General features: G+C 33.4%; 6 protein-coding genes across 6 annotated transcripts; 3 read left to right on the top strand and 3 right to left on the bottom strand.

The window, feature by feature from the left end:
• Window positions 1-28046: 28046 nt before the first annotated feature.
• LOC144843339 (uncharacterized) lies at window positions 28047-65751 on the top strand. Its single transcript, XM_078700131.1, has 21 exons — window positions 28047-28124; window positions 30225-30347; window positions 30740-30842; window positions 35856-35891; window positions 36277-36442; window positions 37221-37321; window positions 38162-38274; window positions 38391-38421; window positions 38796-38893; window positions 39800-39824; window positions 40216-40391; window positions 40836-40925; window positions 41083-41262; window positions 42642-42884; window positions 43337-43531; window positions 43981-44163; window positions 45472-45783; window positions 61908-61985; window positions 62337-62538; window positions 63209-63238; window positions 64376-65751. Exons 1-21 carry the CDS (start codon window positions 28047-28049, stop codon window positions 64636-64638), a joined length of 2826 nt encoding a protein of 941 aa, XP_078556257.1. The 3' UTR covers window positions 64639-65751.
• On the top strand, window positions 51250-52509 carry LOC144842276 (uncharacterized). Its single transcript, XM_078698703.1, has one exon. The coding sequence runs from the start codon at window positions 51648-51650 to the stop codon at window positions 52497-52499; it is 852 nt and encodes a 283-aa protein (XP_078554829.1). The 5' UTR covers window positions 51250-51647; the 3' UTR covers window positions 52500-52509.
• Window positions 65752-66272: 521 nt separating the features above from the next.
• On the bottom strand, window positions 66273-78403 carry LOC144843338 (organic cation transporter protein-like). The gene is made up of 8 exons (XM_078700130.1): window positions 78202-78403; window positions 70489-70657; window positions 69949-70078; window positions 69265-69350; window positions 68429-68637; window positions 67361-67469; window positions 66806-67039; window positions 66273-66345 (listed from the first exon to the last, which is right to left on the bottom strand). Exons 1-8 carry the CDS (start codon window positions 78401-78403, stop codon window positions 66273-66275), a joined length of 1212 nt encoding a protein of 403 aa, XP_078556256.1.
• A 1048-nt stretch (window positions 78404-79451) lies between these two features.
• Window positions 79452-92231, bottom strand: LOC144843336 (integrin beta-6-like). Its single transcript, XM_078700129.1, has 13 exons — window positions 92072-92231; window positions 90341-90345; window positions 90008-90085; window positions 88251-88319; window positions 87641-87748; window positions 87152-87244; window positions 86289-86473; window positions 85012-85248; window positions 83904-83929; window positions 83091-83293; window positions 82516-82645; window positions 80087-80178; window positions 79452-79469 (listed from the first exon to the last, which is right to left on the bottom strand). Exons 1-13 carry the CDS (start codon window positions 92229-92231, stop codon window positions 79452-79454), a joined length of 1404 nt encoding a protein of 467 aa, XP_078556255.1.
• An 18040-nt stretch (window positions 92232-110271) lies between these two features.
• On the top strand, window positions 110272-132048 carry LOC144843335 (uncharacterized). Its single transcript, XM_078700128.1, has 6 exons — window positions 110272-110450; window positions 118950-119027; window positions 119388-119468; window positions 122013-122111; window positions 130663-130761; window positions 131929-132048. Exons 2-6 carry the CDS (start codon window positions 118977-118979, stop codon window positions 132046-132048), a joined length of 450 nt encoding a protein of 149 aa, XP_078556254.1. The 5' UTR covers window positions 110272-110450; window positions 118950-118976.
• Window positions 132049-140650: 8602 nt separating this feature from the next.
• On the bottom strand, window positions 140651-142048 carry LOC144843334 (uncharacterized). The gene has a single exon (XM_078700127.1). It carries the CDS (start codon window positions 142046-142048, stop codon window positions 140651-140653), a length of 1398 nt encoding a protein of 465 aa, XP_078556253.1.
• Window positions 142049-144179: the final 2131 nt, after the last annotated feature.

Here is a 144179-nt window from a genome sequence, read left to right as displayed (position 1 = left end):
ACTTACTTAATAATGATGGACAAGCGTTTTCCTTGTTTGCATCTACAACAGGCAATTGATTGTATTGAAAACAATTTTCATAAGAGATGGGAAAGATTATAGTAGACATATTTAAAAGAACTAAAGAACTAATCACAGAAACCATGCCATTTCAATTGGTATTTGTGTTGAGATAATTGAATACACTTCGCTCGCGTACCATCTAGGTCGTGTCCATGATGGTTCTCGAATACACAGTAAGTTCAGCGTAAAAAATGTACGTACGTAGTCTGAGAGATTGGAATGTTCCATTCATCGCAAATCAATACATTTGTATAAACGTATATTAAATCTATCAAAATAGTATTTTTTAAAGAAAATCGGCCTGTCTTCAACATTATGATACTGTACTCGAGCTGTTCAACCGGTTTTCAGCTATTAAAAACAATTATCGTGGGAGGAGATAGGAAAATGCGAAGTATCCTCGTATTATTGTATGCAGGCATTTTTCATGAGGACATCCATTAGACAGTGTATACCACGATCGGAAAACACCCCTATTTGGGGCAAATCGTTGAACCTAAATTCGTTTTAATTGTCAATAACTAATTATCTAACTAAATTTAATTAGTAAACAGGGTTACATCAAGTGGTTAAAATCAGTATCGAAAGTATGAATCAACTTTATATACCACCATCGAGTAAACATTCTAGAAATAACGCGCGATTTACAAAATTTTCCCCTTACGTAAATTTATAAATAATGCGCGATTTACCGAATTTTGCCCTTACGTAAATTTATATATAGATACAGTGATTAGATTATAAACTTTCTCCGATAACACAGCAGCACTACAATATATTTCAGAAACTTATAATCTCTTTAACTTTGTTTCATATGAAACTCAACCGTATTGCCGTGAAATGGCAATTGTAAACACATCCAGTGTTGTTTATAACACATGATATCAAAGATTTATAGTGAAATGATATTATTGTTGTAGGCCTATCTGTAAAAGTTTTCATGTCAAATTCTCTGTACAAGTGGGAATTAGTTTTATTAAACTGAGTACTAACAGTTGGTGGCCGTTTAAGTCAATTGATGTTAATAATTCAGCCCACTAAAAAGAACCGATTGCCATTCGTATGTGGTCAACTGTTGCTGATTTCGTAATCGTGTGATCATAGTGAAAAGTAACATATCTGAGTGAAATGTAGGCCTTACTGAATAAACGGAACAGAATAGACTATTAACCTTCACTTATTGGTTATTCGCCCTTGATATTGTATGACACAGAATAGACACAATTTAGCACACTATAAACATATTTTTCGGGTCATAGAGTATATGTGTATGTCATGTTAGTTACAGGGTGTGCGTTAACGATGATATCTCGAACTCGTCACGGTGAAGGGCAAGCCCATAGCAAGAGGGGTTCGTAAGGTTCTCCATTTTCTGAAGAGACCAAACGTGAAACATGTAATTAACGGACTTACTTATGACATCTAGGTTAGGCCTAAATATCTTTTCTTCAGTTGCTTACGCTTGCATTTGCTCCTACAGTATTTGCGACAAAAATGAACGTCTTTTGGCTTGATGAGTTCAAATTTAGTTTAATTTAGCAATGTAGAATTCTTTGGAAAACTATACATTCAGTGTTTGTTATGTAGCAGGTCACTCACTCTCCTGGAATTCATGTGGTTGGCCATATTAACTAATGTAGACTATAGATCTGGGCTGTAGCCACTAAGGTATCAACTCCTAATAATTAATTTCCTTATTTTATGGAATTGAAATGTGGCCGATTACGAGAGGTTTTGCCGATAGAGGGCCAAAATCACGTATTATGGCTATGCACGGTATTTTTTCGGCTTTCTTAACGCAACGGGCCTCTAAATTCTCCAGTTAATTGTATTTTATTTTTTATGATCAGGTGGCTTAGTATTATTTATGATTTTCAGACAAATTGGTCGTTCAAAATGTGTGTAGTTTTGTCATCTCATCTAAAAAAAACACAGGAATGTTCTTCACAGAAATATTTTTAAAACCTCTTCAAATAAAGCTAATATATAACGCACAATAAAGTATCAAAATTGTATTTTTAGTCTCATGCAAACGCAACTCTACAGCTCACTATGTCGGTCGATCGGTTGGTCACTAACTACAATTTGCGCACGCGACTGCAGCAATGTATATGGCATTGTTGCTGTCAACAGTCAATACAAATTGTTTGTGTGGCCGCTTACGGGAGGTAATTTACCATACAAACAATCTAATGTGTGAGATGGCTGCTTACAGGAGGTCCACTAATTTGATGAAGAACAAACAGGCTTTTGAAATTACGGCCGTTAAGGGAGGTGGCCGCTTTCGGGAGGTGGCCGCTCACGGAGGTTGAACTGTAATACTATAATACTGAACTCTGAATTTTAAATCATCGTATATGGCAAATGTCCATGTTTACGACTAATTAACATATAATGTTTCAATATATCATTATTGTTAAGTTACACCAACCACTTAGTATGGTCTAAAAAAAACCAACAATTCTCGAAAACATAATTGTAGCTTTTTGTAAATACATAATCATTTAGATTTATTTGCACTCACGTACAGCTAATTCAAATGTATATTTTAATTATGATCTTTTTCATTAATAAACTAAGTAGTGTTTTTGAAGAGGTCTATGTTTTATAATAAACAATATATTTTTAAGCCACGGTGTTACCCAATAATACTAAGAGAAATGTCCGCACCCAAACTATGTAATATCGACCTGTAGAGAACACATGACATTACAATAAATACAACAATACACCGTATTTAAGAACGAAATCCAAGTAACCCGAGAAAAATCTAAGTTGAACTCTGTTAGAAGGAACATATTTATTGTTTATCGTGTCATGTCAACATTCAAAATGTACTACATTATATGATTACGTACGTTTTTAAAGACTTCACATGCTTTTTCGTGTCAAATAAAACGGTCTCAATTACAAATGTCACCTACTATTATGTGCACAAATACACTATATTGGTTTGCAGTACATCATGTGTTTACCAATACACTAATATGTTTACATTTTCAACTCATTACAGTATAGTTTCTATCAAAGCAGGTGAAACACTCGAAATAATTATAACACACAAATGTAAATCACCTACAATATGAAATACCCACTCTGGAATTGACATTGTAAATAAAGCACTAGAGATCTTAAAGGCCAGGTGTGGGCAAAAAATTTCTATTGACCATACATTCCAATAATTATCGATCTATAGTTTCCCCTATGTTTCATAATTTTTGGGATTTTATTTGTGTTACACGAGCTTGTTGAAAATAAGCACTTTCTTATCAGTGGGGGGATAGTTCAAATTACACAGTAAAATCTCTATTCTTTTGTACACAAATTTTGTAAATAGAGAGGCATTTTAAAAAGCTATAAAAATAAACGGTGTGGTAACAAATGTTATCAGATGACTAATTATAGGTAATATAACTTGAATTTTACATTTCTGGTATTTTTTATTCAATTTTAGATTTTTATTTTCATGGTATAGCAATAATTATCCACCGTATATCCACTATTTTTTTTTCACCTTCTAGGGAGTCAACAGACATGTTATTACATTAGGTTAAACTACCTAACTACTGAAAAAAGGTCTGCCTGGCTTTTATGGCAGAATTTTTCCAAATTTTGTATTTGACCATATTAAGGGAAATTCATGTTTTTTGTCTTGATTTCTGTTACAAATATTTGATTTATGTACAATTAACCAGATATTATATTTAAAATTCATGCCTGTACCTGAGCTTTAAATGGCACGACAATAAGTATTATTTCTAAGGCTATCAAAAAGGCCATGCTCAACGTTTTTACTTTTTGCATATTTTGAAGTTAAACCTCCCATTAGGCCTATGTTTTTTTTTATATAAATCGGTCATTGAAAGTATTCTCACTTTTTTTCATTGAAGCATGGTTTACCGGGACCACATGTAGGATAAGTTGGAACTCAAATGTATGGTTAATTATGCTTCTCGTATACTTAGAATTGAGCAGATCTCAATTTGATTGATTATAGATCACTCTACTAAGAAAACACATTTGATTCAGACCCAACCCATCTCATATGCACTATTTTTGAAGTTCAAGGAAGCGGTCCATCACCCCTCGTGCAAATAGATTCCGTAATAGTTTTTACCATTTAGAGCACTGAATGTTAGGGAATGTCTTTTTTAATGGTGATTTTTCTGTTTTTGTATTGTATTGTGATGTAGCCTACAGAGCAACACTATTTTATAAAAATGGTACACTTAATAGATATGATCGAGGTATCCATTTGATTTGTTAAAACATTTTTTTTAAACGTATCCCCTCCCAGTAACGGCAAAATGAAACCAATAGTTAAGAATTTAGCAGTCAAAATATGTTACCTGAACACATTTTGGAGTTTGGATACATTTTTTGTCGTAACTGCCAGTTCAAACGCAAACACCACTGTATCATAATATATATGATTTGGGGCTGTTTTAACTTTAAAAGTTTCTTAGGGCTCCGGTAAAAATGAGGAAAAGTGGTAATAAGAGTCCACTCCCCTCCATCATTCTTGCAAACGTTAGATCGCTACCAAATAAGATTGATGAAATTAGCAGTAATCTGAGATATTTACAGGAGTTTCGTGATGTTAATTTAATGTGTTTTAGCGAGACCTGGCTGGGGGTAGACGTTCCTGATAGTGCATTACACATACCAAATTATGAGCTTATTAGAGGTGACAGAACCAGTGAATCGGACAGAAACAGAGGTGGTGGTGTATGTCTTTACTTCAACAATAAATGGTGCAATAATTCATCCGTTAAAGAACGTTATTGTTCACCCGACATAGAGTTGATTATAGTTGGTTTGCGGCCATTTTATTTGCCGCGTGAATTCACCCAGGTATTTGTTGTTGTTGTCTACATACACCCAAATGCAAATGAGGTGATTGCAAACAAAGAGCTAAGACGCAAGTTAACGATCGCGAAAAGTAAATCACCGGATTCCATTAAACTCGTACTGGGTGATTTTAACAAATGCCGCTTTAGCTATCCGGGTTATGTGCAATATATTACCAAACCAACTAGAGGCACTACGATCTTAGACAAATGTTACAGAAACATTAAGTGTGAATATAATGTGAAATCGCGAGTGCCACTCGGAGCATCTGATCATAATACAATGTGTATGCTGCCGAAATACAGACAACGTTTTAAGCAATTCAAGCCAATCACAATTGAATACCGCGCCTGGACGGAAGATGCAGTGGATACACAACGCGGTTGCTTCGAATGTACGGACTGGTCGGTGTTCGACGATAATAATATTGACACTAATGCTACTGCTGCAAATGAGTACATCAAATATTGTGTTGGAAATGTGATCCCGATCAAATACATGAACGTTTACGCAAATAACAAACCATGGATGTCGAGAAACATAAGACTGCTATTAATTGAGAAAAAAACGGGCTTTTGCAGATAACAAAAGCAGTCTTGTTAAACTGAAACAAAAAGAAATCAACAAGTTAATCAAATCCGGTAAAGCTGAATATGGTAGAACTCTTGAAAATAAATCTAAGAACTGTGATAGCCGCGGAGCATGGAAGGCAATGCGAACAATGTCTGGTTTTAACTATAAACAAAGTAATGATAATAGTAATACTAACAATTTTAATTTTAAACTCGCAAATGACCTAAATGATTTTAACGATAACATTAGGTCATTAGAAAACGAAACCAATAAAGAATCCACTATTTTAAGTATTGATGAAACTTTAGTCGGGCAGGTGTTCTCAGGTGTTAAGGTGAACAAAGCTACGGGTCCTGACGGTATTAGCAATAAAGTGCTGAAGTTTTGTGGTCACCAACTCTCTCCAGTATTTACAACTTTTTTCCAACGTACTATTAATACTGGAGTTATCCCAACTGTTTGGAAGACTTCATTAATAGCACCATTGCCTAAAACTAAACAAATTACTTCCTTAAACGATTACCGTCCCAAGGCTTTGACACCAAATCCTATGAAATGTTTGGAAAGAATAATGCTTAAAATGATTATGTCGAATGATGATATTGATAATGATGTTAATCAGTTTGCATATAGTCAAAACAGAGGTGTTGATGATGCAGTGATGGTGTATACTGATAGTGTATATAAACACCTTGATGTGCCTAGATCTTTCATCAGATCAACTTTTATTGACTTTTCCAGTGCTTTCAATTGTATCCATGTCTCACTTACTTATCGATAAATTGTATAAAGTAAATGTCAATACTAAAATGTTGTTATGGCTTATCAGTTACCTTAGGGAACGATCACAGTATGTTAAGATAGAAGATGCGCAGTCTAAAGCCCCACAAGGCTGTATTATCCCCCATTTTATTTACACTGTATACGAGTGACTATGTATGTGAAGACCCTAAATGCTCCATCATCAAGTATGCAGATGATACTGTAATAACGGGTTTCATGTCAGACAAACCTAACGGTTACTTCGATGAAGTAAATAGATTTGCAAAATGGTGTGGCGATAATTACTTAGAGCTTAATATTAAGAAAACTAACGAATTATTTATTGATTTCAGAATTTAAAAACCTCAAATAAACCACTTATAATCGAAGGAACAGTTGTTGAAATATTTACAAATATAAATATTTAGGAACCATTTGATGAGAAACTTACCTGGACAGACGCTGAAACAACTGTTCGCAAAGCTAATCAACGTTTGTATTTCATTAGGAAACTCAAAAACTTTAGGGTAAATAAAGAAATACTTCTACAAAGCCGTTATACAAAGCGTTTTAATGTTTAACTTAACTTGCTACTATGGTAACACGTATGAATACAATAAAAATCAATTTGAACACATAGTTAAAAGAGCTAAGAAATGCATAAATGGAGATAATAATCTGCCTAGTGTTATGGAAATGTATGTTAATCGAATGGAACAGAACAGAATTGCAATTATGAACGATGATACTCATCCACTCCGTACATCCTTCGTGTTTAATCGTACTGGGTGTAGACTAAGAGTAATATCAAGGTTACGGACAGCATGGTACCGACTGTCATTTGTCCCACAATGTATATTTAAATATAATGACTACAAACACATGTATTTTCAAACACCTGGGAACACCTGATAGCATTTATCCTTATCTGTACATATTTTACAGTTTTGTGTATTTTACTTTGTGTTTTAACAGTTTACTGATTTTATTCTATTTTTATATTATTAAGTTGCCATGAGAAAAACCAATTTCAAATTTTTCGTTGATAAACTATTTGACATTAAAGTTATCTTGTATCTTGTTTAAATGTTATGCATACCACGGGAGCAGCGTAGTGCACATGTGGAACAACGTGAACTCGACGAACTATTTGCGTACCACCTGCAAGCGGGTTAAAGGAAGAAAACGAGGCCAACGTGGTGGTACTAAGCGTAGAATACGTTTTGTTTTATTCGTGCTATGGACATATCGCTAATTTTCGTGATGCTAACTCTATGATACGTAGGTCTAATGCCAATTTAATATAGGTAAACACGATCTCTCAAGCATCTGGCGGATTTGGGTAAGAACACTTTTCATTTCGCTCCCAAAACCGTTGGTGGTCTACCTGTTTTTAGTCGCGTGCAACGCGACTTTACAGCTCACTATGTCGGTCGGTCGGTCGGTAAACACTAACTTATATATGGCCTTGTCTTGATTTCAGTTTTATCTAGCTAAGTCCATTTTTCGATGTTATTATGTTTTTCACGGTGCGCAATCAAAAATTACGCGGTCTACGCACGATTTAACGAAATCACGTTTGTAATCATATCTTCACAAGCATGAATCACAATTAAATAAAATTTGGTACTCATAAATTTTAGGTCATTTATAATCATATGGCAATACAACTACGTGCGTAGCGCATATAACGCATGCGTACGCGCGCTTAAAATTTTCAAAATTGTCTATTTTATTTTCGATGAAATTAGAGTACGTTTCAGTCAATTTTAAGCGTTTATCAAATTGTAATGAGTGCGCAGATTTTTGCACGCGCACTGCACGTTAATACGCAATCTTTTTGCCCGATTTCTGTTTTACAGCCTTTCTTTAATGTCATCATATTTGATTCAGTTTACAATTCGAAATTACGTTATACGAACACGTCAAAAGTGACAGGCTACGCACGTGTAAATTAAAAAAATATAAGCATCTGCTTCAAGAATTTTCCCCTTTTCTTTGTTAAATCAATTTTGTAATTATAAATGTTAATTTATTTACTTTATTATTATTATTATTATTACTTGTATAGCGCACATATATAAAACATTTAATTATAATCAGCGGCGCTTCACATCAATTAGTATCGTAACATTGTTTGAAATATAGTGCTTTTAAATGTTTTTTAAACTGATTATAGTCGTCTAAGTGTTTAATGTGACTTGGTTTTCTGTTCCAAATTTTGGGTCCTGCTACGGCGAACGAACGGTCAGCAAATGTCTTTCGTTTAGTTCGTGAGATTGTCAGGTTATAATTGCTGGTGCTTGAACGAGTACTGCGAGAAACATTCCGCACAGTAAGAATATCTCTCAGGTAACTTGGAGCGGAACCTTTAAGCGAACGCCATACAAGACACGCTATTTTGAGACATCGGAAGCCAGTGCAAGGATCGCATGGCGTTAGTTGCACTGTCATACCGTCCTTTCCTGACAATTATTTTCGCAGCTTGGTGCAGTAACCTCTTCATTGGAGCAAGGGTATTAGCAGGTAGACCATAATACAATGCATTGGCGTAATCAATATGTGACAGCACGAGCGATTGAACTAGTTGTTGGCAAAGGTCCTTCGAGAGAAATTTGCGGATTTGACGAATATAGTATAAATTAACAGCTATCGTTCTGCATTTATCGCGTATATGGTTCTTGAAAGATAGCTGGTCGTCGATATTAACACCAAGGTATTTTACAGATGAACCACGTGGTATTCTGTCCTGACATACGATGATATGATCTTTCTCGCAATTCAGGAGTTGAGCTCTGCTTCCCAATAGTATGAACTCTGTTTTTTCACTGTTCATTTTTAGTCTGTGAATGAAAGAAGTTGTCATTGTCATTGTCATAAATGCTTTTAAACATTTTCAAAATTGTTAAACAATTTCAGTCGGTTGGTCGGTCGGTCGGTTGGTTGGTTGGTCGGTAAACACTAACTTGAGCACGCGACTGCAGCCATGTATATGGCCTTGTTTTACTTACAAACACTCGCTCCGTACTCAACAAAATTGACGAATTAGAAGCCGTTTTTAAGAATTACTGTATATGCACTGTTGATACCTGTTGTAACAGAAACATGGCAGTCGAATTCAATCTCGACAGATTTCTTATCAATTGATGGCTTTAATGTTTTCACTAAATTAAGAGAGGAAAAAACTGGTGGCGGGGTTGCCGTCTACGTAACGGATAATATCCCTGCATGCAACGCCGATTAAAGATGTTATTATTCCCAATGTTCTTGAATGTTTGTGGCTGTTTGTTCGTCCTTACCGACTCCCACGCAAGGTGTCTGCGATAGCTGTGTGTGCTGTTTATATACCTTCAAAATCTGAACATCAGCAAGTGCTAGTTGACCACATAATTTTTACTGTTGATCAGTTAAAGACAATATACCCGGAAATTGGTTTCGTCATATTGAGCGTTTTTAACAGAGTTGATATCAACCCCATTTCGTGCTCACTCTATGAAACAAGTGTTCGTGACACCTACACGTGAACTTGCTATTTTCGACATTATTGTTACTAACATTAACAACGTTTATTGTAAACCAGTTGTTGGTGCACCAATTTGTAATAGTGACCATAATTATGTTTTTTGGCCCCGAGCGGCCTTAAATTAAATGGTAGTATAAGGAAAAGTATTTTTAGACCTATGCCTAAGCATCGTATGTTTGAATTTGGGAGGTGGATAACTGGCCAATCTTGGGTTTAAGTCCTAGAAGCTAAGTCACCCCAAGCTAAGACTGATTTATGTTATCGTACAGTCAATAGCGCTATATTAACACTCACTTTCCACTAAAAACTTTTAAAATGCATACTAATGACAAATCTTGGATGACCCCAGAAATTAAGATTGTCATTAAAAAGCGCCAAGTAGCCTTTTGCCAAAATAAAACGTACCTGTGGCGCTTCCTTCATTTTCTCTATCAAATCAGCAAAAAATCCTTTTATCAAGACAGCCTTTCAAATTTAGAAAAGAATGATCCATCCAATTGGCATAAAGGAATCCAAATTATGAGCAATAAATTACAATCCCATTCCAACATTTTAGTCCCCGGAGTCCCCCAAAGTGACCACTTTGAAATTGCTAAGGCAATCAATCAGAATTTTGCCTCAATCTCACATAATAGCCGCCTGATTGAACGCCATAATCTACCAGCCTACCTTCCAGCCTTACATCCCCTGCCCCCCCCCCCCCCGCTAGATTCAAATCTGGTAAATGTTCACAGCCTTATTAATTAACGCCAGAAAAGCCCCATGACCCAATGAACTTCCTGTAAAATTGATTAAAGAATTTGCATGCGAATTTAGTATCCCTGTTACTAGTATTCTTAATGCATCCCTTGCCCAAGGTTCCATTCCTCAAATGTGGAAAGACGCCACTATTACCCCTATCCCTAAATTTAAACCTGCTATTGTTTCAAATCTTCGCCCTATATCCCTCACGTCGATTCTAGCAAAAGTATGTGAGGAGTTTGTTTGTAAATGGTTCGGTAACGATATCTCCGACGCCAAAGAGTTCGTTACCATTCCGAACGAATGGGTAACGCTCTCTTGTGGCGTCCCTCATGGTACTAAGTTTGGACCAATTATTTTTAACGTTATAATTAACGATGCTGCCGTAAACGCCCAATCATCTAAATTTAAGTATGTTGACGATATTAGCCTTGTTGAGGTCCGTCGTGCTAGCGATCCCACTTTTGTTGATTCTGACGTTTGTGATCTAGATAACTGGGCTAGTCACAACTTTCTCAAACTCAATCCATCAAAATGTAAAGACTTGCAAGTTTGTTGATCCTCCAAACTTAGTTATAGGTGGTAAATTGCTGGATTTTGTGCATGAAATACAAATTCTCGGTATCCCTATACAAGCAAATTTAAGATGGGATACTCTTGTTAGCAATATGATTTCTAATAGTAGCCGTAGATTATATATACTCAATCGTCTCAAGCGTTTTGGAGTTTCTGCTTGCGATTTGGTGTCCTATTGTCGAGTATGCCTCAACAGCGTTACATAGTTGTATTACTATAAAACAGTCTCTCATGATTGAGCGAATTCAAAAAAGAGCGCTTCGGATTATATTGGGACCTAAGTACGACACATATCTTAACGCACTTAAAAGTATTAATCTTCAGACGCTTGGTTACGAGAAGAATTAAATTATGTAAAGAATTTGCACATCGATGCGTCTGTTCCAATTCCATCAATGAGTGGTTTCCTATTAATTCTCGTTCTCACAGTATGCTCCTTAAAAAATCCAACGAATTTCTAATCCCCCGTGCTCGAACCGAAAGATATTTTTTTTTTATCTTTCGTGGGAATCACCCACCTTTATTGTAATTTCTTCTCATTTTCATTAACATGACTTAATAGGTATTTATAAACGTATTCATTTACAAACCAATGTATAGTAGTAAAATAATTCTGTCATTCTCAAAACGATATAGATACATATTTTGCATAAAGGTACCGAACCGAAGGAACCGAAAGATATGCAAAAGTGCTATACCCTTTCTCGCCAAACTCCTTAATGACAAATGATTCTTGTTTTATTGGTCGTCATGTGCAATTTCTGCTCGCGTGCTTGTGTGCTACTTTTTGTCTATTTTCAATTTTGTATATTTTTATCGATTCTTGAATGTTGTACGTTTATATTTTTATATTTGTAATTTTTTAGATTTTTTGTCTATTTGATGTGTACATTATCATGTTGATATTGTTTTAATTCATCCTTGTGCTGCGATTACGATATATTGAATAAATAAATAATAAAATAAATTTAAAAAAAACGTGATTTTGGCCCTCTATCGGCAGAACGTCCTCTCGTCAACACTTTATCATAATTTACACTGAGACTAGCTTGCGTTACCGGATGAAGTGTTTACATTTCAGACAAAGAAACACTTGTTTTACATTTATAAAGTACTATAAAAGTTATACAAGCAAGACAAAAAATGTATACGTATACAATACATTCCTGATAAACTGTCTTGAGAAAAAAAACATCGAATATATAATAACTGTCTGTAAACTCTCTGTCGCACTTTGCAATAATCGTAACATAACACTTGGTAATAACTGTCGCGCGCACTTGGTGACAAAACTGTCCAAAACCTTCGCACTTTCGTTTTCAACAACAAGATACAAAACAAATCAAGCAAAATGTATACATATCATGAGTAGTTAAAAGGCAGACTATACTCATACATTTTTCTATTTTAGGTTATAAGTATGCATATTATAATTTTCATTTTTTCATTTTTGTTGCATTATTCCGCCAGTCACGCATGTGCCATCGGACCTCGCCAACGTGCAATGTGTTTTGAAAATAACAAATGGGTGTTTTCCAATTTTTTTTAAACATGTAATTCGCTCGGATCGTCAGCTTTTGTACCTGATTTAAAATACCATATTCTTTTATATATATTACTATAGGATACTAAAATAAGCTCTTTCACTGTGCATAAACATGCACATGTATAATACCACCAAATTATGAGTCAGAATCAATAATATCACAAGGCATTTAATGAAAATGCAGACCGTCTTAAAATTATGTGACATATTTCGATAAATCTATTCTCATGCTAATTATTGGCTCATTTAAACGCAACTGTGTAGTACGTATAGGCCTACAAGTACTCTAGGCTTTGATTTCAGTTCTGATGATGAGAATATATTTATCGAAACATGTCAAGTAATTTTAAGACGGTCTGCATTTTAATTAAATGCCTTATTGATTCTCACTCATACACAGACACGTGTCCCCCTTTCATTTCTGAAGAATAATAGTAAAATGTCTAATTCACGAACTCATTTTCATTGCGGTTCACGCGTCGATATCTGTGCTGTATAAAAGTTACAGGAACCAAAATGTGAATCAAGTTACTTACTAGTGATAGGACGCACTTATCTGGCGGTGTCCCTTTGTAAGAAACATTTATACAGTAACTATATTTAGACGTTGGCCCAGCTCACACGTCGACATCCGGGAGCCATGCTATACACATCCAGAGACCAAAATGCGTAGTTACGAGAGGCGGTATGCTCCATTTGTAAGAAACGGCAATTCGTTCGCAACTACCATTTACAAGTCTACCCAATGTCACTTACATACGGTGGCTGATTTCCGCCAAAGAAAATAATTATTTTATAAAAATACGGCGTTATAACGCCCTAATTAGGGCGTTATAACGCCGTATTAGGGCGTTAAAACGCCGTAATTAGGGCGTTATTAAGCCCTGATTAGGGCGTTATAACGCCGTATTAGGGCGTTATAACGTCGTAGTATGGAGTCTAGTCATGTGCTTAAAAAATGTATAACATTCACAAGGTTTTAAATATCAAAACAATCAATTTGTTTAAAGGTTTTTGTTAAGATAACGCAATCATAAAGTTACTGCGAAGATGATTTTAAACTACAAAATGTAAAAACAATGCATTACTATAGAGAATCGCTCTACAAAATAAACGCGTAGAGCCAGCCAGAGCCGTTAAATTAAATGGATTAAAGCTATTTTTTTTGGTTTAAAATCATCAAAATAATGTTATTATTGTTTTAACAAAAACCTTTAAACAATTTGATTCAATCCATTCAAAGTCGCAACTCTTTATGGCTCTGGGTTTGTTGATGTACTACGCATGCGCATGTACGTGTGAACGGATTGTATAATTAGGGCGTTATAACGCCCTAAAACGGCGTTATAACGCCCTAATCAGGGCGTTATAACGCCCTAATTACGACGGCGTTATAACTGGTACACTAAATAGATATGATCGAGGTATCCATTTGATTTGGTAAAACATTTTTTTTTTAAACGTATCCCCTCCTAGTAACGGCAAAATGAAACCAATAGTTAAGAATTTAGCAGTCAAAATGTGTTACCTGAACACATTTTGGAGCCTGGATACATTTTTAGTCGTAACTGCCAGTTCTAACGCAAACACCACTTTCATAATATATATGAATTGGGGCTGTTTTAACTTTAAAAGTTCCATATGACAGTGCGTATATACGGGGCGCCGTTTGAGCGTATATCAATGTCTCCAACAAACAATCTTAAAGATTGAAGTGTTCAACCGTCGTAAATTTACACTAACCGTATTGAACTACAGTATTATATTATTACCCAATCAGGGCACTGTATCTATAGGTTCTTTTATAATTGTAGCAAAATAACTGGCAGCAGAACTAGTGCCACCTTTCATATTAAGGACCACAATTTCTTACCGAATTTGCAATATATAAATACTACGTATAAAAGTACCGTATACTATATAAAAAAAAATACTATACAAGCAAAACAAATGCATGCATATATACAATACATTATCTTAAAGAAAACATCAAAGGTTAATACTCTTTATTTAAGTTAAAGCTCAGGTACAGACATGAATTTTAAATATAATATCTGGTTAATTGTACATAAATCAACTAATTGTAATAGAAATCAAGACGAAAAAACATGGACTTCCCTTAAAATGGTTATGCTGGCCGCAGTAGCCTTCCATACAATATTTGTGGGGTTTCATATTGTAACTTTTCGCGGCACTGTTTTGCCTATAGTTAGATAAATCAGTCATAAACTTCAGTCGTACCTTTGTAGGTAAGAAATATTAGTTTAAAATGGATAAATCACTATAATTGTTGAATCAGCTTGTTTTAGATATATTTAGGATACTATTGATAATAATGTTATTGCATTTTGAGAATCTATATAATAGTTTTGATTGTGTATAGTTCGAAGGGTGAACTAGCTATCCCACAGTATGCACACATGTGCGCGAGATGCTGTATAGCCTAGGTCTGCGGGATGGTTTCTTCTTAGTTGCTATGGCAACAGGGATAGTGTTGAAAAGGCGACTGGATGTACCTTTCTGATGGTTATGTTTAGGGTGATCCCTTAATGCTTACATTTGTTGTATTTTGTACTTTTTAATAGTTTTATAGATTTCGTAGATTGTCAGTTATAGTTTTTTCCTTCATAGGTATTAAAGTTTAACAGTAGAAATTCACAGATGTTTTTCATTGTGCTGCATCCATAGGCTCACAGCTTTGTAAGTTATGTCATACTATAAAAGATACTGTATGTAAACAACAAACTATGTAACAATTTAATTAACAATAATATAGCATATATAATCATATTCATATGATAGCAAGGTTTAAAGTATTTCATATGTACTACTGTATTTGAATATCAATTTGAAGGAATTATACTTTCTGTTATTTTCACACATATTCAATCTTGAATAAAACTGTTATACCTAACGGAGCATTTCTAAGCTGTTTGATTTTGTGTCCGTGAAAATGGTCAAATACAAAATTTGGTAAAATTCTGCTATAAAAACCAGGAAGACTTTTTTCAGTAGTTAAGTAGTTTAACCTAGTGTAATAACATGTCTGGTGGCTTCCTAGAAGATGAACAAAGATGGTGGATATACGGTGGATAATGTTTGCTATAGCATGAAAATAAAACTCTGAAGTTGAATAAAATACTAGAAACGTAAAATTCAAGTTATATTATCTATTTAGTCATCTGATAACATTTTTTACCACACTGTTTATTTTTCATAATCTTTTTTTCAAATTGCCTCTCTATTTACAACATTTGTGTACAAAAGAATAGAGATTTTACTGTGTAATTTGAACTATCCCCCCTGATAATAATCTGCTTATTTTCAATACGCTTGTGTTAACACAAATACAATCCCAAAAATTATGAAACATAGGGGAAACTATAGACCGATATTCATTGGAATGTAAGATCAAATGGCCTTTACGTTAATTTTACTTGATCACATCGAATTGATTTCAATACAATATTAAATAGCTTTTTGTAGAAGACTACTATAACATGATGTTTGTTATTATTTCAGGATGGATTTTCACCTTTAAATGTGGCCGCACAAAACGGCCACACAGCTGTTTGCACTACTTTGCTCAAGGCAGGTGCTAAATTGGATCTTCCAAACAATGTAAGTTTTACAAATATTATTAATAACAGGTGCTATATAATTCAGTGTGATTACAAAAAATAATAACAATTTTACAATTTAATGGGCGTGCCGTTAATAATATAGGTTAATGAACCAACCACAATGCGGGTCATATTAAAGATAACTAGCAATTACACCCGCCCCAGGGTGGGTTTTAAAATTAGTTTAAAGCCTTCTCAGTACATAACACCTGACGCCAGTACCTCCCTATACTCAACAACACCCACCCCTCTTCAATAACACCCCACACTCTTTTTAAAAAACAAATTCTTCCCAGGACAAATTCAATTCAACTTCAGCTTCAAATTGAGAGAGTATACATAGCTACGATAGGCCTATTTTTTAAGTTGTTGTAAACTGTGTAAATAAATAGGTGTCATTTTGGCTGATAATTAAAATATCTAATTTTGATACTGCGGGCCCCCAGCCTTCTTTCTCCTCTCTCCATCCAAGCCACAATCAACAAAACTTAAGAGCCATTGTCTGTAAAAATCAAAGATTTGGTGGCAGATGTAAAAAAATGGATTTCGCTCAAATTTTTACCATGAATAGACATTTCAATAAAAAGCATATCTACAACATTCATTTTAATTTTTAGCCTCCGTTGCCATGACAACGGTCAATTATCCAAATTTTGATGTTTTTTCCATTTTTCACAGATTTTCTATAGTGAAAAAGTACAAACTTGTATACTTATTTTAACTAAAAATACTTACAGTATACAGTTTTTGTTTATTGCAGTGTAAACAACATGTATTGAGTTCCATTTAATGTAGAAAAAAAAAATTTACAAAATGGAGTTTGGTTGATACCATTATTTTAAAAAGGGGTGTTTTTAAAAAATATTTTTTTTATAAAAGTATACCTCATAAACGTACCTATAACTTCCAAAGTGGTGTTTTTATATCAATGAACTTTTGTAATTTGATAGTCAATAGGTTTGTCAACAATAATCACGAAAAAAACACTGGGGTAAATTTCGTACATAGGTTTCGTGTTGCCAGGAAAATACGAAAAATACAAAAAAATACAAACAAAATATCAACAAACAAAACACATGAAACACAATTTAAATATGGCTAATACAATAATAAAATGTATATGTGGCTTGTCATAATGCTACTAGAGTCATACGAATAGTTTAGATAAAATATGAGAATGTGTTGCCAGGTTTATTTCAATTAATTGCCAGAAAAACAGTATTTTGCATTGAAATATTTAGTTGATGGAAAATAATGTTAAACTTTGAAATAATTGTGTCAATGGTTTTTATAAATTTTTACATCTATTTTGTGTAAAGAGACACAGAAAGATCTCCCAAAAAATCTGACCTTGTAAATAGGTCATTTGAGGTCAAAAGGGGTCAGAATGCAAAACAGGACAGGTCCCCACTTTACTACAACTATTAATGTTTAATTTAAAAATAAAAAATACAAGATAGTTCATAAAAAATTCTCAACAATTTTCATTTTTTACCTATAGTGTTACCTTAGCAACCATTTCTATGTGTAACTAAGGAAAGTAATTTTGAAAAAAAAACGTAAAAAATGGCGTTTTTATGAATACAAAGAATTTATTGCATTTGTAATTTTTCTCAATTTTACTTCTACTGCATTCTAATAATCTTAAAGTGATGACAAACTTGACCTTGTAAATTCATTCATTTTGAGGTCAAATGAGGTCAACATTTTACCATAGTAACTGTTTCTATGCTAAAATATTTTTAAAATAAGGGGTTTTTTATAAATACAAAACATTTTTTCTACATAGTTTTACATTTCTACTACCAAATTTACTTTAAATACTGAATCCTAATAATCTCAGAAATAAAGTCTTGACAAATCTGAATAAAGGTAAAAAATTGACCTTTAGTGTTATCTTAAACCTGTTTACGTAACTAAGGATATTTTTTTAAAATAAAATATGGAGTTTTCATGAAAAAAAAAATTATATTTTACATATTGAGGTCAAATGACATCAACATTTTACCTATAGTGTACTGTAGCAACTGTTTCTATACGTAACTAAGTACCATATTTTTAATATGGGGTTTCATGACTACAAACAATTGATTACATAGCTTTACTACCTTTTCCCAAATTTACTTACCTACTGAATCCCAGAAAATGTCTGACCTTGTGAAAGGGTCATTTGTTGGGTCAAATTATGTCAAAATGTATTATTTATGTTATCTTAGAACCTGTTTCTATGCGTAACTAAGGATAATTGTTTTTTTAAATACAATTGAACCTCCCGTAAGTGGCCATCCTCGGGACCTGGAAAAGTGGCCGCTTACGGGCGGTGACCCCTTATAGTCAGGTGGCTTAACAACAAATTTTGAGGAAATCGTGACACGGTGGACAAAAGCGCCAAATTTGGCATGGAGCTTCGTTGGGACCTACCAATTGATTTTTGCCTAGGAGCCACTCTGGTCGTCATTTATTTTTCAAGATGGCGGCCAAAATCCAAAATGGCCGCCAATAAATTGGAAAATCACATTTTCATTTGTTGCAGAAGTCACATATAGGCAAATGAACTATCAAAACATAAGTATTCATGTTCATTGAAACATATTTTAGACATGTTGCATGACATGGGTCATTCGTTGTTAAGATGGTAGCCAAAATCCAACATGGCTGCCAGTAGCCTAAACTGGAATATCATTCTGGTTGTAGAAATCGCATATAGGTATTAAACGAAGTAGGAAAACATGGAGTAATCATGGTCATTGAAACATATTTTAGACATGGTACATAGTTATAACCAGTTCAGTTTCTGAAACCACATAAAATGTGGTATTTTTGGGAAAATTAAGATTGAGGGCGCTGTTCAAAAGTAAAAAGTACACTTTTTTACCTGTAACTAATTAAGTTTTTGTCAGAATATTTTTTAAATGGTCTTATTTGATAGATAATTACATTTTCTCTATATTAAAGAAAACAAATTTTACATTAAATATCCATAGTTCAGATAAATTTACGTTAATTGCCTAAAATCAGCAAATATAACACATTTTAATACATAACAAATACTTTTGGATGTTAAAAAATTACAAATTTAGTTATCATAAATAGGATTCTTTTACATTTTCATAGAAAGTGTTTTATTATAAAACATATAAATATATATTTTTCTAACAATTTCTCATAAAAAAACTTTTATGACCACTAGTTTTCGAGATATAGAAATGTGTACTACCAGTACAGGTCAAAGGTCAATAACAAGAATCTGGGTCAGTTTCTTGGAAAAGTTTGTATTAGACTGAATAGAAACATCCATCTTCTGATTAATTTTAGACCTATTTAAAGTTTTTCCAACTGTTAGTTACCAAGTTATATGACATGTAGGTCAAAGGTCAAAAATACCAAAAATCATACTTCCGGCCATTTTGTGACAAATGTTTCCATTAGGATGAATATTAATATGCATCTTCCTAATAATTTGACACTAAAATTATTTAATTTAATGTAAGCGTTGCGGAGATATGGTTATTTTGTTTTCAATTGGATTAAAATCTTCAAATTGAGGTCAAAGGTCAAAGAAAAACTTTAGAAATTTGATAACATGGGTTTTTATAACTAGCATGGTTTATCAATTTATAAAATGCAATGCTTGCACTTTCCTTCTGATTTGCAGACTAAAATACATTAGGAATGGAGTATTTGTGACCTTGTATACGATTATATGTATTTCAATTTCAATGGCTACCAATTTTTATTTTTGGGCGCCATCTTGGAACTCACTTTATATAATATTTCCTCAATCGGTTTTACTGACCTCAGAAATTCTTGATTCAGTAAATTATTTGTCAATTTGTAACTTTTACAGCCAGATATATATGATATACCAATTTACTGGCAGCCATTTTGGATTTTGGCCGCCATCTTGGAAAATCGGAAGCTGATCGGGTGGCTCCTAGGCAAAAATCAATTAGTACGTCTAAAAGAAGCCTCATGCCAAATTTGGTGCTTTTGTCCACCGTGTAACGTTTTAGTCGCTAAGCCACCTGACTATTACGGGAGGTTCTGCCGATAAAGGGCCAAAATCACGTATTATGGCTATATACGATATTCTTAACGAAAAGAGCCTCTCAATTTTCCATCTAATTGTATTATTATTATTTATAATCAGGTGGTTTAGTATTTTTTAGCATTTTTAGACAAATTTTAAAAGCTTTTATCATATAAAAAATGGTCGGTCAAAATCTGTGTAGTTTTCTCATCTCTTCACAGTAATGTTTTTAAAACCGCTTCGAAATAAAGCTAATATATAAAGAAATACAATAAACATGGACCTCTAATTCATAGGTCCACCCTTTGCAAAAAAGCCGTATACGATTCGTATACGCTGAAAACGTATACGACGTATACGGATCGTATACGATTTCACTGTTTACATTATTTCCACTCTGTTGCTCCACAAAGAGTTGGCGTCGTATACGTTTAGCATACGTAACGTATACGTTGTTTATTCATGATAAGAATATCGTATACGGGACGTATACGAATCATATACGAACAAACTAGTCCATTTTATAAATTATAATAGTAGTAATAAGTAGAATAGAGCTAAATAAAACATTTTAATTGTCATTACAACAAATACGTACGTAGGCTGGCTCTCTGGCCTAGCTAGCACTGGCCACTAGTCTATTAGTATAGTAGGAGCTAGGACATAAGACCATATTTATTTCTATTTATTAGATAGCCTAGGCTACCGATACAATTCAAACAACGTTTTTCGCAAGTCTATAAAATACGCTAAACAGGTATACTACTACTAGGTAGGCCTAGAAAGGACAAGACAATTAAGGGGCCATTTTCACGATGTTGTTTGCAGTTTTCCTTTATAAAATATGACAGAGGTCAGTAAGTTCAGCCGCCGACGACGACCGAGCGTCGCTCGGTTGCCTACAGTTGCAACTCGTGGTCGACTCGGCTCTCTGGTGGCCAATCATGCATATCATCGGGTACGTCGTTCGATCTTCTCAATTCGTCACACCACGTGCAAGCTTTGGGTGGTCAAATTACATCGTTTATGTTAAGCGATATTATTCCGCGACATGTGTTGTAGTATAGCATGGAGATGGAGTAACAATAATTTGGCAAATAATGCCGAAGAGGAAAACCATGATCCAAAACAGAAGTGGGATGTGTTGATATGTACATTAACATTATATAATAATAATAATTATTATTATTTAACGATGAATACAATCGGATTTTGAATATGAAGTTGATCACTTCCGTAGAAAAAAATTAAAAAACAAAATTAGTGGTTATAGTAAATACAATTATATCGAATTTCAATTTTTTCCCGGTAAAGCGAACAGATTGAATTGCTTTCATTTATCTCAGCGGTATTTCTGCTTGGTGATTAAGAAATCATAAAACATGTCTTTAAAAAATAACCACCCTCAACTGTAAATAACAAATTAAATAAGTCTACTAAACATTGTTGATTTCCCATGGACCCAACAATACCCCAACTATTTCATTCATAATTGTTATTTGTAACAGTTTATTTGAAATCCTTGTCCTTTGTTAATTCAATTGTGTGACAATTAAATTAGATTGTACATGCTGATGCTGTATATTATGTAAAAAGATGAGTCATGTTTATCAGATTTTTGAAAAAGATCAAAACTTTGAATTCTCAAAATGTGTTCTATATCTTTATTTGGAGTTAGACTCGTACTACATTCATTAAAATGATAAACAAATATCCAGCAGCCGTGTGTACAGAGGGGGCACAAAAAAACTATTAGCTACTAATATTGTACACAATTTATTACATCCTTTTTTAAGTAACACATATTCAATATTATAGTAAAACGTCTATACGTCAATACGTAGTTACGAGGCGGTATCCTCGCAACTAGGCTCATATTAGTTGTTTACCACTCCAACATATGATATGAATAAAGCCTATCTTATTAAATAGTATCTCGCGCCCGCGCATATACAACAAAAAGTTACAAAGGTTCACATAATTATATTAACGATTTTTTTTAAATTTACGAATTAAATATATAAAAATATAATTAAATACCGCTTGGCCTGTCAATGATGGAGGCATAAAAATGGGGGCGTGGGGTACCTTTTTACCAGGGAGATGTAAAATATGTATTTAACATTTACCTGGTTTTACTACGTTCGCGTACAATTTATCATTTGGATTTTTTAAGTTACATGTAGGTTATGTTAAATTGTATTCATCAGTGACAACTCTAGAAAATTTACAGCAATTAGTTCTGATGCCGCAGCCTAAAACAGTAAAATGCTTTAAAACGTCGGAGCTTCTTTTTTTTTGTATTTTTGGCTTTTGAATGTTTTGTTGTCACCCCCTAACTCTGCAACGATGATATCCATAATGCATTGTATTTCCATTTCACCGTTGTTGATTTACTACTAGCTAGAGTATGTTATTAAAATAATACAATATAGCCAAATCTAATATATAGGGGAAAGCTAGCTAGCTTATTTTCACAATGAGTGTACCACAGACTCTTTTCCTTGGCGTATTTTTCCCAGACCTAGTTACTCTTAGTTTACTAGAGCTGCTGCAGTAGCTAGTTTACTGCATGTTCGATCTATACAATTACAATATGCCTATAGCCTAGCTAGCTAGAAGTCATCGAATTTACTATCTACTTTGGCCTACTGTAACTAGGCCTACATCCCATTTTTTATTTTTTTATGGCGAGTTAAAACCCGTAGCAAAAAAAATCCTGTTTTGGACAACAACAATGATGATTGAAAATGAATACAACACAGGCACGCTTTGGGCGAATTTATTTGGATCATTCCATATATATAATAGGGAGCCACATGTATTCTACATTTTTATTACATCGTAATTTATGGATTTTACTTACTCGTTTTAAATTTAATATACTGCGGGCCCAATTTAATATTTATTTATTTATTTCCAAGTACATTAATATTAATTAAAGCACTTTCAAATTAATAACAGCACATTTTGTATGATTCACTTATTAATGGAACGTACCAAAGGTAAAGAAAAGGCAGAGGGGATAAACAAGACGGAACAGCCTGGGTGGGTTTTTATGCTTGATAGAAAAATAACGTCTGTAAAATACAGCACCAATTTTTTTCATTAGCGAAAACTATGAACTAAATCATCATAGGGAATTTAATGTACATATACCGACTGAAAAAAAAACCAAATTGTACACTAATTACTGAAGTCTGGAAGATGCTCCTGCCATCGTAAACGTATGCTATCGTCGTCTTGTAAAAAGAGGGACAGTCCCTTTTCGCTTGGTAATATGATGCAGTTTGTATACACGCGTACTCGTATCGTATACGGATCGTATACGGATCGTATATTATTAGGAAATTGTTTATAAATGATCGTATACGGTTCGTATATGTTTATTATGCGGGCAGGAACTTCCGAATTGACGTATACGTTTCGTATACGAAATGGACTTCCTATACGAAACATATACGAAACGTATGTAAATCGTATACGTTCGTATACGGCTTTTTTGCAAAGGGCATGCAATAAGTATCACATTTTTCGGGTGGCCGCTTACGGGAGGTCATTTATCATACAAAAAATCTCATTTTTAGTATAAAAAGGTGCCCGCAGCTGCTTACGGGAGGTGGCCGCTTACGGTAGGTACCAAATGCACTAATTAGATAGAACAAACAGGCTTTTCAAAGTGCATTCGTTAAGGGAGGTGGCCGTTTACGGGAGGTGCCCGCTGTAAATAAAATATGGGGTTTTCATGAACAAAAATAATCACAGAATCCTTACGAATATGACCTTGTGAAATGGTAATTTGAAAATGCTAATAAGGGATGCCTGCTAATAATCTACAAATTTAAATTTGTATAAGATAAGTATGAAAAATCTAAAGAATATCTTAATTTTAGACCATAGTAACTGTTGCTATGCATAACTAAGGGAAATTAAATAATTATCAGATAATTATTAATTAATAATTACTACTGAATCCAACCATCACAGTAAAAAAAATATAGAATTTAAAACCAATATTTAATATAAAGTGTGATATTTTACATGCTGACCTTAAATGAAATGAAATTTCACATCAGGGCTTCAATATTTGTTACGGTATGTAGCATTAACATATCTGAGTATATCATTGACTTTTGATTGGTTCAATTTTGGGGAGGGGAAAGTGGTAGATCCAGGAGTTTTAAATAGTTAGGGGGTTGGAGACGAGGGTCTAAAAACTTAACTTTATGTCCTATCTTTTGTATTGCAATTTTTAACTTGGGGTGGGTGGGGGCTTGGAGAAAGGTGGAGGGGGTGGGATGGAGGAGTTTGAATCGGTCTATTGGTTGGGGCGATGGTAGCGGCAGTGTGGGTTGTGCTTGAATGCATGAATTTGAAACTCTATAGTGGATGATCGACCAAAGTGTTGCAGTTTATCTTTTTGTGGTTATTGTCGGGGTAAGGGGAGGTGGGGTGGGGGTGTAGTCGGAAGTGGTGGTGGATGGGCATGTGGGGTCTGTTTAGGTTAGCAAATAAAAGAAGTAAAAAAATGAAAGAGGAGCTTCAAAATAAGAGATGAGTAATCTGTTGCAAAGGAAAAAAAATTCACAACGATATGATAATTTATTCAAATTTACAGGGGATAAACCTATAAAATGACATTAAAACTGGGAATTACAGAATCTATAATTAAAAATATTGGTTTTTTTTCTCACAACACAACTAGAACTATATAAAACATTAAGAATTTTTCTGACAAATGAATTTCAAATCAGATAACCAAAGAAAATAAAATGTTTTTACCAATATACCATGTTTTTTTTTTATAAAAATGCCTATGTTTCTCGCAACACTGCTTGTAGATTTTTAAAATACCCCAGTATTTTATTTTAGAAATCACTTATTAAACATTAGAACTACCTATTTGTAATAAATCAGCTAAAAAAAAACACCACTTTGGGCATTATGGTGAAGTAAAGTTTAGTTGCATTTAACAATTAAAAAAAAGTGAAAAACACCCCTTTTTAAATAAATGGTATCTCCCAAAGTATGAAATCAAAAATTTAAAAAAAATATGAAACAGGTACACAATGCATTGTTATTATGCATACACTAATTATTTTTTATAATTAAATGAACAAAACAAAAATACCGTTCATCAAAGTAGTACCAATATCCATTTTAAAAAACCTTAAAAAAGGACAAAATTTGTCAAAAACACAAATTTGGCCGTTGCCATGGAAATATATGTGTGAAATAAAAAATACTTCATATTTGATTTCTCTCAACACATATATAGCCATGTGCAAAATTTGAAAGAAATCCATTTTTTTGAGTCTGCCACTATTTTTGATATTTCTTTGATTCTTACAGACAATGGCTCTTAACTCCTCCCCTGGACAGTTCAAATGTAGTAACTTTTCCTATTACAATTCCAATCATATAGTCTACTTCATTACGCCAGTATTTTCGCTCCTCCTCCTCCTCCTCCCCCTTCAAACACACCCCATATACTGGGTGATGTGTTTAAGAATGTTCCAGTTGGCCATCCTCCCAACCCATAATCTCTCAGTGGCAGTTTTCATCCCTACTATCTTCTGAACCCCAACTACCACACCTAATCTCCCTCTCCCACCAAATCCTCGGACTTTTTGAAATGTAGTTTAAAACCTTCCCGGTACAATTGCGATCATTTTGATACCCCATATATATGGTTACATGCAGAAACAGAAATTTGTATAACGAACAAACATCGGAAGTGGGCCATTTTGACCACATTGTGGCCCCTAACTTGGATCCTAGATGGCGGATAACAGTAATGAACGTGTATATGTTCACACAGGAAATGGATGTCTGTAATGAGACAATCCAAGAGACCGATACATAGCTGGATATGGTTAAAGTACTTTGCTAAATGTGTAAATGAATAGGTGTCATGTTGGTTAATGATTAAACAATATGTATATCTATATTTCCCCAAACGCCTTCTTGAGGATAATTCAAATACTGTAAAACATTTGTAGTATAATTTTACAATTCGATAGCCTACAACCCCGAGCCCAAGCAAAAATGACATCACAACCCACACCTTTTTTTGAAATGTAGTTAAACCTTCCGGGTACAATTGCGATCATTTTGATACCCCATAGTATGGTTGAGTGCAGAAACAGAAATTTGTATAACGAACAAACATCGAAAGTAGGGGAAAGTGGGCTATTTTGACCACATTTTGGTCCCTAACTTAGATCTTAGATGGCGGATGATGTTGAAATATAGTTTAGAACCTTCCCGGTACAATTCCGGTCATATGTAAGGTTACGTGCAGTAACAACAATAGTACAACGAACAAACAAACAGACAAACAAACAGACAAATAAACGTACACACTCTCTCACTTATAATATAGATAGATGTAATGTAATGTAATTTGTAGCGAGGTTGACTGTATTGTCGATAACTGCACGGCGGTCGTACATCTCACATAGGCGATGTTATAACGAGAGCTACAATAAGGAAGGATGAGTAGTAGTAGTGATAACATCCTTGTTGCTTGTGTTTGCAAACATATGCTCCATAACTCCAAAATGTATTGTAGAGGGAGAAGCATTCTATATACTTAAGTTTAGAGTTTACGATTTTTCTTCCTGTTAAGTTAAGTTTATTAATTAATAATAATTATTAATTAGCAGCTTCCTTGAGTGAAATAAGTTGACAGAAGTTGCCATGTAAGAAAGATAAATCTTTTGGTAGACACTGAACTTAAATATTTTATCATTTTTTAAGGCTACTAATTATGCATAATCAAGTTTTTTTGCAACAGAAACTGACCTTTCTTAGGGGCCATGGTACAGCATTTGGCACTGAAGAATTACGTTGTCTCAGTTGGGTATTGCCGAAGATTCTATTGATATACTCGATTATGCTAATTAAAATGTTAAATAGCGGTAATTAATGGCTTTCTTAAATGTACTAGGTACAGGATGAGTTGACACATAAGAATGACGAATCTTTTGTTGACTCTAAAAATACACATTTTAGGATTGGTTTCATATGTGTACTCATTATGTTAATTATGTCCAGTGGGACATACATTGACCTGTAACCCTTTCTTAAGGGGTCATGGTACAGTATTTGGCACTTAATAATTATGTTTTCTCAGTTGGGTAAACGTACTTATTGCATTTTCAAAGGTTTCATATCAAGCGTCAAATCGAAGCGAGTCGCTTGAATCTTGAAAAAGTTATACCGTTTTATTTATTTTTTTTTTGTTAAGTGAAATTATAATATGTTATCTGTTTTGTTGTGATGACTAAGCCAAGACTGTTTAAGCACCTTGCTTGGTCCTATACATTAATCAAGAGCTCTTCTCGTGTAGTGCCCGCCTTCACCAGAGGAAAGGTAATCTGTCTGAGGCAAATACAGCATTAGAAGCTGGCTAAATATATAATAATTGCTTTCACACATAGAAGAAACCTTTTCTCTAACCTCTTGTAATTGGTTTAATTTTAATTTGTTTTAAATATTTAATTATTTTTATATACTACCGTATTCCTGGTACACGAATAGCAAAACCAAAATAGAGTTAAAAGTATAAGACTAAAACTATACTCATTATGCCAATTACCTGCGACTCGTGTGCGAAGGTTTACTATCATTGTACAAGTAGTTTATAAATGTGCATTAGGCATACTCCAAGTATCGCATCTTCTATCAGCAACCTATTATATTTTGTATAAAGTACTATACTTTTTTTTTCAGTACGGGAATACACCTCTTATAATGGCTGCATTTAATGGTCACGTGCGTACATGTATGTATCTCATCAACTTTGGAGCAGACGTAAATCATTTGAACCACGTAAGTCATTTACACAATAACATTTAGTGTCATATGTGTCATTTAAAACCACTTCGATTTAATTTTGCTTAAATGGTGTTCACTATACTAAATTTAAAGCATGGTATTACTATACAAATATGCGTGATGATAGTTCACAGAGGGTATGTGATCATATCAATGGTCTCATTTCTGTTCCAAGACAATACTTACTGACAACAATGTATTTTTTGTTAACATTTTACTATTTTGGTGGCAATTTTGGATTATCACCCCAACCCACCCCAAAATGTGCGTTTTCCTGCAACCTTTCTGTTCATACACATGTAAGGACCCAAGAAAACATTGAGTCATTATTGTCCTTTCCGGGTGGCACCTATCTCAATCTGAAGCTGGTCTATTAAACTATACAATCTAAATATTGTATCCACGAAGTGAGAAGTGTATTGTAACGAATGTAAGAGAAGCTTTAAAAGACTCATAGATGTTTCATTGAAGTTAACACAAAATAAGTTAGTAACGAAAGTTATACATCAAGCCTAATATATGCGTGTTTCAACTATCATGCCATAAACAGCTGCATCAGTGTCGCTTTTCTAACAGCAAACTTCATCCTAAAATTATAGAATACTGTATAAAACACGGCTGAAGACATCGACTAATGCGATATCATTTCCAGTAAATATTTACTGTAAGAACGCCCGTAACGATTTTGGACTATGTTTTTAATTGTTGTGAAATCAAATAAATAGAAAGGTATAGCTGTTGATATAGGTATTTCATATTTAAACAATCACTGCATTCTCCCTGATCGCATTTGTAGAGTAGGAAAAGCCACTTGAATTCGCGTTAAAAAACGCGCGTTTCGTTGATTCTCTTTCTTTAACTCTGTCTGCCTCTTTCTTTCTAACAAACACCGAATAAATTAAAAGTTGTTTCTTCCGTCATTATTTAACGCTAATTCTACGTAATGGGTATATAGACTTTCTTTATAGTTTTCTTGATCTAAAAGATGTACCATCATTTAAAAAAGGTAAAGAAATGAACCAATTAACAATGTCGTCGGTATGAAGTCCTATTATCGGTACTTCAAAAACATCATTAGATTGAATATAAAATTTAATTTATGTACTGTGAGTAATTTGTGAGTTCAACATACCCTTATAACATAGTATTGTTACGTTTTGAGTCTGGGTCTTTGTATTCGGGAAATATCGAAAACCTTATATAGCCTAATATTGAGAATATTGTGTTAGGGTCTATGTTTCAACAAATATCGAAAACAGAGACCCTGGGTTTCGGGTCTCTTGTCGCTGATTTCGAGGTTTCTGTTTACGTAAGCATTCGTTATTATCTGTAATGGACTTCGTTTGACATTACTCTACTTTACTGTTTGCACACAACTTTTTTTTTCGATTACGATGAATCGTACTTGTTATCATTACCACTTTTATTAGTACACACAAAAGACAAATACAACTGTGTGGTTGTGTATTGTGCAAACTTTAACCATCTAGGTCCTGTATTAACCACTACGTAACAATCAACAACTAATGTAACATAAACCACTAACGTAACAAAAATCAACCCCTAACGTAACATTAACCACTAGTGGTTGATTGTTACAATAGTGGGCGATACAGGGCCTTCCGTACATCAGAAAACAGCGTGATATATCCATAACACAACTATAGCTCCATAATTAATCAGACGTGACTCACTCCAATCGCTATGTCAGTAGAAGAACATCACATGTCTTCTCAATAGGTACTCTACATCAGGCAAAAAGAGCCATGTATGGATCGTGATCTGATAGTGCATTTAAAAAACAGAAGGCCTAAAGTTGCGTGAACAGAAAGTAGTACATTTTGTAGACAGGTGATGGGGTCCTTCACCATTAATCATCTAACAATTATGAATATACATATCTAAAGAAAAATCTATCTACACTTTTCAATTCCTGCTGAAAACCCACTGAGTTCACAATCGGAGGAAATCGAAACGAAAAATATCTGACGTCATTGTGTGTTATTCTTGTGACGAAGATACAAGTTACTAATTTTAATAATTAACATAAATCAAAGTGATATTTTATACAAAATATAGTATATTATTTACTAGAATAAACGCACACTTCTGCATGTATGTGTCTCAGAAGATCTCACGTACAACGAACACAGAACCATCATTGTCTATCTAATGAAGGAATGTTCCGGTAAATCTTACGTTTCAAAAGAAGATAAGGTTGGTTTAATGTTTAATCAAACTAGGTTACGTAATTAGTATTTAAATTATAAATAATAATATGTTTTTGTTAAATTGTGTATACAGTTTTTGTTATATTTAATGTAATAATTAATAAAAGTAAATTACGAATATAAAAACAATAACAATAGGCCCTAATTTACAATATTAAAAATTGTCATAATAGTTTGTTTAATGGATTGAAAATTATATTTATATACCAAATTAGAAGATGTAACAAAACGTGCAGACATTATTAAACGAAGTGGTCTTCTGTTTTTTTAGATTACATTAGAATCAGTATCAGTATGACTCGATTCCTATTTTGATTAATAATGTAATGATAAAATGTATTCTTTTACACATAACATATTCATTTTTAATTTACACAGTATGGCAAATCTGTAATAGATTTGTACAATGCAAACGCGTGTAAGAAATATGACAACGAATTAAGGGCAGGTCAAAAAGCCGAGATAATTGACATATTGAAAGGTGAGTTTATAGCAAAGTAGGCTAACAGGTAGGCTGTAAACATGTGTAAATCAGCTGACAACTAATCTTGAAACAATGTCGGTATGTCCAGCTGTAATATCACAAAAACTTAAATGAAACACCACTTGTTATCTAAAATAGGTTTAGTACAGGAAAACTATGAAATATGGTTGAAAAAATTGCAACAGAATTTATTTCACCACAATGCATTTCTGTAAGGTCCCTATATGAACATACTAAAAGTCTAGAAAAATCCAGGTAGGGGAAATAGGTTTTTTTAAACAAAATGGCCGCCAATGGCAAAAATGCCTAAAAAAGGACAAAAAAACATAAATGATAGATCTAATTACCACTTTATAACAGTTTTTACAATGGTTTATATATTTCTTTACAGTTTCGAAGATCTGAACTACAATATACACATTATTTTAAGTGCTGTTATATAGAAAATGGCCGAAAAACAAATGTTTAAGTATCTAGATATATCCCTATTGTTATAATATATAAAACGCAGTCAATAATACATTTGTACTGTTATAACAATATATTACAACATTGGTGGTGCCAGCAGAGAGGAGTATAGGAATGGGAGATCATATGGGAAGGGTGAGGGAGTCTGTCCGCCCCCCACCCCCCATCCCCTCTCCCCAATTGGCTATTTTCGGGAGTATATGTAGACAATATGATGATATTTCCTAATATAAAACAATACCCCATTGAGTGCTGTTTCAAGAATTTTCATTTTTAAAAGTGACTAAAACTACCCTTTACCGGTATAATATTGTCGGAACTTCTGGGTGCGCTCCCATTGATGGCCCAGCCAATTGATGCTAGCTGCGCTCTCAACCCCCCACACCCCCCCCCCCCCCACTCATCGGGAATATCCTTGCGCCATCACTGGACTACAATCTATTACCGTATTTATTCGGATAAACGCTACATTTAGAAAAATTGAATAACCTACGCCACCGCAAGCCCTCCCCCGCCTCCATCGGACATCATTTTTAATTTATTTCCTCGAATGTACGCCCCGCCACATGCATATTATACACAATATTGTATTTTAACACATCTCTATTTGTAATAGAATTCACTGAATGACATGATGGTGTTGTATTTGTTCATATCTAAAGGGTGTATTTATTTGATTATACATGTTACCACATTACACCCACAAAAATAAACGCCTCTCTCCGAATAAACTCCTCACGACGATTACACGCCCCCACTACCCTCCTTAAAAATCAACCACCAAGGGCATTTATTCAAATAAATGTGGTCATTTCACTTTCATCTTGTCAGTATCTCATCCTCCATCTATTGGTGGGGAATTGAGCATGTGCTGATGCCGTGGCATTCTTAAAAAATAGTGGAGCAGCAGTCCAAACCATATTTTCTGCAGCTGCAATTCATTTTAAAACAACCCTATTTACAGGTACATCTAATCAACTTTAATAGTTTCTCTGGTGGTGCTGGTAGTAAATTTGTCATCAATACTTTCCATCCCTAGTCTGTGGGTTGAAGAGTATTTCCTATCCACTGCTATACCTGGTAATAAAGACCCACGAAAGGAAATTTTGCAGCAAGGTAATAGATTTGCTTTTTGCAACTTTCTCAAAGAAAAGTGGGCTGTCTAAAGTCTTCATTGACTTCCCTCCATATATAGCTACCAATGCCAAATTCCTGATGCAATGTTTTCTTTTTTTTGGAAACTGTTTGGTTTACAGAATTTGACATACAACTCCAACTGTGATGTGATGATTTTTAAGACCAACACCTTTTCCTAAACCAAATTTACTTACGGCCCATACTTATAGCCATTAAACACAAGAGTTTGCTTTGCCTTCACATAACGTAACAAACATACATGGTACATAATAAATGTCTTGAAATGTTGCTGTTTCGGGCCAAGAGGTTTGATGTAGCAGTGCTCCCCCATTGATAACATACAGTAGGCAGTATGTGTATGGAGTCAATGGAGTAAAAGAGGGCTGCAGGAAAAGTACAAGGTTCTTTTTCAACAAATGATGCATTGTGTATGACTGTCTCACATCATCATCAATGATGAAATAGTATATGTTAGGGAATGTGCACTGCTTCTCTATTGATGAATATGGTTGATTTTGACCCATGTGTAATAATATGTTCTTTCCTCTTAAATTAATATTCTGTCACGGTTGCTTCATTCATTGATTTAATACCGTATGTTCTCGATAAGGGAGCACTGTGAATGCATGTAAAGTCTTTCCTTGGTGTGAAGCTCTGTAAAAATTAATTTGCTTTTTATACATGGAATCCAGGGATGTGATACTACATCCCATCTATTTGGTATAGGAAAAGGTTTTAGTCTTAAAATGTCATAACACCTGGGCAGTAGTATGCTTACAAACTCTGTAAAACCAAACGTCTCCAAAAAAAAGAAACCATCGCATCAGAGGAATTGGCATTGGTAGCCATATGCTGTATGGAGGAATACGTTCTGGGAGAAAGTAGCAAAAAGCAAAACAGCACTTGAAATAAAGTCTATTCCCCCAACAACAAATGCTGCAAAATGTCATTCCCTGCGTGTATATTACCATGGTACAGCAATAGATAGAAAATACTCTTCAACCCACAGAATGGGGGATGGAAAGTTACAAATGGCGTGATGTGTCCATTGATGACAAATTTACCACCAGTGCCACTGTTTGTGACGAATACCACGGCATCAGCACATGCTTAATTCCTACCTATAGACAGAGGATGATAACTGGACAATGAAAATGAATGGATTAATAGATTGTAAAATTGTATAATTCTATTGTTGTGACAGTACAAATGTAAATGAACTGTTTTATTAGACACCGTAGTCCTGCACTATAATGCATAAGACTACGTTGTCTATTATTATAACCGTGGTGATATCTTGATACTTAAATGTGTGTTTTTGCTGCTAAATAGCACTTAAATTAGTATGTATATTGCAGTTTAAATGTTTGACACTAAAGAAATATAAAAAGCATTATAAAAACTGCTATCAAGTGGTAATTAGATATACAATATATGTTTTTTGTTCATTTTTAGACGTTTTTCGCCATTGGCGGCCATTTTGTTTAAAAAAACCTATTTCCCCTACCTGGATTTTTCTAGACTTTTAGTATGTTCATATAGGGACCTTATAGAAATGCATTGTGGTGAAAAAAATTCTGTTGCAATTTTTTCAACCTTTTACTGATTCTGAGCATATCTTTCCTGTACTAGTTTAGTTTGTAATGTTTTACATTGTTTTATTTTTACTTGTTTATTTTTTTAAGTAAAATAAATAACAATATAAGTAAACTCTCAGCCAATGATTGTTATTAATGCAAGTTTCTGACTCGATACTCTTCAAAACAGATTAAAGATTTTTACTTAAAATCACATTATATTCTTTAACATTTTATTAATAGAATCAAATTGGGATTATTTAAGAAATACATTTTGAGATATTAAAATAAAAATAATAACAATATAAGTAAATTCTCAACCAATGCTTATTATTAATACAAGTTTCTTGACTCGATACTCTTCAAAACAGATTATAGATTTTTTAATTTACTTATAATCACATTATATTCTTTAACATTATTAATAGAATCAAATTAAATTTTGAGATATTTATAATTATTGTTTGAATAATAACAATAACAAAATATGCATACATACATATAATTATTAATATAACAAATATATAATCAAAACTATGACAATAATAATACATTACAAATAACGTACACACTGTACAAATCTATTTTCTATACAGTAATAAAAACAAACAAACAAAAACCTGTGCAATATAAAAAATACAATATCAAAATCAAACAATAAAAACACATTTCAACCACGAACAGGACCGTGATCTTTAATCAATGTTTTTATTTCTTATACCTAACTAGCTACTGTGTAATTTATACTGTGGACTTTGGGTTTGAGAAAATAATTATACATACTATCTTTTAACGCATTTATAGCCCGCTTTACAAGAAACAAATCAATTTAACAAATATATAAAAACCAGCCATTTTTAGTGTGTACATTTTGTTGGTGATGGGTGATGCCTCTACAAATAACTGGTTCCAACGCTTCACCCATTTTACACCAGTAAGTTGTTTCGTGAGTGAGGTTTGAGGTTTTTACTTTATCTTAAATGCTTCATGTACTTTTATTTACACATTTACTTTTTTACACACAAGTACAGTATACATACTGTATTTAACAATACATAATATTTATTTCTACTGATACTGTACAAGCAATGCTAAATACTACTACTAAAGCTTAATAATAAACTACATGTTGGCCTCTTGGGGGCTACCACGCATATGACATCGCTGTATTAAAGGTCCAGTGTGTTGTCACAGGAGCCAGTAAATCAAATGGTTGTTATTAAGTAGCCTATATCGGTAAGGATGTAAGTGACATCCGTCATCCGTTAGGTAAATTGAGGAATTTGGGGCAAAGTAATTTATTCCCCAGAATTATACCAGCCAAATGAGCGAATAAAATGAGTACCATATGAGTAGCGCATGTGTTTAAGTTAGGTGTTGGATGATGCCGAGGGATGGCTTGGTGGGTAGATTAAAAAGTTTGTACTATTGTACTATTGAACGGCTAATTTAACAATGAAGTGTGCTAGTATGCATCTTAGTAAACAACTAAAAACATTCTGAATTCCTATTGGTTGCCAATTAGAAATTAGCCTATCCTACATGTTTGTGGTTCCACTATTAGATATACTCGTTGGTCTACAGAAGTAAAGTGTAAATTATAACTGTGGTTGGAACTTTGATAAAGTTTCGCGCGCCCTTGACTAACATTCACTTTTTAATTACCCTTTGGAAACAATATACCATTCATATCATCCTAACACTTCTATTACTCTGAAATCTACCCACATCTATATACCACATCCTTAGTTAAAAGAAAGAACCTGTGCTGTGTATAAACTATAATAATTTATTACTTTAAATTCCTTATATTCTAACTTTGTTTTAGGTGGACCATTGCCAGACATAGATATTACATCGCCAGGTATGATTTGTTTTTATTTCATACGCTTACATGCGCATAATGTATTTGGTCTTTAAATAAAGACTACTATTGCTTTTATAAATTCTAGTGATTGATCGTATTTCATCAAATTACATACTACGTTAATTGTTTTACCATGTAATGTAATATTATTAGGCTACAAACACATTATAACTTCGAATACGATTGACTTGAGTGTATTTTAATTATCTATGCTACTTATTATAAATCCGAATTAATATACAATATAACATGAGACACCTTTGAATGAGTTTAGCTTAGACTTGATAAAGTTCATAGCATTGTACACCAACGTTATTATAATGTATTTACTCAAAAACAGTAATGTTCATTTTAACATTGTATTAAATTACATAATTAACAGATCTAGATATTCCATATGCGATTACTGCTCGTGGTAAGCTTGTAGAGAAGACTTACATTGAAGCATTAACAGAAGGTAAAATTGAAGTGAATCTTGGAATGGTTAAAGTAATTGGACAGGAAGGTGTTGGCAAAACTTGTCTTGTCAACGCTTGCATTGGAAACAAGTAAGTAGCAATTAAGAATGATATCACGAACATAATGTTAATGTTCATAAGCGCGCAGTTCGTATGAGAGCCATTTTCGATGCTATTGTAGGCCTACATTCACACTTGTGCAATTGGATGAAACGGGAGGCGGCGCCCTTTTTAAAATTATTATATTAACATTTTATTCAATAATAGAAAATCGTAAAAAAACGAGGCCATCTTCCAGATGTGAATATTAACAATTAATTTATATTAATCTTGACTGTAGAATTTGTTTATTATTATTATTTTTCAGTTTTTTAAATGTTATTTACAATGTATTTTTGATGTAGGCCTAATATAATACTGTACACGTATGTATTTATGTTATAAAATTACTAAATGCTTTCCCTTTCCATAACTCTGGAGATTTATTACAGTGTTCACGATAGTGTTTCCTCTATTTTAGCTTTCCAATCTTAAAGTCAAGGGATTGAACCCCGTTTTGAGTTTGTTAATATAACGTGCACGTTTATATAGGAATATAGGGAGATATTATTTAGTTTATTTTGTAAAATGTAGGTGTTTTGAACTGTAACATTTATGTTATTTTCTCTAGACATACTGTAGTAGTAGGCCTAGCGCCCCGTATGAGATTTGGATGTCCATTCTGTTCTCATAAATACCAAACCAAACTAAAAAATGAATGCAATATGCATTACTTGTCCTAAGATATTAGTCATTTATTCAATTATGGAGCTTCTATAATTCACACTATGATGGCTAAATGTTTTGTATATATTCGAATATTTTTCAGATTTAACGAAAACCACGAGATCACAGATGGTGTTTCTGTGATCAAAACTGTAGAAACAAATGCTAAAGAACTCACCAAATGGACAGAGGATGAAGAAAGTGGTAAAACTTATCGTTTGTAGACCATCCATCACACACAAAATAAAATTAGTATTGCATTGAATGGGTTGGGAAGTCAATTTATCACATCACATAGATATTACTGCATACCTCTGAATAAAAGTTTACTATAGAATAAATCATACCAATTTCTCTTACATTAAATAAATAACCTTCTTTTATTTTAATATGTTTCTTTTTTAAATAGAACCTCAGAGATGTTTCTATAAATAAACTCTGGGATAAGACAACATGTAATTATCTTGACGAACAATATAACTATGTATTAAGCAAATTGTATTTTATTGTAACGATTAAAAGTGCTTCAATTTCGACGAATAATCGACAGAGTTTGTGAAGTTGTATTGCTCGCACAAACACAATTATTTTCAATTCCAAGTTGGTGCCAATTGAAACCCTGCTTAGATTTCAGATGTTCTACTACACTTTTCCCTTTGAAATTTATAATCGTATTTTAGCTAGGCTCGGAATTTATGAGAACGCAGGTTGGTCACGTTACAAGCCTAACATGCACAACATTTTCAAACAGTTTTATAAAAAGCATACTGTTCAAAAAGAACCGTTTAATATCCTTTTCCATTTGAATTACACGTAATGATGCGAGAGAGTTTGGGCAAACTCACGTATATACGCATACGTATCCGTACACAACGGATAAGGTTGAACTTTGTGTTTACCTACCGTTAGATGGCCATACTACTGTAGTAGGATGTACAGTACTCTTTTGTCGTTTTCTTTAAACATTTTATTTAAAACCCTGTCTGAACCGAATAATTAAACATTAAAAATTAAAAACATATTTAAACTTTAATTACTTTTTAGATGATCCAACTTCATTTTTTCGAAAACATGCCGAAGAAAATATTAAAAGGATAATAGAAGTTAAAAAAGAAGTTGTAGTAGAAGAACGTAAGGTTGGGTCCTCTTTGGAAAAAGTACGTATATACAATATAAATATTTAGGCTAGTTCTATACCTTAGAATTACAAACTATGAAACCAGCATGACTTTACCTTCTTAAATAATATATAATTAATTATTATTTCGTTTAGGTTGTGACTAACGAAACAGCCTCGAACAGTGGTACGTTTCATTATTTTTTACATCGTGTAAACCTAAAATATGTTACTTTTTTTTCAAAAAGACAATTCGCAAAGTCCAGTAGAAAATGTGTTTCTCAATTTTTCCCATTACCATAGATACATTAGGAATACAGGATCAAACTTAAATGGATATATGATTTAATCCGAATAACACATGAGGCTTAAAACGTATTTTGTTTTTATAATTGTCAATGTCTATGCTTTATGTTTATGAACAATCGTTAAATTATACATAAACAAACGTGCTGTGTATAAATTGTGTGATTAACTGTACTACGTTTGTAGTTCTCATAGAATGTTGTTCACTCCAGAATATAGATAAATGATTAATATAACACTTAAATTAATGTGCAGGTAATCCAAAAATTGCTAAAGTAAATGTGAAAAGAAAGATAGAAGTTAAAGAAGAGGTTGTAGTAGAAGAGTCTAAGGCTGCCGCTTCATTTGAACACGTACGTATACACTAACAAAAGCAAATTATTTATATTAGCTAGGGGTAGTTAGAAAACATAAAAAGGTGATGTATCGTACTAACGATCTCAGCACTGAAGTAATGCATTTCAGATACCGATATGATATAATGGCAAGTGATATCAGACTTGTTGTATGTGAGAACATTTTCTGTGTCATAGTGCTTAGGCAAGAGACTTTACTATCATTACGTTCCATCGGAAGCCGTTTCTACAGTAAGTAGTGTTATTATAGTGTCCCACAGTGTTCTGATCATCATGGTCCTGCACACTGGGCTCATGGAGGGAAAGGACTTATGTACTAAACAAGTCATCCGATGTGAACACGAAGTAAAAGCAAACATCAATGGATTAACCAACTACCCTGACATTTTCATAATACTGTAGATCATTTCATTTGTTTATTCGATTTCATTTGTTTGTTGTTACTTGTTCATTAATGAGCCAGAATTGGCTGGTCTTGTAATTTAAACAAGAGTGTGATTAAATAAATAAATAAAAATAGATAAAAATAAATTTGATAAAGAAAAGCCTCTGGCCAATTTTACATTAGGAAATCAATCATTTTCGGACATACAGAAATGTCTTTTCTTAATATTTAACTATATATAATGCAAAAAAATGAATTTGTTGTAAGTTATTTTTAACAAAAATATTTTTAAGCTTTTGTACATTCAGATTGGGTAGATATTCTTTTTCTTATATTTTTATAGAACAGGCAGTGGATCAACAATTCACCTGACATTTTCTTAAAATTGCACAAGCGTACAATTATTTTAAAGAAAACTTTGTGTTGTTTAGTTTAAAACTAATGACAACCTAAAGAAAATAATTCAAGTAATTTAGCTGGATATTTACAATATTATACAATTTTTTTTTGCTTTTCAGAAAAGCAATGAGTCAACTGAAGAAGGTGTGTTTTGTTTTTGTCTTACGTGGGTTCATCCCACTTTTATTTCAATATATACATATAAACATTATTATTTTGTATTCATTTTTTCACATTTTCTTTTTCATTAACATACATAGTTTGCTAATAACATTGTATTTTTTTATATCAATGTTCCCAAATGTATTACTAAAATGTTATATCGAATTAATCGACATAATCGACATGAAAATCTAAATGTTCCTATTGACGATGATGATGACAACGACAGTGACGATTTTGTTGACAATGATGATGTTGTCAATGCAAGTGATGTTGTTAAGTTAATTATAATAATTATTTGGAGATGACAATACTAATACAGTGCTTATTTTAACGTTATTTATTTATCTATTTATTGAATTATATTTAAAAGAGTTGAATTTGACCAAAAACGACGTTCCAGAAAATGCGTCATTTAATGTACGTGATCAACTGGATAAAGATATCATTCAGGATATTTTTGAAAAAGAAGCAGAGATGTCTCCTTTGAAAAACATGTTTAAAATAATGGATCACGGAGGACAGCCGATCTACCATGGAATTCTTCGTGTAAGTAGACCTATGAGACTGCATTGAATTATTGTTCTCTATAAATTGCCTTAAGTTTAAAAAGCGGTAGTTTTTGTTTTGTATTATTATCCACCCTTTAATTTCCATTAGAAATTGTTGAATATATGTACATAAACAGGTTGAAATTATGAGAAATCAAAGGTAATTGAAAATTGATTGATTTCAATAGCCGAAACTTTCGATTCAATATGAACGTAGTGGAATAAAATGTTTACTTTAGGACATGCCATGCATGTATAAGAAAATAAAGAATGTTTTGTATTCGTTAAATGAGAACATATTTAATGTGTTGCTCTATGGAATCATTAAACTCATTGGAATACTCTTTCCATTCAATGCATATAAATGTAGTATTTGTATAAATTAATGTTACTGTTATCATTTTAAACTGATATAATTGTTTTTATGGTTTTTAAAATTTAGCTCCTTATGACATTAAATGCAGTGTATCTGGTCGTATTCGATTTAAGTAAAGACCTTAATGATCCTGCCATTGTTTTGGATTCAAATGGGGTAAGTATTGTTAAATCTTTACGTACAGTACTTCATCATGCTGTACGCCCTTGCAAGATAATTTATTGATTTGTTTAATTGTAAAAACAAATGTTGAGCTGTATGTTGTTTGTCATAATATGTTTATAAAAAAATATATTTATTTCAAATTGTTTAGCGCAAACGTGTACACCACTGGACCAATCTCCAATTCATATTATCATCGATTCTCTCAGTTTATTCTCATAGCCGTAAAGTTATTGAGAATATAAAGGAGAAAGTTAATTTGCCTGTTATTCTTATTGTGGGTACGCACAAAGGAAAGCTTGGAGACACGGAAAAGGAACGAAATGACAAGGTATGTTATATTCGTACTCAATTCTAGATACATTACTGTTGATTTTATGCACATATAAACAAAATGTAAAATATATTCCAAAGTAGATAATGCCATTATGTTTGGATTAATTGTTTTAATAGATATGTCCATTCATTAGGCATAGGTGCCAATATTCGATTCCTACACAATTTAAGTTTTTTATTTATTTTAGTTAACATTCATCAATAAGCTAACATGTATTAGCACACTTTGCAACGATTTAAAAGTCGATGACCGTTAAACACCAATTCAATTATGTAAAAGAAATATGGTAGAAGGCGCGAGGAAGTTTCTTCGAAATTGTATATGTTGATCATATAAATGAAACATTATAAAACATCAACCCGGTACCGGTGATCTGACTTGTAATAGTAGATACATTCATACGGCAACATTTTATATTCTGGTTAACAAGTTTTCCAGTTAAATATTTGTAAAAAATTCCATTCCCTAGGTTTTTTAGATCTAATTTAAGGTCAACAAGGCCAACAGTCATAAGTCGCGTTCTAAACCGCATAGTGATACCGGACCGACAGACAGACCGACAGACAGACCGACAGACAGACAGACAGACCGACCGACCGACCGACAGACATAGTGAACTATAGAGTCGCGTCCATGCGACTAAAAACTATATTTACTCTACAAACATATACTATATGGTCCTATTGCGATAACTTTTTTGATCTTTAAACGGTTAAAAATGTAAAAAATAAGACGATTTTATAATCGATTTTAATCTAAGTGGCCCGCTATAAATCGGATTTATATTTTCATTTTTAGTCGCATGCAATGCAACTCTACAGCCCAGTATGTCATTCGGTTGGTCGGTCGGTTAGTCGGTAAACACTAACTTGAGCACGCGACTGCAGCCATGTATATATGGCCTTATTCTTCTGCGATTCACCCATTTTCGATCGATCAATGCAGCCAATTAATGCAGCAAAGACAAAAAAACCTAGCTAGGCTAGGCCTAAAAACCGTCCATGAGAGAGACATTCGACGCGATCTACTTATTAGGTTAATATGTTTCTCTCTTTTTATCATGATTTACCATAAAACGTAAATTTAAGAAAATCTATACGGTAGGTTATTATATGCATAAAATGTTAATCAATTGTATTTATGTAGACTGTTGTGAAATTTATTCAATGTTAGCGTTTCATTCATCAAAAGCCAAATTATACATGATGAACATTTTCTGGTCAATCACTACGAATGTGGGTGTTCCATACACAAACAAATAAATGACATGTTTAATATTGCATTTATAACCTGTACGGTATTATATATTGATAAATCTTCACAATTTTAGATATGATACAACCAGATTTGTTTGTGTTTTTGTTTAAATTTAGTCAAAGAAGTTGTTAAAGAAGATTGATGAGGCTCTGATAGGGAAACCGTACCAAAAACATGTACATCGAATGTTTGCTGTTGAGAACAGTGAAGCAACTACTGATAAGAGCTTTGATGAGCTTAAAAAAGAAATTAATAAGCTCATGAACCAATTAAGAAAGATTATTCCGTTGAAGTGGATGCGCTTTCGATGTGAAATATACAATCTACGTGTAGAGAAACTGATATGTACTTTAGAAGAGGTAAATTTGAAGAGAAATATCCATTATTGTACCACTACATTAAACATTGTGCAATAAATATTTTAAAATGGTACATTTTTTGACATACGGTTTTGATTTGTTAAAATTATTTTAAAATGTACATTTATTTATAGTAAAAAGAAAAAACAACCTTAAAACTGTTCGTATTACACATTTTTACTATTACTAGTAATGGTAATAGTAGATAACTCTATACTGTAGTTCCATATCATATTACAACAATGGTTTATCTAGTGAGTATTATACTTCGAAGACGAACGATTAGAGTTTCATCCATGGTATAACGTATCTGAGTTATCTATTAAAAGCTAGCCTTATCTCAGGTTCAAATCCTGTACATTACATTACAGTAGATCTGTAATAAATAACGGTGACAGATACGATGCAAGAAAAGACAATTAGATTTTTGTATTTTGATTTAAACTTTTCAGGTTAAAGTACTGGCAAGAAAAAGCGGAATTCTTGATGAAAATCAACAGTCGGCCCTGCTTAACTTCCTGTATGATCTTGGTGACATCATCTACATGCCTGATAATGAATCATTAAAAGACGAAGTGGTGGTAGATCCTATGGGATTGGTTAAAGTTATCACCGCGTTTGTCACTGTGATTCCACCTGACTTTCCAGTAAGTTAGCTTATAGTACGGGCTGACATTTTTCTTTAAGAAGAATAGGCCTAATGTGAACAATTTTAGTTTTACTATCTTTTGTATCAAGCTAAACGATTGCTCAATTTACTTTTCTCTTTCTGTAAACTCTTAAGATGTCTGTTTTAGTTTTTGGCTTATGTTTAATGTCGACATCTCTGTTAAACACCGTATTTGAATTAGACCCGAAACCTGCGACACTTTATTGATTTCAACTTACCCTTTACAAGATGCGGTAATTACACTGATTTGACCTCTTTCCAAAAATATATTGTTGATATTTATTTGTCAATTTATCCAATCATCCATTGGATCATCAAAAAGAAAATGTGTTAATACTTTTCAATATAAATATATTGTTTCCACCACTTGCGTGCCTTATACAGAAACATAAAAAATAACAATATTTATTTTGTATTCTATTTTAGACAGGTATGTACCGTGAAGCCTTTTCGAACCTTAACAAAGGCATACTGGATGAAACGTTGTTACACAAATTGTGGGAGGAGCAAGGTATTGATATGGAGAAGTTCCAATACCTCGTAGAGTTAATGATTCGACTTGGTTTCATTTGTAGGAAGATAACCTCTACTAGAAAAGTCACGGCAACGGTATGGGCTTTTTTTTGTACTTGACTCGAACCAACTTGGATATTTGGGTTGTCAATGACAGAAATAGATCCCTGTCTTCTATATATAAATTTACGTTAGGGCAAAATTCGGTAAATCGCGCGTAACTTCTAGAATGTTTACCCGATTGTATATAAAGTTGGTTCGTACTTTCGGTACTGATTTTAACCACCTGATGTAACCCTGTTTGCTAATTAAGTTGAGTTAGATAATTCGTTATTTACGATTAAAACGAATTTAGCTTCAACGATTTGCTCCGACCGTGGTGTACACTGTCTAATGGATGTCAATCTTGAAAAATACCCACACACAATAATCTCCACCTACAATAATTGTTTTTAATAGCTGGAAACCTGAGTATAGCATCATAATTCTTTAAAAAAATACTGTTTTGATAGATTTAATATACGTTTATACAAATGTATTGATTTGCGATGAATGGAACATTCCAACCTCTCAGTCTCCCTATAATTATTTGGTTTAACACAAGTAGGTAAATTTATGGGCCCTTAGATGATAGATTCGGCCTAGTATTGCAATACTTTGACAATACTGTAATTACGTATTAACCACTTTTGGTCGGCATTTGAATCGCAAATTTCTTACTGTGAGCAGTGTTGGTACTGTTTGATATATAAACACATACACAAATAAACTTTATTACTGTGAGAGTGGGTAGGCCCTACTGTTAGATTATAAACACATAATATACAAATAAGCTTTATACTGACAGTTGCTTCTTAATAATAATAATACTTAAAATATAAACATCGTAGTGGTGTATCGTTACATTTACTTTTTCAAGCGACTATGACAGTGACAATTTTAACAGTAGTAAAGTAATAAATCGCAAATTTGTACTGTACTTAGGCCTAGTGATAGGTATATTATTTACAGGCCTATAAAAAAAAAGTTTCTCTTTCGGAAGTAATTCCAGGTTGCTATTTTCAGTTGACTACATAAATCATTGTCTATTCATTCGTTTCTGTAAACGACAATGCATTATAGTCCTGTAAATTTGAAATCGCCAGTTTTTTACGCTGAAATTACTGTGTATTTGAGAACCATCTGCGGGCACGACCTATATGGTACACGAGCGAAGCGATCATACCAAACATTTATATATGGATATTATAATTATTATTATATTGATAATGCTTCCTGTTTCGATCAAAATAAGAAAATTAGGTTTATTGCACTACATATACTCATAATACATTTATTATTCTGTGTAAAATTTCAATTAAATGGCGTCTTATATTGTTTCAACATTTGCAATTAATATTTCAGGACTCAGTTGATGTGAAGCAATCGTTTTTTGTGCCACTGCGACTTTCTTTTGATGCTCCATCCAGTGAATCGAGATCTGTACCTGATGACAGCCAAGCTATTAGTATCTATTACGACCTTTGTGGATATCTGCCTGACGTAGTGTTTCCATATTTAGTTATTGAGTTCATTAACAAATATCAGAAGAAAAACGGAGATGATCCAGCATTAACGCATGATTTGGCCGAACTCTACTTTGACCAATTTCATCACGTGACCTTGTCTCTTGTCAAATTCTTAACTAAGAAGAATGAGCGAAAGTTCCTGTTAAAGGTATGATATATTATTTTCAGTAGTTCAAGTAATATCCATTTTTTTAAATCCGATTGTATAGCGACTTTTCAGCACCACCATTATCGGCGCGGTTCCCAATTGTGCGCACGCACAGTGATATGCCCGGATATCCATGGATATTTAAAGGCATCAGAGAAACTTCAAATGTTATTACTGTAATTATATTGTACTATCAAAGGTGAACAAAAACAATGTTTTTTTCAGGCGCTGAGCTGTGTGCTATAGCTGCCTTTACATTGTTCCTGGAAATTTTAATTAATTTCCACTTTTTTGACCATATTTTTATTGATTCAATGTAATTGTTTCAACATTGAATCCAGAAGATGACTTATTTTCCTCAATATTTCACTTCTGCTTCTCATTTTAGTGTTTTTAGTAGTGATTTTTGTAGGCTTCAAACTGGTGGAGTACAGCCTACTTGGTCTGAATGGTTCGGTAACGGGACGATTCGGCCCTGAGACGATTCGGCCCGGGACGATTCGGCCCTGGGACGATTCGGCCCGGGACTATTCGGCCCGGGACGATTCGGCCCTGAGACGATTCGGCACACTTACATTTATCGGCTTTGATATGCATTTATAAGCATAAAATAAGCTTTTTTCCCCAAACTTTATTTTCAGAGAGACTATGGGGTAGCACTACTAGGGATAAAGATGCAATAAAGCAAACATTTTGAAAACATTGTCGAAAATAATCATTTTTTAGTCACGCGAACGATGTAAATAAGTTACGCCCTCTGTTGGCCGCTTGGCGAATGCACGAAATAAACAAGGTTTTCGAAGTAATAAATTGAATATAAAATTACGTTTTTTTAGTAATTTATTATATATATTATATCAACTTTGTCAATATCAATAAAATACGGATTGTTAAACACCTTTAAAAACTTGATAAATAAAAAAAAAATGAATATGAATTTGGTCTAAAGTGAGACGTTTCGGCCCACAAAGTGGGATGTTTCGGCCCAAAAGTGGGCCGAATCGTCCCACCAAAAGTGGGCCGAATAGTCCCGGGCCGAATCGTCTCAGGGCCGAATCGTCCCTGAACCAATGGTTCACTGTTGGTAAGCCCTTTTGGCCCCCTCAACCTGATGTAAACATTAGGCCTAGCCCTGTGCTATGCTGGCCTAGGCCTAGCCCCATTAATTCCTTTGGTGTCTATCCATCTCTCTATACTGGGCCTAGCCCTGTATCTACCTTTGACTTGCGTGTGTATAGTAGGGGTACGCTACTACAACTTCGGAATTGTCGTAGACAATGGATTTCCCCCTCTACATATCAGGTGTTGAAAGAATGCGGTATTTTCAGATCATACCGTGGCTGTAGGGCTGGTAAAAGAGTTACTATTCGGAAACCTATACATGTTCTTTCTACCCAGCATTCTTTACCTAAAGCAGGTCGTGGTGTCAACTTTACCAACTTATGCTACCCCACCACCATCAGCCATCGCCTGCCCAGTCACTCGGGTGCTAAGATTAACTTAGCCACATGGAATTCCAGATCTATTAGGGCCAAAAACAAATCAACTGCGCTCTGTGATTTTATCATTGATAATCATCTTGATATACTGGCTGTTGTGGAGACATGGCTGACGGGTGATAGTAGAGATGATCGCACCATTGCTGATATAAAAACAACACTGCCTAACTACAATGTTGTTCATACCCTGGTGGCATTGCAGTCATTGTTCGTGATGGTATTCAGATACATTGTTGCGAGTCTCCTCCTTTCAAATCCATGGAATGCTCAAAGATTACTTTGGCTTCTTTTTCTTCCTCTTTTCAGCTTGTGGTTGTCTATAGGGTTCCTCCAAATGCCAAAAACAAATTAACCTCATCTATGTTCATTAATGAATTTTCTTCTTTACTAGAATCATTAAGTGTGAACTCCTCCAAGTTAGTCATTTTAGGCGATTTTAACTTTCATGTTGATAATTCTAACAACAGGGATGCTGTATTGTTCCTCGACACTCTTGAGACATTCGATTTATATCAGCACATCCATGACCCAACTCACATCGCCAACCATACATTATATTTACTTATCTCCCGCAAAGAATCTGACCTGCTTAGCAAAATATCCATCCAACATGGTATGCCTTCGGACCATCATGCCATTAAGTGTCAGGTTGACATCAATCGTCCTGGGCCCAGCATAACACAAGTAGTTTCACGAAATGTCAAAAACATAGACATCGTCAAATTCCAGTCTGATGTTCTTGATTCTCTCTCACAATGTTCCCTGGCCTCTGACATTGATTCTATGGTGAAGGGGTATAATGTGTCGTTACAGAAAATATTAGATTCTCATTCTCCACCTATGCTTCGCACTCTTGTGCTTCGCCCTCATGCACCCTGGTATACAGGTGAACATCATTTAATGAAGCAGGAGCGTCGACGTCTGGAGCGCAAGTGGCTGAAATCTGGTCTCATGGTAGACAAACAACTGTACCATAATCAGTGCACTAACTACAATGAACATCTTTTCAAGGCCAAGACGGAGTATCACAAAGATGAGGTATTAGGATGTGATCAACGCAAGTTATTCCGTGTTGTTGACAAGTTAACATCTACTGCCATCTCTAGTCCTCTTCCAGCTCATGATGATGCTAAAACTCTTGCAAATCTATTCTCTGACTTTTTTAAGAATAAGATTGAGAGATATTGCAGAACTTTTTCATCAACCTCCCCTCATTATGTTGAATCTCAATCATGTAAAAGTAATTTCAATACCTTTGACCCTGTCTCTGCTGATGATTTACTTAATGTCATTAGGTCAGCCTCCATTACCTCTTGCTCCCTGGATCCGCTTCCTCTTAAATTATTTAAGACTTGTCTTCCTACCCTTCTTCCCTTCTTTACCAAAGTTGTCAACACCTCACTGAGCTCAGGTATCTTTCCATCTTCACTCAAACATGCCTACATAACACCATTGTTAAAGAAGCCATCTTTGGATGTTGAGGAATTTGCAAGTTACAGACCCATTTCCAATCTTCCATTTATTGGAGAGGGTTGTGTCCAGTCAGCTGCAATCATATCTGAATAGAAATGGGTTATTTGCCACTAGACAATCCGCCTATCGTCCAAACCATAGTGTAGAATCTGCACTTCTTCTTGTGCATAATGATATTAGCATTGCACTTGACAACCATAATGAGGTTATTATGGTCCTTTTGGACTTCAGTGCTGCTTTTGACACCATCAACCATAATAGTCCAGTAAAAATATGGTTGAACCTAGAACAAATTGCAACAGAATTTTTTTTTGTTTTATTTGGTTGATATGGTGAACATGAACATCATATCCAAAGTTTACCAAAATCGGACATCGGGAAGTGGGTTAATTAGCATAAATTCAAAATGGCCGCCATTTGCTATTTTAAAGCCCCATATCTCCTTAACGGTTGGATTTAGACCACCTAAGTGCATTACGAGTAGATATAAATGTGATATTAAACATTCTAATTGGCATATTTAAATTTCCATATGACGTACCTATGACGTCATATGGTAGTTGTGACGTCATAAATTATGTTATAAATGCTTAAATGACATTATACTATGCGAAAAATTTAAAAACTGCAGAAAAACAAGTTTCCTAACATTCTCCTTGTTGAAATGAACATAATTTCCAAAGTTTACCAAAATCGGACGTCAGGAAGTGTGTTAATTAGCATAAATTCAAAATGGCCGCTATTTACTATATCATTTTGAAGCCCTATATCTCCTTAATGGTGGTTTTAGACCACCAAAGTGCATTGCGAGTAGATATATATGTGACATTAAACTTTCCAATTAGCACATTTAAATTACCATATGACGTAAATATGACGTCATAAGGTAGTTGTGACGTCATATATTATGTTATAACTGCTTAAATGGCATTATCCCATGCTAAAAAATGTAGAAACTGTAGGAAAACAATTTTCTAACAATTTCCTGTTGAAATGAACATGATATCCTAAGTTCACCAAAATCAGACTTCAAGAAGGGGGTCAATTAGCATAAATTCAAAATGGCTGCTATTTACTATACCATTTTGAAGCCCTGTATCTCCTTAGCGGTTGGATTTAGATAGCCCATGTGCATTACGAGTAGATATATATGTAAAAACCGTTGAAATTTATCATTAAGTTTCCATTCCATTTCCATTCTTATGGAAATAGTTATTCTACAGAACCGTATAAAAGGTGATCATCAAATGTATTTCCGAAACTGATTTGTACTCAAGCGCACATCTTGTTTTGTGTTTCCTAAAACTACATCTTTTAGAACTTTATCTCTTTAAATTGGTAAAGGAATAAAAAAAATATTGTAATGAGGCGATTGTCTGTGGGTCAGGCTATTCAAACCCATCATTCCCACAAACTCATCTCAATTCCCCAATTGGAAATTGAGATGATACATGAAATGATAGATGTCATACTGTAGTTTTCGGTATAGTCAGCATCTCCATTCTGCTCTTTCAAAGTTGCTATTTCATTGCATCTGTTTGGTGTCGATCATTTATGAGACAACAACTTTTTATGATGTTTTATATAATGTTTATCTTTTGAATGATGTTTCCAAGATTCAATGAGCATATAACAACGACACTTCATCCTAGTGTTAACTAGGATGAAGAACCATCAGTTAAAGATACACATCAACGGAATCCAAAAGGGGTTGTTAAGGTAATAAAGTAATTTTCAAACTTGCCACTACTAATTACAGTATTTAATTTTTCGACAAGACAGTATTCAACTTCCTTGACAGAAAATGTCAGAAAAATGGAATAGAAACTTTGAATGCAGATGGGGATCTACTAAATATCTTACTTTGCCATAATTAAAAAAAGCGATTGCGTTTTAAGACAGAAGAAGCAAAAAATAGTGGAATAATTGGTACTTAAAGAAAACATCTTTGTAATGCTCTGCACTTGCAAAGAAACACAGGGGTACATTCTATTCGAAGCAAGAACTGTTCGGTCCAAAATTAAAAAAGACATCAGAAAAGCCAATGAAGTAGACTTGCTGTGCCTACATGTATGGTGGAAGTATTTTGACGGCGCCAACATTACATTTTCTATGTATGTACTTTGGATGGGAGACTTACTGTGGATCCAACTTCATATTTAGGATGGAGTCGAATTATTAAATCCGAGACTCATTACAGAATTAAGAATCCTGTTTCTTTAAATATAATTGAGATATATGAGATATATATGCAGTTATAAAAAGTTGCAGTTGCAGAAAATTAACTGGAATGTTCTATTGCATGTTGTGAAGGGTGGCCGAATAACTTCTGATACCCATGATCTTATCCTGGCTGTGGTAAATGTTCTACTATTTTCATGAGAATAAAAACATTTTTTCCTTTCGGTTTCTATATTTTCCCCCTAGAATAATGCCAATTGAGCATTATTGTGACAAAATACATGACGTTGTAGAGGCAATTTGCATATGTGTTAGCAGGTGTAACGAATGGCATGCAAACCTTTTTTATTCTTTGTCTCTCTCTCACTTACCGACCGTCGAACAAGCAGGACGTATTTGTTTTACTTACTACCGTTGTTTGTTAACTCAAGAAACTTTGCGTATTCTGTACATGTACAGTAGAAACTATATTATCGGAATATATTATGTGTATATAATTACGGAGCCAAGTATAAGAAGCTACTAATGATATTTGAACCCAATGCATGCTCTCACAACACAGTATAGTGGGTAAGTTGGATCTCACTAAAGTGGTGACCCCGACGTGATCTAACGAGAGTGCTTGGAATATTTAAATATTTATATTGGATATATTACTTCGTTGTTGCAAGATTACTTTGAGTTGTCGTTGTTTGATACGTGAATTGAATTATGGCGAGACCTTCTCCGGTAAGAGCTACACCGATCAAAATGGCCGCTAGAATGGATGAGGCACCACCTGTGGCGGCTGCTGTAAGTTTAAAATTGCCGCCATTTTGGGCGAATGACCCACTTATTTGGTTTGCGCAAGTGGAGGCTCAGTTTGTTACCAGAGGAATTACGGCTGAGGAAACAAAGTATTCGTATATAATTGCTTCTTTGCCGCCTAATATCGCACAGGAGGTTCGAGATTTATTGCTAAGCCCTCCATACCAAAGACCATATACCCATTTGAAATCGGAATTGGTTAAAAGGACATCCGTGTCGGAGCAAAAGCGTCTTCATCAGTTGTTAACAACGGAAGAATTAGGTGATCGCAAGCCTAGTCAGTTACTACGCAAGATGTACCAATTGCTGGGGGAGCGTGATTTAGAGACATCCATCCTGAAACAGTTGTTTGTGCAAAGATTGCCTACTAATGTTCAATTGATATTAGCGTCCACCCGTGAGGATATGGACCTTTCAGATCTGGCAGCGTTGGCCGATAAAATTTTGGAAGTTTCTCCACCACCACCTACTATTGCCACGACAATTAAGGATACGGGTGCACGCGCAACGTCAGACGAATTACGAGAATTGAGAGCTGAAGTTAGTAAGCTGACCAGCCTCGTTTCTTCCTTGGCGAAACGAGTCAGAGGCAGAAGCCGTAGTAAACAACGTGAAAGCCGAAAACGCTCGCCCTCTGCTACAACTAATGATGGTTTATGTTGGTATCATCATCGATATGGTAACAAGGCACATAAATGTAATTCACCATGCTCTTTTTCCTCACAGAAGGCGGGAAACGACCAAGCCAGCGACTAGGGACGGCGACAGCTGCTGGCGTTGGTGAAGGTAGTCGTCTATTTTTTATTTCTGATCGTACTTCAGGACTTAGATTCTTAGTTGACACTGGAGCGGAGGTTAGCGTGTTACCTCCATCAATAACAGACAAGTTGCACCGAAAAACTGACTTTGTATTGCAAGCAGTAAACAAATCTACAATATCTACTTATGGGGAGCGTTCCTTAACAGTTGATTTTGGATTTCGACGCACGTATAGGTGGATATTTACTGTTGCTGATGTGCCTAATGCGATTATTGGGGCCGACTTTTTACGACGTTTTGGTTTAATTGTGGACTTAAAAAATCGCAAGCTTTTCGATGCTACTACTAGTATCAGTGTCAAGGGAATAGAATGTACCCTAGCATCACTTAGTCCGGTCTTTCCGACCCCAAAAGTAAATCCTCGTTTTCAGGAAATATTAAACAAATATAAAACGATTACCAAACCATGTTTTCGTAATGGAAGCGTGAAACATAACGTTACACATCAGATAAATACAAATGGGTTGCCAGTTTGTGCCAGACCTCGCCGACTGTCTTCTGAGAAATTGAAAATTGCACGGGCTGAATTTGATCATATGTTACAATTAGGAATTATACGGCCCTCAGATAGTAACTGGTCGTCGCCGCTACACATGGTGCCTAAAGGAACAACAGGTGATTGGAGGCCATGTGGGGACTACCGAGCGTTAAATAATGTGACTGTTCCAGACATGTACCCCATCCCTCACATTCATGACTTTACCGCGACTCTCTCGGGATGCAAGATTTTTTCTAAGATAGATTTGGTACGTGCATATCATCAAATACCCGTCGATCCTAAAGACATTTCAAAAACCGCTATTACTACGCCGTTTGGCATGTTCGAGTTCTTAAGAATGCCATTTGGTCTTCGAAATGCGGCACAGTCATTTCAGCGTTTTATTGACCAGGTGTTGCGGGGTATGAATTTCGTCTATGCTTACATTGATGACTTACTTATTGCCAGCATGGATACTGCTGAACATGAATTGCATCTTCAGGCACTTTTTAAACGTCTCGATGAATTTGGTATCATTGTTAATCCGTCCAAGTGTGTATGGGGTGTGTCTTCACTACAATTTTTAGGTCATCAAATTAACGAGTTTGGGATACAGCCATTGCGTTCCAAGGTTGAGGCGATTGAACAGTTTCCAGTACCAGATACTGTGCGTAAGTTACGTGAGTTTCTGGGATTAATTAATTTCTACAGACGGTTTATACCTAGATGTTCGGATTTGATTCATCCATTAACCGATTTACTTGTCGGTAAACCTAAAAAGGCCATTGAACTATCTCCGACGGAACTTGAATCGTTCACCAAGGTCAAGTATGCACTTGTCGAGGCAACTCTTCTAGAACATCCACATCCTGACGCTGCATTGTGTTTAATGGTAGATGCGTCCAATTGCGCTGTAGGTGGTGTGTTGCAACAAATGGTAGCAGATATTTGGCATCCAATTGCATTTTTTTCCCGACGTCTAAATCCGGTTGAAAGGAGATATAGTACTTTTGGACGGGAATTACTAGCTACCTATCTTGCAGTTAAGCATTTTCGCCACGTTTTAGAAGCTAGAACATTTTATATCTTAACTGACCATAAACCTTTAACACACGCATTACGTTCCAGCGCAGATCGATATTCGCCGCGAGAGATACGTCACTTAGACTACGTATCACAGTTTACAACGGACATTCGCCACGTCAAGGGTAGCGAGAATACCGTAGCGGACGCACTGTCACGTATGGACTTGAATGCAGTGTCAGCTTCATCGGAGCTTTCTATTGATTATGACGTCATGGCTAGGCACCAGCAAAAAGATGCGGAGTTGCTCGAACATCAGCATAAGTCTGTTTTCAAGTTGAGAGACGTACCGATAGCGACTAGCGGCGGTACTATTGTATGCGACGTCACTACTGGTAATCATAGACCATTCGTGCCCAAAGGTATGCGTAGGTTAGTGTTTGACTCTTTGCATTCACTTTCTCATCCAGGGATTCGAGCTTCACTAAAATTAATCGCTTCACGGTATGTTTGGCCTGGTATGAACAGTGACGTGCGGACATGGGCTAAGTGTTGTTTAAAATGCCAGAAGAATAAGGTTCATCGCCACACTGTAACACCATTAGGTACGTTTGCGACGCCCGACATAAGATTCGACCACGTCCACATAGACTTGGTAGGACCACTACCTTCATCGGATGGTTATACTTACCTACTTACATGTATCGATCGCTTTACAAGATGGCCAGAGGCTATATCAATCACCAATATTACCGCTGAAACTGTAGCCAAAGCGTTTGTCACTGTTTGGGTATCCAGATTCGGCGCGCCATCCACCATCACTACAGACCGTGGTCGTCAGTTCGAATCGGCACTATTCACCGCCCTATCTAACATGTTGGGCACAAAACGCATTCGAACAACATCTTACCATCCTATGTCAAATGGATTAGTTGAACGATTTCACCGCCAACTAAAGGTTTCGCTTAAGGCTCAAGATGATCCTCAGAAGTGGAGTGAAACTTTACCTCTAGTTCTTCTTGGTCTCCGGACAGCGGTCAAAGTTGATTTAGGCTGTTCTTCATCGGAACTTGTGTATGGAGCAACCCTGAAACTCCCAGGGCAGTTTGTCGCGCCTACTGATATCGCCTCACATGAACCTGCGGATTACGTACATAGATTACAAAGACACATGCAGAATATTCGACCAGTGCCAACACGATCTAATCAACGCACCGCACAAATCCATGACGATTTACGTGAATGTACTCACGTGTTTGTTCGTTGCGATAGCGTAAAGAAACCTCTTCAGTCTCCTTACAATGGGCCATTTAAGAGCCATTGTCTGTAAAAATCAAAGATTTGGTGGCAGATGTAAAAAAATGGATTTCTCTCAAATTTTTACCATGAATAGACATTTCAATAAAAAGCATATCTACAACATTCATTTTAATTTTTAGCCTCCGTTGCCATGACAACGGTCAATTATCCAGATTTTGATGTTTTTGCCATTTTTCACAGATTTTCTATAGTGAAAAAGTACAAAGTTGTATACTTATTTTAACCAAAAATACTTACAGTATACAGTTTTTGTTTATAGCAGTGTAAACAACATGTATTGAGTTCCATTTAATATAAAAAAAAAAAAATTTACAAAATGGAGTTTGGTTGATACCATTATTTTAAAAAGGGGTGTTTTTAAAAAATATATTTTTTATAAAAGTATACCTCATAAACGTACCTATAACTTCCAAAGTGGTGTTTTTATATCAATGAGGTTTTGTAATTTGATAGTCAATAGGTTTGTCAACAATAATCACGAAAAAAACACTGGGGTAAATTTCGTACATAGGTTTTGTGTTGCCAGGAAAATACGAAAAATACAAAAAAATACAAACAAAATATCAGCAAACAAAACACATGAAACACAATTTAAATATGGCTAATCCAATAATAAAATGTATATGTGGCTTGTCATAATGCTATTAGAGTCATACGAATAGTTTAGATAAAATAGGAGAATGTGTTGCCAGGTTTATTTAAATTAATTGCCAGAAAAACAGTATTTTGCATTGAAATATTTAGTTGATGGAAAATAATGCTAAACTTTAAAATAATTGCGTCAATGGTTTTTATAAATTTTTGCATCTATTTTGTGTAAAGAGATACAGAAAGACCTCCCAAAAAATCTGACCTTGTAAATAGGTCATTTGAGGTCAAAAGAGGTCAGAATGCAAAACAGGACAGGTCCCCACTTTACTACAACTATTAATGTTTGATCAAAATATACAAGATAGTTCATAAAAATTCTCAACAATTTTCATTTTTTACCTATGGTGTTACCTTAGCAACCATTTTTATGTGTAACTAAGGAAAGTAATTTAAAAAAAAAACGTAAAAAATGGCGTTTTTATGAATACAAAGAATTGATTGCATTTGTAATTTTTCTCGATTTTACTTCTACTGCATTCTAATAATCTTAAAGTGATGTCAAACTTGACCTTGTAAATTAATTCATTTTGAGGTCAAATGAGGTCAACATTTTACCATAGTAACTGTTTCTATGCAAAAATATTTTAAAAATAAGGGGTTTTTCATAAATACAAAACATTTTTTCTACATAGTTTTACATTTCTACTTTTTGCCAAATTTACTTTAAATACTGAATCCTAATAATCTCAGAAAGAAAGTCTTGACAAATCTGAATAAAGGTAAAAAATTGACCTTTAGTGTTATCTTAAACCTGTTTACGTAACTAAGAATAATTTTTTTTAAATAAAATATGAAGTTTTTATGAAAAAAAAAATATATTTTACATATTGAGGTCAAATGACATCAACATTTTACCTATAGTGTATTGTAGCAACTGTTTCTATACGTAACTAAGTACAATATTTGTTTCATGACTATAAACAATTGATTACATAGCTTTACTACTTTTTCCCAAATTTACTTATCTACTGAATCCCAGAAAATGTCTGACCTTGTGAAAGGGTAATTTGTTGGGTCAAATTATGTCAAAATGTATTATTTATGTTTTCTTAGAACCTGTTTCTATGCGTAACTAAGGATAATTGTTTTTTAAATACAGTTGAACCTCTCGTAAGTGGCCACCCTCGGGACCTGGAAAAGTGGCCGCTCACGGGCGGTGACCCCTTACGGGAGGTTCTGCCGATAAAGGGCCAAAATCACGTATTATGGCTATACACGATATTCTTAACGAAACGAGCCTCTCAATTTTCCAGCTAATTGTATTATTATTTATAATCAGGTGGTTTAGTATTTTTTAGCATTTTCAGATAAATTTTAAAAGCTTTTATCATATGAAAAATGGTCGGTCAAAATCTGTGTAGTTTTCTCATTTTAAAACCGCTTCGAAATAAAGCTAATATATAAAGAAACATGGACCTCTAATTCATAGGTCCATGCAATAAGTATCACATTTTTCGGGTGGCCGCTTACGGGAGGTCATTTATCATACAAAAAGGTAAAAAAAAAAGGTGCCCGCAGCTGCTTACGGGAGGTGGCCGCTTACGGTAGCTACCAAATGCACTAATTAGATAGGAAGAACAAACAGGCTTTTCAAAATACGTCCGTTAAGGGAGGTGGCCGCTTACGGGAGGTGCCTGCTGTAAATAAAATATGGGGTTTTCATGAATAAAAATAATCACAGAAGAAAGTCCTTACGAATATGACCTTGTAAAACGGTAATTTGAAAATGCAAACAAGGCATCTACAAATTTAAATTTGATAAGTATGAAAAATCTAAAGAATATCTCAATTTTAGTTACCATAGTAACTGTTGCTATGCATAATTAAGGGAAATTAAATAATTATTAGATAATTATTAATTAATAATTAATACTGAATCCAACCATCACAGTAAAAATTTAAAATTTAGAATTTAAAATATTAAATATAAAGTGTGATATTTTACATGCTGACCTTAAATGAAATGAAATTTCACATCAGGGCTTCAATAATTGTTATGTAGCATTAACATACCTGAGTATATCATTGACTTTTGATTGGTTCAATTTTGGGGAGGGGAAAGTGGTGGATCCAGGAGTTTGAAATAGTTAGGAGGTTGGAGGCGAGGTTCTAAAAACTTAACTTTATGTCCTATCTTTTGCATTGCAATTTTTAACTTGGGGTGGGTGGGGGCTTCGAGAAAGGGGAAGGGGTGGGATGGAGGATTGAATCCGTCTATTGGTTGGGGCGATGGTAGCGGCAGTATGGGTGGTGCTTGAATGCATGTATTTGACACTCTATAGTGGATGATCGACCAAAGTGTTGCAGTTTATCTTTTTGTGGTTATTGTCGGGGTAGGGGGGGCGGGGGTGGGTGGTAGTCGAAAGTGGTGGTGGATGGGCATGTGGGATCTGCTTAGGTTAGCAAATAAAAGAAGTAAAAAATGAAAGAGGAGCTTCAAAATAAGAGAGGAGTAATCTGTTGCAAAGATTAAAATTCACAACGATCTGATAATTTATTCAATTTTCCAGAGGATATAACCTATAAAATGACGTTAAAACTGGGAATCACAGAATCTATAATTAAAAATATTGGTTTTTTTTCTCACAACACAACTAGAACTATATAAAACATTAAGAATTTTTCTGACCAATGAGTTTCAAATCAGATAATCAAAGAAAATAAAATGTTTTTACTAATATACCATGTTTTTTTTTTATAAAAATGCCTATGTTTCTCGCAACACTGCTTGTAGATTTTTAAATTACCCCAGTATTTTATTTTAGAAATCAATTATTAAACATTAGAACTACCTATTTGTAATAAATCAGCTAAAAAAATACACCACTTTGGGAGTTATGGTGAGGTAAAGTTTGTTGCATTTAACAATTTTAAAAAAGTGAAAAACACCCCTTTTTAAATAAATGGTATCTCCCAAAGTATGAAATCAAAAATAATAAAAAAATATGAAACAGGTACACAATGCATTGTTATTACGCATACACTAATTATTTTTTATAATTAAATGAACAAAACAAAAATATCGTTCATCAAAGTAGTACCAATATCCATTTTAAAAAACCTTAAAAAAGGACAAAATTTGTCAAAAACACAAATTTGGCCGTTGCCATGGAAATATATGTGTGAAATAAAAAATACTTCATATTTGATTTCTCTCAACACATATATAGCCATGTGCAAAATTTGAAAGAAATCCATTTTTTTGAGTCTGCCACTATTTTTGATATTTCTTTGATTCTTACAGACAATGGCTCTTAAAGTTTTAAACAGAACTGACAAATACTTTGTTTTGAGCATCGCAGGTAAACATGAAACTGTTAGTTTGGACAGACTAAAAGTCGCCTATGTAAATAATGGTAAAGCTATTAACAACTTTCCGGAATCGTCAAGGCAACCGGAAGCAGGGCTTTCCTCAACCGCAGGTGCTATTCCAGTCGCACCTCCGCCACGGCAAACGCGTAGCGGACGACATGTACACTGGCCACGTAAGCTTGCAGATTATGATTGCGGTTGAAGAAATTCTGTTATTTTATTATGCTGGAAGTTTTATACTAGAAACATTTTTTTTTTATTCATCGCTCGCTAACATTTCATTTGCGATCTAGAGGGGAGCTGATGTAGAGGCAATTTGCATATGTGTTAGCAGGTGTAACGAATGGCATGCAAACCTTTTTTATTCTTTGTCTCTCTCTCACTTACCGACCGTCGAACAAGCAGGACGTATTTGTTTTACTTACTACCGTTGTTTGTTAACTCAAGAAACTTTGCGTATTCTGTACATGTACAGTAGAAACTATATTATCGGAATATATTATGTGTATATAATTACGGAGCCAAGTATAAGAAGCTACTAATGATATTTGAACCCAATGCATGCTCTCACAACACAGTATAGTGGGTAAGTTGGATCTCACTAAAACGTCATATGTCTTATGACATCATAGGTACGTTATATGGCAATTTAAATATGCTAATTATAAAGTTTAATATCACATTTATATCTACTCGCAATGCACTTAGGTGGTCTAAAACCAAGCGTTAAGGAGATATGGAGCTTCAAAATGGTATGATAAATAGCGGCCATTTTGAATGTATGCTAATTAACCCACTTCCTGACGTCCGATTTTGGTAAACTTTGGAAATAATGTTCATTTCAACAAGGAGAATGTCAAGAAACATGTTTTCTTGCAGTTCCTAAATTGTTCGCATAGTATAATGTCATTTAAACAGTTATAACATAATATATGACGTCACAACTACCATATGACGTCATAGGTACGTCATATGGGAATTTAAATATGCTAATTAGAATGTCTAATATCACATTTATATCTACTCGTAATGCACTTAGGTGGTCTAAATCCAACCGTTAGAGAGATATGAGGCTTCAAAATAGCAAATGGCGGCCATTTTGAATTTATGCTAATTAACCCACTTCCCGGTGTCCGATTTTGGTAAACTTTGGACATGATATTCATTTGAACCATATTTACCAGACAAAACAAAAAAAAATTCTGTTGCAATTTGTTCTAGGTTCACCCTATTTTTGACTTATCTTTACTGGACTATAAGCAGTTATTACATCGTCTATCATCACGTTACGGTATCTCTGGAATTGGTCATAATTGGTTTGCATCATATCTAAATGATAGGTCCCAGTCCATTGTCATCAAGGATGTTTTGTCGAACCCGACTCTGCTTACAGTTGGTGTTCCACAAGGGTCTGTGGTTGGTCCTCTTCTGTTTATTTTATTTACCGCCCCACTACTTGACCTCATTGAATCTCACAATGTGAAGTGTATGGCGTACGCTGATGACACTCAGCTTTATGTCACTTTCAACTCTAATCAGCGTAATTCTGCTGTCGGTAAACTTGAATCCTGTATTGCCGAAGTCAGAGCATGGTTTCAATCTAACAACCTGGTTATGAATGATGCTAAAACAGAACTTATTCATTTTTCTTCTCGTTTTAAGCCTGCGTGTTGGACTGTCTCTGTTAAGATTGGTAATTCTTTCATTCAACCTTCGTCATCCTGTAGAAACCTTGGAGTTGTCATGGATTTAACGCTTAGTATGTTCAATCAGGTACATAACATCTGCAAAGCTGGGCTTCACGCTATTCGTAAAATTGGAAGCATTCGGAAGTACCTGGATTCAAGATCAACTGAGATTCTTGTTCACGCCTTTGTTACATCAAGGCTAGACTGTTGTAACTTATTACTTTATGGCTTACCAGAAAAGGATATCCCTAAAATTCAGCGAGTCCAGAACACAGCTGCCCGATTGGTCGTTCAAAGCCCCATAAGGCAACATATCACACCTGTGCTGAGACAGCTTCATAATTCTTCATCTAAGTTCATTTCTGAACTTATTCAACCTTATGTTCCTAAGCGGTCTCTGAGATCTAGATCTGAGTCTCTTCTTGCCCATATATTTCATCCCTCCACTAAGTTTTATGGAAATCGTTCATTTTCTTCGGCATCCGTTTCTCTATGGAATGCGTTGCCTATTGAAATCCGTCAGGCTACTTCCACCAGTGTCTTCAAATCTCTCCTCAAACCCCACCTTTTTAATTTGTAATTTTTCAAAATGTTCTGTCTTTGTAAAGCGCATTGAGGCTTTTAGCATAATGCGCTATATCAAGTACCAGTTATTATTATTATTAAAACGCAGACAATATCACTTTACGTTCAACAATTGCCGGTACCGATTATTGATTCAAAACGCTATATAGTATGCCTTATATAAAAAAAAAACATAAACATCATTCCTTTAATAGTTTTTGCTACAGTCACATTTAGCTTTGGCCAGAACATTCATTCCTAACGTTTGCTATGCACATAACAATATACTGTATGCTTTTCAAATATTAGGTAACTATTACACGTAGAAAGACAATTAAGAAACCAAAAAGCACAGTATGTGAACCCTCTTCCGAAGCATGTAAAGAGGTATGTATTTGTATCTGTATTGTATCTGTTTTCTGTTTCATACCTTTAAGTGGCGACTTTCGTTGCTGTTGGTTTTAAAGAAATAAAATAAAATAAAAATAAAATAAAATATATTATTATATAATATTATAATTTACCTATTATATTGTAGGCTTTTTTATAAGTAAACACATTTTTCCAACGTTAATAATTTATTCAGGTCAATTAAGATGGCTCTATATTTATTTCCGTTTAATATTGTATTTTTGAGGTTTATTTTAAAAAGAAATAACAATTAATTTTGTACAACTTTTGCTAATGATATACATCCTAATTTAAAAAACAGTTAACTGCAATTCTTGTTTTTGAAAGGTGTTGTCAACGATTGAGATGTCATTTGGACATTCCAAAGACGGTGGTAGGAGGGGGATTACCTTCCACAGATGTATTCCCTGCGATTGTAGCGAGACATCCGAAAAGAAGCATATGCAAATCCTTGGAGATTTCCAGGACGACATGTTGCCATGCAACAGAGATGGCATGGATGTTACACGTTACAAGCGACTCTTTGGCGGTAAGTTTAAGGATAGGCTTCTACAGTAAAATATAGAGAACAAATAACGTAGAACTGGTTCATAGATTATAGTGTTATAACTAGGAAAAGATGTGTATTACTATAGGCTGACATACTGTGGATACTGCCCAAACGTTAATATTTCAATAGATTATGCTTATATATAAGTTATAATTCAACAATTAAATAACTTTAAATAATATAATTCAATCAAAGACTAATTACGGTTGTTCCTTTTTATCTCGGCCTATATGTTTTACTAGTGTACAATCTTTTTTAAAATCAAAATGAAACAATGCAATCTAATTTTAATTTTTTTTTATGTTTTGAATATTGTGTTTATTTTGTTGTTTATACAATAATAGTCAAAAGTTCAGTAAACTTGTGAAATAGGATTTTAAACGTACAATTTATAGTTAGGTATGGTATCAATATCAGAGAGTCTCACTTATGTTATTTGGTCACTATCGTGATTAGCTGCTTGATTCTATGTAGAAACAAGCACAATTCGACCTATAGTAGGTAGTTTATTGTCACTGTGCTTTAAAACTGATCTAGCAACAATGTTATGTAAACGTTTTATAAAGTAATTTATTACTAATTCAATTGTAAGGCTTACCATTTTTTATATAGAAGTTTACTAATACGTAGTCCTACGTTTTGTACATAGATACACCGAATGATGTTCCTCAGGCTACAGGTTAGTTGGTTCCACTTTTTTGCATCAAGTGCGAATTGTTCTTACAGAACAATTTCGTAAAAATCCCCGTACAATGTACGTGCTCTCCTATAACTGTTGATCAGTATTTGAGGCTGATTAATGGAAATATAATGAGGATTAAGCATTATAATTCTGTCGCTCTGTTTAGACGCCACATAAGATACAAAATGAAAAGCTAATTACTGGCCCCGCGTCATATATCATCACAATGGTAATGTATCTAGATTTCTCCAGTATCATAGGAATATTTGGTATTACAATATCACATGTGTGACACATGTATCTCATAGTATCATACAGTAAAACATAACATAACCCTTAACTTAACCTTATACGACACGTCAGGCTCCACATGTGATACAAATGAGATACTGTATTACAAACATATTCCTATGATACTTTGCATGCAAATATTTAAGTATGTGTAGATACAACACTGATAATCGGGTAAAATATTACTTTAGGTAATATAGATGTGCCTACAGTACGTCCGATATGATGCATACGGTTAAACAAACAAACTTTAAGTAATATAGATGTGCCTACAGTACGTCCGATATGATGCATACAGTTAAACAAACAAACTTTAGGTAATATAGATGTGCCTACAGTACGTCCGATATGATGCATACAGTTAAACAAACAAACTTTAGGTAATATAGATGTGCCTACAGTATGTCCGATATGATGCATACAGTTAAACAAACGTGCATTATAAAATCTCATCTGTATACGTCAACTATAATTAATTAATTCAAATCTAAGTTAGATTTACCCCTTATTACACGTTTATTATTATTTATTTATTACATTATAATTATTTATAAACAAGTATGAACTATCTAAAATTGTCAAATAGTTTAAATTTCCCAATAACGTAGCAGTAGCCACAAATGCATTCAAGCAGGAATGCCTCCGTCAGGTTAAAGTTAAAAAAGAAATACAAAACAAAACTTAATAACATTATAAATGTATATACAGGCCAAATACAACAATAACTACTAAATTTCTAGCAAGCTACCTTTTCTGATTTATTATCTATCAGAGACGATGTTTTTTTAGTGGATGATTTATTTAATTAATTTTTATTAATTTAATGTATATATATATATTTAGATGCAGGCTTATTAACGGGTGGAGAAATAGCGGATCTAGCCAACAACCTGTGCGGTGAATGGGAAGAACTAGGATTACGTCTTGGCTTCACGAAAGCCAATCTTTATACATTTAAACAAGACAATCCTAATAACATACAAGGAGCAATGCAAAGCATGTTAGAGGTGTGGCAGTGCAAGAAGAAGTCCAAGCATTCACAGCTTATAGAAGCTCTAAGGCATACAGGCAGAACAGACCTAGCTGATCAATTTGAACGTACTTAATGGTTGAAACTGAACCCTAACTCCTCTTCCTTGTGGGCATCACCACTGGTCGGTATAGAGGAGCGTGGCTGAAATGTGCGTGGGTTCACCAGGCAGCAACATCGTCAGGTACATCGTCGCATTCGTCAAATACACCACCATACAATACACCATCATTAAGAACATCACCACTGGTCAATAATTCTCAGGTACATTATCAACGTTATTGTATACATCATACCCGCCGTCCGTATGCCCATCTATAATGTACTTGCACGATTCATTCAGTATCGGCTGGGAACATCATCATCACATCAATATAATAATACAACCTTTTTCAGAAGTGTACATATAACAAAGTCTGTATTCGGTTATAACCTTTTAAACTCTCTTTTATTTTTGTATATTGAATAATATGTAATATACAGTTATTATATTGAATGTATGAGTACTTATGTATCCTGAGATTATAAGCTTTCAGGCTTATGTTACAATAAATACTTAATACTATTATATAGACGCTAGTTATAACTTGGACCTTTTAACACTGCACTACAGGCTGTTTCATGAGGAGTAACTCAATCTGCAGGTGCTTGGTCAAGTTAATTAATACATACAATAAAACGAAATCAATAGAATTAAATTAACTCTCTTTGCTATGTTGTAGTTAAGATTTGTTTATATTTTTGAACATTACCATATTGTTAAAGCAGAAGTAACATTTACTGAATAATATGTGTAAATAAAATTAAATAAACAATAATAAATAAATATATATATAATAAATATCGAGCCTACGCGTGGATCTTAGACACACTGTTTTAATATAATTATAATGTGATGTATTCAAATTGGTTTTAAAAGCTTTTCATGCTGGGTTACTAATAAGTATTTTGAAAGAAAAGAAATTGTTGGCTGTAGTTTGTTTAGTCTTGTTGTGAGATTTACTCTCTAACCTTTATTTCAGTACATCATAATCTTTAGGCCTATTAGAATTAGTTTATCACTGTTACATATCATTAAATAAAATGTGATGTTTTGTTTCTTCTTATAGTTTGATGTTATGGCTTTTTTCTGTTAATAAAAAGTGTCCTATTTATCTTTAAGATTATTTTACAATTCAACAGATCATCCATACATTAAAATAAAATATATGGTATGTACATCAATAACTATTATACAGTGTGTTATTAAATCATTAACAAGGCAATAATTGGCTAATTTGATTATATTTTCCAATACTCTAAATAGGCCTACATTTTTATAAATTTGAAATCTATTCTCATGTTATTCCAATAGAATAGGCATCAATTCGTCTTTTTAGAAAATTAAATAACGCTAAAAACAAGTCTAAATTTAAATCGTTTGGAATACTTACAACAAGTTGATGAAATGATTTTAGTTACCTATTATAAGGATTTTCATTAATTTGTTGGGATACGTTGATATACTACTATTCTATAGAATACCTAGAAGTACTGATACAAATTAACATTGCATAATGTTGATTAAAACAGAGCTTTGATTATTGAATAACCCTTATCACCCCAATTGCTTTTATGAGCAAGCCACGGGAGACTGGATTATTTATTTTGGAACTGCGGTTTTTTCACGTTTTTACGGAAGTTTATCATGGTACGTCGGTGTAACCTTTCTCATGATATCAATGTTGTTTGTGTTATAGCTTCTTTTTCTCCTAATTCTGCTGACGATAATTTTGTCACAGATCTGAAAATATATTATAAAACGTTAATATTATCATTAATGGACATTAAATAGTGAAGAAATTATACAAATACACCCAAGGTACGGCTGGTTAGTTTAACATAAAATAGCTATTTTACGTTTTAACATGTTTGTTCAGACCATGAAATTCAAAAGTGATCGTATTCATGTAACATAGGCATACGTCTACACGTCTTCCCTGGTCGAAACGATGCTGTAAACTTAGAAAGAAGATAAACCACACACACAGAGACCTACCAAAACAACATGCTGTTACTAGCGCTGACAACAATTGATGCAAATATTAACTTTATAATCACACAAAACAAAAAATTACACATAATAATCATAATTCGTGCCCTGATAGATTAGACATCTTACTGAACCCATTATGTTTCAATGACTGCGGTATATTTGTACATTCTGAATGAAAAGTTTGAAACATTTGCAAACAAACCCTTACATTCTAAGTTGTGTGACTTCATCCATTGTATCTGGTAACTTTCTATTGGCAGTTTCGGGTAAAAGTAAAACAAGTACTCCAGATGAAATGGCTAATACACTGAATGTTAACATTGCAAGTGGCGCCCAATACCTTGACAGGTGGAGGATATATGGTGATAGGATGGCTCCAATCCGACCAGATGTTGAACAAATACCAACAGCAACTGACCTATTGCCAAATGAATAAAGCAGTCTATTAGTTTGACAAAGATACATTTATATCATATCATTACATCATCATCATTATGGAAAGAAGAACATATCAACATTACAATAAAAATGAACTAGATTATAACAATGCCAAAATAAAAATGATGGCGAGAATCATTGTTTTCTTCTGTATGAGTTGAATAGGGGAGTAAAAAGATGATGTGCTTTAAGTCTACACCTCATGACGTCGAATATACAATTACAATTATTAGAACAGTTGCTCGTTTAACACAGTATTTAACTTTTTTTTCAATTGAACTAGACTAGATATAACCACTAAATAGAAGAAAATAATATTTCTAACCGTATATTAGTTGGATAGAGCTCTGCAGTATAGAAAAATATAATACCGAATGCAGCGGTTACTCCAAACTTTCCTACCATCGCTACTGTCAGTCGTCCTATTCCCATTGCTTTTCAACAAAATAAAAAATATATTACAAATTCAATTATTGGTAAAAACAAAACACAGTGATGTCTTACTATATTTATTCATAAAAAATCAATAGGTGATTCTAGTACGAATCACCAATAATTAAGACGAACTTTTAATTCATAGATCTTCTTCATTGGCTACCAGTTCATCGCAGGATTAAGTATGAATTACTCATAACCACATTTAAAGCACTACAGAATATTGCTCAAAATTATTATTTGAGTAGAATCTTGTATCGTATTAAACAGCTCGCTCACTTAGATCATCAGATGATACTATACTGCTTAGAGTTCCATCAGACTTTGGACAGCTGGAGAATGTTATGGGAAAGTTTACCGCGTACAACAAGATCTTCAATGTGGTCACCATTTGAGAAGTTAATTAATAGAATAAAACGTATACAAAGGAAAGCAACAAGGATAATGATGTTTAGAAAGGTTCCTGGGACACATCTTATTTGTATATATTGAAAGTGCTAGAATTATTATCTATTGATGACTTGTTTAAATTACATAGACTTTTATTAGGACTTTTAAGTAAAAACAAAACACATTACATTTTAATTTTAATGTGTAATTTAATTTTTTTTTTTTGTAATGTGTGCTGAAATGTTACTTTCCTCATTCTTATAATAATGTAGTATATTAAAACTACTGAAAGGTGTTCGAGTAAGCTTTTACGTTGGAATTCGAAAGGTAATACTTTCGAAAGCTAATTCTGTATTTGTTTCCTTTCCTAGACTATGGAAGCAAATACCAAATCCTTTAAACAAACAGTTTAATTACCTTAGTATCACTAGTTGTCGTAGACCTTTATGGAATTTTAACTTGTTTTATTCATTCTTTAACATAAATGGTTTTATACATGTATGTACTGCAGCTGTGGGCATTATAAATTCTTTTATTATTATCATTATTGGTGTTGTTGTTTACTTACGAATAAAAATAGTCAGTAAACAAGCAACGCCACCGAGTAACAATGTTGCTGATAAAGATCGTCTGCGTCCAAAATAGTCCAGAGCTACAATACTCAATGCATAGGCTGGTATCTCAGTAGCACCAGATACAAGAAAAGATATGTAATGATTAACGCCAAAATCAGAAGTACTCAGAGAGAGGCCAAAGTAGGAGATATTAACAGCAATCCTTTAAAAAAAACAATATATATAAAAATTTAAGAAAATTATTATTATTAAAAATAGTCATGGTATTGATAAAATTGAAATATATTGTCGCCTTTGACGTACGGTAACTATTGCATAATACTAACACGCTATTGATAATCAGCCTAGTCTATCTTCTAGCAAACTCTAGTTTGCAAACTTGATTTTGGAAAACTGCTGACAACCATCGTTTGAAGAAGTTTGAAGAAGGCCTGCAAAATGACAGACTCCAGTAACAGCAGGCAAACAAACTTCTCCAAACAATGGTAGATGCTAAAGTATTAGACAGCTTTAGTTTGCCAATTTCGATTTTGAACAAAGGAAGTTTTCCAATGTCTGTTAGCGGAAAATTTGACAAACCTAAAGAAAACTATTTAGTTTGCAGAAGTTAGGTCGTCAAAAGCCTCCAGTAACTAGTGTCCAGCAGGCACAAAAACATCTCCAAATTGTTAAGTAAATTATGCTAGTGTAGAATAAGCTTTAGGAAAGTGGAGACTTTATAAACCTTTATTTTTCAGAAGTTGTAAAGTTTGCTTATGTAGACGTTTATTGTTTCCTATGAAAAAAAGGGCGTGCACATCAGGTAAAACATACTATAAAAATAACTTACCAGCATAACATGACATTAAATGTTCGCTTACAAACTGGCCATGGTCTAAATAAATCAAGAAACGACATGAGTGAAGATGGTTTACCCTGAAAATATAAAAGTTAAGTAAGTGAATAGAAAAAATGTTATAACTTACGATTAAATAATAATTATATCCTAGTATAATTAAGAATCTTTTTCCGCAAAGTAGGTAGGTGCGTTTTCATTTAAGGAAACATACATTTGTTTTGCTGTTGATAACTAATGAAATACCCTTGTTTCGTGTGTAGGTGTATACATTTTTCAATCTCTTTTCTTCATATTTTTATCGTTTGTCTATCAAGGAATATCAGAACAAAAAAATAAGGTAAAGGTGTGTATGTTGACTTTTAAAAAGATACGAAATAAGATACATTATACATTATACATCTTCACCGTTTATAAATTAATTCCAGTATTCAACTCTGGGTGGTTTGTAATTTCTCTATGCCTCTTAATATCCGTTTGTTGTTAAAACCTCTGTATAAATTGTAATTATTTTACCATCAGGAAAAAACAATAAAAAACATTTTGTATCTTGTATGTGAATAAATATTATTATTACTGGAAATTGTCAATATTATAAACAATCATTGTTTTAAAATTAAGAAATATTCGACAACGTTTCATATACCTGATATTATTTGTAATAACTTTTATACGTACAGTGTGTTCAGAAAAGTGAAAATCTGTTGGCAAATTAACGTTGTTTACAGTTGCTGCCTTCTCAGTTATCTTCTTTGCTTCATCATATCTTTTTTGAGAAATCAACCACCGTGCTGATTCTGGAAAAAATCTTGAAAAGAGAGATTATTCGTATTTAAAGAGAGTAATTTCGGTCAAGAATTTGAGCGAATGCATTATTTATTGTTTTGTTATAAAACTAAAATAATTTTCTTTTAGGCCTATAATGTTAAAACATATTTTAGTTTAACAAAACAATAATGTATTTGTTAATTCAGCGTATTTGATAGCTTTTAACATTTTCATACATGTTTTACCATTACACTGGTCACAGTGCCAAATAAATGAATGGAGAAAAAATGTTAATCACTTCAATTTACTTTCGCTCTTTGTATTGTATTATTTATAATAATTACAAAGAAAGGGCAAAACTCCTGTTATGGACTTGAATATTTGACAATAAAACAATAAAATATGCAAATAGTGGAACGGTATTTATACAGTGTTGTAACTTTCTCTTACGGTATATAAAGAAAATATAATAGCCCAGGTACACTAGCCACAAGCTGTAAAGTTCGCCATTCACGGATAAAGTATGCAAGTCCTGCCATGATTATTAGACCAAATGCAAAGAAGAATTCGATAACAAGTCCAGCATATGTTCGTTTGGAAACACCGACAGTCTCAGTACCTAAAGAGAATCGATATAAACAATGATTACCATTATTATAGTGTATTAGTACAGTTTAAGGGCAATTTATACAGACGATTCGAGCGGTTAGTGATAGGTGGAAAACTTGTGCTTGTCCCAGGTTGAATTTGTATCTATCATGAGCGGGTTCCACTCAATCGCTCCTTGTTTTGTAAAAGGTCATACGAAATAACATGATTCTATATAGGCTATTTTTGTTTTCCGCTTACCGTTAACGATCGTTTGTGTAAATTGGCATTTAGTATACTTACATTAAACTTTTAAAGGGTAGCTCCGGGAAGAAAGTAACTATTGTTTATAATTATATTTTTTCGTCAGCGTTAAAGCATAATGTATGTAGGCATACGGCTTTGAAACATCGGTTCTCGTCAGGTCACCAAAGTTAAGCAACGTTTGGCACGGTTAGAGCTTTCACAAGAATCTGGGAATATCGGGTGCTGTATATAATTTATATATGAAGCTTGCTTCCATTAGGCATTTGAAATCATAACTGCTGACACTTATGGCAGCCCCTGTTCAGACATATTGGTTTATGCAGGGAAGAGTAACTCTTCCCTGGTTTATGCGTCTCATCTGGTTAAGGTGGGCACTGGACTAGTGAAGCACTTGATCAATGATAGGACCAAACAAGGTGATTTTTTCATCCATTATTCACATGAATGTAATGTAAAACTATTGTTGTTGTCGTTCGCTAAAGTCATCGACTAAAGAAAAGTAAAGCAGAGCTATGTTTAGCCTCAAGCTACTATTTCAATATGTTATTGTGTCGATCTTTGTTGAAAATACAGTAAACTCGATCTACCATAATTATCTAATTAATTAATATATATAATATAATTAGGTGATCTGCACTGAGCGAAGATTATGCATATCGTATTAGTTTTAATAGAAATATTATGGCAGTGATGGAAGATCTGCACAGAGCTCCTAATGTAAAAAATGTTCACAAAAACGTATAACAAGTGTAACAACAAAATGTAAAAATTCCATTTCTAGTGCATTGGTTGTAATCTTTTTCGTGTATAATATTATTGAAAATGATTTTGACCAAATGAATTATTCAATCTGTAAAGATATATTACCGGTAAATGCAAAACCTTTAAAATGCGCCAAGTCTGTATTTAACTTGCTCTGTTGACATTTTGCGGTTAATAATATTTATTTTTACATTTTTTGCTGAGGACATTTCCATTTTCAGTTTGTTTGCATTTGTTGAAATTGTTTTCATTTGCGGGTTCTAGAGCATGATGCATTATAACTCAAGTTATAGATTAAAATACTCTACCTATAACAAAGGCAGTGATGAAAACAGCAATGTTTGCTGCCGCCGTGATGAATCGCAACGCCGTGTAAGCACCAAACGATTTCACAAAGGAAGTTAATATTCCAGAGCCACACTGTAAGCCTACAGCTAAAAACAAAACAGGTTTCCTACCAAACCTATTAAGAAAATTAAAACAAAAATGCTTATTTGTATCATTTAATAAATTATAATCCCAAATACAGTGTCATTGAAAGAATTATTTATTGGTAAGTCGATATATGAAAAGGGATGTCTGTAATTTGTTTATGTCAAAGATATTTGAGGTTTTTAAGTCACGGAAGAGTTGTTAATATATGAAAGATAATTTGAGTCGGTACATATGCGAACTGTGATTTTGATTATAGAGCAATTCAATGGAAATTATGTGTACGGTTACAACATTCGCTGTTTAGCTCATAGCACCAACAAGGATGTTTCATTTGATATAACAACACAAAACAATAAATAATTGGAATGTTCTATTAATTAAGCGTTTAGTTGCAAATACATTTGACATATGAATTTCGCAATGATAATATATAAGTAAGACCATTCAACTAAAATCTACTAACTACATATACCCCTACATTTAAAAACAACAGACAGACCAATACGTCGCCGGTCGTCTGTTCAGTTAGGAAATGCCAAAATACTTACTTGTCCGCTAAAGCTCCAAAAACAAGTGAACCAACTAGTGTTCCAACAAAAAAAATGACTGAAAGTTATATTATTGATAATGATCTAGTCAACGTCCAGATTCAGGATGAACCAGCTTCTCAGGCGAACCGAGATTCGCCGAATTTCTTATGGACTAGTGATTCTACAACTGTGCATGGTATTCGTTTAGTTAACTTTGATTTGTGTGACTCGTTATAATCGTATCACATGCATCATTTGCTCTTTACGATTATATATTATGTGCAGTAGGCTACTTTGAAATTGTATTCAGTGTCTTCATGAGCTCTAACAATGTCACCTACCAACGTAATAACAAACAAAGGGGGAAAAATCAGAGCGAACACTCATTGAATATACTTTCGATCGTGGCGTGTAGGGTGGCCTTTAAGCGTCACGGCAACTTTCAAAAAATATACGGCAATTTACAAAATAAACCACGGCAATTTTTTTTAAAAGCCAGGGTGTTTCATTTTTAGGTTGCCGTGGTATTTTTGTTGAATTGATGTGTTTTATTTTTAAGTTGCCGTGATGTTTTATATTAAAGTTGCCGTGGCTTTTTTAAAAATTGCTGTGGCTTTTTTTAAATTGCTGTGGCCTTTTTTGTAAATTGCCGTGATATTTTTTAAAAGTTGCAATGACACTTACAGGCCACCGTAGATTTGATAACCCTGACCCACTTAGTTTAGTTTTCGGTAAACCTAAATTAAATTTGATGTACTATCTAACAACTCTTTAAAGATTACCTGATTAAAAAGGGTTGATACAGCATAATTTTAAGATACGTTCGGGTCTTTTTTTGTGTCATTTGAATTTAAAACGAAATGTTTGGAGTTGTGGTAATTTAAGTTCAATGGATGGCGCCGGCATTATTTATACTCACAAAGCATTTATAAGGAATTGAAATGTCTTGTTTTGTAAGTAACGCAGTTATGACTATTATTCGATATTTTAACAAATATATTGACACATTATTGACATTTTCTTGGCCTAATTTTAATTCCTATAAATTTCATACCATTTGGCCTACCATCATAACAATTAGAGTCATGGACTCATTCATATTAATAAACATTTCATGAAAGATGTTATTGTATAATACTGACAATATAACGTTGCAATTTATACTTATCATATACTACAAAGTGTACACGGAAAGCATCACACTCATATCGTGCATGATAAAGTGACCTTCTAATCATTTCTTTTTTTAAATGGTTAATACAGTTGAACCTCCGTGAGCGTGAGTGGAGATTCTGTCCCAGCAATCCTGTTCCCAGCCCCATAATACAGTCCTTGCAGTACCACACAGAAAGACAAACTGTCATATTGATCAACAATCAGAAAAGTGTGAATTTCTACCACCGTATGCTATTCAGCTATAACATCAACGCGTACAATATCTCTTAAAATTCTCTCCTACAAAAATGTCGACATTTAACCCTCACTGGAATATTTTTCTCAACAAAACGCCAATTCTGTGATAATTTTGTAGTTAAAGGATGGGTTTGTACTAGATAATGTGCTCTCTAACCATTGTTTGGAGAGGTATGTCCCTGGTTTGACACGGTGTCTCTAGGAACTTGTATTACAAAAAGAAACAAACGCGTATAATTCTTATATATATATATATATATATATATTGAATATAGCCTATATTCGTCTATTGATCCTTCTAAACAATGACGTAACACAAATGGAAAAAATGATGTGATAAAGTGTTTTATTTGATATTATCCTATAATAATATAGCTATTATAAAAACATTTGTGTACGGTTAATACTATAAATATCTATACAAAATATTACAAGCTTTTTTTTCAAGGCACTTACGGATTACATTTAACTAATTTAATGTTTCAAACATTATATACATACACTAAATTCATAAGGTTCTAAAGACACTCACCGCGCGCACTACTTCATCTGTTGGACATTGCGAAACATCGCAGTGTCCTACGCTGTCGATTTTAAAGACGAGAAGACGATACAACGCCGTAATATACCACACAGGCCATACTACTAATAAAGCAGCATTCATAATTCTAAAATATAACGTTACGTAAAGGTTGTACTAAAGTCAATTGATTTAATGAAAAGTATATGGCAAAATACACGTAGAGTTAATGTCAACACTCATAATAAGTAAACGCGATCTATATTATACCTGGTATACAAATTGAAGTTGGTGCCTTCATGGCCACACATAGCTATTTATTATTGCCGATCTCTTTCTGCTAGTACAACATTAAGATCAGATACAATTATTTACAAAAATAAATAAAAATAAAATTGTGTAAACTAAGTTATAGGCCTAAATATATTACAAGATTATATAAAAAATGCTGTTGGAAAATCAGATAAACCTTTTTTTTATTGTCACAGAATTGGGTTAGATGTGATTGTGTTTAGTATATTATTTAATAATTACATAAATACACTATTTTATAGTAATTCACAATAAAATAAAAAGCAATATCAACTTTGTTATTGTTGATGTTTTTTTTAAGGGCCGGGAGCTTTGTACTGTAATGTTTAAAGATGAACGAGTCTTACTCTTCGCTGTTCCTAGTCCATAGCCAAGATTTTTAAAATAAAATATAGCTATAGGCCTAGTATAGTAGTAGATGAATGATTTGCCAAATAATTGTCATGAGGCCTATTTACCACTTTCGCTGCTGGTTTCTAACTTGAAAAGGGCACCTTAGGATTAGAATTATTTTGAACCGAACGACCCGACATCCCTGGACGAGCTTGTGCTCTTACATAGGCCTAAAATACAATAAGAATTGGTTTATATTAAATTTACTAAATACTCAATGTTTTGACTACCACTACCACTACCACATTGATACTAAAAAAAAAATCAATAATATACCGGTAAACAGTTTTTTTTAAGACGGTTATTTCATCAAACATGTCTATTTAAAGATTGACATTAAACTTGAATTAAATAATTCTAATACAAAATCTAATGGCAAAAAGATTAAATTAATGACGTTTCATATATGATTTTTAAAACATTCTCTGCCAATTTTATATATTTGCCAAGGAAGCAGACAAGAAGATGCAAGATGAAATAAAAGTAGCATTTGGAAAACAATAAATTGTAGAATAAATATACGAGTCCAAGGTTAAAAATGGTTGCAGGTCATTAATATATCGATACTAAAATAATAACACGATCATAAATTTCTATTCCTTTGACATTATAATACAGAGTATTTCGAAAAAGAAGCCCATAGTATCTTGAAAAGAAGTCATGTGCTTGACATCGAGATGGCCTTCTTTTCGATGTTTTACGGTATACTATGTATATTATTGTTTGATCTTGAAAGTGGTTCCACGATGGTTCATAAACATTGTTATCTGTTTTTGTTATTACATTTTATATTGAAATTATATAGTAAACGTCTTTTATGTCTTAAATAAGTAATAATATACACATAAATAATAAAGTAATAATAAATACAAACTTAAAACAGTAGTAAGTAGTAATATTACAATATGATTTTACAACCAGTATTGCTTATTAATGTTTATAGTACCCAACAGTATGGAACAGTTTGCCTTTTATATGACCTTTGTACAGTTTTGAAACTAATGTAGGCCTAAATGGAGTCAAATTTACATTGCCGAATGGCCCAAGTAAAAAAAAACAGTAGTAAGTGTATATCGTGAATTTAAGGAAGGATAAATATAAGAGATCTATTCAGAAAATATGAACATTTTTTAAAAAGATTTTTGACGTTTTCAATACTTTAAACATTATAAATATTCTTTTTAGCTTTATATTACTTTTTATGTATTAATTTAACAATTAAACTTTTGAAACATGTATAAATTGGAGAATTATCATCAAATCAGAAAACTAGATATTTAGGATATTTTTATAGAAGAGGGAAAATTCCTCCATCTTTGTTATGTACCTGCATAAATATTACAGTGGAAACTGTATTATGGGGACACCTTTGGGACCAGTGTCCCCTTAAAGCCTTGTTCCCAATATGACACAATGCAATGACGTAAGCCACAACGCAAAAGATTATTCGAACATGCGTTGCGGCTTACGTACATGTACTGCATCCTAGTCACGTGGGAACCAAGCTTAATAGAGTTTCCCTTGAACACTGGCTGGGAGTTCTTATTTATACAGTCAGTACTGTGTTTTAAGGTTTACTATAGAGTAACCAATTACAGTACTTTTGGTAAGCTCACTATACTGTCAAAATATAAGATATTATTATAATTTTAAAAATATGTGGACAAATAACAACATTTTCACATGTTTTATATAAAATATTTATCTTAAATAAAATAAAGCACTTGTTTAAAGGCAGACATGGCCACACCACTATAGGCCTACGCTACTCTAATTTATTCTTAAATCGTAATTTTTTTTTTTCAAATCAACCTCTAATTTTATCACATATTGCAACTTAGCACCAAATTCAGCATGATCTAGTACCATTGAGGTATTAATAGATTGACTAGAGTGCTAACTATGTTACAGCAAAATGATGAGACAGTGCTGGTGCTTTAAAATTATCCGCTGTATCTGTTCAAAAATATTATTTAGTAATATAAAACAATAACTTACAATATTATGAAGAATACATGAGTCAGAATATATATATATATATATATATATATATATTTTAATTAATTAATTTGAAACGATAAAGATGAGGAAATCTGTGAGAATGAGAAAACAATACCATGAAAGCCCCAGTGGTCTAATGGTTAGGACATCTGCATATCAAGCAGGCGGTCCGAGTTCGAGTCTCGGTTGGGGCGACTTTTTCTCATTCTCACAGATTTCCTCATCTTTATCGTTTCAAATTAATTAATTAAATTTCAGTATATCACCGGGCGGTTTCGAATTAATGTTCATTGCCTAATGTGTTTATATATATATATTTTAAAATATAAACATACATAAACGTACAGTCCAGTTTTTATAAATTACTTATTTTTTTATGGTAATGAATATAACAATTTATTGTTAAATATGGAGTTAGCTCTCTAGCCAATCAATTAATACTTCAAGTTATAGTACAGAAACTTCAGGTCAGATACCTGTTGTGAATTCTGTTTGACAAGATGCTCTGGTTGTTAGTTTCAGGTATCAGACCATTTTATATAATTATGTGATATATTTTGTGTTGGCCTACATCATCTGGTATTATTAAACATTATTTGAAGGTTTTTCTTGGATTTTTATCTGGATACCAGCTAAACCATTATAAGTAAAACACACCCGGGTTTACAAATACCATACAAAACGCCGGTATTGATGAGTAATATGTCTTACTAACAGAGGAGCCATCATTCACAAGGCATGTTTGATTGTCACTTATTACAATTGTATTTCTTTTAATCTATTAAACTTATTTAATTGTCATAAAAGGTTGTGGCATTGTCATCACAGTCATCTATGAAAGGTTTACTATTACAAAACAATTTATAAACTTTTCTTGTAGTTGTGTAGCAACTTAACTAGTTACTCTAATAACGAATGTTGTCTGATAATAAGTCAGCTTGCCTCGGTTTATGTTATGTTGAAGTGATGTTAGGCCTCTTGGAATGATCTGAACATGCCTTGTGGATCTGGACAAGTCAATTTGATCTGATGTCAGTTGTGGCCTAGTGGAGGGCATCTCATGGTCTGATAACATGCCTTGTGGATCAGGACAAGTCACTTTGATCTGATATCCTACTGTGTGGCCTAGTGGAGAGTATCTCATGGTATGTTAACATGCAATGTGGATCTGGACAAGTCACTTTGATCTGATATCAGACTTTGTGGCCTAGTGGAGAGCAGCGCATGGTCTGATTTTGGATCAGGACAAGTCAGTTTAATCTGATATCAGACTTTGTGGCCAAGCGGAGGGCATCTCCTGGTCTGATAACATTCCTTGTGGATCAGGACAAGTAAGTTTGATCTGATGATGTCAGTTGTGGCCTAGTGGGCAATTCTTTTTCTGATAACAGGCTTGATGGATCTGTCAGTTACTGTCTCAACTTTGCCATAAATTATTATTCTGATATCGTTTAGTCTAGTATCACTGTGTATCAGTTATCAAATTGATCAGGCCTTGTTGGATGGTTCTGAATGAGGTCTTGTTTGGCAACAGGTATCAACATCTTGCATAAAACCTTCTATTTACCATATGTTGGATTCTTGTAGGTTGTCGTAGAAGATTTAAAAAGGGGATTTATATTCTGAAAGAAAGGCAAGTATGTCTAGGTAATATTTTCATTAACATATAATTAAATTTCAATTAGTATTTTCAATGCTAATGTTCCAATGCAATGCATGTTAATCACAAAAATTGATATAAATATATACTTATACTTTTAATTAAAGGTATTTATTAGTACTGTTAGATTTAAAATTTTCAATTACAATACTAGGATACATCATAATCATACTAGAAATAGATATAGAGATAGATAGAGAGTTCAAATGCAAATAGAAATGTTTAAAATAAATAATGTTTTCTTGGAACATCAGCTACAGTGAACTTGGATGCTATGTAGTGGTGACTCTACATAAAAATGGTCTGGTCTTTAAAGGGAAACCATAAATAATAAATAAATAAACATTATTAACTACAAGATAAGAAAAATAATCATTCCTTACCGCATCTGTTCGTGCATTTTCTAACTCTTTCAAAAATTTAGCATATTCTCGTTTGTCATATATATATGTAGCTATCTTCCAGGCCAGCAGAAGGGCTAGACCAACTAGTAATATACCAATAATGATGCCAATAGCCAGCCATAAGGCATCTATTCCTTCTGGGCACGCTGAAAATAAAGTAAACATTCATATAAATCATTAACATGAAGTGTTGCACATGTTGAATCAAGACAAGCTGTGTTTGCTGCACTTGACTGACATTTATTTTTCTGCAAATATTTCCTGAAAAAAGCCATTACAATCATTTTTTCACTCTACTTCTATCATACATTTCACATACTTTGTACCAACTTCTAGTATTATAATGAAGGGCATGTCTCAAATTGAAAAAAAGATGTTTAATATACAAAGAATACAGATTAAATTAAAGGATACTGATGGTACTCTTTCATAATTGTTCGAAAAAAAAGTGCAGTATGCCTTTTGATGTCCATTAAATTGTCCCTGTCAAATGAGGGGATGTATACTGTATAATTATATGTAGGTGTGTGTGTGCAGTGCACAGAGATCTCAATATATAGCTCTGTCCACACTATCAAAATAGTTTGACAAAAAAGTTTGATGTACCTAAATACATCAGTTTTCATCATTGTGTCCATATATGGGCACATTACATGTTTTTGTCACATAAAGTTTGATAGTGTAGACAGAGCTTTAAACAATGTATTAAATTTCATTTTGCTTGGGTTTTCTTTTTACATTACTTACATGTTATTTTCTGTACCAGAATCACCTGCATTGTTCCATTCATAACAAAGTTAAAAGAGAAGAGACAACCAAGTTCATCTTTGTATGTACAAGGATCAGTTCCATTTACTGTGAAAAAAAACCACCAATTTGGCATAAATAAATTCATAACCTCCATACTATTATTTTATTTTTATATACTTTTATAATTTTAACTTTATAAAGATACCAGATATGTCAATAAAAGGTTAAGACAATGTAGAGTACAATGATGATGCGTTTCATTAAACAAACATAAAGTCATGGTTATGTTCTATATAAAATAAAATTAAGCAATATTCATAAAATCTGAATACTTTAGAGACATTTTTTTAACCAAAAGGTGTGGTTCCCATATTTATTTTATTTCACAACAATATTTAACAAGGGTAGTACATCCAGCCAAAGCTGATCATAATAGGGACCCTTAGTACAATATAATTTGATAAGACAAGTAACATAAAAATATAACACTTAAAAATAAAATTTATAAATAAAAAAATTTAAAAAAATAATTAAAATCTTAACAGAAAAAAATGATTTAAAAAACAGAAATCGCTACAAAAGCGCAACGCTAGTGAGTTGAACAATCATAATTGACAGTTCGGATAATTCATTGCGTTGTCAATAATGTACACCATACGTTTTTAATGCTTCAAATAGTTATTTTTTATGATGTTAATGTAATCTACATATGTTTCATTGATTGTACCAGCAATATTAGTATTATCATTTCTAAATTGAATCGGATTGCCATCAGATTATTTTATTAACATCAATAAAATATTTTTAATATATACCATATTTTTTAACCCAATATGTTGTCAGAACAACAGCCAATCAGAAAGCAGAAAATGTTGTGTTTTTTGTCGGAACACATATATTTATAGTGGCTCATACAAAGTTTTGATTTGTACTGTACAATATGCGGTTTTCGTACCAATATCAAAGTGAATTCCTTGTTTTTATACCAATATCAAAGTGAATTCCTTGTTTTTATACCAATATCAAAGTGAATTCCTTGTTTTTATACCAATATCAAAGTGAATTCCTTGTTTTTATACCAATATCAAAGTGAATTCCTTGTTTTCGTACCAATATCAAAGTGAATTCCTTGTTTTTATACCAATATCAGAGTGAATTCCTTGGTTTCCATACCAACATCAGAGTGATTCCTAGAAATTTATTACAAAATCATGGCTAACCCTTGTATTACATAATGTAAAACATAATTACCCTTGTAAAACATAATGGTATGGTAATCTACGATGGTGTACATCCAACTTTTAAAATGGCTAAATACCATGTAAAATGTGTGTTTTATCACTATTATTTTAAGGTAAATGATTCCTAGAAATTTATTACAAAGCCATGGCTAACCCTTGTATTATATTCTTAAAAATTGTGAAATAATTCCAAATAATTATTTAAAACCAGAATTCTATTGTTAAATTATTACTGGAATCTGTGTGTCATTTTACCAAAATAAAAATAAAACCAGAAATTTATATATTTATTAGTAAGTTTTATATTTTACTGGAATCTCTGGCATTCTCCAATTCATTACACACCTACCTAGCACAAAATATAAAGCATCTACCTGTAAAACTATGTGGAGATACAAGGTTTTTATAGAAAGCAATGCATAGTTTTCTTCATAGGGGATTTATTTAATCAATTTAATCAACGGATGAATATATAAATGAAATTAAATAAAAAACAAATATAATAAATTAGTTTATTACTTTTCAACTTTTCGACTTCTTACCAAATAAACCTTCTTCTTCCCTTATAAATAATCTTTATTTTTTACAAATTGTTTATAATTCAAGATAATAAACAGCTGGTATATAAAACGATTAGATCACAGAAGATTTCCTTTAAGTGCTTAAGAAAATCCTTATAATAATATTTTACAATGCCATAAATTATACAGTACCCGCTAAAACTCAGTATAGATTATACTGTACTTTTATAACATCATGAACAGATAGCTAATAAAGAGCTTTCCTTTCTGCTCATTTGCATAACAGCGTAGTTTTCAGAGAAAAGTTTCGTTAAAATACTTGTTCATTTTGATTTTGCTTTGACAGGAAGTGTAGTACGCAACGCATGTGTCGCGAAAGCAACATATGCATAAGGTACTCTTCTCTGAACGAACCTGAAACATTTCCTAAATTGTCATATGCTTCTCCTACTATACTTTATAGTTTATAAAAACTGTGAACCACCAATTACAACGTGGCAACTCAAGACATTGGATTGTACTAATGTATTTTAATCTGTGTTTTATCCTTTTTAAAGTTTTTTTATCGGATGAATACAATAAAAGAAATGAAACAAGAAGGTTTACAGAATCTTGAAGACAAATCAAATAAAATAAATGAGTTTATTACTTTTCAATTAAAATGTTTCCACATTTCTTACCTATTAATTCTTCTTCCTCGACAAGTATAATTTTTTGAGGACACTCTTGGCATTTTTCCTCAGATATACCTGTACCGTAAGCTAGACATTGCACACAGTCACGATTGCGATCACATTTAGCTGGACATGTCTACAAATATCAGTAAAATGATTATGTTCAATTGGGGTTCTGTCCTATAGTAAGTACAAAATAGGTGGGACGGATCGTCTATAGAACAATTCGGAGATGTGTGTCACATGACTTTAACTTAAGACAGTTTTACATAGAAAATAGAAGTATATTATAATACAAATACATTTATTCATCATCAGAAAAATCATTGGAAAAAGTATGGTACTGTATAAATTATTATGGTACTGTACAATGTTAAAATGATGAAATCGGGTCTCAAGAAACCAGAAGCTTTGTATAAAAGAGATCCCAGATTACATGAAAGAAAATAATTAAAATTGAACTAATGGATAATAATTTATTAATATTTCTATGAATAGGGCATTTGATCAATCCTGATGATGATGACATCATACATTTGAATTTGAGGATGCACTAAAGATTTTAACATAAATGAACTTACATCACAATCCTCACAAGTTGGGCCATCGTAGACCAGTGTTGCATTACACATGCAAACACCACATTCACAGTGTCCAGCGTCATTGCACTCTTTTCCAGTAGATGCTAGGCAGTTTTCAATGCTGGTTGGACAACTGCAATCAGGACCACTATAGCCTGGCTTGCATTCACACTGACCACAAACGCATGTTCCTTTTGATGGACCTATCAAAGTTAATAAATACCTATAAGCTCTGTCTACAGTATCACACTAGTTTGACAAAAAAAGGGTATTGATATGATGTTATCATGTCCATGGGCACATCAATTTAGGCACAGAAAGTGTGATAGTGTAGACAGAGCTTAGTCATAAATTATTTCTATCAAGTCCATGTTATATAGCACAGAGCATACTGTATATTATACACAAGACGCTCAAAACCATTTTCATAATAATTAATAATAATTAAATACCCCATTTGTATACTACCATTTTCATGATGTTCAAAGGCAATTTACAATAAAAAAAAATCACAGAGAAATAATATAATAAATTTTCTACAGAGATTGATTATCTTATTGCAGTAACTAAACTAATTTGTTCTGTTTAACCTGTTTATGCAATGCAATAATCTAATAATCTTTTTTGGGTAATAATACAAACTGTTTATTGCAGTGACTCTCATAGCTTCTACATTTGAAACAGACTAAAATCATATTTAAGATATTTAGTTACTGTAGTAGAAAAATGCTGATATGATCCTTAATATTGTCAGCAGAGCTTAAATTAACCAACCAAGTCCAAAGAAAATAATATAAACAAAATTGAACATACCACCACAAATGAGGTCAGCAGAATCTCTGCGACAAGAGAAGTTATCACAGTTGCAAAACTTTCCTGTGATTTTTTCTAAAGGATTCTTGAAAAAGAAAACAATATTAATCATAACAAAAAAAGCTCTATTTATAATACATTTTATATTATATTAATCGCATTCAAGAAAATATATGACCAGTATATAATCAGGATCCGGGTTACAACATTTGGCAAAAAATTAGTGGGTTGGATTATAATCTAGCTTGGCATTATAAAACACGTTAATATGGTAATAACATTTTTATTGAACTGTAATATATATTTATATTGATTGTATATATTTTTTTAAACTAACTGGTCACGACACCAGTGTCTGTGATCGTATAGTGGTTGACCATTATTAGAAATAGAGAAACTTAACATGTACAATAGTTATAAATAACAAATTGACTCCTTCAGTCTCGCCTCCGCCTCTCAAACCCTATATAAGAGAGTGACATTCTCTATTTATAGGGTTACATTATTTTTAATCTTTCGCACTTACTAATTGTCAATTATCATCAGGAACAGATTTTAAAAAACTTCTTTTTTCCTCTAATTGACCCACTATAGTATACTCACAGTACTGTAATAGTTGACCTACTGATATGCCCCAATAAGAAAACTATAAAATCATATATTTCACCTACTTGTCGCTTGTTACACACACATTTCCCACATATGCATGACCCTTGACCTGAACAAACCAAAGATGAGTTACTTCGTGTTTTCTTTGTTAATATGACGAGCAATGAATTTCCTTTTTGAGGATCAATAAAAGTTATCTTATCTTATCTTATCTTATCTTCTATTGAAATAAATAAAAATAGGATTTGACCAATATTTTTTAAACATACAAGTTTTATTGATTGGTTATTGAAAATAAGAAATCAAAATTATGATTTCTGCCCTCTATAGTTTACAGTAACAAACAATTGTAAAATACTCAACAGCAATATTTTTTTAATGTTTGTATGACGAATAAACACTAGTAAACTAGGTTAGCAGTATATCATGCATTTCCAAAAAGGAATTAAGTAAAGAAGTTGAATATTAATATCAAAGATGGCACCTTAGAAAAACTTACGTTTGACATGGTAAACTATCTGCAAGTGTTTCAGTTTCGTCTGAGCCAGTGTCATCACATTCACAGACCTCTCCATACCGGCCTTCATTACACTCACAAATACCACAGACCAGTGAACCATTACCATTGCTACATAGCTCACTGTCTGGTGTCACAGACTTGGTACATTCACATTCACAATTTGTTATTATGACAACTTCTAGGTTCTCTTCAAATCCGAGAGGTTTAACTGAAAAACTAAACATTTTGATAAAAATTCAAGCACATCATGTACCCTGTAACTTATTAATATTAAAAGAAAGCCCTTATTTTTTCAACCACTGCACAGTCGAAATTAATCAACTTTGTATCATACCATTTATCCAGTAAATGGACATTTTTCAAATAATAACAACTAGAAAGCCAATCCGAGAGTGCATACCTCCGCCTACTGTAAAATTCTCCTACATAAGATTACTCCGGGAAAAATATATATACTGTACTGTATATATATTTGTGTGTGTCTTAATGCTATTTGTGATTTAGGCTAATTTCACTACAAGCATGTGTATGCGAGTTTAGTGAATGGTTATGTAACAAGCCTTTAAATTAACAATAGCTTCAGTTGACTAACAATAGAACAGCAACACGAACATCAAACAAGTGAATTTGAAAAGAAATAGGTTTTTTAAACTACTCGCATAAAAAAAGGTGCACATCTATATATAAATTATGGTTAATTCTGACATAGGCGAGCACAATGCAAAAACTTCGGTACAAATCTCCGCCTTGGATACCTACCTTATCTACCTCAGATGTACCGCGAAACGTAGATTTGATAACATTAATGTGCAGTTCGACGCTATTTTTCCATATTTCTATCTTAGCAAGATATTATAAAGAGTTTTTTAACAACATTTATGATTTCAACAGTAGATTTTCTACTCAATTTCAATTTGGCGGTCAAGTTATTTCCGGGGTTATGTTAAGGTTAAGTTCACCTTGCAGCAACTTGGTTTCAACTATTTTCTCTCTTTTATACACAAGGGAGCAGTTAAAATAATAGATTTGACCCTAAAGGTGACTGGAAACAGGCACTAAATTTCCTTCAATCAATACAGTGTCCCTTTGGAAGACGGAAGAAAAAACAGATACTATAGTAGGACTGGAGCTTAAGTTGGCCATTAGTCATAGCCATTTTAGGAGCAGCAGAAACATTTGTTTTAAGCGTTCCAACGCATGCACCAAGGTTAATGCTCCACTTGTGATTGGTAATAAACAATGTAAACATGTCTTACGAGATAGGATTTGCTGTACACTCATCAACGCTAACATCCAGTTTAAATTTAATGACATTTCCTAAGCGAATGTTACTACAGTTCTGCGAATTTGGCGTCAATGTCTCGCCATCGCAATAGGCAGAGTAGGTTACATGAATAGGAGCTGTCACCGTGTCTACAAGTTGAATCTCAGATGTAATTTTCTATAAAAACAATTATTTTAATTAATTATGATACTAATAACTAATAAAACATGTGCAATAAACAAAATGTGTGCATTAATCCTTTCGCTGCATGGTGTAAAGTAATTTTGAACAAGAAAAAAGTTACTTTAATTAAGGTTAAGTCTTTTTATGTAGTTAAATGTTTAATTTAAATTAAATTTACATCAAACTTTATTTCATTTATTTTTGTCTCCATAAAAATACAATATAGAAAAACATGGACAAAGAAAAGAAAACATCACACAAAACCAGGCAGAGACAGGATTCCTAAAAAGCAAACTTAATCACTATCTAGTAGGTCTCCTATTGCACTGATTGTATAAAAAAAATTTAGAATATAATTTGTATAAACATTAAAAATGCATATAAATACTATATAAAAAAAAATGTAAAAATATTGCAATATCATTAAAAATCATCAATACTTTATTCATCGAAGCCTGTAGAAAAAGCAATTTTTCAAGAAGTTCTAATGGCATGTAGGCCTAATTTTATTTACACTCGATAAAGGCCTATAAACCAAAAAATTGTTCCACAAACAGCATAAATGTTTCCTTAGCTGGTTTTGTGTTAATGACATAATAATTGGTAAAAAAAAAACTACTGGGAAAAAATCTCAAATAAAAATAAAGGTGCTATGAAAAACTCCAAACTTACATCATAACTACTACGAACAAGTTCAATAATGTTTCTTGAATCACTAGCTAGTGTTCCCACAGATCCACCTGGGAAAAACTCATTTACAACTTCCTGTTGAAATGAAGAAATCAAAATTGAAATATACCTCATACTCCGGATGGGACATAAAGCTGCTGGTCCCTTGTACAATACATTATAAAGAACTTGGTACATTATTCAAAAAAGAGCAGGGGTCATCTGTTGCCGTGCTGATCTGGGTAGATGCTGCACTGCAGGCAGGTAGATAAATCATTTATTTCCGACCTAATTTTTGGAATGGAATAACTATTACATGACATTAAAATGGCATATTCAACCATAATTTTTCAGGGAACAATATATCTATAAGTTGATCAAGTAGCAGATATACTAAACCCACTAATAGGACTAGCATATGGAGTATTCTAAAGAACTAACACAAGATACTAGAAATGTATTCTATCTTTATGATTCAACATATTCAAGTACCTGATAAAGAGCTGGATCGTCACGCTGTTTTGATTTTGCTACTGCAAAAATTGGAATTACATTTCTTTCTAATAATTTTTCATGAAGCTGTCCTAAAGATGGAAAATCCTGAAAATAAACAAAGTAAATGTAAAATATGTATATCAATCATACTTTGTATTGAGAGAGGGAGTGGAATGCATAACAAGAAATTGATATGCATTTGAGAAAGCGTGGGTTCAGATAGTGCATGCGCCATTTTGTCTTGTTTCCCCTCTGATAGAATTATGTGGATTTTTAATAGATAATACAGTCAACTCTCCCAATATCAGAAATCTTTGGGCTGGGCTAAATGTCTGGCAATTCTGGTATTCAGAATTTGTTTTTAATGGTAAAAATTAATTTTTACGTCTGGTTTTGGGAAAGTTGCCAGTTTTCAGAGAGTTCAGTTGGTAGGGTTGACCGTATTATTATTATTATTATTATTTTAATTTAATTAATTGTGTTTTTATTATTTTACTTGGTTTCAATTTAATCTTATATTTGGGCTATTGTCCGTATTTACATAAGTAACACAACAATGAAAAATGAAATCAGAAAAGTAAATGAGAAAATTAGTTACATTTTTTACAGAATGAGTATAATATCCTTGATCATCTAAATGACATTCACCATCATTGGGTAAGGTCAGCCCGCCAACCTAAAAGAAAAATTAAAAACATTTGGTTGCAATTTTGTTTTCTTCCAGTTATGAACTCACTCATAATGTGAGTGAATTATTTACAATAATTAAATTATGACTAAATATTTTAGCTAGCTACCCTTCAAATGCGTCAGCTACCACTCAAATAATCCAGCAAACCTCAAATGAGACAGCTACTCCTCAAATGGTACAGTTACCCCTCAAATGATACAGTTACCCCTCAAATGAGACAGCTACTCCTCAAATGATACAGCTACCCCTCAAATGATACAGTTACCCCTCAAATGGTACAGTTACCCCTCAAATAATCTAGCAAACCTCAAATGATACAGTTACCCCTCAAATAATCCAGAAAACCTCAAATGATACAGCTAACCCTCAAATGAGTCAGCTACCCCTCAAATAATACAGCTACCCCCCAAATGAGCCAGCTATCCCTCAAATGAGACAGCTACCCTTCAAATGAGACAGCTACCCCTCAAATGATAAAGTTACCCCTCAAATGAGATAGCTACCCCTCAAATGAGACAGCTACCCCTCAAATGAGACAGCTACCCCTCAAATGATATAGTTACCCCTCAAATGAGCCAGCTACACCTCAAATGAGCCAGCTATCTCTCAAATGAGCCAGCTACCCCTCAAATGAGCCAGCTACCCCTCAAATGATATAGTTACCCCTCAAATGAGATAGCTACCCCTCAAATGAGACAGCTACCCCTCAAATGAGACAGCTACCCCTCAAATGAGACAGCTACCCCTCAAATGATATAGTTACCCCTCAAATGAGCCAGCTACACCTCAAATGAGCCAGCTATCTCTCAAATGAGCCAGCTACCCCTCAAATGAGCCAGCTACCCCTCAAATGATATAGTTACCCCTCAAATGAGCCAGCTACCCCTCAAATGAGCCAGCTATCTCTCAAATGAGCCAGCTACCCCTCAAATGAGCCAGCTATCTCTCAAATGAGCCAGCTACCCCTCAAATGAGCCAGATATCTCTCAAATGAGCCAGCTACCCCTCAAATGAGCCAGCTATCTCTCGAATGAGCCAGCTACCCCTCAAATGATACAGCTACCCCTCAAATGAGCCAGCTATCTCTCAAATGAGCCAGCTACCCCTGATATCTTATACATTTTTTTTCTACAAACCTTGCCATCAAGTGCGAAGTGAAATCCTGCATCACTCATATAAATAATAAAATGACGTCTTGAATAATTACGCCAACATATCTGCTCCTAAAAAACCATCAAATCATTAAAAGTGTGGAAGGTCTTCTCTTGGTTGTGTTTCATTTTGAATTCCTGTTTTAAAGATGAAAAAAAACCCCATGAAAATAGGCAATTTTGTAGTTCTAATATAATAAAGTTAATCACTTCTCTAGAAAAAAAATGTTTTTAACTTATATTATAAAACTTAGTCAAAAGAAAAAGTTAAATTAAACACAAATCAAACAAACATTGTAAACAGTACGATTACAGGCCCACTATTAATTATCAATTAATGTAAGCCTACATTAAAATTAAATTAATAGTATTGACACATCCTTTGATTGATAGTTAAATCAATATAAACATAAAATAATAAAACTACTTTTGATCCATCAATATTATGCAGGTTAATTTAGCATACATCCCAAATGTGAGTCATTAAACAAGTAAATAGGTAAAATTAGAGACCCTGCAGACCGTAGCTTGCATACAGGCATCAAGTCCACCCTCGGGTCTATCAAGACTCATCGAAAAGGTTTGATCTTTAAGTGTTCTCTGAAAAAATTATAAAAAAACATAAAATGGGCAAGAAGATAAATTGGTATTTAAACAAAGTCCATGCAAATAGCAAGGCCCAGATTTTAGCCAAGCCTGGCCTATATTGGTTGGTTTTCACATTTTGGGCTTATCACATGACAACAATGGTGGGTGTGTCAAAAGCGAAGACCTCGACAGCGAAGACCCTACGAAATGGTAGTGTACACAAAATCAGACCAAAATCATGCAAAAATCGATAACACCTTGAATTACAGATTCTAAAAAAAGATTTTGATTTTAATCGTTATGTTATGAAAAAACATGACTCTATCTATGAACAAACTCACATGCTTTCGCGAATGGAGTTATTATGTGATATGGATTTAAACACATCACGCTATTTTCAAGGCGTCGACAGACACACAAAAAGGACATGGAACATAGCATTGAATTGAATGCAATATTATACAAATAATGAATGTTTTATATTCGTGTAATGGTACAAATAATGGCATGAGGTGAATGATGAGGTTATTATATCAACGAGGCAACGCCGAGTTGATATTTAACCTTTCATCATTCACCAAATAAAAAAAGGTAGGCCTAGGCCTAGCCTACAGTAGTAGTAGGCCTAGGCCTAGGCCTAACCCTAACCAATGGGGGTAGTAACAAAGTGCGAGGAACACGAGTAGTAGAGTAGAACTAATGAAAAAAAGGGGCCAACCTCAAAAAAATTGCAACAAAAGGTTTTTCAACGGATTTTGGTAGTATTGGGTGTACTAAATAACAGAAAAAAAGTCTCAAGAATTTTGACCACCGGAAAGTGGTTTTTTTTCAAGATGGCCGCCAAAATAGATAAAACGTTAAAATGTCAATACCTCCTAAACTAAGTGGTCTATTGATATGATTTTGGTACCAAAATACTCAGAACATACATATTTATATTTGCCCTAATAGAACATTTTGGCCAAAAATGACCGGAAATGCTATTTCTTGCATGTTTGACCTTTGACCTTGATATGTTGTATCTTGGTAACAACTGACCGTAGGGAAACAAATTGTGACTCAAATTGTTCAGAATGTACATATTTACATTTATTGTAATGAGACATTTTGTCAAAAAATGGTTAGAAGTAAAGGTTATTGACCTTTAACCTTTATCTATGTAGAATGTCCATATCTCGGCAACTATGTGTGGTAGAGATTTAAAATTGGGCTCTAAATACTGAGCATATGCTTATTTATATTTACTCTAATGAAACAGTTTGACAAAAAATGACCAGAAACGACATTTTTTGATGATTGACCTTGATATGCTATATTTCGATAATGACTGACTAAGACATACTATTTATGGCTCAATTTGTTCAGAATATAATTATTTTTATTTCGTATAATGGTCTAATCTACCCATGGAATTAAGAGCTTTCCTGGGTAACTGTAATATTTATAAAGACTTTTAGAATATGAGTTCAAGTTCAAATTGTTCAGAACATACTGTATACATTCTTAATAATAATAGTGAATAAAAAACCCGAAAAGTAAACAAAAACAAATATAATAATAATTTTTAATTTCTAATTACGGTATAGCAGCAGTTGATTGGATATTGTGCATGTATTTAGTACGGCTTCCTAAACAACTTTTTTAACTTCGTCTTCATCATCGTCATCAATCTCTCTATCTACGTTGTTCCATTCTTCTAGTTGACACACTCCCCAAACTGAAGTACATGCCAATCCATAGCATCTACAACTGCAACATACAGTTTTACATCCAGTAGTACAGTTACAATGGATGATTTTCAAAAGTTCTTCTGAAGCAGCAGTTTCAATCGTCATTATTGGCACAAATGTTTTATTAAAAACTTCCCCGACTTGGTAGCATCCATGGTATTATCTTTCTTTATCCATTGCATGATTTGATAGTATACTCTAAGACTGTGACATTTTGTAGCAGATGAGGTTGGTGGTAGTAGTTGTTGAGGTTTGATAAATTATTTACCCTCAGCAACTTTCTTATTAAACAGCTTGCATCTGTAGCTATTTGGGAAATCCAGTGACTTGGCTCCAAAACGAATAGACATGGCCTTTAATCCAAACTCCTCGATAGTTTGAAGTTTCTGATGCGGTTGAGTGAAACTATCGGCACACATCAGTGTCATATTCTAGGTTACTTTCTATCAATTTATTGATTTATTTGCCTTCCTAAAGATGTCTTTAGGCTTTGAAGAGTGAGGGTGGAAACGGACTTCATATTTCATTACATCGTCTAGAGAGATTTGTCCTAACTGAATTTGATGGAAAGAAAGAAGAATTCCTGTCAAGGCATGAGAACAAACACAAATTTATCAACATGCTTTCATATGAGCTATAGAAAAAAGAGTGGAGTTGTGGCTTGATGGTTATGATGCTTGGCTACCACTCCAAGGGTCCTGAGTTCAAGTCCCGTCACATGTCAGGATTTTTTCTAAGGACCAAATTACTCCACTCCCAAAGACTTGTAATAAGACTTTGTTTACGTAGAGCATCTTGTGTATATGTTTGTCTTGTGAACCTCTGAGGGTCCCTAATGATCAGCAATAGCTGGATGGATCACCCTCATTAAATATGGTTTAAAAAAAAACAAAAAAAGCGATGTTGACATTGCTCTGGCAACAGTTGAAGTCTCTGAACATAATACAGTAACTTTGATTGGAGAAGACACGGACTTACTGGTACTTTTACTGTATCATGTAAATACAACAAACCGAGAAATGTACTTCAGATTAGACAAAGGAAAAGATGGGCCTACTAGAGTGATTAATGTAACCAGATTGAAATCTGTTTTAGGATATAAAATCATCCATTGTAACTACTGGATGTATGTTGCAGTTGTAGAAGCTATGGATTGGCATGTACTTCAGTTTGGGGAGTGTGTCAACTAGAAGAATGGAACAACGTAGATAGAGAGATTGATGACGATGATGAAGACGAAGTTGGAACAGTTGTTTAAGATGCCGTACTAAATACATGCACAATATCTAATCAATTGCTGCTATACCATAATTAGAAATTTAAAAGTTATTATTATATTTGTTTTTGTTTACTTTTCGGTTTTTTATTTACTATTATTATTAAGATTGTATACAGTATGTTCTGAACAATTTGAACTTGAACTCATATTCTGAAGGTCTTTATAAATATTACAGTTATTTGATTCCCAGGAAAGCTCTCTATTTCATAAGTAGATTAGACCATTATACGAAATAAAAAATAATTATATTCTGAACAAATTGAGCCATAAAAGGTGTATCTCAGTCAGTCATTATCGAAATATAGCATATCAAGGTCAATGGTCAAACATGTCGTTTCTGGTCATTTTTTGTCAAACTGTTTCATTAGAGTAAATATAAATAAGTATATTCTCAGTATTTAGAGCCCAATTTTAAATCTCTACCACACATAGTTGCCGAGATATGGAAATTATACACAGATAAAGTTAAAGGTCAATAACCTTTACTTCCAACCATTTTTTGACAAAATGTCTCATTACAATAAATGTAAATATGTACATTCTGAACAATTTGAGCCATCATTTGTTTCCCTACGGTCAGTTGTTACCAAGATACAACATATCAAGGTCAAAGGTCAAATTGTCAGAAATGGTATTTCCGGTCATTTTTGGCCAAAATGTTCTATTATAGCGAATATAAATATGTATGTTCTGAGTATGTTGGTACCAAAATCATATCAATAGACCAAGTAGTTTAGGAGGTATGGACATTTTAACTTTTTATCTATTTTGGCGGCCATCTTGAAAAAAAACACTTTCCGGTGGTCGAAATTCTTGAGACTTTTTTTCTGTTATTTAGTACACTCAATACTACCAAAATCCGTTGAAAAACCTTTTGTTGCAATTTTTTTGAGGTGAAACCTTATTTCTACTCTACTAGAGGCAGGAAGGCAAGCAAGGCAAGTCAGAAATTTATGCGAGGCATCGTTTTTTACCATCATCAAAAAATGCGAGGCATCATTTTTATCATTTCCCAAAATTGCGAGGCAGGAAATCTGATTTAATCACCGAAATTGAAGTAGCTAGGAGGCCCGCTAGTTCCCCCTTTTGCACCTGCCTTGTATTTTAACTAGAAATGTGTTGACCAACTTTATTTTATCTTGAATACCACACCTTAGAAGTAGTAGGCCTACTTTAATGAAGAAAAATTCTATAAAAGTAACTTTAAATCCGTTAAATTGGTGATTTTACAGACGTTTTCCTCGCATACTGTTCGCGAATTTCGCACACTCAATGTTCAATGTTCAATATTTTGGTTTCTATGGAACGCCAAAAGAGCAAAAATAATTAGAGGGCTAAAAACTCTGTGGAATCCATATATTTAACGCATTATTTTGTGAAAATCACGTACAATTTCAATAGATTTTGTCACTGTCAAAAATGTTACTGTTGATACTGTACACGGTTTCGTTAACCGTTTAAAGTTATTTATTTATAATTATTATTATTATTATTATTATTATCATTATTATTATTTTTTTTTTTCCCTTACTTCTCCTTTCACTTTTCTTTCTCTCTTTTCTTCTTCTTTTCTTCCCTTTCCCTTATCTCTTTTTTTAAATTTTACTTATATAAAAATATATACATGTTATTATGAATATATATATAATTATTTGATCTATTCTATCTATTATATAATTGTATTGTATTCAGACACCTTGTAAAGAGTAAAATAAAGTAAACTGTACTGTACTGTAAACTGTAAACTTAGAAGGTTTCTGGCGGGAAAAATATCTCCTCACTTCGGCTATGATCAGTTTGGAACTCGTATGCACAGGCGTCGTGATCTGATAGTAGGGTGTCCTCGATAACCTTCAGATGCAAAATCATTTGTCAAACCTGTTGTAGAAGTTCATTTGCGTATTGTTCATTCATATTACTATTTTGTTACGTCCGGCTTTGATACGCTTGAGTAACCACTCATTTGTCGCATGCCTTTCCAGACTTTGTTTGCGTCGTTACCACCGAGATTATTTTCAATTTTCTTCTTATATACGTTTCTGTTCCTTTATTTCACGTTTAAGTTCATGTTGGATGATTTTAAGTTGATCTTTGTCACCGCTTTTGAACGCGATTTTTTTCCTATTGATGATTGCTTTAACACTCGAAGTGATCCATGGCTTGTTATTGCTGTATAACTTAATTTCTTTGGACGGTATCGCGATATCTGTGCAGAAACCAATATATGAACACACGGATTCTGTCAATTCATTTATATTTGACGAATTTTCAGTAAAAACAGACCAGTCGGTGGCGTCAAGTTCACCTTTTAATCGATCAATATTTTCCAGCGACCAACATTTCACTACTATCTTCCTCGGTTTCTGTCTTTGTACGAGGGGCTTATATTTCGGACTTAGGAGAACTAAGTTCGGTAGTTTCGTCAACGAGTACGCGTTTTTCACATTGGAGTAACAGATGTCCAATGTGGCTGCATCCCGGGTACCACAAGACACGTATTGGTAGTAATATACACTACTTTTATTTAAGGTACCGTGGTTGAAGTCACCGTTTATTATAATGCATGCATCAGGACCAGAAGACTCAATATCATTTATTTTTTCACCCACTTCAATTGCTGCTGATTTAGCTAATTTCCTATGTGGAATGTACACAGTTAGGATAACAATGTGGGAGAATTCTCTTGGGATGTAATACGGCCTTACCGACACAACCAATACTTCAACATTCGGGGTGCAGATGGATTTCTTTAATGTAGCATTGTTTGGATGACAATATTGATTATTAACATAAACAATCAGTCCTCCGCCCTCGCCGATATCACCAGATCTGTCTCCTCTGAACAGCTTAAATCCATCTATTTCCACATGGGTATCACTAACCTTCTCACAAAGCCAAGTTTCGGTGAATTCGAGAATGCATGCCGATCTTTAGTCATGGAAATATTTCACACAAGCTCTAAGTTTGTCTACCTTGTTATTAATCGATCGTAGATTCCCGATGATAAGTATTGGTAAGTACGGTCGAAAATGCCTGGAACGGAGACGTTTACGAACACCTGCGGCTTTCCCTCTCTTACGTCGCTTCATTTCCTTAGGTATGTCAAATACTTCGCCACGGTAGTGAGAAGCGAGCGTTGTGTCCATGATTGCAAACAGATCCTCAGCTGAGTAACACAGCCTAGCGTTTTCGAAATGTTTTGTACAGTCCATAGACACAATAAATAGCGTGAATAAGTGTATTAAATACCTTAACAGCATCAAGAAGATAATACTTAATGACAATTGGCAAAATAATATCTAATATTCCTTTAAAAGCGCATGTTATAGACAGCGATGTCGACAAACAGAGCGCCAACAAATGCTGTGTATACAGTTAACTAGTGAAACATGGGCATGTGATTCATAATTAAAGAACTATCTGTGATTTGTATGTATCTTTGCGATTAAAGGACATCTTTTTAATAATTAATCATAAATTAATCAAAATAACAATGATTCATTTTAAAATGTCGAGCGGCGTTTTTTGTAAGAGATATTTCTTGTTATCAATTGTTGTTTGTATACGTTTAATGTTTTTATACCAATTTTACAATCTATTTCTATTCCGAGAAATGTTTTGATATAAATACGTTGTTGTTGTATTGAATTAATTCTGTGAAGTCTTTTTGACCAACTCTTTCATTATCATTATGATCTGAACAAACAATTTGAACATTGTAATCAACTTATACTAGCCTTATAGCCTTATACAATCGCACAGTATATGCGATACAATATTTCTGGGTTCCGATTTCTGATTTTGAAAAAAACAAAGTTGGTTTATCAGAAGATAGATAGCCCTTTAAAGCAAATAATTTTAGTGCAATTAAAATTTCGAAATTTTGAACAAAAAGAATGTACACACTACAGGATCGTCGTGGCACCCTCATTACATCCCATCGTGCCTGATGCAGCATGATGTGATGATTCTCGTAAGTAATATATAATACACGACCTTTGATGAAAATGTGTAAACATGTGCACAGTAACAACACATTTTCAAATTGCATCGAGCAGTATCAGTAGTAACATATTAGTTATTACAGCATTAATATTGACAAATTAACAAATATATTGAAATTAAACGTGTTTTTCACCAATAAATGCATGAGAAATTGACGCATTCCACTGAGTTTTAGTCCTCAGCTATTATCGTTGCTTTTTTTGCGCTCCGTAGAAACAAAAATATTGAACATTGAATAAGTGAAATTCGCGAACAGTGTGTAAGAAACACGCCTGTAAAATCATTAATTTAAGGATTTATTTGTTACTTTTTATGTTATTCTTCTTCATTAAATTCCGTATGAGTTATACTTCTAAGGTGTGGTATTCACACGATAAAGTTAATTTGGAGTCAAAATAAAAGCGAAGGAAACTAGCGCCAGGTTTGTCAGTACGTACATGGACAACAATAAATAAAATTCGTTCGTAATATACCTAGCCTACTAAAACAGGAATAGTGTATCATTATTAATATTACACCAATTATTATTATATCAAAATTGATTAAATCATTTTCTACATAGGCCTCTAGGTTAGGGCTAAGCATATTAGCTAAAGTTTAATTTTAGGCCTAGTATTACAATTGTCGGACGTAAGTCTTTTTTCACACGCGCTTCAGAATTCTCTCGCAATTCTTTGCGGCATGTTATTTTGATCGGCATATCAGTTACCTTTTATTCACCGCCAGTTATTGAACTTGTCCTGGGCAATCGCTGTTCACCTTATTTGCGAGAGAGGTACACGTGTTGATTTCCTAGAGAATGGAATGTCAAAAATGTCTTTGGCACGCCGCGGCTCAGAGAGAAGTCTGTGCGTTGCTGCTGAAACAACGTGCTATAGGAGGCCGAATCATCTAAGGGCAGAATCATTCCGCTACCTGCTAAATAGTAAAGAGCGATTTTCTATCTCTCGAGTCTACCGGATCGAGGCGCAAGGGTGTGCCAAAATATTATTTTCACTGTGCTATGTTCGAGAGACATATTAAAATAATTGTAAAGTGAACACGCTCGAAATACCAAACAACATGGCAGTCATTTGATGAGTGTCGCTATAACAAATATTGTTTATCGAAAGTTGAAGACTGTCGTTCAGATTTTTAAAATATGGCGCATACGGATCCCAACTTTTGAACAGTTTGGGCACTTTTATAAAAGTAAAATTTGACACGATATGACTTGAATGAAAAAAACAATCGTTACATAAAAATAAACAACATGATGAGTGTATACACGAATCTATTTCGATACGCTAGGCCTATTATAAAAATAAAATAAAAACAAAAATAAATAACTGATTATTAGGCCTATAATATAGCATATAGCACGTTAAGATATGCCTCGCACCTTTTTGAAATTGTAAACTATATGCCTCTCATGCCTCGCACTTTTGGAAATGATAAATGATGCCTCGCACAAATATTTGGCGTGCCTCGCTTGCCTCGCTGCCTCGCATTTTGTCAACACTCTGTACGGTATACAGTATGTCTCGGATGTCAATATACATTTGTGTTGTATTTGAAATAAATAATAAGGTATTATAAATGCATATTATTATTTACTTATAGGCCTGCTGGTGCGTTTACAATCGTAAATCCATTCATATCTAGGAAGATATATATATATACACCAGGCCTATACAGTAGAACCAATTACGGTTATTTAAATAAACGCCAATTGAATAAGCAACCGCCCCACCCCCTCTCCCCATAAAACGTTCCTTGGAATAAACGCCCCTTGAGTCTTGAATTTAGTCTATTTCGAATATAGTGTATGTTTTAGGCTATTCATAAAAAAAAAGCTTTTTATAAACTAATCAAGTTCTACTACTCTAAATTGCATATAATTTTGTTTATGTAGGATGTACAAGGCAGGCAATGCAATTTATTTTAGAATGATTTCATTTTGTATATGTTTTAAATTAAGTATCTTGTATTATTGTTATTGCTATTATTCGCCAGTTTCATAATGTATTTTTGTTTATGTTTTAATGTTTTTCATATGGACAAATGAATATTAGCAGTATCAGCACTTATTCTTGGTATTAACTATACCTACGGAAAACGTCGTTTAAGATATTAATGCTTTTGCTAAATAAATAGGAAATACGAATTAGCAATTACACCACCGCGATAAATACAGACACACTTTATCAATGTGTGAAATATGGTGTTCCAAGTTAACTAGCTAGAGAAATAAAGGGTTAATCACCTTAATTGCGATTTATTAAATGTAGGCCCATTGATATCAACAAACTGCCAAGTTTTACCGTGACCATGTGCTGCCACTCGACATTCTACGCATACGATTACAGACTGTGCTTGGCAGAAGTGTCAGATCCCTTCCTGGAATTGGCATTCGTTATATTTTAGTTACCTAGGAGTACGTTATGTTGTAATTAATGAATAAAAAGAATTTTGCTCTTTAGTGCTACTTTAAAACGTTGGTAAGAATGAATGATGCCTGTCTATTTAGTTTAAAATCAAGAAATGTCGTTGTGTCGCGACAGTTTGTTTTAAATAAATCTTGTACATTAAAACTAGTATCCAGTTGTGATTGATTATTGCTATACAGCTGCAAATTATACAACAACTTGTAGTGCTGGTTTTTCTATCTTAAACTTATATAAACCACAATGTATTCTTGCTAGTAACAATATTCATAAACATAAAGTTATACAAAATACAAGAACATTGTTATCTATGTTATCTATTCTTAACAAATAAATCGAAATGGTAGGCTTACAAGCAAACCGGAAATATGATAAAGCAAGCATTCATTGTTCTGCTTTACACACTTTCAGAAAAATAATGCAATCGTGAATAACAAACAGTGATACAGAAACTGGTGGTGCTTGTTTTCTATCTTTAAATAGCACAGTGTTATTGCTCCAATATGAATAATATAAGGAAGTTATACAAAGTACAATAACATTGTTACCGATCTATTCTCCAATAAACAAATCTTTCTAGTACCGGTATATCGGAAGTGTGGTAATTGTAAAAGAAAAAATGAAACAAATTTATGCTCCAAATATTATTTGTTTTACAGCTTTATATAAGGCAGCTTTAAAGGTTCAACGATATTTACTGATTTATTTTTTTTGTAAATACTAGTAATTCGCAGAAAAAAAACAGCCGCAGCTTAAAAGAAAACTGAAACAAGCTCTGATGAGTGTATTTTCAAACCTATAAGGAAGTAAAGTAGACCTACAATAATAATAAAAAAAAAACATCAAATCAATTAAATTGTACAGTTGATTGTACATTACAGTATTACATCGATTTGGCCCTAGTTTGAATATTTTATATTTTGTACAATATTTAGGTTTTTTTTATTCATGCAGATTTTTTTACAGTGCCTGACAATGTTATGTTATGTCCGTTCATTTTTTGTATTCATTTGAAAACAACAGGGAATTACAATTTTGAAAGTGTGCAATAAGCAATTATATCCAATTTTTTTTTTAATATTATTTTTTATTAGTTAGGCCTACTGTTCCACGCGTATATTTATATTATAAACCCATTGCCAAAAGTAAATAGACCCAGTGTACCAACAGATTTTAGGTCAGTTACAATTAATTCTAATTTAATGTTTAGAAAGATTGAATGTATCAAGACTCAAGAAAACATTTGTAATGTAGCCTAGATAAGAACCAATTTGCATAGAGAGGTCAACGATACTGTTAATTCTTTTCTCCATAATATTTACCAACGCCTTAATTCAAAACAAAGTTATGTATAGGTGGCCAAAGGTAATGTTTTTAACAATGATAAACCAAGGATGTAACCAAAGATTTTTGCTTCAAGTTTCTAAATTTAGCAGATTAGTTTTTCTCAGAATATAATAAACCTAATATTGTTATGAAATTAAGAGAAGGTAAAGATTACTTAACGCCATGGTTTTCAAATTTCAAAGATACTTATTATAAATTGTTTCTTGACAAGTGGCGTGACGATATGAAAGCAAGATCCTCACTTACTCAAAATGCTGAATTTAAGGCTGCACCTTTTATAGAGGAATATCTCCTTGATAGTACCAATGTTTATACGCTCCAACACACTAGCTTTAGATGGTCGGACATACAAGTGGGCCAATATTGCTATAAATGGAAATTGCACATTGTGCCACCTCACTTGATGTCATTGAAGATAATAATTATGCACTTCCTTTTTGATTGTGCAGAATACAATGATATAAGACAAACAGAAATGCAAAAGTTAAAAGAAGCTTTAATTTTAAATGGACAAGAACAATCCTGGGAGATATTTAATATTAGCACAAAAATGCTACAACATTTATGTCAATTATCGGAAATATTTCTCTATGTTATGAAGAGCAATCAAACCATTTCTTTGATAAATTGCAAGAAATACGTGTGTAAAGTATGGAATAGGAGATCTTTCCTTTTTTAGTTATTGTTTTTATTGTTTTTATTGTTATATTTTGTTTCTTTGGACGCACCTTTTCACAAGTTAAAGTGTGCCACTGATAAAAAAAAAAGTGTAGTGCCTATAAATTATTATTGTTATTATTAAATGGTCTATCTTTATCAATTTCCCCAGTGCATTTAAGACTATTTTACCTCAATTTTTAATGTTTCATCTAATTTTGTCAAATGTATACTTAGTTTTTTGATTGATAGACCACAGATGGTTGAGTGTGGTATCCTATCGAATAAAAAGGTTGTTTTATTTCTCCAATTTTATTTTAATTTTATACTAGTAGTTTTAATATTTTAAGTAAACATTGCAATATTGTTAAATATGCCGACGATACTGTTATTAGTGGTTTTATTTGTGACAGAATCGATATATAACGGGGGGGGGGGGGGGGACCTTTTCATTAGGGAATATAATATACAGTAAAAATCACTCGTAGCTTCAGCGCCTAGAAAACAGCGACGTTCAATTTTGTCCGTGAGTACGTCTGAGGGCTATTACACTTTATATGTATGCATTATTGCCAGCGATCTAACTAAACAATAGGTACGCACTAGTATGGCGGTGTCCCTTTGTATTTATACGAATCGTTTATTAACATTGGGACCAAAATTAACTTTAGCCGACGTATAGGAGGATCAATCAGCAGCTGAGAAGAAACGAGCACATGCGGTCACTCAGTTTATCAGACGACGTACTGTACATATAGCTGCAAAACTAGAACTGAAAACGGCTTTGTGAAATGACAATTTTCAGAACGGTTATGCTTCTAGGCATACAAAATCGAAGCATAAGGATGTTTATGAATCCGGTCGCATTGCACCAGTGACAATCATTGTCGAAGAGTCGAAAACAACGAACTATGGATGCATTTTTCAGTTCTTGTGCTTCCTCGTCGTTTTTTTTTTTTATTTTTATTATTATTTTAGGGGTCAATGTGAGACAAGTTTTACTTCTAATTTTGATCCCTGAGATGGTCTTATATTAATTGTTTATTATTGTTTATTGTAATATTGTTTGTTATATATTGTGACCATCTTAAAAATAAATGTTATTGAACTTATTGAACTTGAGACATAAAGCAGCTCATGAGGCTTTGTCAGCGAAGTGATTGAAACGCAACCGGGTGATGGTGATGACAGTAAGATACTCATGAATCTATTATTACTTAGGCCTAATAATAAAATAATTATTGTTTATTTTCTTATTAAAAACACGTGATTTTAGTTTTATTAATTTGACGCTAAAGGTAATAAACAAAGTCAAGCTTCAGTTGTCAATGTTATTATAAAATAGATTTTGAAGAGATGGTTAAAAAAGAAATGGAGAAACCTAAATTCGCTATCAAGTGATAGTTCCGACGACAGTAGTATAGAAACAGAAGCAGGTTTTGATTTTGAAGAATATTCAAATACTGAAAATAATGAGGCAGGTCCAGCTGGGATTTTAGGTGAAATATTATAGACCCTTAACAACATAGTCATACTCACATCAATAAAGGTTGAATGTTAATTCTCAAATGTGACGTCATGATATATGCAACTCTCAATACAATGTTAAACATACCGTACCGTTGAGTGTGTTGATTGGATGAGATTATAGAGAACCGATGAACATAATCAAGTTTAAATGTATTGTCCAATACAGTAATTGAAATTCGTATCCCAATTTTACTGTAAAAAACATGATAAAAATAGTTACATGCAAACACATACAAAAAACTATACAATATTTAAATATGTAAACACGCTATTCATGTTTAATTTGTCAATATTGTTGGTCAGTCCATAAACGACGGTCAAACAACCGTAAAAGTGTTACGTTTATGAAGGTGTTATTTTGATTTATAGTTTCTTACACAGTGACTGATGAAGTAAAGCTACAAGTGACTTGGGAAAAACAAACGGCTGTGAGTGTACGATGAAGTAAAGCTACCAGTGACTGGGGAAAAACAAACGGCTGTGAGTGTACGATGAAGTAAAGCTACCAGTGACTGGGGAAAAACAAACGGCTGTGAGTGTACGATGAAGTAAAGCTACCAGTGACTGGGGAAAAACAAACGGCTGTTGAGTGTACGATGAAGTAAAGCTACTAGTGACTGGGGAAAAACAAACGGCTGTTGAGTGTACGATGAAGTAAAGCTACCAGTGACTGGGGAAAAACAAACGGCTGTGAGTGTACGATGAAGTAAAGCTACCAGTGACTGGTGAAAAACAAACGGCTGTGAGTGTACGTTTGGACCCAAGTGACTTGTCGTTTTCGGGAAACTGTCAGCCAGTCCAACCTCGAAATATAACTTTTCCCTCCCATCTAATTGGAAAGCAATTTAGAGCATTTAATTCTTCTTTATATGACAAATATCCTTGGATTGTATACTCACAGTATGAAGACACAGTATACTGTTTTAAATGCCGACATTTTGGTGCAGACAAAATAAAAAGTCCACTTTTTTAGTTGATAAGGGATATTGTAACTGGAAAAATGTAATTACAGTATTAATTAATACAAACGTTAAGAATCAACTGTCAGTAATAAAGTTTATTTGTATATGTTTAGGCCTATATAATGTAAAACAATTTGTGAAAACCACCTCTATTCGGGGCAAATCATAAATTCGCTTTAATCGTCAATAAATATAACATTATCTAACTCAACTTAATTAGTAGGCCTAATGGTTTTCAATTGTTTCTTAGTTTTTTTATGTTAAGATACTGAAAATGATAGGGAAAATGCATAAAATGTTATGATAATGAAAGACTCCACTTTTCCGTAACATTACTGTTTTACGACCACCAAGGCCAATCTGTGTAGAACTAGGAAGTACTTTTTATAATAACATGTATAATAGCATTTATATGTACTAGTAGTAACCCGTGCTCCGCACTGTCTTTTTCTGTCTTAATATGTGGTTATATACTTTGCATGGGCAAGTATAAAAGAGCACTCTGATAAAATAACAAGGACATATACATGGCTGCAGTCGCGTGCTCAATTTAGTATTTAGCGACCAATCCTCCGACCGACACAGTGAGCTGTAGAGTCGCGTTGCACGCACGCGACTAAAACCTGGATTTAAAGCAAAACATCAAATTGTCTGTCAGACAGATTTTTGGTTAAATTAACCGCTTATTGTGTCTTTTTATAAGTTAAATCCTTGTTTGTTTTCTTTTTTTCTACGGAAGTGACTAATAATGGAAAATTCAAAGTCTAATTTTTTGTTAATTGTTAATATTTTTGGGGAATAATAATACAAAGATGTTGTAAATATTGAGATAACAATTATGACGATAATTATTATGATAACGATGATGGAAAAACCCAAATTATAATTGTAATAAAATGCTAATAATATACTAATCTAATTGAAATAATAGCTAGTTTCTTTTTCAATTTAGGATCGCAATCGCAAAATGATTTTAAAGTTAAAATTCCACTACCGATTGTATGTGCGACACTAATCATATTAGTGGTGGTATGGAAACGGAAAGGTATAAGTTAAGCATAAACGACCACGGCGACGATTCCGATCCGGCTCGGAATGACCCCTCGACGATCCCATGTTATAAGGCACTAAGATGATGATGACGTCGTCGAATTAAGGTTTAGACGCGACGTTGAAAGTAGAACGATTTCATGTTATTCTTTTTATTTCGATTCTACAAAATGAAGATAGAAAGTCACCAATGCATAGTGGAGTCAAAGAGGCTAAATACAGTAGTACTATGTTTGAATGTGTAACGGTATAAAATGAATAAATTCAGTGCAAGTCTTATTACGATGTATACGTATTTTGTCGAATTAGTGTTTTGTTCAAAACAAACTTTTTAGTTGCTAACTTGTGGGATGGTTATGATAGGCCTAATGTTTTAATACAACATGCCAAGGCGGATCCAAAAAGGAGGGGTGGATTAGAGTGCAAAAATAGAACAAAATCAAGCCTATGTTTACATATAACAAGGTCATATACATGACTGCAGTTGCGTGCTCAAGTTAGTGTTTACCGACCAACCGACCGACATAGTGAGCAGTAGAGTCGCTTTGCACGCGACTAAAAATAAATTATCACGGAACTACTGTATTTACGGCCATTGCTTTGTTATACACTATCCCTTCACTTTAAAATATATGTAAGCTAAAAAATAAAAGCAATAGTGGATATGGAACTTTAGACTTTACTTTTGACTTTTCAGACTTTACGAAAATAAAAGACGCTAAAGGAAAATTGTGCTTTGTGAATTAGATGATGCGCGCAAACACATAACGAAAGTAAAAAAATGGCAAAATATATTATTTTGGGTGTTTTTAGTGGTGTATTAATTATTTGTTGATACATATATATATATATATATATATATATACATATAATAAAATAGTGGACAAAAATCGAATGAAAAACATATTGCTGCGGAAACACGAATTGTTAAGTTTATTCATATACATTTTATTTTTATTTTACTGGTTTTGATATTTTGCAATTCATTTGGGTGTTTTTAGTGGTGTATTAATTATTTGATACATAAAGATCAAATAAAAAAGTGGAAAAAATCGAATGAAAAACACACTGCGGAAACACGAATTGTTAATTTTATTCATTTTATTTTTATTTCACTGGTTTTTATATTTTGCATTTTTTTTGTGTGTATGGGAGATTTGTTACTACTGCTACTTTGTAATTAAATTGTGGTCTAGCAGTAACACGTGCTCCGCACTTGTCTGCCTTAATAATAATTCGCATGACATGATTAAGTATAATTTAAACGCACTCTTCTCGGAACTATTTACGGCCATTGATTTTGTTATAAACGGAGTATTGCTTTACTTAGAAATATCTGTAAATAAAAGCAATACTTGATATGGGTCTTTGTGCTGTGTGAATATTAATCTAGGGTGCCCCTCAGAACGTGACAACGTGCATGAGAGGAAAGTTGAAGTCTGTGTCAATCAGTCGGAAGATTAAAACATTTTAATGATAAAATGTGAATTGGTAAGTTATCGAAGATGTGAATAATGCTTACGGAATCTGCAATCAACACAAAAAGTAGTCGAAGATAGACTTTTACAATTTATTGTGTGTATTTTTCCGTTGATATTTAGCAGAAAAACGACACCCATTTTTTTTTGTGTTCATTTACATTTTTTTTATTTCATGGTTTTTTATATTTTGTAATTTTTGTGTGTGAGGTTTCGTATGTTTTTTTGCTAGTTTTGTAATTACATTGTGGTCTAGTTTTGAGTTTTAGCTTTAAGCGGTGTAATTAATGAATGGTGTAATTAATTAAAACTTCAACGACGCGATCATTCGATACGGTTGGCGGTCCGACATAGTATTTGTAGATCCGGCCATGGCAGTACACAACAGAGGAGGTTGCGTAGTTTGTGACGTAACATGGTCGCTGAGACGTCAAATTACTGCTATTTTTTGCCTTTTTTAGTGTTTATACCTAAAATTTAGGAGAGTGACATAGCCTATCGTGTGCGGCCCATCATTAAACATCAGTGTGCCAAATGTGGGCACGTACCGTTCAATGGTTTTGGAGGAGATACGTGAAATACGCGAAAAATTTAGTAGCATTAATATATAGATAGTTCAAATGTTTGACGATAACTTTATACTGTAATTTTTTTTTATTTTTTTTTAAATTTGTATTATTTTTAATCGTTTATTAGTTTTTCAGATTTGCTTATGGTGTTTTTGCAATCTACAAGTATGTTTAACAGTATCTTAACATTGGCCTATTAATAGTATTTTAACTTTTCTCTATATAGCGTTTTTGCAATCTGATGCATTTTTCTTTGTAGTTTTATTGTGTTGATTATGCCAAAAGAAGTTCCATTTTAAGTGGACCAATTTCTGGAATCTTGAATCGCTATAGCATGAACAACTGTTAGTAAATTACAATTGCATGTACGACATAGAATACAACTCGACACCTGTATGTGAGCAATGGTATGACATAGAATACAACTCCACAACTGTATGTGAGCAATGGTATGACATAAAATACAACTCGACACCTGTATGTGAGCAATTGTATCACATAAAATACAACTCGACACCTGTATGTGAGCAATGGTACAACATAAAATACAACTCGACAACTGTATGTGAGCAATGGTACAACATAACATACAACTCAACACCTGTATGTGCGCAATGGTATAACATAGAATACAACTCGACACATGTATGTGAGCAATTGTATCACATAAAATACAACTCGACACCTGTATGTAATCAATGGTACGATATAATATACAAATCGACACCTGTATGTGAGCAATGGTATGAATTAGAATACAACTCGACACCTGTATGTCAGCAATTGTATCACATAAAATACAACTCGACACCTGTATGTAATCAATGGTACGATATAATATACAAATCGACACCTGTATGTGAGCAATGGTATGAATTAGAATACAACTCGACACCTGTATGTCAGCAATTGTATCACATAAAATACAAATCGACACCTGTATGTGAGCAATGGTATAACATAGAATACAACTCGACACCTGTATGTGAGCAATGATATAACATAGATTACAACTCGACACCTGTATGTGAGCAATGGTATAACATAAAATACAACTCGACACCTGTATGTGAGCAATTGTATCACATAAAATACAACTCGACACCTGTATGTAATCAATGGTACGATATAATATACAAATCGACACCTGTATGTGAGCAATGGTATGAATTAGAATACAACTCGACACCTGTATGTCAGCAATTGTATCACATAAAATACAAATCGACACCTGTATGTGAGCAATGGTATAACATAGAATACAACTCGACACCTGTATGTGAGCAATGATATAACATAGATTACAACTCGACACCTGTATGTGAGCAATGGTATAACATAAAATACAACTCGACACCTGTATGTGAGCAATGGTATAACATAAAATACAACTCCACACCTGTATGTGAGCAATGGTATAACATAGCATACAACTCCACACCTGTATGTGAGCAATGGTATAACATAGCAAACAACTCTACACCTGTATGTGAGTAATGGTATGACATAGAATACAACTCGACACCTGTATGTGAGCAATGGTATAACATGGAATACAACTCGACACCTGTATGTGAGCAATGGTATAACATAAAATACAACTCCACACCTGTATGTGAGCAATGGTATAACATAGCATACAACTCGACACCTGTATGTGAGCAATGGTATAACATAGCAAACAACTCTACACCTGTATGTGAGTAATGGTATGACATAGAATACAACTCGACACCTGTATGTGAGCAATGGTATAACATGGAATACAACTCGACACCTGTATGTGAGCAATGGTATAACATAGAATACAACTCTACACCTGTATGTGAGTAATGGTATGACATAGAATACAACTCGACACCTGTATGTGAGCAATGGTATGACATAGAATACAACTCGACACCTGTATGTGAGCAATGGTATGACATAGAATACAACTCGACACCTGTATGTGAGCAATGGTATAACATGGAATACAACTCGACACCTGTATGTGAGCAATGGTATAACATAGAATACAACTCTACACCTGTATGTGAGTAATGGTATGACATAGAATACAACTCGACACCTGTATGTGAGCAATGGTATAACATAGAATACAACTCTACACCTGTATGTGAGTAATGGTATGACATAGAATACAACTCGACACCTGTATGTGAGTAATGGTATGACATAGAATACAACTCGACACCTGTATGTGAGCAATGGTATAACATAGAATACAACTCTACACCTGTATGTGAGTAATGGTATGACATAGAATACAACTCGACACCTGTATGTGAGCAATGGTATAACATAGATTACAACTCTACACCTGTATGTGAGTAATGGTATGACATAGAATACAACTCGACACCTGTATGTGAGCAATGGTATAACATGGAATACAACTCGACACCTATATTTAAACGTACTAAATACATTAAAACAATATTATATGATATCCTATCTGGAGGACGAGACAATGAGTGTAATGCATTGAAGACAGAATGTCATATGTCTTCTTGCATATCTTGCTTCAGGTACCTATCTTTTTTGACCGAATGTTAAATAATCGATTACCCATGAGAATGCGTCAATAATGTCAGTACCCATTGTAGTACCATGGAGCTCCATGGTAGTACAATGTAGGAGATTGTTAATAGACAACATTTCCGGTAACAGGAAAGAACTTTACACGAAAATATATTTAAGAACAATAGTTCATTGTTGGAAATATTTACGCCTCCATTCTATAATCTGGGTTTATATTATCCAAAGATAATACATACTTTACTTTACAGTTTAATTCCGAATGTAAATGTTGTTAATGGGATGGATATACTTGTTTGTGTTATTATTCATACATCTAGATCAGTGGTTGACTTTTTAATAGGTTTGACAATGCTATACAATTCATTTCATAATTCATCATTTTCGCCGATTTTGTATTCATTAAACAATTCATACATTCACAATTCTTGAAGATAAAAAGGCAAAACATATAGTTAACATGCTTAGTATCTGTTAGTGTAAGATTTCCTTTTAAACCTCACTTCCTGAACAAAACCATTAAGTTTACAATTATGAACTATTTCATCTTAAATGAACTATTAAGGAAGTTCATCTTAAATGTGTTGAATTGGCGCAGGATAGGCATTTGCAGCTACCATCTCGTCCAAGTCAGAGGTTATTAGCGGATATTATCCTGTCTCAAGATTGTTCAAGTCAAGTTTAGTTCTATGTAAGTTTACAGTGTTATTCAAGTATATAAACGCTACCCAAGCTACTTTCAAATACAATTATTTGGATTTAATCGTTTTGTGATTTTATGTTCAATTGGTAATAGATAGAAGGTATGTTATTTCTACATTATATTCCTCTATGTTTAGAACGAGATTATTCACACATTCTAGTTCATTAGAAAATTGACGACAATCATCACCCCTAAGTTGAAACATTGAATCAAATATTAACAAAATATACAATTGTGTTTATTTGCATGGTATCGCACACGTTATTGTCTTACAACAATTAAACAATTTTAGGGTGGAACAGTACCTAATTATAACATTTGTACGAGCAACCGACCAGGGATTTAGTATTATAGGTCGTAACAGCCGTCCCAACCGATCTTGTTCAGTTATGAACATTTGAAAATAATTGAAAATCTAAACTTATACAATGTACCACAATTAACATTTTGTTGCCATAAGGCCTAACTACAAGAACTGTTGTAATATTTCGATAACGGGGCCACCATGACGCGATTTTTTGTTCGTTCATAAGTTGGGGACCCCTCATGAAACGTCACAAAATAAACATGAATAATTCATCAATTAAATTTGTTGTTCCGTGTGCATCCAAGCGTATAACAACAAGTGATTACAACTGCGATACGATTCTAGGCCTATCTCCGCTGTGGTTGCGGCGTGAGATTTCATAAAAGAATAGCGGCGTTTTGTGTGGATTGTCGAAATAATCAGCCTTTAGTTTATGGTGTTTTTTAAAAGAATTTATTATTAAAGAATTATTAAATTATAGTTTCTATTAATACTATTAGGCCTAATTATTAGTCTCTAAATAAAGCCCATTTCTATTATAGTTAGTACTGTGTGGGTGTGTGTGACGTGTGTGTGTGTTAGGTATGACACAGTCGGAGTAAGTCAGCAAAATTAAATAATTACATTACACAAAAATACAGTATGTACATTTTTTATTCTCGTGGGTCTAATCTTTACATCTCTTGTGTAATATACATGCTTATGTAAAGTTTCCTTTGAGTACATACATACTTATTTATCAATGTAGGCTACTGTTTAATAATAGTAGAATTAAAAAATTAACATTACACAATTAATGATATTCATTCTTTATTCTCGTGGGTCTAATATTTCCATCTCATGTGTTCATATACGCAAAAGATGTGTAAAACAGCAACCATTCTTCTTTTGAACGAACAAGCCGACGAGCGAGAGAGAAAGAGCTAGTTAATATAGGCCTAAGGCCTATAGGAGTAGTATGCATGCAGCGCGCCCGAGCGATGGTGGTGTGTATGAAGATGAGTGCGCGAAGGCAATCACGTGAATTGTGAACAACAAATATTGAATTATTCATGTTTATTTTGTGACGTTCCATGAGAGGTCTCCGACTTATGTACGAAAAAAAAAATCGCCACCAGGACGGGGAAGCTTGTGTATTAAGCATGTGTGAATCTTCTATAACAATAAATAACTGTATGTGTAACCTTTGATCGTAATTAGTGGTAGTATAACAGTAGTCAATAAACAATCTTGACATCCAGCTCTTTAAACGTACTCCTTTATTGGGTTATTATAAACCATTACATCACCATGATGTATCTCACCTCTTCAACCCACGAGGTTCTCTCTATGAACGCCCTCTATAGCGTGACCTTAACTTCTGGGGTTACACCTCCCCTCCTTAATAAGAAGTGTCCCACTTCTTTAAATATCTTACATGAGGGAGAGTATTATTGAAATAGCTATTGTGATTATTACTCTGTAGATTATGATCACTCTACAAGAAAAAACAAAACAAAACATGTGTTGCATAAATGACATACGTGACATATAAACAATGTAGTATACGAGGTGCGTACAGTACATACACAAAACAATGTAGTGCACGAATGGCGTACAGTACATAACATGAAACAATGTAGTATACGAATGGCGTACAGTACATAACATGAAACAATGTAGTATACGAATGGCGTACAGTACATAACATGAAACAATGTAGTATACGAATGGCGTACAGTACATAACATGAAACAATGTAGTGTACGAATGGCGTATACAAACAACTTTTGTGCATATCTAATAAAAATGCAGTGACTTTTCATGCTTATGTTATAACAACAATTATATAACAAGTATTTATCAGTTCTTTATTAACAAACAGTTCATTCTTGTAAAAATCTGGAAGGTCGATTCACACTTCTGCCAGATCTCGTAGACTTTACTGGGATGTTGTTGGTTTTATCAGGCAGTTTATCTGATGTCGTTTCAGCTTTCTCCGATGGTTGAATATATGGTTTCAAACGGTTGTAGTGGACTTGTCTGGGATATTTACCACTACTGTCCTGCAATTTGTACACTAAACCATTCATTTTTCACCTCTACAACTGTGTATGGTCCTTTCCATCTCGGGCTTAATTTATTTCTAATGTTCACAGGATCATCAAGCCAAACTTTTTCTCCAACTTTGTGAGGTTGAAACTTCTGTTTTCGGTCATAATATGACTTCTGCTTATTCTTTTGAATGGCTACTTTTTCAGTCACAAAATCGGAAGCTTTATGGATGCGATTAAGTAAATCCGCAACATACTCTTGAGTAGTTTGGTTAGGTGATGAATTTGTTTCGTACAAAACGTTTTTTGTTATTATTATTTTTTTTTTCTGTGATTCACCTACTTTCGATCGATCGTGAAGGCCAAAATAAATACAGTAGAAGAATTTATTTCAGCGAAAATACAGGGTTTCACCAAATTTGTATTACAGATTCTGGAAAACAGAAATACAATTAATGCAGCAACTATACAATGTCAGGCTAGGCATAGCTAGCGTCCGATGTTCGTACATTACTGTTGTTTACCAGCTATGCATACAAAACTAATTAATTACGTGGATTTATGCTAATAAACTCGACTGGTGGCCGGCCAGGAATAGTGCTGTAGAAGGTGCACGTTCCTCTGGCGTATTCGTCCCTCACGTTGCTTTATTGAAAACACAAACAATGTATTACAATGGAATAACACTTAGGCCTATTTCATTTCAAAAGACATTTATTTTCCTCCATAGCAATACAGTACAAAATAATAAACAAAAATGGTAAGGAATATAAAAAATGAAATAGATGTTTGTTGGATAAAACAACAGAAAAGTGAATTTAAGAAAATTGGCTATGGAGGAAGGCATAATCCCGAGAAGATGAGGAAATCTTGTGCTGGGTATGCCTATGCAAATAAAATGGATAATTGAATAAGAGTGGAAATAAAGAGAAACAAACAAGACAAAAAAACGCACAGAAAAGGAAAAATAAAAAATAAATAAATTAATTAATTAATTTTAAAAAAATAAATAAAATAAATAAAAAGCAAGATTCGATAGTACAGTATGTAAATGAGATATAAATATTCGGCAATACCGTACGTTAATTATTAATGCAATACTGTATAAAGATTCGATAGTATGTACATGAGAAAGATTCGGCAATACCGTACGTAAATTATTAATGCAATACTGTATACAGATTCGATAGTATGTAAATGAGATATAAAGATTCGACAGTACTTTATGTAAATTATTAATGCAATACTGTGTAAAGATTCGATAGTATATGTAAAGGAGATATAAATATTCGGCAATACCGTACGTAAATTATTAATGCAATACTGTAAACGATTCGATAGTATGTAAATGAGATATACAGATTCGACTACCGTACGTAAATTATTAATGCAATACTGTAAACGATTCGATAGTATGTAAATGAGATATACAGATTCGACTAACTAAATATATAAAACATGTAAATAGAGGGCTCTATCTCATTTGCAGCCAAGATTCGGCAATACCGTACGTAAATTATTATTGGTTTGATCATACTCCTTTAGCTGTAACTCAACTCGCCATAGACAACGACAGTCAAAGATTAAAGCGTATATGGCGTTCCATACAAATGACGATATTAACCTTGCGGCCGCTTTGGTTGGCGGCCGCTTCGACCATACTCCGCTAGACTAGGCCAAAAGTCCATCCACGAGAGGATTGTGTCAGACGGTAAATCTGTACTACGTTGTTGTAACTGATATAACATCATACTTCTGGGTCAGTAGAATACAATTCATGGAATGCATTATCAATGATCTAGCGTTGCACAGAAAGAACGTTGGCAAACTAACATTATGAGTGTTATTCTTCATAAAGTGAACCATGATAAGCTCTGTTGGCGACAACAGATTGTTTTTCGTCGTCCAATTGCTGTATCAAAAACTGTTGTCGAATATTGAATGCATAATCTAGGCATAGTCATTTTTTCAAATACGTGAATTTAAGTTATTGTTTTAGCAAGGCAGGACAATTCACTAACATAAATATCCGTACTTAAAGGGACGCTATAAAAAAAATAGTTAAATAAAGAAAAATAAGGAAAACTAGATACTTGTTTATGTATATACGTTGTGTGCTAAAATTATAATATAATCCGCTCGAAAAAGGGAAAAACCTATCAGAGACAATTCTCCAAATAGGTTATATATCTGGTCGACGTAGGATATTAAGGTATTAAGGAAATGTCTACTTTCGTAACAACACTAACGTAAGCGTGCGTCGTGAATTTTAACGTTCTATTCGGGGCTACAGTAGTTTTCGTGCAGCACGATCTTGACAAACATCGTTGACGTTATTTATTTTTCAACTTTGCATAATAGACATAAGAATCTTGGCTGCAAATGAGACAGAGCCCTCTATTTACATGTTTTATATATTTAGTTAGTAAATGCGAATAAAAATGTGTGACTGTTAGATTATTTATAACGTTAACATGTTGTTCTATAGTATTATTATTCGTGTTTCTTGAAATAGCGTCAATTACTGACATATTATAAATGCGTTCTCTTTTCTTTCCAACAGTTTCTTTCCAATCTAAACTTAACCATAGTATATCCTACTGTCTTAATACTTGAATTCAACAAAGATTTACACAATCGTGATGTTTTGTTACCTATTTTCATATATCCTCTTAGTTTTAATTTTATATTATACATATACAATTCATTTACCTATTGAGTACGTTAGGTTTTATCAAAGTTATCACACTAAGAGTATACTATACTTGGTACAAGTTATATAATATGATACACTACTACTTCTGCGGTTATATAGAATTGAATGACTCTAAATATGAATTGAAATTCTGCACAATGACTTGTGCATCTATATAAAAAGGTTCATTATACCGTGGAAAGGTTTTTGTGCCATTATTGTGCTAAATTTAAGCATACATATTGTTATTATAAATACTATTATGAAAATAGACAAAGGAGTGCAGGTACTGTAAACAGCTACGAATTAGTTGAATTGAGAGTTTTTTGGGAAAGATTGTTCAGTTCTTAGAGATTTTTCAAGTCCAGTAGCAGTAGTTGGTAAGTTTGCAATATATAATAATTATAAGTATAACTCTACTCTAGTTGGGTACAACAGACACATAGACAGACAATTAAAATGGTCTAGCTGTAAATGAAAACAAATAAGTGCTATCTATTTATTTTACTGACAATTGCCAACTGAAACGAGTATTAACACTCAGAGGACTATAGAAACTAGTTTCTGCTATAAGACCACTAAATTATTATTATAAATCAAAGGGTTGAAAAAAGTTGTATACCTTTTTATAAATATTTCATTGCATTATTATTACTGATATAAGTTATGGTTTATTACAATAATAATATCATTCCAACATTAGCATCAGTATGCATTTTCCACAAAAAGTGACCCTAACCAACAGATATCAAATGCTTCAAAGTTTGGTTAAAGATAAGCATTTTGAATGTTTAAACCTTGCTTTTACCGTACTGTGAATTATTTATACAAAACGAATAGTCATACAATTATACGTTGCTTACTTCCTGTTTTAGAAACATATGTTGCTATTTCGAAGTGAAATAGAATATTTTCGTAAATCAGAATTGTAACAGTCGGAGACGTACATAGTATTATAAGAATGCAATTGACAAAAATATGAAAATAAATTATAACATTTTGAAGGAAGCTGGTTACTACTGAAACTAAACATTTACATAACTGAAGTTTATTCATATAAAAAATGTTTACCATTCCCTACGTTTTTTAAATCTAATTTAAGGTCACAAACTACATTTAATGGAAAAAAAAACTACTATATGGTCCTATTGCAAAAACTTTAACGGTTAAACATGTGAAAAATAAGTCGATTCTAATAATATTAGCGGCCTGCTATAAATCCCAACATGCATTGCGCGCGGATTGATTCTTTAGTTTTTCTCCTGTGATTCACCCACCTACTTTCGATCGATCGTGAAGGCCAACATAAATGGAAGAATTCATTTCAGCGAAAATACCAGGTTTCCCCGAATTTGTATTACGGATTCTGTAAAAAAACAGAAAGCCAATTACTGCAGCAACTATACAACGTCAGGCTACCTATAGCTAGCGGTCGATGTTCGAACATTACTGTTGTTTACCAGCTAAGCATACAAACCTAAGCCTAGCTAGTAGGCAAGCCTAAAGTCTGTCCACGAGATGACATTGTTTCTCTCTTTTTATCATAAATTACCATAAAACGAACATCTAAGACAAGGAATGACCTGTTTTAATGTTTTTAAAGTAATATATATATGCATTATTTTTACAAAACTTCAAACATTTTAGGGAATGGATCTTTAATGGGGTCCTACTAAACACCACCAGATACCACCAGATACCTACTAGAGCAATAAATCCTACCACTAGAGAGCAGCCACCTGTTTGGAATTGATTATTAGGGGTATATTGCAAATTCCAAAGCTTAATTCTTTCAGAAACTGATAAAAATTGAAGTTTAAAGTTGAATTTCTCGCCTTCGTATTCCAGAACCGAATGCGTTTGATAAACATTATAGAAACGAAACGAGCGCATTCATCCGTGTCTCATGTGTATTGTATTCAACGGTCAACTATGAGGCGCTACCGATGAATTTATTTGGTCAAATAAAATCAGAAATTCGTTTCTGTACACTATAACATTTATTAAAAATAAATAAAACTAAATGCCAACTACCTTTTGTCAGTGATGGTAATCGTATGTTAAAATAGAGTAAACTCATTATAGAATAGGAATGTGGAAAGAGAAAATAAAACAGAAGTTTTAACTTGATATTACCGTGTATTTTATGTCTAAAGAAATATCTGGAATGGATCTTTAATGTATTAATACAATAAAATAGTGTATGGTGTGAGATCGATAATATCCCCAGTACTAATTCTAAGGGATTTCTTTTAAATATTAAATAAACAATGCATTTTAAACATAAGCATGTGAATTTGTCAACATAAAATGCTTAGATTCGAAAGTGTATGACTACGATAGTTAAATTAGTAATCTGCAAAAGTCATTACAAAATATGTTCTATTGGTCAAGCATATGGCAATTGCCTTTCAATTATAATTATAACTATAACAATTATAATGAATAATAATTATTATTATAATTACAACAATAGTAGTAATGAAAATAATAACTATAGTAATGATAACAACAATTTTAAATGTAAATATGTATGTGTTTGTATGATGTAGTATGTTTAAGCGGATAAATTAGCCCTTGGTGGCATTTGCAGCTGCAATAAAGAAATTGAATTGAATTGAATTGAAATGCTTCAAAATGTAAAATTTTTAGGGAATCAAAATCCAAAAACATACTTTATTTTACTCATGCCACCTATTAAGATAGAGGTGAGTTAGTACATTGGAAAAAGATCTTGGTGTGGTTTTTAAAAGTAATTCATCTTTTTGAAGCTCTTATAAATGCGTCTGTTTCTAAGGCAAATATAATTATTGGACTCGTAAAGAGAATGTTTACAATTATGATATGTTTTTGATTTTCTACAAATCAATACCTATTTTAGAGTACAACAGTTATATTTTGGTGCCACACTATGTTGGCTTTATAAAGAAAATTCATCTGTTAAAATGCGTGCTTCAAAGGTTTTATTTGACATTAGTCATTTGACATACGTACCCTGATCGACTAAGGTTTTTAGGTCTCCCTATGCTGGAATACAGAAGGTTAAAGGCCGACATGATTTAAATTGATAGAATAAACATAATCCAGAACCTATTGGATGTAGCCTAGGCTTAGCTAAGTCTGTCATTGAAAAGCCAAAACGTGTTAATTTCTAGAATACAAAAAAGCGTTTCAAAAGAGGAAGGACTGTCGTAGGCTTACTACTATACTAAATGGATCGATCCATAATTAATCACAGTGTTGAGAAAATATTGTATACTGTACTTCCGTTTTATTATCAATACAAACTGTCTTCTTTCTTTTTATCATATTACGAACAATGATATCAAAGTGTTTGAATTTCTGTGTACAACAACAGAAACATTTTATCGTTGGTAGATAAACAGATGAAAAAACAAAAGCTGTTTAAGATATAAATATAATCGTTTATTTTGATAGCATTGTGTTTAATTGGTGGTCCTTGTGTAAGTTGAATTTAACACTCTACACACCATGTTTTTATTGCATTTATTACATTATTTACAACCAATTTATAATATTTATTGTTAACTTCTTTTTTGTTAGTATATATACACGATATAGAAACTACAAATGGATCTGAAAAAAGAACTTCTAGAACTATGTGCTCATAATAGCCTAAAGGTAGGTGATTTTACTATGCAACTACTGACAGAAATCATAATTATTAGTATTTAGCTCGATTATGTTGAAACATATAAAACAGTACCTTTCTTCTGTGTATATCTTATTATAGACAAATGGTCATCGTTATCATCATTAATTGTCTCTTCTTAAATATATAAAATACAAATGAATAATTGTTATTAATTGTTAAAAACGTAATCTGACTAAAGTTGGGGATGAGATGTCTTCTTTTAGTAAACAACGATTGAAAAAATAGAATATTCTGATCTTGTGTTTAACAATCATATCAATGCATGTGATTTAATTAAATATACAATTGGATATATTTTAATAATACTATATGTTCATATTTCATAGATTCCGGAAAGTGCAAACAATAGTGAGATTGATATTTGTACACATATTATTAAGTTAAAGGCTGTAAACTGTTACAACAAGGTAGGCCTACAAATCAATTATGACTTATTTTTCTATGTAAATAATAATAATACAAAGAGTGTTAACACAATGACAACATATTATCTATAATAAATTAATATATTGACCTCAGACTGTGTAATATCATTTAGATATACATTTGTAGTAAAAGTGTGCTGTCCCTATAAAAGAGAAAAAAAGTACAAATACTGTAATATGAATGCAAATAATGATGCAGATAAGAACAAAAAAAAATAATGAAAATAATAATAATAAATAATTTAAATATACAAAATTAGAAAACATCCAATTTTAGTGTGATTTATGGTTTTAAGAGTATTGTTTGTTGTATAAGAATTTAAAATTAAGTGATCAATCAAATATAGTATATAAAATAAGCAATAGTAAATTATTCAAATAATGATTCCAGCAATATATTATAATAATTATATGGATTACTTTACAAAATTACGAATTTCAATAAATCATCCTAGGTTCATTATTCAATCATAATTCTGTAAATATTAGAGAAAAAAGTACTGCCATGATTTAGATATTTTGTACAATACAACTACACCATTTACATAAAACAGGATTGTTCTCAAAATCTGCCACATGTACACAACATATAAGCTTAGTGTATGAAATAAACATAAACTCTAAAAAAGAAAAGCAAAAGCATAACAATCAACAGGAAATTGGAATGATTTATATTTAAATAAATCTCCCGGTTGAGCCTCCAAATGTAATCCAGGTTTAAATTCTTTGACGATAAATACTTTAAACAAATACGTATTCTGGGACAATATTAAAGTTATAAAAATAGCATAGATACAGTAAGTATATAAACTATGTTATTTTTATAATTATCATATTATTATTATTTAATATATTATATAATTTCTTAAGACAAATAAAAAATATAACAAAGTAAACTTAGTAAAGCTAAAATGTTACTTGGATCGGTCCTTTGTAGCATGCTTGTTTTTTTTTGTCTACTACATTTAATGATTCAGGGACTCCATGTGATGCACATAGTTTTGTAGGACACTATTATTATTACTAGATGATAGATTCAGTACAGTATAACTATGGCGAGTAGATAAGTTTAATAATAAATAAAAATAATGAGTGTTTACGATTTGGATGGTGAGAATTGTTGATGAGTTGCAAAATTGACTGCTCTATTCCGTAACTCATTAACAAAGGCTAGACCGGTAAGCTAGGCCATTCGATAATCATTTTTGTCTATTCTGAACTCGTTCATGATTATGTTCACATCATCGTGAGATTGCAGCAATATAATGCTAAACCCGTAGCTCAGTTTGAGGGTGGCCCAAGAACTACGTATTCAATCTTTGAAACGCCCCGACATTCAAAAGACCAGACAAGTCGTTTTATAAAATATTGTTGCTACTCTGGACTACATCGTCTATAATAAAATATAACATTGTGTATACAAATCGATGAAATCGCTTGTTACCACCTCATCTGCTCACTGATTCGCGCATGCGCTAAGCTATTATCAGACAAAAATCTTGTAAATGCGTATTACGAGATGAAAAAGCCAGTGAATATTCATGCTAAAACCGCTGAGAAATGATTTGTATATAAACTGTAAGCACACATCCCAAAATATTCCTCTTAAAACCCAAAAAAAGGAAGTGTTAAAAAAAAATAATCTAAGTAGTTAACGGAAACTTTATCGGATTATTCCATTTATTGTCATCCTTTGAATAAAGGAATATCCTAGCGATTCAAATCATATTTGTCAAAATCTTTGTTTGCCGGTCAACATTACGACGTTGTTGTTAATGCAATCTGTGTAAAGATTAAAAAAATAATCATTGTAAACGGGGATAGCTAATGACTAAGCAAACTTATATTATTATTAGTTTTGTGTTTCAACTTAATTCTTATGTGGTAAAAATGAGTACTGAAGTATTCTATATACAATCCATTAATAAATTACCAATTTACTCACAGAGTAAACAATCTCATCAGTTAAACTTATATTTTCCTTTTCCTTTAATTGTTGTTGTTGAATATGCCACTTCAATGTCACATTATTTATTCACGTTGACCAACAATTTGAATAAAAACAAATCATTTAGCTGAAAACTGTATATTTAAAGCAAATAATAGTCAAATTGGCTGCCAGCCATCGGGTTTCTTCATTGAATATAACTGTATATTTGTCTTTTTTTAAGTGAAAACATTTTTTTTTTCTACGGAAGTGATCTACAAAATGGCCTATTTTCATGGTTTTTAGAACAATACATATTTAACGTTTACTTTTAAGCATTTAATTTACCTGTCTATCCCCAATTAGTATTGTTAATATTTTATTATGCTTACCTTTCTTAAAATAAACAACTTATTCATTGACTTCATATCAGAGCAAATAATGTAGATGCAAAAACAAAACAAATGTGTCTATCACACAAAATATTACATTTAAACACATAGTAAAATTAGTTATTTGGACATATGATTAATTATTCTTCAATATTTGGTTTTTAAATAAGATAATTTTTCAAGTTTTTATTTAAATATTTTCAATAGGATGGTGAAACAGCCCTGTTTATTGGGGCTTATTACAACAATGTCACTGTTTGCCAGAACTTAATTGAATCAGATGCTGATGTTAATCTTCGATCTAACGTAAGTAATAAAGTGCATTTTAATTTTACCTATTAATAAATCTGGAAAGTGTATATACTTCTATCTCCGCAAACTAAAGTGTTTATTTACCATAAAAATAATATAATATGCAAACATTCATAACTCGCCAATTCAAAAGGTGCAGTGAAAAATTTAACCAGATTGAAGCAATTTTGTAAAAAAAAAAAATATATACAATTGTTGTAAAACATTGAGATATACATAAAAAGGTAAGATTCCAATGATAGAAATTACTAAACAAAAAAATGTTTTTTTTTATTTTTAAAACGAATAAATGTATTAGAAAAACAAGGAAAAGAGCATGCCAAGTGCAAACAGCTAATTTATCAATTTCGCACACCCTCTCTTTAGTTGAATCATCGCTGTTGCGACGAAAATGTATTCGGTTCCCACTATCATTTTGCAATGTAACCAAACACTTGTTAAAACGATTTGTTGGGTTTTAGTCAGTTATTGTTATTTAGGCCTAGTTAGTTATTATTTATTATCAAGAATAATTTCGTTGATCTGCCTTTGCTCAAGTCTAAAAGTGGTGGATTTAAATTGTCTTCCTTCGTACGATAATTGAATGTAATTTATAAATTAAAAAGTATAAAACAACAAAGAAAAGAATAATTCTTAACTTCCTTGGCATGTGCTCCACAGACTGACTTATCAACAAAATGTAAACATTAAATTGCACACTCCCGGTAAGAACATTGCGCAAATAGGCCTATGCATTACATTATCTTGGCGTTCGCTAACTTGCTATCGACGCAGTGTGTTGCAATTATTCATTCGTTGTGCACAACCTCCTGCCCGGAACTCCTCCTTTTACAAATAGGCCTACCTCATCTATTTAAACCAACCCACAGGTGGAAAATATGCAAATAAGTAGTGTGTACCACAACATACGCCAACCCTACAAAAATTGACCCCTGATACAAACATGTCTAGCATTATCCAATTCTAATATACTTTGTTTTTAACGTTTTCTTTTTTTTATCACAACATACGCATTATCCAATTAAAATTTACTTTTTTTTATAACATTTTCTCTTTTTTTTTATATATATCACAACATACGCATTATCCAATTATATACCATATATACCGTACAGTTTGAGCTAATATATTAATAGTAATTGATTAGGTCGTCATCTGTACACCACCTAATATTAGGATTCATTTACATTAAAATTGCAATGAATTCGGTAATTGTCATCAGTTAATTTATAGACAATAAATATACGCCCCGACAAAATAATAACCGCATGCTTTAGAGAATTTAACATATCTAAATACAGAATGACATGCATTTGCTTTTTACTTGATACCATGCCACTACACTATATATCATCAGAATTCAAACTTTACATTTCCCCGTAATCCTTACAGGATTATTCTCTATGTACTCAAGGGCAGTGGAATTCAGATTCTGCACGGCTTCCCATTTATTCCGAGAGTGGGGAAAACCTTTCCATTTAATCAGGTATTCCAAACAATTTTGACGATAACGTCCTCTTATAATTGTTTCGATTTCAAACTCTTGCTCACTTTCAGGAATGCCAGGAAAAGTTAAATGGTATTTCCGTACCGTTTTAAATTATGGGTGGCCACCACCGGCTCAAATGAGTCCTCCGGACAGTCCCCGATCTCGAATTCCGGCAGCTCACTCATTTGCTCCGGATCCGTATGTAAACTATTATTAGTGGGTCGTGCATATCGATTATATGCAAATTTTGTCCGGTTCACATGAACCGGTGCTTTTAGAACTAAGTTCCAAACACAAAAATTAAATTTTTCTCTTTTGTGGCGCAAACACCACTTTTATTCACATTCATATTATCTCATATTACATAAAATCGTATTATTTAACTTGTAAATGTCGTTACAGTTCATAAGTAACATATTTACATATATGAATTCTGTATATTACTCCCTTTTTCATTAATTTTCTTATATTTTGCTATACACTTGACAGGATCATCATCATCATACACAATTTCATTTGTTTGTTTTTAAAAAAACTAGCACCATTTGCATTGCAGATTTTTTTTTCACTTTTGTAACATAAACTGAATATATTTAAAATTAATTCATGCAATATAATTATGCTACATTGTATGGTAAAATAGATATAATAAAACACATTTAAATCAAACCTACGGTAGTCATATCAACTACATTAGATTTAAAGACCACCCATGGATTTTGACAAAACGGTTTTTTTAATTCATTATTTATTTTTATTTTATAAATAGAATAGGTAGCGATGGTATATAATTGGTTTTTTGTACAATTTCCACTGCCAAGAATGAGCTCTTTAAAAGAGCTTTTACTACCATCAATATTTTTAAAAATGTTATCTATATTTCTCCATAAATTCTTGTTACCTGGACATTCAAAGAACATGTGTTTTTCATCGTCAAAAGCATCACAATTATTGCATTTACTAGTACTCTTAATATTCCACATATATAATCGACTATTGGTAGGAATAGTTCGATTCAACAATTTATAATTAAATTGTGCATATTTTTTGTTGTTTAAAATTACAATAAAATGGCCAGAAGTTTGGAAACAAAAAGTATTAAATATACATTGAGGAGGAATAAAAATGCTGTCGACAAAGTATAAATATGCATCTTTTGTGGTCGTTCCTAAAATTGTATCGATTACGTCACATTTTGTAACCATATTATTTACCTGTTTATTGTTTTTCTTAATTACATTTATCCACATTTTTGGAATTGCCTCAACAAGTGTAGTGTATTCACTAATCCAATTTCTTTTTATACCCAAATTATTCTTTATTTCACTTGGGTTTAATAAACGATTAAAGGAAACAACGTGTTTCACTTTTGTAATCCCTGATGAAACCCAATTTTTATAAAATAAAGCCTTGTTATTTATTTTAATATTCTTGTTTCCCCATAAATATGCGCTGGTATTTATTTATTTTATTTTTCGCTATCTTGGCTCTCAAATCGTCCATGACCAGAACACCACAGGAGACATTTTTCCTATCATCGAAATTACTATTAAAAGGAGGAATCACCCACTGAACCCGACTAGACGATTCAATGCTGTCTAATATATTAGAAACAGCAACCATCCCCGCGATCGTATCTAGCGTTGTATTTTCTTTACTAACACGGGACTTGGGATGGTTATTTTTAAAAGTACCAGGGGAAGGTTCATCCACAGTACGCTGGACAAATATGGCTAGCCGAGCTGCATCTAAAGCATTTCGAAAATACCCGAATGTTCGGCAATAACCCTCTCATAAAATAGACAGGAGCTCAGAATCTGATTTCTTTATCTGCTTACGCCATAACATAATATCCGACGCATATTAATCAATGGTTTCTGAATGTAATTGTTTCCTAGTTAACAACTGCGATTCAATACCCCATGTCCAGGATTGACTCTCAAAATGTGCTTTTAACAAGTCGCGTATTTTAGTTATATAATTCTTATGTTCCTCCTCTATTGTATCTATAAATACTTTCATTTTCAACGCCAAAAAATGGCTTTAGGTTCGTATAATCCCGCAATGAATCATCATTCGCATCCCCTGAATATTTCAACACAGACCCATCCATATCATATTTAAATGCCATGTTGCCAATTTCACATTCAAACTTCAAATCTGATAATACAATTATTATATTTAGAACTATCCAATTATAAAAATAAGATAAATAAATATAAATATTTTATTAACAAAAGATATACAACCACACAACTACTGTCGTTTCCAATCCAACAATCACAGCCGTTGGTTAATTCCGTAAATGTCCAAACCAGCACACGAAAATACCCGCCTCAAACAACACCAACCAGTTCTAAATTCAACCACCCACAGTTCTGAATCCAAAATCAAACAGATCTGAATACAATCTCAATCAGTTCTGAATACATATATATCCAACGACGTCGAGTCCCCACGAAACTAATCAATCCACCCGGCGAAAACAATCATGGCCAGACCAACAATACCACCTCTCATCACTAGTAAGTATAAAGCGCCAATTGTTACTGTAATAACAAACACCATAATGTATTTCAAAATCAGATTCCAAAAATCAATATAAAACACATCTTACTGGGTACCGTTCACTTTATTCATTCGTTGTGCACAACCTCCTGCCCGGAACTCCTCCCTTTACAAATACCTCGTCTATTTAAACCAAGCCACAGGTGGAAAATATGCAAATACGTATTGTGTACCACAGAAGACTATAGACGTAACAACAATGTGATAATGCAAGTTGTATCTGTATCAGTATTGTTGACTTTCAAAAAGAGCAAACAATAAAAAAGATCAATTAATAGAACAGTATGCTTTTACGAAATTAATTGTTAATGGTGTTCAATTTATTCCTAAAAGTGGCAACGTTTGGTGCAATTCTTGTCGTTTGTTCTATCCGATTAGTTTAGGAATTGTCTTTGGGTAGAGTGAGTAACAATAATAACAATTATACTTGGTGGTTATGTATATTTTTATACTGGCCAGCCATTGTCTATTAGTAAAATATCATTTTGTTGACGATATTTAATAATATTAGATGCATTGGTACGCTCAATTCGCTCACGTACCATCTAGGTCGCGCCCACAGATGGTTTTAGAACACCTATTAAGAGGTCACCTTTGAAACTTCACCTTTCGAAAATTGTTGGTTATTGTCCCCTTAAAACCGCAATTGTCTCCTAAATAATTGATCTGGAGACTAACTGAATACATTTAGAAGAATTGAAAATTTAGACTAACCAACGATTAGCCAATAAAAAATTTCGAACCAGAGAAAGTACCAAAGTTTTGTATTAATAATGATGAATATAATTATTTAGTAATTTTTTTTGTTTACTTTTGTAAATTGTTTCTTTTGGCAGTCAGAGTTCTCGTTCCCTGAATAGGGGAGTTCCAAATGAGAGGTTCTACTTTACAGTAGTGAAGTTTCGGCGTAAATAAATAAGTGTAGACAGGGCTATGTACAACAGTATAAATGTCGACTACATGAACAAATAGTACAGACACGTTGATTTAATAATCGAATACAATTCGAACCCTGGAAATTACATCCGAAAGAGAAACTTGTCATAAAATGAGTCCAAACTATTGAGTTAAATTTAATCAAAACCAAATGTGTGCTTTGCATTGTATCACCGATTACTATCCTTTTCATGGCACATTTGATGAATTTGGGGCGGTACGTTCACATTTAAAATATTCCAATTTGAATTGCTTATTGTCGAGGTAAACGCTCGTTCCCTACTACATCAATATAATTTAAATAGATATTATATATATTTACCATACAAAACACAGACGTTAACAAAGTACCTAACCTATATAATATAATATGGCCTAACTCCTATTCTTCTAGGCCTAATGGGATAATATAGGCCTATATGCCAAAATAAAACAATGAGCAAGAATTTGTATCAACTGCAGTCATAGGTCGCGGTGCTAAAATCCATAAAATCACAAAAGGCTAATGGTTGACCAAACATTTGTTTACCAACTGCAGTCACAGATTTCCAACAAAATGTCATTCAATCACTTAAAAAACTCTATATCTAAACTATTTTATTCTGTTAGACAAAAATCCTGACGGAATTAAAGCTTGGAAAAGAGACTGGAATGTATGGAACGCCGGAGACTGCTATTTTTTCGGCAACTTTACCATTTCGGATACTTTGGTATTAATTAGCGGCAACTTTTTTTCTGCGGCTAGGAGACTTCAAAATTCAGAGGCTACTTTTTCATGCGGCGACTCTGCGACTTTACTATTCGACTGCAACTTTTTTCATGTGGTGACTTTGTTTCGGTTGAATAACCTCCAATACCTCTCTTCGTGCAGTGTTTTATTGGTAATTTATTTCTTTCACCCAGTCTTGTGTATGCATCCTTTACGAAAGAATCTTCAAAATGAACAAAACATTGCATTGAAATTCTAGAAGAAATTAACTTAGGACATCTTTATGTCAATTTGAAATAGAATATAATTTTAAGGTTTTTTATTTTTTCTAAGAGGACCTACTCTCTAGCATAGAAGCCTACTGTACTCACTAAAAATGGCCAATATAGGCCTATAATGCGACATTTATATAGCGCTATTTTGTAAAGATCAGAGCGCTTTGAGTGTTAGTTGGTTATTAAAAGTATCTAGACTATGAACAGGAAATAGGCTAACCAAAGACAACCCGATAGAGAGATGAACCAATAGAGAAATTTGATTAGGCCTACTAGCCTAGGCATAATATAAATTAATAGTATTATATTATTTTAAATATAGCCTATGACATGGCTATTTATACTAGAGAACTAGTTGGTGTGCCTTTATTTTATTTAGTATTTTTATTTATTTTGAATTGAACTAAAACAATGTTTTACTCCAATTCATCCGGACATTTAAACAAATTGGAACATTAAGTGTTTAAGCGGTTGGGTGGCTACTTAATCACAATGCTAACTGTTTAGCTGGTTTAGTATGAACATTTTATCTACATTTTTGCATTCTTAATGTTTAAAGTACAGTTTTTAACTTAATTAAATATTTGTAGGCCTATGCCGTATGCACAAGTCGCCGGATGGTGTAGCTGCCTTTCAATAACAAAGTCGCTGCTAAATGCTATTGCGGCACATTAAAAGGTCGCCGAAAGTGGCACTCTCCGCGTTCCATACTTAGTAAGAAACAATCCAATGATGAAATATGAGGGACTAAACCAATGGCCAAAAGTTTAATAATAAAGTTTATTTGTCATTTCCAATTTAGAATGTTAGCAAGATCATAAAGTAATGCTGCTGTTCAGAGTGTATCAAGAGTGTAAAAACCATTTTGAACATATATCAAGATAAATGTTTGTCAGAATTAATAATATGATGATACGTTGATTGATTGATTGAAATATATATTTATACTGGGTAACCTCTTCAGTCAAAGACTGGTCTCCCAGAGGGCCCAGTTGGTGATCAGTATTCAAGTATTTCACAAGAATTCAATGGGACAGATCTATATAGTTTTCTAAATTCGCCCTTCTTATAAAAGAGGGGAAACATTAGCATTTTAGCCATTCATTTGGGAGACATCCTGTACAAAGCGATTTCTGAAACATTTTTACTCGGTGCGAGTGCTTTGGTACATTAACGGGGATGGTATCTGGTTCAGACTTTCGGGAATACTTTTTTTTTCATATTTGTGTTATAAACATGTTTGTAAAAATGTCAGCATCTATCAGTCAAGGTTAATAAGCCGACTCCAGACACTAGTATGTGTTGTGGATTTGATGAAATTCCAGTAAAGCTTTGTGTTGGTTCTTGCAATTTAATGTATTCCTTTTTCGAAAAGCTTACTGATATACATCATTAAGGGCTGTTTTTACAATCTCCTCCAAAATGAAAAAAAAAAATCCATCCTATGTTTAAGTTGTACGTAGCAGAAGACGTTACCGGTCTATTATCTCTCTTATAAATAGGCCCGTAACAATTATTAAGAAACTGAATGTACGAAAATACTTTTTTGTCGAAATTGTTGTACTTATTTTTATTTTGACAAACAAAATTACTAGTGTAGCCTATAAAACTGAATAAATGATAAATGCCTGATATATTTACACGTCTTAAGTGAATGTTTCCCTCGTCCATTAAACAGTATAATACCTATTATTCCATATTAATATCGAGAGTAAGGCCTGTTTTCTAGTCAATGTTGAGTTGATTTGAGTTATGCAGATTCAACGAATTGGTATGAAAAGGAGTAACTGGTCTTTATGTCGACGCATTTTAGATTACTGATATTTTAACGATTGACACGAATAGCAGTGAAATATGTGTCAACACTGCGTTTACAACTTTAACGATAACAAAAGTTTCACAAATTACGTCATCATAATTTGATAACAAAATAGTACGCACTGCTACTTCTTGAATTCTCACAAAGCGACGACTTCTTCAATTATTGTATAAGTAAAACTATAAATTATAATAACAAAAAAAATTAAATTTAATGTTTTGTCTTCAGTCCAAGCATAAACCAACCAATCAAAATCCAATTTATTTTTTACGTAGTGTTGGTGTTCCAGCAATGCTCGAGAGAAAGCGCTAAACTAAGTTAAAAAATCATACTTTAATACCAATTGTTTAAACAATTGGTGGTCCGGCTCGATCATCATCACTGTTGGTTGTTCATTCAATCCAACTCAGCGTCGGCTGGAAAACATTTTAAATACCGTACATGTTTAAAAGCCAAATTTATATTTCAGAAAATGTAGTAACTTGTAAACACTCCTGTTTCTAAAACCCAAAATGTATAATAATAATAATAATAAATTATGTTATATATTACATATTATATTATTATATTCTTACAAATAATTGAACATTACATTATAAACTAACTAACAACAACAGTGTTGGATTTTATCTGTCAGAAAACGATTAACTAAATAATAGTTAAACTAGTTAAATACGGTAGAATTTAAATTCAAATTAGAAACAAATTTGAGTTGATAGTAATACCTAAACGTGTTTTATTTATTTCAGAATGGAAATGGGCCGTTGCATTGTGCTGCACGACAAGGTTGTACAGATATTGTTAACATTCTGCTTATGGCAGGATCTCGTGTGAATGTTCAGAATAAGGTAGGCCGTAGGTGTTTATACTCTTGTGGATGTTCTATTTGGATTACATTTCATTAAAAATACATTGGAAATAATTATTTTAAATGCAAATATTACTGTACATTATACGTGAATGCATATAACTGTGAAACAGGTTAAGGATTAGATAAAGGTGATTCAAATTATATTAAACACGCACATTCGCATTTCTGTGTAGGATGAAATACAAAATGTATCCCATTAGGCCTATGTATTTAATATAATATTTCATTGTTAGTGCTTATTCGTTTTGTTTAGTTGTGTATTTTCTTTCTGTGTATTTATTCAATCTGTAAAGACATAGAAACACAAATAAACCATTCAGTAACTATAAGTTAACTTGCGCCCTCAACATTGGCGAATTATACGTAGTGCGTTTTTTGTATACGCGTATAGCCGATAGTTTCAAACATAACATAAACTTAATCAAACTAACTTCTTCTCTAGTTCCCTAACCATATTCATCATATTGTTACAATTAATGTTGTAAAATGGCTGTATATCCCCCTTGTGACGACCTTTTCAAACAAATACAATTGTGTTTGTGTTATAATACAATATTTCGTGTATAAATATATGTGGCGGAGCGTTTATTAGAGAGTGGAGGTTGAATATTCCAAAGATGGTTTATGGAAGACGGGCGTTTAGTATAAAAGACGTTTAAATAAACAGCTTTCACCATGGGCAAAAGCATCCCGGGTCTGAACAGCGATACACATGCAAAACATCTACAAATCGGTTACCATTCGGCTATGTCGGGGTTTTACCTAATTAAAAAATAAATAAATAAATAATACAGTTCACATTGGCTGCCGTTCATTTCGGTCGCCACGTATGGAACGCCTAAAGCCCAAGTGGCCCATCAAATGTCGAATTTCATATTGCCCATTTGTTAAATTCAAAATAAGAGCTTGTCTCTTATGCCTCGATAGTAGCTATTAGGCCAATTATTTGTTGTTTTTATTTATTTATTTTTGCCGAATGTCGAAATTTCATTTACATTCATGATGTGGCAAGATTAGGCTTTCGTACTAATGTAATTTTTACTCGATTTCTGATATTAATTTTATTTATTGATTTTACAAATTCCACCGCAATATACTTTCGATGATTTTTTAATATAATTGATTTGATCGTTATTTTTTGCAGTATAATTTCATTTTGCTTAAACTTTACGCGTGGTCCATGAATAAAGCAAAATGTATGTCGCCGCCAACGGCAAACGTTGGAGGGGAGCAAAAACCAGGAAGTCGCAAAGTAATTATATGATCAACACGGAAATCACTTCTATACCGTGGACGGTTGAAAATCTAGAGATGAAATCAGAAGTTTGTTTATAATAAGAGAGAAATATGGAACAATATCGTAATAGTGAAGACGATGTTATCAAATCTACGTTTCGCCGTACATCTGCGATAGAACAGTTTTTTTCATTGTGCTCGCGTATTTCAGAATTAAGCATAATTTATATATGTCCCCTTGCCTCTGCCTATCACGCCAGTTACATGATAGAATTTGTTCCATGTTTATCCTAATCGACTTTCTTGCTCTATGCCTGGCATAATTATTTGAAGTATGTAGGCCACGGTAGTTTTTTTAGCCTTGTGGTTGTCTCATATTAGGCGAATTTTAATTAATTTAATTTTAATTAATTTTAATTAAGCATAATTTATATATGTCCCCTTGCCTCTGCCTATCACGCCAGTTACATGATAGAATTTGTTCCATGTTTATCCTAATCGACTTTCTTGCTCTATGCCTGGCATAATTATTTGAAGTATGTAGGCCACGGTAGTTTTTTTAGCCTTGTGGTTGTCTCATATTAGGCGAATTTTAATTACGCAGATACAAGACACTTTGTCAAGCCCACCAGAAGTCAAGTGGTTGACATGAGTAGAGAAGAGGCTATACTTAAAGTAATTTCAAATATAAAACAACCTGTAACTATCTCTTCACTCGCCTATTGTGCGTAGTGATGATACAACTGTTACTAAGTTGAAACAATATGAATTACCCTACACATCCACTTAATAATTACTATCTACTAAACAAATCAGGTATCAGATATCATGATAATCTCAATTAATTTGTTCTTAATTTGTTAAAGACGTTTGCATTTACTATTCTGTCGCTATGAAGGATGATACATACTAACTAATTAGTATGTAAGTCTCAAACCACTAAAATATAAATGAAAAACAGAGGACAATTGGAATAAACGTTTGAAATGCAACAGACGACAAAACTGTGACTAATAATGTATTAAGCAGGTTGCTTGTGAACTTACAGAACCTTTAGTTGATATTATTATTATTATTATGGAAAGGAGCCATTTTGTTCCCTTTTCCTAATTACATCATGACAGTTTTTGGGTTGTATTACTTACCAGTTTGCAAACAAAGCAGTGTGTAATTACCTGTAACTAATTGCTACTCACTGGTGAAACTTGTTAAAAGCTTTAAATGACAGTTCCAGGATAATATTGATGACTTGATGATTTTGGTCAAGTGATGATAATATTAAGATGATGCAAATTAAACGATATTTGATTTCTGTGAAAAAAACACCAGTCTAAACAGTATTAAATGATAACTTTACCGAGAACCATATTTTGACAACGTATTAGGGATGTACATGTGTGTAGGGATGTACATATGACCCAATTGCTAATTTGACCTGCATTAGGCTTGATGTATAGACTGCACACTGACTAAACTAATATAACCATTTCTATTTGAAATTCCATTTAAAAAAAGCTGTGACCTATATTTTACAGGTGAAGTCATTGTTATAAATCGTTGTTGTTTATACAGTGAGATGATATTCTACTTTACAAGCTGGACCTACAATATTGTTAAAATGTTTACACTGTGAATGAACACTAGTTAGGCTTCCGAAACATCAAAACATTCTCAATCATACAGTACTGCAATCATATACTTTATATTTTTTTGTGGAAAGACAACTTCACAAGTTGGACCTACAATTCAGGACCCAATAATAGTGTTAGACTCATTTGTTCTATGAATTAACGGGCGTGTTGAAAAGTACGTAATAATCTAGCTCTATGAACTTTGTTCAACGGTTATTTTAGACCGTCGATGCAGCACACTGTAACGCGAATTTAAACTTTTAATCAAGAAATATGTGCTAAGCTAACCGTCCAAATATTGTCCGCGAAAAGTACACGCGCAAGGGTAGATGTTTTTGGGATGACACTGAAGTTTTAGATTATTATTATTATTATTACTTTGTTTACCCAGGGTAAGCCCAAACAGTTAAAAACTGATTTCATTGGGGCCCTGCATTGTGTTAAGAACCATTTACATAATACTTTAATAGCATTTTTCTGAATATACTTCCTATGAAGTTCTGATTTAAATAACCCTAGGGATGTGATGGTTCTCCTTCTCCTCCTCTTCGACGCTATTCCACAAGGTTGCACCAACAACGCTAAAACTTGTGGAGAAACATTCTTTTCTCGCGCGCAAAAGGAATCTTTAACTTTAACAATGTGGACTGCCTCGTTACGCGTGACTGGGATAAGGGTGTAAATATACCAGTCATATATTTGGGAGTTATTTTATTTATGCATTTAAATACAAGGACAGTCCTTTTAAATGAAACTCTGTCCGAAAATGAAAGCCAGTCTAGGTCTGAGAACATGTCTACTGAAGGAGTCAGATATGGACATTTTAAAATAAGCCTTGCAGCTCGTTTTAAACAAGTTAAGTGTTTTATTATGGGATGCATACCTGCCACTCCATACTGTAAAACAATAGTCTAATGACGGCCTTACTAGACTAGTGAATAGTGTGTTCATGCAACTTTGGGATACAGTCGCGAATCCGATTTAGCATGCCTAGTTTAAAAGAAACTGTTTTGAAAACTACATGTCAAGGTTGAATCGTCAGCGTACATGAACAACTTACAGTTTTTAGGAATACAATTTTGTAAATCACTTGTGTAAATGATAAAAAGCAGTGGCCCCAAAATCGAACCCTGTGGCACACCAATGTTTAGTGTTTGCGTCTTCGATTTTGTGCCACCAATGTTTACATATTGACTGCGATCACTTAAATATGATTTAAACCACTCCATTATGGATGGTGACATGCACATACATTTGAGTTTTTTTAACATAATTTCATGATTAACTGAGTCAAATGCCTTGCTCAGGTCTATGAAAACAGTACCAGTCATTTTACCCTGTTCCATGGCATGTAAACACTCGTTGGTTAAGTCATGTAGCGTTGTTTCAGTTGAATGAAACGGTCTAAACCCTGATTGACAAGATGTAATCAGCTTGTTCACATCAAGGTACGAATAGACGGCCGAATGTACCCACCTTTCTAACATTTTTGAAACATTTGGTAGGATGGAAATTGGCCTATAATTATTAGTGTTACTTTTGTCTCCTCCTTTGTGAATAGGTGTAACAGAGGCCTTTTTCCACTCTGTAATGTAATGTCCGCATCGTATTGATAGGTTTAGGACATGGGTTAATGACTTTGTCACGTGTGTGTAAGCTAGTTTTAGAATTTTTACACTGACGTCGTCTGGACCTGTTGCTTTACCAGCAGACATTACTAATATTTGACTTTGAACAAATTCTTCTGTGATGTCTGGCAATATACATTGTTCGAGTGAAATTGACTCAGAGACGTTTTGGTTTGATTCAAACATACTACTGGTTGTTGCATTCGCCATACGTTCACCGATTGTTGAGAAATGTTCATTCAATATATCAGCAATGTCGTCAGGATTGTTGATAGTAATTCCATTATTGGAAATAATACAATTTGGGGCTGATTTTGTATTGCTTGGAAGGACCTCTTTTAGTTTCTTCCATAGCATTGACGAATCACCTTTGTTATTTTCGATGGTTGATTTAAAATATTCACTTTTTTTAGTCCGGATTTTATCAGTCGCGTTATTCCGTAACGTTTTGTAGGTGTTCCAATCTATTTCTAAACCAGATTGTTTAGCCTTTTTATGCGTGCAATCACGTTGTCGCATAAGTTGCATTATTTCACCATCAAGCCTAGTACTGACAGTTTTTGCGGCTGTAAAAGCAATTCCAGCCTATTAAAAAGCAACTATTTTTCATTTCTTTGGGACCAACTATTGCTGATTTCGTTATTCAAGATACTCATTTGAATTATGGTCACAGTGATAGAAGTATCATGCCAACAAAGCTGAATGAACCTTACTGGATAAACAGAGAAAATGCTTATTAAATATACATAGAAAAGATAAAACTAACTCAAAACATGCGATACACCACCATTTGCCAATGTTGACGTGGATTATTTTGAGCCAGTAATGATAAACAGAGGCGAGAAGATATCGACATCTTTAAAACAAGAATGTTTGAAATGTATTATAGTATCATGGTACAACAGAATAGTAGACATGATTTTTATGGGAAGTGAAGCGAATTTGGTCAATTCGGTCTAGCGAGCTGGATATCATGTGAAAATTACACGTACCGGTATTAGTATTAGAAAACGACTTGAAGTGGGGTGTAGTCTATGCAAAAAAGCTTAGAGTGGTCAGTAGGGATTAAATAGAATATATGGCTATGTTGACTGCCGGTAGCATTCCACTTCCCCTATATTGATTTCTAGGCCTGTTTTCAGATTTTTGTCTTAGCCTAGACCCTATGCATGTTAATGAAATAATTACTATGGATTCCCGAAGATTATGTACATTCTGTATTTTATGTAACAATACGGCATGTGAATTATTAATTCTTTTCGAAAAAAAAAACAATTAGTGAAACTAACCTGCTTGGCAGTTTCGCTGTCCTTCTCAGAAGGATCCTTCAGAAGATATGACAGGTTCATTCACGTGACTGGTGGGCGATTTCGTCTCTGTTGATGGTTTGGGTTCCTCGTCGTCGGATCCAATCGCCTCTGATGCATCTGTTGTTTACATCTGGTTCTCTATCAACGATGTTATGGTTGGTGATTAGTAGTAACATGATTATCTTCAATAAAATTAGCGGTAGAACGTTACTACTGTTGGTAATAATAAAATAATGTCTACTTCACTTGTACCGGAAGCCCAGAAAGAAAGTCATTTAATTATTCATATTATACCAATATCCACATTCGGATTATAGATATGTACTATTTATTTTCTATAGATTACTTTCATATTATTTAGGCTTGGGTCAAATGACATAAAAAATTAAGAAAAGATTACGATTAAATCTAACATTTTAATTATTTTGATCTTCATTTTTACACATAGCGAACCAGAACAGAATCAACATTATAACGCGTTCATAAACGATATGGGACACTATACAAATTATACATATACCATTACTTTCAATGACAAACAAAGAATGACTACATCGTTTATAATGTACAAATAATATTATTTTTAAAATAATTTCATAGTTCAAATCTATCCAACGATACAAAACAGGATAAGATTTGACAAAAGTGTATGTCACCTTTTGGTCATTTAGTATAGTTTCGATACCAACATGACATGTTAATGTAATACAATGTTTAGTATTAAATGCATGGCCATGTTTAGTGTGGAGTGTCGGACATTACGAACCAGTATTTGTATTCTCTAAAACTTTAAAAATGTTAATTCGGTTACAATAATAATATAATACTACTATACCTCATAACATGATGCAAAAACTGATTTAAATTCATCGTATGTCATGACTAATTCGGTTACAACAATAATAATATCTTTTTATCATCAATAAATTAAAATGTTCAACAATCCACTTTGCATGTAGCATACTACTATACCTCAGTAACAAAATATCAATACTAAAACTATCTGAATTTCAAATCATTGCATATGACAAAGGTCTGTGTAAAGGAGACTAATTAAAATAATGTTTCAATATATCGTTAGTGTGAAGTAACACCAACCACTGGTCTCATAACAACAACGTTTCTCGAATAGAAAACATACTGTTAACTTTAGTAAATAAATATTCATTTAGATGGTTAATTTGCACGCGCTCACAGCTCTGATTATCAGATATTTAATAGGTTGAGTTGAATTATGATATTTTTAAATTAGTATTTTTAAGGCGAATTAGTTCCACTTCACCAAATGCGTACTGTGGTATTGTCAACTTTTTTTTAAAGAAGCTAAGTTGCTTTCGCCTGAATGCTGTCTAAAATTAGGCACGGTTATTATCATTTCAAAATGTATAATATACTACATTATTGATACTGTACGTTTTTAGGAATTACACATTTTACCTACTATTATGGTGTTCAGTACACTAATACTAATAAACTAATGTTACGACCAATCGTTTTCAACCGATTACAGTATTGTCTCTATCAAAGCAGGTGAAAACACTCCAAAATAATGACGACATTTGATAACGTAAAATCACCTAACAATATGAAATAAGGTACCCACTCTGAAAATGGGATTGTAAATAAATCACTAATGGAATAAATCTTAAATGGCACGACCAAAATAACTCAATGAATTTACTTTTTGCATAGATTTTAAGTTAACCCTCACATTAGGCATATGTCTTTTTTGTAATAAATCTGTCATTGAAAGTATTCTCACCTTTAGCATTGCTGTATGGTTTACCGGGACCAAATGTTGGATAAGTTGGAACTCAAATGTATTGTTAATTATGCTTCACGTATAGAACTAAAGTACTTAGAATTGAACTCAATTTGATTATTTTTATAGGATACTTTACTGAGGAAACACATTCAACCTATCCAATGCACTATTTTGACGTTCTAAGAAAAGTTCCATCACCTCTCGTAATAGATTCCGTAATCATTGTAACCATATGCCTTTAGCGCACTGGTTGTTAGAGAATTTCACTTTTCTGGGGTTTTTTTTGTATTGTATTGTGCCTTACAGAGCAACACTGTATTTTATGCAAATGGTACAATAAATGGATATGAATCGAGATTTCCATTTGATTTTAAAACATTTTCAAAAAACGTATTCCCTCCAAGTAACGGTAAAATGAAACCAATAGTAAGAATTTAGCAGTCGAAATGTGTTTTTGCTACTCGGAGACAGCGACGATTAACAAACTCATAGAATATTAAATAAAGATGCATACAACATAAGTTCTGGCTTAAATAGTTTATTAGTAAATGAACATTCGCCCATGTAAAACTGCACATAAAAGTCATAAGCAAATATAAGTTATATATAGCAATAATTTTCCAATTCTAAGTAGGCACAACAGGGATGCTCAGAGAAAAATAGCCCTTATTAAGTGTCTAAATATTGGGCGGGAGGGAGGGAAATTTGTCTTCAACTTAAAGTGATCGTGTTAACAGAGAGCGTGCTTGATCAAAGAGGTCGAAAACCCGCCCTCTCCGTTCTCAAAATAGAATTGTGTTCACAACCCAATTCTTGATTTTTGCTACTCGGAGACAGCGACGATTAACAAACTCATAGAATATTAAATAAAGATGCATACAACATAAGTTCTGGCTTAAATAGTTTATTAGTAAATGAACATTCGCCCATGTAAAACTGCACATAAAAGTCATAAGCAAATATAAGTTATATATAGCAATAATTTTCCAATTCTAAGTAGGCACAACAGGGATGCTCAGAGAAAAATAGCCCGCGGCAGGTGCCAAGGCACCGCCAAGAGCAGCCCACCAAAGTGCAGGAAACAAGGAAGAATGTTCACTTACCCACATGAAACTGAGATTTTAAAAAAATGGTTCAACCAGGACTCCCTGGGAAAGTCTCCAAAGAAAAAAAAAAAAATAAATCACCATTAATACAACGATGCTCCCCATGAAAGTATACGCAGATACTTCATGGCAGTATGTTGAGCATCAGCACCTTCCACCCAAGGCTAATCCGAGGGCTCCACTACCGTGCACTGCAATGGGAGCAAAGTTGTACTAACATATCGCCAATAAACAATACTGAAAGAGAAAAACAAAAAAAACGTAAATAGTCGCATGGATGTAAGTGAGTTATAATGTAAATTTACATTTTTATTAGTCATTACTAAGGGTTATGCAGTGGGGTCGGATATACCGTTTATATGCGTCGCTTTTCCATCTTCCGGTAGCTTTAATTTCTTGTTCATCTGCGCCCAGGTCCCTAAGTTGCGTGGCCCTTCCGATTCTGAACGAGTGTGTGTTGTACCGGGTGTGGTCTAAGTTGGCGTGTAACGCGGCTTCTTTTAACGTATGACTTAAATGTTTCCTAAGTAGTGGAGCTCTAGTTTGAAATATGAAAAATTGCCCCCGAGTCGTAGGCCTGATCGAATTGTAATCCTGTAACGCTTTTACCGGGCATAATATGCTGTTTCCTTTTTTGTTAATGCTGAAATGTTGGGAATCGCCCTTGTGGTGTTTGAAGGAATTAAATTGGAAGGTGACCTTGGTGTGTGAGATGGTAATGTCGCGAAGTTTTAGGACGTGTTCCGGATTATTGGTCCGTACCATTTCACTTGCCCTCGCACAAGCGTAGTAACAGGTGAGGAACAAAGCTTTATAAAGTTTCCTTTCGTATTCGTTGCTCTTAATAAAATTGAGTTGAGCGAGTATAGTAGTGGTAACCGGGTAAAGGCGTCGGCGGCGGCTGGCAACGTTGTATAGCTTCCCAGCACCTCTTGTGACAATAGTTAACAATGGTATGTTAGTAGGGTCTGGATTGTTGGTAATTTTGTGCATGAATGCAATGGCACTTAGATACGTTCTTATGGTATTTTGGTTGAGACCTGTCCGAAAGAGGTGGCAGACGAATAGTGAGATGTGGGGTGGTGAGATAGGCATTTGATGTGGTAGGTGGTGGCTTTGTAGGAACATAAGTAAGATTGACCACGCCCTGTTGTATGATTTTCTGGTTCCAGTCGTGACGGAAGCTCGTATCAGGATTTCTTGAATGCAGCGAAGTTCTCTGGTAGCAGATGTGGTGGTATTGTTAATGGGTTTTGATGCATTCCGAATTGTTTGAGAAGTTTTTTTGTTACCTGTGAACGGGAAATTGCATCACTTAGTACATTTTTAATACCTGGTATATGCCTGGCGGTTAGATGTATATTATGTGTAAGTAGTACTAATACTAACGGCCTGATTATGCGCATTACATCAGAATTAGAACTAGTTTTGTTGTTAACATGATAGACATTGGGTAGGTGAAATACTACATGAGTGTTGGCCAGTTGGCTTGAGTACAGTGATATCATGAGATAAATAGGGTACATTTCTAAGACCATTATATCTAACTTCTTCCAACGTTCTGGCCATATACCGTGTACCCACGTAGCCCCAAATGTAGCACCAAATTCCCTTTTGGAAGCATCTGAAAAGAAGTGAAGGCATTCAGAGTCCTTTTTTGGTAGTACGTTGATGATAGTGGTTCCATTGTATTGGTCAAGAAATTGTATCCAAATTTTCAAGTCTTCACGTACTCCTTGGGTAATACGTATTTTTGAGTCGGGATTTGTCTGACCTTTTGTGAGTGTATATAGTCTTGTAAGGAAAGCTCTGCCGGTCTTAATAACGCACGTGGCGAACTGAAGTTTTCCGGTAAGAGATTGAAGTTCTCTGAGTGTTATGTAATGTGAACTCGACCATTTTTTTACTTCGGACCTATACTTTTCCAGTTTGTCCTTGGGTAATCTGGCTACCATAGCTCGCGTATCCAGTTCGATCCCTAAAAAGGTTAATTTTGTAGTTGGCTCCACTGTTTTGTGAGGGGAGAGAGGAAGGCCAATGGCATCTGATAAGGCAATGAGATTGTTAAGGTACCTTTGGCACTCATGTTTTGTATCGCCTATAAGCAGGAAATCGTCTAATACCTTGACTACGTTTTTACATGCTAGTTTATTTGTCAGTATCCATTTTATTCCGTCTGAAAACGATTCAAAAATTCTACAAGAGGATCCACACCCTTGTGGGAGGACCTTATCGTAGTACAGTTTGTTTCTCCAAGAGAACCCGGTAAGGTGATACTGTGTTTTGTGCAGGGGAATGAGCCGGAAAGCATCTTGAATATCGCTTTTGGATAGGTAGGCTGGGTAGGTGGATTTTTGAATGATATTTACGGCTGTGGATATATTTTCGTAGTGGACTGTTTTGTAGTGTTGAGGAATATTATGATTCACTGATCTTTCGTCGTGCGGATATGATAAGTTATGAATTAATCTGTATTTTCCTGCAACGGATTTCTCCCTCAAACTTAGTGGTGACGATTTGAAATGTAGAAATGGGGGCGAATCGAATGGGCCAGCGATACGCCCTGTAGCAATCTCTTTAGCAATCATCGGTTGGATAATTTGAGGTTTCTGTAATGCCGATACTGAATTTTTTGCAGTAAAACCGGCTTCAGACTTCAGGAAAAAACCATTTTTAAAGCCGGAAATGAGGTAATCTTTGTTGGAATATCCCGAGAGAAGGGTTTCGAGTTTATCTACCCTTAGGGGGGTTGGCAGTGGGGTTAGCAGGGGATGTTGTTGTTGTTGATGGGTGTCGTGATTGATTTGTATCTCGTTTGCACAGGAAATATGGGTGTGGCCTGTCTTCGGAGCATTTAAAGCATTTATGAGAGAACTTACAGCGGTATGGTTGTAAGCACTTTCGCGCTGGGGTGTGGTATGCTTGGCAGTATCCGAGTGGTATTTGGGAATCGGTGGTCTTCCTGTTGAAAGGTGGGGTGTTAAAGCCCCGAAAATGACTTTGTGGGCGATAGCGTTGTAGCATTAAGTTGTGAATAAGGTCGCCCCGTACTGTGGCCCATGAGCATTTGGTATGTTCCCTAGCTCTCCGAAAAGCCTCATCGTATGACCGCCAATTTTGTGCGTTGTTTCGCATCATGATTTGAATTTGCTTTGCGTAAGTGAAAATGTCTTGCATATCTGTAGGGTGATAGCTTAGGTGTATGGTGGCGAAGTCGTAAAAAGCCATGGACCATTCATGTTCGGACAAGAATCGTTTTTTCTTTTTTGGCACCATTTCAAGGCCCCCGTTGAACTGTAACGCGAATGTATCGCTATCGTCTGGGTTAACGATATCTGAAAATTCAACATATTTTTGGTCTTTAATTTTTATTTTTAATTTGTCGGGGACCAAAGCTCCGGCCTTAATTCCCCCGGTATACCGGAGGGGGTTTTGAGCTGCATCTCCTTCAACAATAGTATATGGAATAAATGTGTCTTTAGCTGGTGTGGCAATAGTGTCTGGTGCTTGAGTGAGTGGCATGGCAATATCTGATATATTAGGCCTACTTGGTGTTGTGTCGTCGAAGAACCGAGTGCTGTTTAGTTCTCCGTCGTTAGCTATTGGAGTAGTGGTATCGGATATGCCTATATTAGACTCCCCACACTTACTCAAATTATTAACTACCTCGGCCAATCCAGAAATCATGTGCTCCATTTTTTCCAGCCTTTCCGAGACCTCGGCGGAAACCGCCGAAACGTTACTTGTGTCAGTATTAGCTGTAGGCCTACTGGTAGAAACAGTGGTAGGGAGCTTTTTCTTCTTAGCTAGTTGTTTAGGTGTAGTTTGTGCTTTCCTTTTTGGTGCACCAGAAGCCCCAGAAGTGCTGTTGGATTGTTTGGGTGCTGTTTGTTGTTTCTGTGTCTTACGTGCTGTCCGTTTGGCCATTATGAACCCCTAGCAGAAATCGATATAAGAAGACAATACAACAAAATGTTAATAATGTTTACCAAACGTAGTGTGTATTGCCGTTCGATATAATTTTTATAGGTATTATACATATGTATAATGGAGCTAGGCTGAATTCAAACTTCAGTTCGTAGACGTTAATATAGAAAGTTAGCTTATATTTTTTTTTACTAAGAAGTGGAAGTGTGTATATATTAATATATATATAAAATAACATATATTATTAAAACTAGAATTTAACTCGTCACTTTGACCTAATGTATATAAATGAAATAAATAGGCAACAGTGTCCTTAGTAAATATATCACACAGTAGGGAAAACTGGATACTGGAAGTTTCAATATCTGATTACTAAGGCGAAAATGCTAGTCTGTTATCGCCCGACATACCATACCAATGTGTAATGTGGTTTGCGGTTACTATGGTGCCTGTCAGTTAAAGCACGCCTGATTTCAGTATAAATCGTACTCTTTGGCCCGAACCTGATACAGTACTGTTAAAAGAGCTTTTATCACAAAAATGTTTGTGTCGTTTTAATATCTCCCTACGAGTGGATTTTTGAATGGGCCTTGTCATCGACTAAGGCGAAAGTAAATGTGCGAGTCATTATCGCACGACATATAAAATTCATGTGCGAGTCGTTAATCGCACGACATACAAGAGAATTTATGTATGTGCCTTGTCTTCGACTAAGGCGAAAGTAAATGTGCGAGTCATTATCGCACGACATATAAAATTCATGTGCGAGTCGTTAATCGCACGACATACAAG

This window comes from Antedon bifida, chromosome 5 (assembly GCF_963402885.1).
Source record: "Antedon bifida chromosome 5, ecAntBifi1.1, whole genome shotgun sequence".
Lineage (NCBI taxonomy): Eukaryota > Metazoa > Echinodermata > Crinoidea > Comatulida > Antedonidae > Antedon > Antedon bifida.
This window is presented reverse-complemented; position numbering and strand designations above follow the sequence as displayed.

Coding starts and splice junctions, on each gene's coding strand:
- LOC144843334 (XM_078700127.1), bottom strand. CDS start 142,048: ATGATTGCTAAAGAGATTGCTACAGGGCGTATCGCTGGCCCATTCGAT.
- LOC144843338 (XM_078700130.1), bottom strand. CDS start 78,403: ATGAGATACTCTCCACTAGGCCACACAGTAGGATATCAGATCAAAGTG. Junction 68,638..69,264: donor TTTAATGTCATGTTATGCTG/GTAAGTTATTTT, acceptor TTTTTTTTAAAG/GATTGCTGTTAATATCTCCT. Junction 66,346..66,805: donor GAAGTCACACAACTTAGAAT/GTAAGGGTTTGT, acceptor ATATATTTTCAG/ATCTGTGACAAAATTATCGT.
- LOC144842276 (XM_078698703.1), top strand. CDS start 51,648: ATGGCGAGACCTTCTCCGGTAAGAGCTACACCGATCAAAATGGCCGCT.
- LOC144843336 (XM_078700129.1), bottom strand. CDS start 92,231: ATGACACTGATGTGTGCCGATAGTTTCACTCAACCGCATCAGAAACTT. Junction 87,245..87,640: donor ACGATCCAGCTCTTTATCAG/GTACTTGAATAT, acceptor TCATTTCAACAG/GAAGTTGTAAATGAGTTTTT. Junction 80,179..82,515: donor CGAGGAAGAAGAATTAATAG/GTAAGAAATGTG, acceptor TTTTTTTCACAG/TAAATGGAACTGATCCTTGT.
- LOC144843339 (XM_078700131.1), top strand. CDS start 28,047: ATGGCTGCATTTAATGGTCACGTGCGTACATGTATGTATCTCATCAAC. Junction 42,885..43,336: donor TGATATGTACTTTAGAAGAG/GTAAATTTGAAG, acceptor TAAACTTTTCAG/GTTAAAGTACTGGCAAGAAA. Junction 45,784..61,907: donor AGCGAAAGTTCCTGTTAAAG/GTATGATATATT, acceptor TTCAAATATTAG/GTAACTATTACACGTAGAAA.
- LOC144843335 (XM_078700128.1), top strand. CDS start 118,977: ATGGATCTGAAAAAAGAACTTCTAGAACTATGTGCTCATAATAGCCTA. Junction 119,469..122,012: donor CTGTAAACTGTTACAACAAG/GTAGGCCTACAA, acceptor TATTTTCAATAG/GATGGTGAAACAGCCCTGTT. Junction 122,112..130,662: donor ATGTTAATCTTCGATCTAAC/GTAAGTAATAAA, acceptor TATTTATTTCAG/AATGGAAATGGGCCGTTGCA.